General features: G+C 37.6%; 1 pseudogene; it reads right to left on the bottom strand.

Moving 5' to 3' along the window:
• Positions 1-16,752: 16,752 nt before the first annotated feature.
• Positions 16,753-73,389, bottom strand: LOC131825561 (chromobox protein homolog 3-like; annotated as a pseudogene).
• Between the last annotated feature and the right edge of the window lie 70,790 nt (positions 73,390-144,179).

The raw sequence follows: 144,179 nt of genomic DNA on the forward strand, positions 1-144,179 counted from the left end.
AATTTAACAATCCATTTCACATTCATTTTCGAGTGATATAAAATAGAGATCTAATTTCATTTTTCTACCTGTGATTATCCATTCTTCCTAACACTGTTTGCTGAAAAGACAATCCTTACCTCATTGAGTATTCTTGATTCTCTTGTCAGATATTAGTTGACTGTATAGTGAGGATTTTTTTTCTGGGTTTTCAGTTCTGTTCCACTGGTCTATATATCTATCTTTATGGCAGCATCATACTATTCTGGCTATAATAGCTTTATTATACAGTTTGAAATCAGGAAGTGTGATACTTCTAACTTTGTTCTATCTCAGGGTTATTTTGGCCATTTAGGGTCTTTTTTGGTTTCATACAAATTTTAGGATTTTTTTTCTATTACTTTGAAAAATACAATTGGAAATTTGATAGGGATTGCATTGAATCCAGATAGCTCTGGATAGCTATATATGGACTCTTTAAAAGTATTAATTCTTCTGATCCATGAATATGAGATTTCTTTCTATTTTTTTATTTCATCTTCAATTTCTTTCATTAAAGTCTTTTACTCTTCGGTTTATAGATATTTACCTCTTTGGTTACACTTATTCCTAAGTGTTTTACTGCTTGTAATGCTATTGTAAATTGTATTGGTTTTTAAATTTCTTTCTCAGATATTTGTTAGTATATACAAACACAACAGATTTTTTTATTTTTTAATTAATTATTTCCCCCCATTTAAAAAATTATATTCTGTTAGTCATCATAACTACATCATTAGTTTTTTTTTTTTTTTTTTTTTTTTTTTTATTAGAGCGTATCATGCTTAGCGAAATAAGTCAAGCAGAGAAAGACAACTATCATATGATCTCCCTGATATGAGGAAGTGGTGATGCAACATGGAGGCTTAAGTGGGTACATCATTAGTTTTTGATGCAGTGTTCCATGATTCATTGTGCATACCACCCAGTGCTCCATGCAATCCATGCCCTCCTTAATACTTGTCACTGGGCTAACCCATTCCTCACCTCTCTCCCCTCTAAAACCCTCAGTTTATTTCCTGGAGTTCACAGTCTCTCATGGTTCATCTCCCACTCTGATTTCTTCCCCTATATGCTGATATTGTGTTCTGAAATTTTACTGAAGTTGTTGAGTTGTTCTAACAGTTTTTGGGTAGAGACTTCAGGATTTGCTCTATATAACAACATATCCTTTGCAACAAAAGACAATTTTATTCTTTTTTTTCTTTTTTTTTTTTAAAGATTTTATTTGTTTATTTGACAGAGAGAAATTACAAGTACACTGAGAGGCAGGCAGAGAGAGAGAGAGAAGGAAGCAGGCTCCCTGCTGAGCAGAGAGCCCGATGCGGGACTCGATCCCAGGACCCTGAGATCATGACCTGAGCCGAAGGCAGCGGCTTAACCCACTGAGCCACCCAGGCGCCCCTATTCTTTTTTTTTCTGATTTGGATGTCTTTTATTTCTTTTTCTTGCCTAATTGTTCCAGTACTTTGTTTATTAGAAGTGGTGAGTATGGGCACCCTTGACTTGTTATGGATTTTTTTTTTTAAAGATTTTATTTATTTATTTGACAGACAGAGATCACAAGTAGGCAGAGAGGCAGGCTGAAAGAGAGGAAGAAGCAGCTCCCTGCCGAGCAGAGAGCCCGATGTGGGACTCGATCCCAGGACCCTGGGATCATGACCTGAGCCGAAGGCAGCAGCTTAACCCACTGAGCCACCCAGGCGCCCTTGTTATGGATTTTAGAGGAAAAGCTTTCAACCTTTCACCATTAGTATGATGCTAGCTGTGGGCTTGTTGTAAATGGCTTTGTTATTTTCCTATGTATTTCCTTTATTCCAATTTGTTGAACATTTTTATAATGAAAGAATGTTATATTTTGTAAAATGTTTTTTCTGCATTTATTGAGATAATCGTATGATACTTATCTTTCACTTTATTTGGAGAAGAAGTCACATCTTCAAGATTTTATGGACTGGCTTCCATAAAGAAAGGTCTTCAGCTCCTCATGGGGGCATGCTGGAATGTGCTGTGACCCTGGATGTAATCATGCAGAATTCTAAGTACAGGGATGTGTGGAGACTCTTGGCCCAGGAGGGTGTGAAGTTAGGCTGTTTGGGTCCACAGCATTGACAAGTTCATCATCTTTGTCAAGTGTTGTTTGGCTCCACAGTGGCTGCAAGGGCTTTGGGGTCCTCAGCAATGCCTCTAGGTCCAGCAGCTAGGGACCAGCATGGGCAGAAGTAGTGGCCAGAGCTGGTGTATGCACACACTCAACTGTGGGGGCCAGCTGCAGCTGCTTGTATAATGAGAAGGGCTGGTTGCAGGTGTACATGTAGTCGTGGGTGCTAGGGCCAGTAGCAAAGACTTGGGTCAACTGTGGGTGCACTGGTAGCTGTGGTGGCCCTGGCTGTTGGTGTGCATTCCTGCAGCTACAGGGTCTCCCAACAGCATGCACAAAACAGTGGAGGCTGGTGACAAAGGTTGGGCAGGAGGCATGCAGGTGCACTGCTGAGGGTCTTGCTATAATTGCACGCTGTGCTGCCAGCCACCAACTGGGGGTATGGGGCTGAATCCAGATCCACAGGCAGCTGTGGGGCCTTGGCTGTCTTTATGTACTTCCATGGCTGCAAGTTCTCACCATGGCATGCACACAGTAGTAGGGACTGGTCCTGAGAGTCAGACTCATGGCATGCAAGTACACAGCTGGATGGGCTAGCCCTAAGTGTGCACACAGTGGTGTGGATCAGCTGTGGGTGTCTAGCTGTATCTTGCGTTCATGCAGCAGCAGAGGACTGGGCTGGCTGCTGACATGGATCCCTTGTTCCAGTGGGGCCCAGAAGGGACTCAGGTGTCTGGTATCTGTGAACCTGAATACCTGTGAGGTAAACATCAGTAAAGTCTGCAGGGGTCCACAGCTATGGTGGTCATTGGTTTCTTCAGTGGTGAGAGTAGCTGGGTACCAGGAACCGTCTCAGTTCTGCCCATGGCCAGTGCTAGTAGCTCTTGCCTTTCATCCTTGTTCCTAGCAAATTCTATCTACCTCTGCTTTTTCAGTCTTTGGATGGAGGAAAACCAAAGCAGTCCCAAAAGGTAACACTCTGCTCTTTTTTCTGGGGAGAACTCTTTCTAGCTGGGGAGTTCCCTTTTGTGCTGAGCAGAACCAGCCTGGGGGATGGGATGATTTGGGCAAAATGAAGCTGTTTTTCCTTCCTTTTTTGTGTGGTTATTCTTAGTTTTTTTTTTTTTTTTTTTTTGTTCTGTTGGGTTGATGAAGTTTCTTGAGTGGACTCCTGACCTCTCTCGAGGCTTCTTTTATTTGTGGATAACTGTCTAATTGTTGATCTTTGTCAGGCACCTAGGCTGAGGCTACTTTACCTTTTGGTGACATCATTCCAGAATAATTTCTGTGATCTCTTTTAGTTAGACTTCAGAGCCATAGTGAAGGTTGTGAACTTTCTTGGGAAGTTATGGTGGATTATTTCCTGTGGTACCTTCCTGGCAACACGCCTCATTTTTTCCTGAGCTGTGTTGCTGTATGGGATACAATTCTTGAATTATAATCCATGTGGAGGGGAATGAGTGTTGAAAAGTATTTTCATGGTCAGCAGTCCTAACATTTTATTTCCCTTCCCTACCATGCTGTGAGGTTGACCACAGACTAGGAAATCCTGCTGATAGTTTTCATTTATGCAATTAGTGGCTTTTAAATTTTACTGTCCATCAGAGTCATTGTACATACGTAGAAATGGTGAAATTTAATTTTTTTAAAAGATTTTATTATTTATTTGACAGAGAGAGAGATCACAAGTAGGCAGAAAGGCAGGCAGAGAGAAATGAGGAAGCAGGCTCCCCGCTGAGCTGAGAGCCCGATGCGGGGCTCAATCCCAAGACCCTGGGATCATGACCTGAGTCAAAGGCAGAGGCTTTAGCCCACTGAGCCAACCAGGCACCCCAGTGGAATTTAATTCTTGAACAGTACTTCACATTTATTGAATTAAAGTTTACTAGTGTGGTGCCTAGAATCCGTATTTTTTTCCCCAAGGTCCCCAGATGATTGTGATGTGTCTCTAAATTTGAGAATCATTGTAGTGGATGGTAAAGATCTGTGAAACCACAGAGCATATTTTATTCCTCTTTTCATTCTTCAAATCTTTGATGCCAGTCCCTGGTCCTACATTACTAGTATATATTTTAATGTATCTGCATAGACATTCTTAAATAACAATGAAAGTAAGATTTTTAGGTCTTCTCAGAGAGGAATTAATATGTTATTACATGGCTACTATCCATTGATGCTGTTTTGTGCCAAGTATTTATGTTTATTATTTCTAGAACTATTAACAACTCTGGAAGTTGGATGGGAACCTTCTCTAAGAGGTAGGTTTTGGTAAAAATGTTAGTAATCACTGAATCAAAGTTCCTACAGGGCAATTTTTAGTTGGGAGCCAGGATTGTGGAAGGATAGGAGTCACATAATTAAAATCCCAGAACATATTAGGATTTTTTGTTCCTTTGAGTGGAACATAATTATTAAATATTAATAGGAGCTGACAGAAATACCTTACTCCTTAAATGATCGCTTGATATATAAAGGTTTATCTTCTTTTTTTCTGGCAGCTGATTCTCAACTTCTTTGTGCCTCTCATTTTCTCTTTCACTTCCTAACAGGTAGAGCACATGGGTGAGTCACCCTGGGCCTTGTCCATCCACACTCTCCCCTAGCTCATCTTACCAGTCCCCTGTGTTTGAGGACACTGAACCACTCAGGAATGCCAGGGTTGTATCTTTTGTGCACATACACTTGCACTTGGACATCCACTAAGGCATCTGCATATTAACAGTTTGAAATAACCTGTGGGTTTCCATCCCACTACCTGTTCTCTTCTCAGATGGAATCCTTTCCCAGCTCAATGAGAGCCACCCAGTAATGCAAACCATCACCTGCTTATAGAACAAATTCACCCATTGTGTAAACCAGAAACCTAGGAGACATCTTTAGTTTTCTTCTCTCTTTCACCCCTCATATCCAGTCCATCGGTGGGGACTGCCATTGTTACCCCTAAAATATTTCCCCAGTTCCTCTACTTCACTCTGTTTCTAATGCCATCTATAATCCAGTCCCCATCACCTCTGACCTAGTCTCTTGAATTCCATTTTTCTTCTCTGCAAATTGTTCTCTATAGTAATTTTATAAAAACATAAGTTAGATAAGCACAGTCCTTACTTAAAACACTTCAAAGGCTTCTCTCAGAACTTAGAATAAAATCCAAACCTTTGATATTGACTGAAGGCCTTGCATGGTGGCTCTTTCCTATCTGTCAGATCTAACTGCTTCTTTCTCACTCTTCTCAGAGCTCTAGCTATACTGGCCTCATCCCTGTACCTCAAACATGTCAATCCCTTTGCTGCCTCTGGACCTTTGCACATGCCGTTTCCTCTGTCTGAAATATTCTTTCCCCACTTTGCATAGTAAGGTCATCTAACCCTTTGGGTCTCAGTTCAAATGTTACCTTCTCACAATGACCTTACCAAAATGATTTACTGGATCATCCAATTTTTTTTTTGTTACTCTGCTGTGATTTCTCTTAAGTTTTAACACAAGCCATTAGCTGTATTGTTCTAATGTGTTGAGTTAATTAGTACCTATATAGCTTTCCATTAAAACAGTAGTAAAAATGTAGTGTGCTTTTATGTCTTCTGCTTCTCACATTTCCTCATTTCCTGTGTTGATTTCAACTGGAATTTAGTTTCAGGGTATTTTGAGTATTTTACCAAACAATTATTTAGATTGGAGAATAATTGTAATATTTCATGCACTTACTTATTTCTCTGAGCTTCATTTTCTTTTTCCTGAAGTTCAGTTACTCATTTTTTTTTTTTTAGCATGAATTTGTGGGTAACGATAAATTGAGTTCTTTTATAAAAGATGGCTATATACATTTTCTAAAACTCATTGAACTTTATGCTTAAAACCTGTACATGTTACAGTATATAACTTCAGTAGAAATATAGTAATGTCAAAAAAATTAATGGATGAACCAATGGATACAGCTGAGGACTCAAGCTAAAGAAATTTCTCTTAGAACAGAGCACAAAGAGATAAAAAGGATAAAAAATTGGAAAAATGGATAAATGTACAAATATGGAGTTAGGAAAGAACAGATACAGAAATTGTAACATTTGATTAGTAGAAATTTTAGGAGAAAATCTAATCTCTTGGAATGAGAAATGGAGCGAAGGAAATATTCAGAGAAATAAAGGAAATTTCCTAGAATGGAAGACCGATAGAAAGGTCCAACAGAACAATATAAGCATGTACTTTCAATCCATATTTAGACACATAGCAGTTAAAGTTAAGAATATTGGGTGCCAGGCTGGCTCAGTCAGCAGAGAATGCAACTCAATTTCAGCATCATGATGAGTTCAAGCCCCATGTTAAGCATGGAACCTACTTAAAAAAAAAAAAAAAAGACAAAGATAAAGAAAAGAATATCAAAGTTTATATGAAAATTCCTCTGTGTCAGACATGATTTTACATCACAGGATGCTGCTATGTTGTATGGGTCATATGTTCAGTCAGCACTAATTTTTGTGTGTTTCCTATGTGCCAGGTATTGTGCCAGGGATTTAGAGGCATATGAGAGATGATTCTTGCCTTAAACTCCTCGTCTGGAAGAGGCAGTAGATAGGTTAGTGAACAACTGCAATCAAAGACTGATCAATGGGACATTAGAGTCTAGCATATACAGGTGGAGCAGCACAAGGGGATAATCAGTCTGGTTAGGGCCGTAAGCATGTCCCATTCAACCGAAGTGAGAAATCTAGAAGGGAAAAGTAGCATACAAATAATTTTGTTTTTTCTTTTCAGAATACAGTTCTTTAAATTGCCTGAGTAATAATGTTTGGGCATGGGGCGCCTGGGTGGCTCAATGGGTTAAAGCCTCTGCCTTCAGCTCGAGTCACGATCCCAGATCCTGGGATGGAGCCCCGTATTGGACCCTCTGCTCAGCAGGAAGCCTGCTTCCTTCTCTCTCTGCCTGCCTCTCTGCCTACTTGTGATCTCTGTCTGTCAAATAAATAAATAAAATCTTAAAAAAAATAATGTTTGGGCATGAAAGACTGACATCAAGAAAAACACATGTGTGAGGGGTATTAGCTGCAGTCTAGTTAGTTAGGTTAATGTGTGGGCACCAGAGTGATGCACTGAGACCCAAATGGTATTGGAAAAGCATTCATTCACAAGCAAGCCATGAAGGTAATTGCAGACTAAGAGAATAGATCTAATTATCTCTGGGATTCAGTTATATCTGTGAGGGAAAAAAGAGAAAGACCAAAGAATTTATGTAGAATTTTTAGGAAAGAATATGTTGTTTCTTTTCTCTTTTTCTTTTTGAATATAAAACTGTCTATTGACAACTGTTTACAATAAAGTAAACAATATACAGTTGGATAACAAATGTTCTGATTACTACAAAGTTATTGTTTTTTTCCTGGTGTCTTCTGAACCAGTAACCCAAATATTGAGAAGATTGAGCCTACATGTAAGAAATGAGTTGGGATAAAGAAAACACATGCAGGTCAAGAATTTGGACCACAAAAATCTGTTCACCATTTATTCCAGCAGGTCCTCAATTGCCAACATCTCCAGCCATCTGATTATGATTAGGTTTCCATAAATTAAATTTGAGGCATTCCATGAATTATGACCTTTTAGTTCCATTTTGTCCCATTGAAATCCCCTTTAGGGATTTCAACTTGCAAAGGAATGGTTCACTAGAAGGAACTTGTAAATGTCCATATAACTAATTTTGCTTACCTAATTAAAACATACCAGGACTTCTCTAGTTTTCTCATTTGAGTAGAGAAGTTGTTGGTGTGATAAAATTTTCCATTAAGGGGTTTTGCAAATAAACTTGCATTTATATAACTGTAGATATGGATATGAATTCTGATATGACTGTTTTTAAGTTGTCCAATTTAAATCATTTACATTCTGTTTAAATTGTCCAATTCATTACAAAATCATCCATTTGATTTGAAAGATTAGAGCTTTAGGAAAAATTTCAACTTAACTTGAAGTGATTTATTTCTTAGGTTACTCAAAATGAGGATATCCCAGAAACATGGGCTATCCATGGTTATGACATGTTGTTTTGTTTTGGTGAATGTTAAAAAGAATGAATGAACAAACAAATGAACAAATGAACATAAAGCAGAAAGGAAGAAAGAGAGAGAGAGAAAGAGAGAGAAAAGGAAGCTATTTATGTGTGTTATATATATATATATATATATATGTGTGTGTGTGTGTGTGTGTGTATATGTGTGTGTGTGTGTATGTATATGTATATATATGTGTGTATGTATATGTATAAATATACATATACATATATATGTATATATGTATATATATATACACACAAAAATCCCAAATAACAAAAAACCCAGAATGGTCCTTAAGTATATAGGAGTTAAATATAAATTCTGATTGAGTAATTACTATGGATATTTTCCCTGATATTTAGAAAAATCTGTTCTCTAGTGGAAAGGAAATAATATATGTTTCAAATGATAATATAATGATCAAAATAATATATGGTCTCAAATATTCTTTTTTGATAAAGAAAGCAACTAACAAAGTTTTTATTTATTCAAAGTAACCAGTGCTAGAAAGAGAGCTAAGAGGACCTTAAACTTGCCTCATCCCTGGAACACAGCTAGATTAATATAAAATCATTTTGAATACCAAAGAAATCAATCTGAGGACTGACAGAACAAACTGCACAACTAGAGGGAGAAAAGAATCCACATAGAGGAAGATAGGAAGTGTGGGGACATGATTTGGGGGAGAAATGTACACAGATTTTGCAGGTGGGGGGGCCCTGGTTGCAGAGAAAGGGAAGAAACAGTGAAGCACACAGGATATGCACAAGGAGACTTCCCCAAAGCCATTGGCAGGGAGAAAAAGGGGGCCTGATTTTCATGAGTTTTTGCAGTCAGGAGACTCAAAGACTGGAGTTTTAGAGATGGGGGCATTTGGCTGGGATAGAGTCCTGAGGGTGCTGTCATGCTCTTGGGCAGAAGGCATATAAGCAATCCCCCCAGGGCAGACCAGATGTATGATCTGATGATCACCTAAGGCACATGGGAAAGTCTGCTCACTCTTCTTGGAACACATCTGTGAGAGGCCGCACTTCTTCAGGGACAAAAGAGCTGGAGGGCCCCAATTCCCTTCCCAACCCCTTAGCATAAGCCCAGAGACACCTGCTGAGGGTGGCTAACCCAGACACTGGCTGTTCAGTCTGTTTTGCTCCAAATGCTGCACTTTGGTGCAACTGCCCTTCTTGGTCTAATGTGTATCAGTCCCTACGTAGTGATACACTTCCCCCCCCTGCCGAAGACCAGTGCAAACCTTTGCTACAGCACATTGCTGAAATTTGAAGTTTTGAAAGTCAGCAGGCTTGGCTGGGAGAGAGCCCAAAGTGCACTGTGCTGCTCTAGACAGGCAAGCAACCTGGAGGCAGACAGTGTGAAAATAGTGATCTGGAAAATGCCTGAGATGCAGGAGGGGAAAGTATTCACTCTTCTGGGAGTGCTTCCCTGAAAGCAGAAAGCATGGAGGCCCCTCTCTGGGGACAAAGTAGCTGGCTGGCACCATTTTCCTCCCGGCCCCTCAGCATAAGCCAACTTCAGCACAATCCCAACACTGGCTAACCTGCTTACACCAGGTCTCGTAACCCTGTGCTCTGGTGGTATCGCTTTTCTTGGGCAGGTATGCTTGAGGACCAGTGCAGCAGGCACCCTCCCCAGAAGACCAACAGAACATCTGCATGCACCATATCTACTGACTATAAAGTTCAGAAAGCTTCAGTCCTAGTGGAAGTAGGATCAGGTCTCATTTAATAAGCAGACAAGAACATGCCTAGTTAAAACTCTCCACACTCTGGCCAAGGTGCAAACACTGCCCATTGTGGGGAAGGAGAACTTCTGAAGATGACTAACTTGAGGGATAAAGCAGCCAAAACACAGCACACATCAGGGACACTCCCTGAAGCACTGGGTCCTGGACAATGTACAACATCTTCATAAAGCCATTACTCTTAGGGGCAGGAAACATAACAGACTTTTCTAACACACTAAGGAAGACAGGGACTTAGACTAAGTGCTAAAATGGAGGAATTCATTCCCAAAAATGGACAAGAGAAGCTCATGGTCAGAGATCTAATTGAAACAGATATAACTAATAAGCCTGTTGGAGAATTTATACTTTTTTTAAAAAATTTTTTATTTTTTATAGACATATATTTTTATCCCCAGGGGTACAGGTCTGTGAATCACCAGGTTACACACTTCACAGCACTCACCAAAGCACATACCCTCCCACCCCCTTCTCCCAAACCCCCTCCCCCCAGCAACCCTCAGTTTGTTTTGTGAGATTAAGAGTCACTTATAGTTTGTCTCCCTCCCAATCCCATCTTGTTTCATTTATTCTTCTCCTACCCACTTAAGCCCCCATGTTGCATCACCACTTCTTCATATCAGGGAGATCATATGATAGTTGTCTTTCTCTGCTTGACTTATTTCGCTAAGCATGATACGCTCTAGTTCCATCCATGTTGTTGCAAATGGCAAGATTTCAGAATGGGAGAAGATATTTGCAAACGACATATCAGATAAAGGACTAGTGTCCAGAATCTATAAAGAACTTAGCAAACTCAACACCCAAAGAACAAATAATCCAATCAAGAAATGGGCAGAGGACATGAACAGACATTTCTGCAAAGAAGACATCCAGATGGCCAACAGACACATGAAAAAGTGCTCCTGTTGGAGAATTTAAAGCAACAATCATAAGGCTACTTGCTGGGCTTGAGAAAAACATGGAAGACATCAGGGAGACCCTTACTACAGAGATAAAAGAACAAAAAAACCAGCAGGCAGAAATGAAAAATGTGATAACCAAGTTTTGAAACTGACTGGATGTAATGACCACAAGGATAGAAGAAGTAGAGGAATACAGAAGAATGATTAAGTGATATAGAAGATAGAAAAATGGAAAATAAGGAAGCTGAACAAAAGAAGAGCTATGAATCATGAGAACTATAAATACTTATGGCTCCAAGATGGGAGCACCCAACTATATAAAACAAATATTAACAAACATAAAGAACTCATTGATAATAATACAATAGTTGGAGCAAATTTAACACTCCACTCACACCAATGGACAGATCATCTAAGCAGAAAGTCAACAAGGAAATGGCTTTGAATGACACACTGGACCAGATGGATTTAACAGATACATTCAGAACATTTCATCCTAAGGCAGCAGAATACGCATTCTCTTTAAGTGCACATGGAACATTCTCCAGAGTAGATCACAAACTACATCACAAATCAGGCCACAAAGAGCACAAAAAGGTTGAGATCATACCACTCATATTTCTGACCAAAATGCTAGGAAATATGAAGTCAACTACAACATAACCAATAAAAAAATTGAATCAGTAGCCAAAAATCTCTCAACAAATGAAAGTCCAAGGCCAGATGGCTTCCAAGAGGAATTCTACCAAACATTTAAAGAAGAGTTAATTGTCTTTTGATTTTGTTAACTGTTTCCTTTGCTGTGCAAATGCTTTTGATCTTGATGAAATCCCAATAGTTCATTTTTGCCCTTGCTTCCCTTGCCTTTGGCGTTGTTCCTAGGAAGATGTTGCTGCGGCTGAGGTCGAAGAGGTTGCTGCCTGTGTTCTCCTCAAGGATTTTGATGGATTCCTTTCGCACATTGAGGTCCTTCATCCATTTTGAGTCTATTTTTGTGTGTGGTGTAAGGAAATGGTCCAATTTCATTTTTCTGCATGTGGCAGTCCAATTTTCCCAGCACCATTTATTGAAGAGGCTCTCTTTTTTCCATTGGACATTCTTTCCTGCTTTGTCGAAGATTAGTTGACCATAGAGTTGAGGGTCTATTTCTGGGCTCTCTATTCTGTTCCATTGATCTATGTGTCTGTTTTTGTGCCAGTACCATGCTGTCTTGATGATGACAGCTTTGTGACAGAATGGGAGAAGATATTTGCAAACGACATATCAGATAAAGGACTAGTGTCCAGAATCTATAAAGAACTTAGCAAACTCAACACCCAAAGAACAAATTATCCAATCAAGAAATGGGCAGAGGACATGAACAGACATTTCTGCAAAGAAGACATCCAGATAGCCAACAGACACATGAAAAAGTGCTCCATATCACTCGGCATCAGGGAAATACAAATCAAAACCACAATGCGATATCACCTCACACCAGTCAGAATGGCTAAAATCAACAAGTCAGGAAATGACAGATGCTGGCGAGGATGCCGAGAAAGGGGAACCCTCCTCCACTGTTGGTGGGAATGCAAGCTGGTGCAGCCACTCTGGAAAACAGCATGGAGGTTCCTCAAAATGTTGAAAATAGAACTGCCCTATGACCCAGCAATTGCACTACTGGGTATTTACCCTAAAGATACAAACGTAGTGATCCAAAGGGGCACGTGCACCCGAATGTTTATAGCAGCAATGTCCACAATAGCCAAACTATGGAAGGAACCTAGATGTCCATCAACAGATGAATGGATCAAGAAGATGTGATATATATACACAATGGAATACTATGAAGCCATCAAAAGAAGTGAAATCTTGCCATTTGCGACAACATGGACTGAACTAGAGCGTATCATGCTTAGCGAAATAAGTCAAGCAGAGAAAGACAACTATCATATGATCTCCCTGATATGAAGAAGTGGTGATGCAACATGGGGGCTTAAGTGGGTAGGAGAAGAATCAATGAAACAAGATGGGATTGGGAGGGAGACAAACCATAAGTGACTCTTAATCTCACAAAACAAACTGAGGGTTGCTGGGGGGAGGGGGTTTGGGAGAAGGGGGTGGGATTATGGACATTAGGGAGGGTATGTGCTTTGGTGAGTGCTGTGAAGTGTGTAACCTGGTGATTCACAGACCTGTACCCCTGGGGATAAAAATATATGTTTATAAAAAATAAAAAATTAAAAAAAAAAGAATAACAAAAGATGTTATTAGGACTAATATAATGTGAATTTCCCTTGTAAGACGTTAGTCTTAGTATATATTAAAAAAACACATATGTATATAATTGTATATATATATATGTTATTGCTTTCAATATATCTATTAAAATAATTTTTAGATGTGTACATATATGACATTAAATCTATTCTAAAAATGAATATTTTGCAATCTTTGTAATAATCAGAAATTTTATATACCCCAATTTTTTAAAACCTTTAAATAAATGATTCATTTTTACCTCCTAAAAAAAAATAAAGTATGAATACCCAACTTTTGTATCAACATGGACAGGACTGGAAGAGATTAGGCTGAGTAAAATAAGTCAAGCAGAGAGAGTAAATTATCATAGGGTTTCATTTATTTGTGGAGTGTAAGACATAACACCGAGGACATGGGGAGATGGAGAGAAGGGAGCTGGGGGAAATTGGAGGGGGAGATGAACCATGAGAGACTATGGACTCCACAAAACAATCTGAGGGTTTTGAAGTGGGGGGTGGAATTTGGGTGAGCCTATTGGTGGGTATTATGGAGGGCATGTATTGCATGGAGCACTGGGTGTGGTGCATAAACAATGAATTCTGGTACACTGAAAAGAAATTAAAAAAATAAAAAATTTTAAAAACAAAAAAAAATAAAGAAGAGTTAATATGTATTTTGCACAAACTATTCTAAAAAATGGAAGGAAAACTTCCAAGCTCATTCTATGAGGTCAGCATTACCCTGATTCCAAAACTGGACAAAGACTTTACTAAGAAAGAGAACTATAGCCTGATATCCCTGATGAGCGTGGTTGCAAAAATTCTAACAAAATATTAGCAAATAGAATCCAACAGCACATTAAAAGAATCATTCACCACAATCAAGTGGGATTTATTCCTGGGCTGTAAGGGTCGTTCAATATTCACAAATCAATCAACACAAAATACCAAATTAACAAAAGAAAGGGAAAAACAAAACAAAAACAAAAGAAAGGATAAGAACCATGTGATCCTTTCAATAGATACAGAAAAATCATATGACAAAGTACAATATCCATTCATGATAAAAGTCCTTAACAAAATAGGGATAGAGGGAACATACCTCAACATAATAAAGGCCATGTATGAAAAACCCACAGCTAATATCCTCAGTGAAGAAAAACAGAGCTTTTTCTCTATGGTCAAGAACAGGAGAGGATGTCCACTCTCATCACTGTTATTTAACATACTACTGGAAGTCCTAGCCTCAGCAATTAGACGATGAAAAAAAAAAAAAAAGGCATCCAGCATCACCTGGGTGGCTCAGTCATTAAGCATCGTACCTCAGCTCAGGTCATGATCCCAGGGTCCTGGGATGGAGCCTGGCATTGTGCTCCCTGCTTGGCGGGAAGCCTGCTTCTCCCTCTCCCATGCCCGCTGCTTGTGTTTCCTCTCTTACTGTGTCTCTCTTTGTCAAATGAATAAATAAAATCTTTAAAAACAATAAAAGGCATACAAATCAGCAATAAAGAAGTCAGACTTTCACTATTTGCAGATGTCATGATACTCTGTATAGAAAACCCAAAAAACTCCACCAAAAAATTGCTAGAACTGATAGACAAATTCAGTTAAGTCATAGGATACAAAATCAACATACAGAAATCTGTTGCATTTCTATACACCAATAATGAAGTAGCAGAAAGAGAAATCAAGGAATTTATTCCATTTACAATTGCACCAAAACCCATCAGCTCCCTAGGGATAAAGCTAACCAAAGAGATAAAAGACTTGTACTCTGAAAACTATAAAACACTGATGAAAGAAATTAAAGATGATACAAAGAAATGGAAAAACATTCTATGCTCATGGATTAGAAGAACAAATATTGTTAAAATGTCTACACCTAAAGCAATCTACACATTTCATGCAATACCTATCAAAATACATTAACATTTTTCACAAAGCTACAACACACCATCCTAAAATTTGTATGGAACCATAAAAACCCCAAATAGCCAAAGCAATCTTGAGAAAGGAATGCAATGATGGAAGCATCATAATTCTGGACTTCAAGTTCTATTACAAAGCTGTAGTGATCAAGACAGTATGGTACTGGCATAAAAACAGACACATTGATCAATGAGAACCCAGAAATTAACCCACAGCTATATGATCAACTATTCTTCAGTAAGTCAGGAAAGAATATACAACAGAAAAAAGACAGTCACTTCAACAAATGGTGTTGGGAAATCTGGACAGCCACTTGCAGAAGAATGAAACTGGACCACTTTCTTACACCATATACAAAATTAAATTCAAAATGGATGAAGGACGTAAATGTGAGACAGGAATCCATCAAAATCCTAGAGGAGAACACAGTCAGTAACCTCTTTGACATTGGCCAGAGTAACTTCTTACTAGATACATCTCCTGAGGCAAGGGAAACAAAAACATAAATAAACTATTGGGAATTCATCAAGATAAAAATATTCTGTACAGCAAAGGAAATAATCAGCAAAACTAAAAGGCAGCCTACAGAATGGGACAAGATATTTGCAAATGACATATCTGTTAAAGGTTTAGTATCTAAAATCAATAAAAGACTTATCAAACTCAACACCCCAAGAAACAAGTAATCCAGTTAAAAAATGAGCAGAAGGCATAAATACATTTTTCCAAAGAAGACATCCAGATGGCTAACAGACACAAGGAAAGACGCTCAATATCACTGGTCTTCAGGGAAATCCAAATCAAAATTAAAAAGTGATATCACCTGACAGCAGTCAGAATGGCTAAAATTAACAACACAGGAAACAACAGATGTTGGAGGGGATTTGGAGAAAGGGGAACCCTCTTATGCTGTTGGTGGGAATGCAAACTGGTGTAACAGCTCTGCATAGAACTTCCCTATGACCTAGGAATTTTACTGCTAGGTATTTACCCAAAGGATACAGAGATGCAGATTTTAATGTTCATAGTAGCAATATCAACAATAGCCAAATCATGGAAAGAGCCCAATGTCCATTGACTGATGAATGGATAAAGAAGTCCTGCATATGTATAATGTAATATTACACAGTTATCAAGAAGAATGGGGTCTTGCCATTTGCAGCAATGTGGATGGAACTAGAGGGTATTATGCTAAGCAAAGTCAGTCAGTCAGTCAAAGACAAATACCATATGATTTCACCCAAATGTGGAATTTAAGAAACAAAAGAGCAAAGGGAACAAGATAAAAGAGAGAAAGGAGCCAACCAAGAAACAGTTTCTTAACTGCAGAGCACAAACTGAGGTTTACCAGAGGGAAGGTGGGTGGGGTGGGTGGGTGAAATAGGGGATTTCATTATGGATGCATTAAAGGGGGCACTTGTGATAAGCACTGGGTGTTGTAAGTGATGAATAAATAAATTCTACACCTGAAACTAATATTACAGTGTCTATTAACTAACTGGAATTTAATAAAGACTTGAAAAAAAAAAAGAGCAGGTTACAGAAAACCCCTCCAAACCCACAAAGTAATCAGTGCTATAGATGCAAAAAAGCCCGCCTATGACTCCCCCAATAATGCTTCAAAGCAAACATATCAAACTTGATTTTCATTAGAATGTTATATCTTCACACTAATAAATAAAAAAGCCAAGACCCAGATTATATATATAAATATATATATATATATATATATATATATATATATATATATCAATGGAAACAATTATTGAGCTTTGTCTTCCACATAAGAGTGCCAAGTAAGTCTCTCTTCCTAAAAAGCAATTAAAATTTGAGTACACTGGGCACCTGGGTGGCTCAGTGGGTTAAGCTGCTGCCTTCGGCTCAGGTCATGATCTCAGGGTCCTGGGATCGAGTCCTACATTGGGCTCTCTGCTCAGCAGGAAGCCTGCTTCCCTCTCTCTCTCTCTGCCTGCCTCTCCATCTACTTGTGATTTCTTTCTGTCAAATAAATAAATAAAATCTTTAAAAAAAAAATTGAGTACACTTTACATTTGCCTCTTTTGCCAGCACCAACTCTGCCTCATCTGAATCTTTCTTTCCATGTCATGACAAACATTAATTCACCAGTGTTGTCTGTGGCACTAATTGTTCAGGATCAAGACTTCTGGCAAATCCTTTTGGTTTATCAGCAACATCTCTTTTCTTTGATTTGCTGTTATTACATTTACTCAGATAAAAGTTTTCTTTTTGTATCAGCATTTTGAGAATTAATAAATGCTTCCATGAGAGACTGTGGACTCAGAGAAACAAACTGAGGGTTTTCGAAGGTAGAGGGGCGGAGGGTTGGGAGGGCCTGGTGGTGGGTATTAAGAAGGGCACGTATTGCATGGAGCACTGGGTGTGGTTCATTAACAACGAGTCTTGGAACACTGGAAAAATTAAAAAAAAAAACTGGGGAAGAAGAGAAAAAAATAAATGCTTCAGTGAACTCTGGACAATCTAAATTTCCTTCAGGCTCACAAGTATTGTCGGTATTGTCAGTAAGTCCCTTCCACTTCAGGAAATACTGCACCTTGCCATTCACTAGTCGTCTGTCCATTATTTTTTCCACCAAGATTCTTCAGAGTTTGCCTCTTCCATTTTTACTCTTTCCATTATTCCTCTCACATTTTTTGGTAATGTAGTTTGATTGGATGATATTTAATTTTTTTTATTTTTAAAAGATTTTATTTACTTATTTGTCAGGAGAGAGAGAGAGAGAGAGCATGAGAGAGCACAAGCACAAGCAGGGGGAGCAGCAGTTGGTGGGAAAAGCAGGCTCCCTGCTGAGCAAGGACCCCCGAAGTGGGACTTGACCCAAGGACTCTGAGATCATGATCTGAGTGGAAGGCAGATGCTTAACCCATGAGTCAACCAGGTGTCCCAATTGGAATATTAAAAAAAAAACTATTTTAATTCCAGGATAGTTAATATACAGTGTTATATTTTTTCAGGTGTACAATATAGTGATTCAACAATTCCATATATTACGCAGTGCTCATCAAGATAAATGTACTCTTTAACCATCAGTTTGTTCTCTAGAGTTAAGAACCTGCTTTTTGGTTTGTTGGATACCATTTCTTATTGCAGACTTGAAAAACTGTTTTTCACTGTGTCTGATTTGCTCCAAGTCCCTGGTTGGCAGTGTCTCTGGCCATGTAGGGTCTAAGTCCAAGCTCCCTTGTTTCTTTTTTTTTTTTAATTTAATTGTATTTTTTTTAATTTTTTATTTTTTATAAACATATATTTTTATCCCCAAGGGTACAGGTCTGTGAATCACCAGGTTTACACACTTCACAGCACTCACCAAAGCACATACCCTCCCCAATGTACATAACCCCACCCCCCTTCTCCCAAACCCCCTCCCCCCAGCAACCCTCAGTTTGTTTTGTGAGATTAAGAGTCACTTATGGTTTGTCTCCCTCCCAATCCCATCTTGTTTCATTGATTCTTCTCCTACCCACTTAAGCCCCCATGTTGCATCACCACTTCTTCATATCAGGGAGATCATATGATAGTTGTCTTTCTCTGCTTGACTTATTTCGCTAAGCATGATACGCTCTAGTTCCGTCCATGTTGTCGCAAATGGCAAGATTTCATTTCTTTTGATGGCTGCATAGTGTTCCATTGTGTATCTATACCACATCTTCTTTATTCACTCATCTGTTGATGGACATCTAGGTTCTTTCCATAGTTTGGCTATTGTAGACATTGCTGCTATAAACATTCAGGTGCACGTGCCCCTTTGGATCACTACGTTTGTATCTTTAGGGTAAATACCCAGTAGTACAATTGCTGGGTCATAGGGCAGTTCTATTTTCAACATTTTGAGGAACCTCCATGCTGTTTTCCAGAGTGGCTGCACCAGCTTGTATTCCCACCAACAGTGTAGGAGGGTTCCCCTTTCTCCGCATCCTCTCCCTTGTTTCTTAATACAATGCTTTGACTTGACATTTCATGGACTCTTTCTAAAAAAGGGATAGAGATGTGATGAGCACTGGGTGTTATATACAACTGATGAATTGTTGATTACTACATCTTAAACTAATGATGTACTATGTGTTGGCTAATTGAATTCAAATTAAAAAAAAAAAGAAAAAGGGGTAGAGAATGGGGGGGTTGGTAATAAATAAATCTTTTTTTTTTGGATGGCTGAAATCTCTAGGACGATGTCTAACTAAATTTTTTTCTTTGTTATTTGGCTGTTGATTTCCCAAAGAAAGAAATCACTAATATTGAAAGTAAATTCAAATTTCATAAAAGAATTTAACTGGAGACAAATATCTTCAATCTATTTATGCAAAGAGCCAGAGACAGCAATTGAATAAATTGCAGAATTTGGATGAATCTGAAATAATGATATTGTTCTGTTGGCTGCAACTCATTACAGAGGTTCTAGAATTACTAGTTTTGTCACTACTCAGGCTTGTGAGAAAATTCTGAAGGGAACTGGATAATTAAATTCTGCTTTGTTAAGATGGGTTGCCTCATGGCTCTATAATGGCACTTTGACATGGTGAAATGAAGAGGTAACATTAGTTGGTGAAGGGCTGCACTTTCATAGTCCAACCTAATTTCAGAAAACAAATACACAGATAATTTTTAATAGCATAAATAAAAGCCTAGCATCTTATGCCACTGATGAATGATATAGAGGACCAGTTGTTTTCTATCATTTCTTAGGTACTATGATTCCAAGGTCTATGTTTTTAATCCATGGACCCAATGTTTCCCTAGGGAGTTCCCTACTTGGCATGTGTTAGCCATTTTTACCCTACCAAGTATAAGCTGGCCATTATTATTTAGCTTAGAAAACAGAAAGTGGACTATTATGTGACAAATGCACAGGTAAGTCTTGGTATGGAGCAGGAGTGAAGGATATAGACATAAGACAGTTTTTTTGGGAAGCATGGAACTAAACTGTGAAATTTGCCTCTCAGTATAAGCTTCTCTTTCAGAACATGTACTCCTTTCCCCAATCTCTATACTCTGGACTTTTCATGCTACTTAATTTATGATCAGTTAATTTATACAAATGGATAACAATGTGTTTTCCTTTTTAAAAAGCATATATGCCTTTTAAAAATGCTGTTTTGTTTAACTCAAGAAATGTATTGCAAATATTCAAAGCCATTGAGAAAAGATCATTTTGCAGGAGTTTTGGGGAAGACAAGCTTTAGAAAGTTTGGTTGTAATCCTGGGCAGGTAGAAGAATGTTTATAGGGAAAGGGAAGCTGTGTCTCTTGTGTGGGGGCAGGGGTCCGTAGTAGGAGCAGAAAGGATGAAAATGCTGGATGATGCCAGTGGATGCAAATAGGGAGAAGGTAAACCAAGATGATGGTGTTGGGAAAATAATTAGCTTTAGCTCTGGAGTTTGGTAACTTATGGCTTCAAACTTCTGAAGGACAATGTCATCCTTTCCAATATCATGCTGCGCAGCTAAGATTTAAGAATGTACTTATTCCAGGCCTGGAAAAGATCCATGAGGCTTTCTGAGAAGAGGCCAGGCTTCCATTGAATTCAGTCTTATCTTTTTCTTAGTCTTTAGTACTGGCAGTTTTCAACCAACATATGTGCCCTTTGGGGACTAACCACGAACATTTTTCAAAAATTTTTTATTGTGGGGGGCGCCTGGGCGGCTCAGAGGGTTAAAGCCTCTGTCTTTGGCTCAAGTCATGATCCCAGGCTCCTGGGATGGAGCCCCGCATCAGGCTCTCTCCTTGGTAGGGAGCCTGCTTCCTCTTCTCTCTCTCTGCCTGCCTCTCTGCCTACTTGTGATCTCTCTCTGTTGAATAAATAAATAAAAATCTTACATTTTTTTTATTGTGGAAAAATAGAAATATACACAAAAATAGTATAGTAGAATGAGCTCACTGTACTAGTTTCACCTAATTTCAACAATCATTAAAATTTGTTGGTTTCGTTTTCTCTATTCTCACGTAATCCTCCCCCACTCCCCTATTTAAGCTAAAGTATTTTGAAACAAGTCCCAGAGAGCGTGTCATTTTACCTGTATATACTTCAGTAAAGTCACCAGCCATCTTAACTTAATAATCATAGATACTGGAGTGAAAATAAAATAGATCGATAGTCTTTATTTTTTTATTATGTTTTTATTTATTTATTTATTATGTTCTACAGTGTTCAGAACTCTATGCCAGGTAATTTGCATCATGAGGTCTCATGTCATCTTTTCACTATTCAGTCAACTAGCATAATGATTCCCACTTCTCTGACAGAAGCGTTCCAAGAGGTGTAGTAAATTGCTAAAGGTCACACAGCTAGGAAGTGATGCTACAGGGATTCAAATTTTCTTTGCCTACTCTGTATCCTATTCCCCTAATCACTGTATACAAATGTTACCATTGGAACATACTTGTCCTCTGAAAATAGACCCATAAAGAGCACCTTGGCATGGGTGAAAGAATTGTTTTGCATAAAACTACTTATCCTATTGCTTAGTGCCCTTGAATGAATTCCTTGCTGATTGAGAATGTTTGAGAAGGAGGAGTATTGGCTTTGGAGTCATATGATTTTAGGTTGGGCAAATAGGTTGGATGCTTTCTGGTTGTGAGACTTTGGGTAAGTCACTAGGGCTCTGGGAATTGACTTTTTTTTTTTTTAAATAAATTCCTGTGAAGATTAAATGAGACACTTGAAAATTTTAGAACAGTGCACTTTATGGAGACTGGGCCCCAGTGTGTTTTGGTACTCTGCCTCCAGTTTCTCTTCCTCCCATCTCCCCATGACACTTCACTAGGAGTGTATTTTTCCTTGCTCCTTCTATCACTTCTCTTCCATGCTATATAGACAAGGCTATACTTATAGCCATATAACCTATGTTTGTTTATTTAGCATTTGGGGGGGGGGTTAATCTCTATTCCTTTATCTCCTCTCTTAAGTATTTTAAAATATCCAAGCCTGGCTATTGCCTTATATTAATTTTGTGCATTATTCTCACTGCATTTTTAATATAAGCTACCTAAAACTTTCAGAAGTCAGCAGGGTATAAATGAATTTTCTCATTATTTATTGTCACATTCTCTATGGGATTATGAAGTAGTATGTGCTGCATGAGTCATGGAACATTTTTGTCATCATTGTGTTGTCAATTTCAATTAAGGCTGAGAACATCTGATGAATAGTTGGGGTGGCCAGGGAGGGGAGGGTCAGATATGCTGATGGTCGTTTTGATAGCCTGGCATATTCTTCAAACCAATTTACAAGGCGGTTATAATTACCTTGGCAACTCTCCTTGGAACCCTTTCCAAGTTCCTCACATTAAAAATTCTGCTCATCAGCAACAACCAAAATTATCAATGATTAAAACATCATAAACCTCCCAGTTCTCTGCTGGGCTCATCATATAGATGGACTGTAAGGTTTTTATAGTCTGAGATGTCAAGCTAATTCTCTGGTTGCCATTGGTAACAGTAGAGATCTCTTGAAAACACTGAATAAGCTCTTCAGGTCAATGTAGCATATTCATATTGTGACTGCTGAATGAATCAAATTGGATTAAAGAATTTTTATAGAGAAATAAAAGGGGCTTCTTATTGGAAATTGGCACATTATTAGTTGGCACTGGGAGACATATAAAGAGATTAGACATTTATGTTGTATGAATCAACTATACAAAGAGTTAAATGTAATTTTGACTTAGTTGAGAACAAGTGAATATAAATGAAAACTGTACATGCACACACACACACACACACACACACACACACACACAGACACGCATTTACAGAACTTCCTTAGGCTAAAAAATAGCCACATGAAAATTGTAGTTTTAGGGGTGCCTGGGTGGCTCAGTGGGTTAAAGCCTCTGCCTTCGGCTCAGTTTATGATCCCAGGGTCCTAAGATCGAGCCCCACATTGGGCTCTCTCCTCGGTAGGGAGCCTGCTTCCTTCTCTCTCTCTGCTTGCCTCTCTTCCTACCTATGATCTCTCTGTCAAATAGATAAATGAAATCTTTAAAAAAAATTGTAGTTTTAGTGTCCTTGAGGGAAGAACCAAACTGGATATGATAATGACCTTAGAATTATGAAGTAGAGGCATAGCAAAAAAAAACCAGAAAGGAAATATTCTTAGAATTTTATCTGAGGTAAAGGAAAGTAGAAGTGGAACAAATCTGGCTTGGGAAGTGTTGACAGGAAATAAGCCTACTGGTCCATTTTGGTTCCAGGCCAGCCTTTCCTACCAGGGCATCATTTCCTGACTTCCTAAAAGACCCAGAAAGGTGAGTCTGTTATGCAGTTGAGTAATAGAGATTAGGAGGTGGGGAGAGCATGGTTTATCAGGTATCTATTGTTGCATCACAATCCTCCCCAAATCTCAGTGTCTTAAAGTAATACCCATTTATTGCTTACAATTTTTTTTTTTCTTACAATTTTATGGGTCAGGAAATCCTGGCAGGACTTGGCAGAAATGGTTCACTCATGCAGCTGTGCTCATCTGGGGCTGGGAAAGGCGATAAGCCCAATATTACCTCACTCACATGCTAGGATCCTTGGTGATCCATGTCAGCTGTATTGTTTCGGTTTTCTTCCACTGGCTTTCTCTTTGTGTGATTTCTTTTCCCATAGGATAGCCTGGAGTTCTTTACATGTTGGCTCAAGATAGCAATAAAGCCAAAGGGAAGTTTCCAGTCTTTTTAAGACCTAGGCTTGGAGTAGGCAGTATCAAGTTTGCTACATTCTATTGGTCAAAACCTGTCAGATTTAAGGGAGGGGCAAAAGACTCAACTGCTGGGTAAGAGGTGTGGCATGGGACCAGAGAAATTGTTTGTGAAAAACCTTGCACATTATCTCCCACAGATGGCCACCCAAAATTGAATTCCAATGAATGCCTTGTGCCTTTGCCTTCTGGTAGGGAGCACTAACAGATTTTCCAAGTTTCACAGGAGTAGATGTTGATGTTCTGATTCATTTTTCTTTCATTGAGAAGGTGTGCAGGAGGAAAACCACTGGTTAGACTTTGGACCTGGATTCTGATGCTTACTTAGCCGTTCATAAGATATATAGCTTTGTGGCCACTTCAGACTCTGTGAGCATTATTTTCCTCACCTGTAAGTTAGTAATAAATATTACCTCCTATGATAGTGCTGAGATGGAATTGACATAACTTACACAGTTCTATCCCACTAACTACCTTACTTAATCAAAGCAAGCATTCAGTAATATTAATCTACTACTCTCTACACTTGATCAGGGAGAGGCATAACTGTGTGCTCATAAGGAGGGTGACAATAAAATTTATTGTCTAAATGAGAATACTTCTGAGAGCACAGTAATGCATTATTAATGCTTATGCCAGGTAAGAGTCATATACTGGGAACATCCCAGGTAAACTGGGTCACTCTGGTTGTAAGGAACAGCTGGATGGGGCAAGGACAGGACAATAGCTTATGCTTTCTGTGAGAACTTTGCAGAGACTGTTCATATTAAATATTATTCAGTATGCTTTAAATTAAAGGCATTATAAAGTAGATGAGAAATCATGCAAGAGGTAATCAGAATTCAGAATAACCATAAGACAATATTTTCTATTACCCTGCATTTCTTCGTTGGTGATGGTATATCTCAAAGCAAATTTATCTTTTGTATGAAGGTTAAAAAAAACCAATTTATGAGGGAATTAATCAAATCCACTAGAAAGCACTTTCTGCCTCTGTATCCTACTCCCTGACTGTTTTTTTTCTGTAGATCCCATTTTAATCTCAACTCTACTAAATGTATAGTTCCAGGAAAGAATAATTGACTAGGAGAATTCATGTTATCAGAATTTGGTACAGAGACAATTATATTTCTGTACATCTCGAATGGGAATGGATCAGCAATGTCAAAAATTCTCATCCTGTATGGAACTACTTAAAATATGGTTAATAAAGAAGAAAATCAGATCCATGATGTTCTGAGAACTATTTTTTTTTTTTTTTGAGAGAATAGCAGGCTATTATAGTCCATCTCAGAGATGTAGACATGGCAGAGGACTAGAACAAGTTGAAACGGAATACAAACGACCAAGATTGCGTGTTACCATAATTTCATGTCCAGATGGTTACAATGTTAAATGTTAGGTCCATAGCTCTTTTGGCTACAGTGAATAGCAAGTCTTAAGGTCATTTTGTACTCGGACAGAATATGGGGTGTTCAATCCTTCATTATTTTCTGCAGTGCTGTTTTCTAAACTCAAAAATAAGAAAGATTTCTTTTCTTTGGTAGTAGATACAGCAAATATGTATTAAGTATGTGCTGTGTGTTATGCTATTTCTAACGCAGTTTCAAACATACTAAACTATGTTTTTATAACAAAGTTTAAAAATTAATCAGTTTTATCCTCTTCCTTAACAACAGCAACAAGAACAACAGAGTTTTAACCTATTAAACATCCCTCCAACATCCCCTCCATTAGTTACTGTTTTCTTCCACGTTATTGCAGATGCTTTTGATTCCACATTGTTTTTAAATATAAATTTAATTATTTATACTCTTCTATCATTAATACTTATTTGCATTTAGAATTTCATTTGCTTTATTTATTTATTCCTTACCTCTGGCTTTATTTTTCTCCTACCTAAGCATAGCTTTTAGTATTTCTTTTGGCACGGATCTGTGGGTAAAAGAGTTTTTTAGTCTTAGTTAGGTTGGAAATGCTTTCTCTTCCCCTTATGTCTGCAATGATGGTTTGAAGTAGTATAGAATATTAGGATCCATGTTCCATCAGTATTTTGGAGATTTTTATTATCTGACGTTTATTCAGTAATGTTTTGGTAGATGGTTTCTGGAGATTGAAGAAAGAATCCTGATTTGCAGCATTTGTCAGCTTCTGTGGTATAAATATTCCAAACATGGTTATTTCAAGCTACTGACATTTTAATGAGTGGCTCACAAGATTTCTGAAACTTTGACACTCCAACATGCCATAACATCTATTGTTGTTGAATAGACTTTATGTCAGTATGATTATCTTTCTATTCTAGGTAATCTTTCTCTCTGGGAGCTTTTACATTTTTATTTATTTTTAATTTTTTAAAAGATCACAAGTAGGCAGAGTAGCAGGCAGAGAGAGAGGAGGAAGCAGGCTCCCCGCTGAGCAGAGAGCCCGATGCAGGGCTTGATCCCATTACCCTGGGATCATGACCTGAACCGAAGGCAGAGGCTTTAACCCACTGAGCCACCCAGGTGCCCCATCTGGGAGCTTTTTTAAAAAAGATTTTATTTATTTATTTGAGAGAGAGAGAGAATGAGTAAGAGGAGGGCCAAAGGGAGAAGAAGACTCCCTGCCAAGCAGGGAGCCTGACCAGGCTCCAGGATCACGACCTGAGCTGAAAGCAGTTGCTTAAGAAACTGGACCACCCAGGTACCCTCTTTGGGAACTTTTCTTTTTTTTAAGATTTTATTTATTTGTTTGACAGACAGAGATCACAAGTTGGCAGAGAGGCAGGCAGAAAGAGAGAGAGAAGCAGGCTCCCAGCTGAACAGAGAGCCCAATGTGGGGCTTGATCCCAGGACCCTGGGATCATGATCTGAGCTGAAGGTAGAGGCTTTAACCCACTGAGCCACCCAGGCGCCCCTCTCCAGGAGCTTTTAAGGCTTTCTTTTACTATTGATGTTCTGCAGTTTTAAATTATATATAGATATATTTTTATTTTTATTTATTTTTATTTTTTATAAGATTTATTTATTTGACAAAGAAATACAGAGAGAGCACAAGTAGGCAGAGTAGCAGGCATAGAGGGAGAGGGAGAAGCAGGCTCTCCACTGAGCAGGGAGCCCAATGTGGGGCTTGATCCAGGACCCTGGGATCATGACCTGAAACGAAGGCTGCTGCTTAACCAACTGGGTCACCCAGGTGCCCTAGATATATTTTTAAAGATGTATTTATTTATTTATTTATTTGAAAGAGAGAGAGAGAGAGAGAGAGAGTTGGGGCGGAGGGTAGAGGAAAAGGAACAGAGAATCTGGCAGACTCCATACCTAGCTTGGAGCACAATGGGGGCTTAATCTCACAAGCCTGAGAGCACCAGCTGGGCTGGTGATCAAGAGATCAAGAGTTGGACACTTAGCCAACTGAGCCACTCAGGTACCTCCACACCCCGAATATTTTTTCATGGATTTACCTTTATTTGTACTGCTTGGGACCCAGTATGTGTTTTCAACTAAGGAATCAAATCTTTCTTCTGCTCTTCACAAATAATCTCAGAATAATGGGAACAGCCATTACTTCCCTATTCTCTTTAGTCTTTCCCTCTGGAATTCTGATTAGATATAATATGGAGCATCTAAATGTAGTATCAATGGTTCCTGTTTGTTTTTTGAATTCATTTCCTTCTTGTTTCATTTAGGGTTTTTCTTCAGTTTACTCTTCTAACTAATGAGTTCTTTTTTACCTGTAATTAATTTACATGTAATTAATTTAATGTCTAATAAAATTTTTATTTCAATGATTAGGCTTTTATTTAAAAATTTAAAAATAATCCATTGATTATTTTTTTACAAATGTCCATGAATTTCTGTTTTTATGCTCTGAAATACTTTGAATTTTTTAAAAGATTTTATTATTTATTTATTTATTTATTTGAAGATTTTATTTATTTATTTGACAGAGATCACAAGTAGGCAGAGAGGCAAGCAGAGAAAGAGGAGGAAGCAGGCTCCCTGCTGAGCAGAGAGCCCGATGCAGGGATTGATGCGGGACTCGATCCCAGGACCCTGGGATCATGACCTGAGCCGAAGGCAGAGGCTTTAACCCACTGAGCCACCCAGGTCCCTAAGATTTTATTTATTTATTTGAAAGAGAGAGAGCATAAGTAGGCAGAGAGGCAGGCAGAGGGAAAGGGAGAATCAGGCTTTCTGCTGAGCAGGTAGCCTGACATAGGGCTCAATCCTGGACTTTGGGAATCGTGACCTGAGCTGAAGGCAGCTGCTTAACCAACTGAGCCACCCAAGCTACTTCTTTGAAGTTTTAAATATACTTATTTTGAAGTCACTTCTGGATTGTTTGATTATTTCTATTTCTCTAGTGTGAATTCTATTTTTTTAGGTTGGCGGTTGATCTATTGACTGTTGGATGTTAATAGTTAATAATTACTAATTTTTCATTGGGGAGCCTTGAGCACCTTATTTGCATTATCTCAATCCTCCAGTAAGCTATTAGGTAGATACTGTCATTCCATACTGTAGATAGGATTACTAAAGAGTTGAGAAATTAAGTAACTTGTATAAGGACACATAGATAGGAAAGGCAGAGCCAGGAAAAAGTCTAGATTCAGAGTACACACTCAAAATCATCATTCAGTGCAGATTTTTACATGTCTTTTACCCACCAATAATCTTTCTACTGAAGTATGAACATATATATATAAAGTTATTTAAAAAATCATAATGGAATGGCTTGGTGAATCTTTGCAAAATGAATGCACTCACACCCAGATCAAAGTAAAATACATGTCCAGCACCCTAGAATCTACTTTGCATATTGTTAATGTGTTTTCATCTTGAATTATTAAAAGATGAAAACACATTAACAATATGCAAAGTAGATTCTAGGGTGCTGGACATGTATTTTGCTTTTGGACATAAATTTTTTGGACATGTATTGTTTTGCTTTTTTTTTTGTGAACATGATCACTTTATGGGGGAATAATTTTTTTCATTGCATTTTGAATATTTTTCCTTACCTTGTATTATGGATAAGGACTCTTACACAATGTTGAATAAAAATAATGCTAGAAGACATCCTCATCTCATTCCCAATCTAGGAAAGAAAGCTTTTAAATCTCATCATTAAATATGTGAATTGTCATAAGGTTTTTGTGGATATTCTTTCTCAGATTAAGAATTTCATTTCTATGCCCAATTTGTTAAGAGTTTTATCATTAATGTGTTGTATTTGATTTCTGTCATTGTTATCACAGTATGATGTTTGGAATTTCCTCAATTTGTCTTTTATAACCCCTAGGCTTTTATTTTATTTTCATAGGCTCCACTGCCAATGTGGAGGCCTGAACTAATGACCCTGAAATCAAGACCTGGGGTGAGATCAAGAGTTGAATGCTTAACCAACTGAGACTCCCAGGTACCCCAGATTTAGTGGCTTTAAATGTCATAAATTTATTATTTTATAATTCTTTCAGTTAGAATTCTGCCAGGTTTTGGTATTAAGGTTATGCTGACTTAAAAGAAATAGACCTCTTTTTTCTTAGGGTGTAGGTGAGTTTTTGTAAAATTATTACTATTTCTTTCTTAACTATTCTACAAAATTTACCAGTGAAGATATCTTGGCCTGGAGATTTCTTCGTGGGACTGTATTTATTTATAGATTTAATTTCTTTTATAGGTATAAGCTACTTTTTTTTTTTTTACAATTTTAAATTATTTTTATTGACATATAATGTATTGTGTAATGTAAATGTAATTTATGTAATACAGTGTAAATGTAATTATGTAATATAAATGTAACATATAATGTATTATTAGCCCCAGGGTTTCAGGTCTGTGAATCATCAGGCTTACACACTTAACAGCATTTACTATATCACATACCCTCCTCAATATCCATAACCCAACAACTCTCTCCATACTCCCCTCTCCCCAGCAGCCCTCAGTTTGTTTTGTGAGATTAAGAGTCTCTAATGGTTTGTCTCCCTCCTGACCCCATCTTGTTTCATTTTTTTAAAATGTTATTTATTTTTTATAAACATATAATGTATTTTTATCCCCAGGGTACAGGGCTGTGAATCGCCAGGTTTACATACTTCACAGCACATACCCTCCCCCATGTCCATCACCCCACCCTCCCTCTCCCAAACCCCCTCCCCCCAGCAACCCTCAGTTTGTTTTGTGAGATTAAGAATCACTTATGGTTTGTCTCCCTCCCAATCCCATCTTGTTTCATTCATTCTTCTCCTACCCCCTTAATCCCCATGTTGCATCTCCAGTTCCTCATATCAGGGAGATCATATGATAGTTTTCTTTCTCCTATTGACTTACTTTGCTAAGCATGATACCCTATAGTTCCATCCAAGTCATTGCAAATGGCAAGATTTCATTTCTTTTGATGGCTGCATAGTATTCCATTGTGTACATATACCACATCTTCTTTATCCATTCATCTGTTCATGGACATTTAGGTTTTTTCCATAGTTTGGCTATTGTAGACATTGCTGCTATAAACATTCGGGGGCACATGCCCCTTTGGATCACTATGTTTGTATCTTTAGGGTAAATACCCAGTAGTGCAATTGCTGGGTCATAGGGTAGTTCTATTTTCAACATTTTGAGGAACCTCCATGCTGTTTTCCAGAGTGGTTGCACCAGCCTGCATTCCCACCAACAGTGTAGGAGGGTTCCCCTTTCTCCACATCCTTGCCAGCATCTGTCATTTCCTGACTTGTTAATTTTAGCCATTCTGACTGGTGTGAGGTGATATCTCATTGTGGTTTTGATTTGTATTTCCCTGATGCCGAGTGATGTGGAGCACTTTTCATGTGTCTGTTGGCCATCTGGATGTCTTCTTTGCAGAAATGTTTGTTCATGTCCTCTACCCATTTCTTGATTGGATTATTTGTTCTTTGGGTGTTGAGTTCGCTAAGTTCTTTATAGATCTTGGACACCAGCCCTTTATCTGGTATGTCGTTTGCAAATATCTTCTCCCATTCTGTCAGTTGTCTTTTGGTTTTGTTAACTGTTTCCTTTGCTGTGCAAAAACTTTTGATCTTGATGAAATCCCAATAGTTTATTTTTGTCCTTGCTTCCCTTGCCTTTGGCGATGTTCCTAGGAAGATGTTGCTGCTGCTGAGGTCGAAGAGGTTGCTGCCTGTGTTCTCCTCAAGGATTTTGATGGATCCCTTTCTCACATTGAGGTCCTTTATCCATTTTGAGTCTATTTTCGTGTGTGGTGTAAGAAATGCTCCAATTTCATTTTTTTGCATGTGGTTGTCCAATTTTCCCAACACCATTTATTGAAGAAGCTGTCTTTTTTCCATTGGACATTCTTTCCTGCTTTGTTGAAGATTAGTTGACCATAGAGTTGAGGGTCTATTTCTGGGCTCTCTATTCTGTTCCATTGATCTATGTGTCTGTTTTTGTGCCAGTACCCTGCTGTCTTGATGACGACAGCTTTGTAATAGAGCTTGAAGTCTGGAATTGTGACGCCACCAACTTTGGCTTTCTTTTTCAATATTCCTTTGGCTATTCGAGGTCTTTTCTGGGTCCATATAAATTTTAGGGTTATTTGTTCCATTTCTTTGAAAAAAATGGATGGTATTTTGATAGGAATTGCATTAAATATGTAGATTGCTTTAGGTAGTATAGACATTTTCACAATATTTATTGTTCCAATCCAGGAGCATGGAACATTTTTCCATTCTTTGTGTCTTCCTCAATTTCTTTCATGAGTACTTTATAGTTTTCTGAGTACAGATTCTTAGCCTCTTTGGTTAGGTTTATTCCTAGGTATCTTATAGTTTTGGGTGCAACTGTAAATGGGATTGATTCCTTAATTTCTCTTTATTCTGTTTTGTTGTTGGTGTAGAGAAATGCAACTGATTTCTATGCATTGATTTTATATCCTGACACTTTACTGAATTCCTGTATAAGTTCTAGCAGTTTTGGAGTACCATCTGCGAAGAGTGATAGTTTGACTTCTTCTTTGCTGATTTGGATGCCTTTAATTTCCTTTTGTTGTCTGATTGCTGAGGCTAGGATTTCTAGTACTATGTTGAATAGCAGTGGTGATAATGGACATCCCTGCCATGTTCCTGACCTTAGCGGAAAAGCTTTCAGTTTTTCTCCATGGAGAATGATATTTGTGGTGGGTTTTTCATAGATGGCTTTGATAATATTGAGGTATGTGCCCTCTATCCCTACACTTTGAAGAGTTTTGATCAGGAAGGGATGCTGTACTTTGTCAAATGCTTTTTTCAGCATCTACTGAGAGAATCATATTGTTCTTGTTCTTTCTTTTATTAATGTATTGTATCACATTGATTGATTTGCAGATGTTGAACCAACATTGCAGCCCTGGAATAAATCCCACTTGGTCGTGGTGAATAATCTTTTTAATGTACTGTTGAATCCTATTGGCTATTATTTTGGTGAGAATTTTCGCATCTGTGTTCATCAAGGATATTGGTCTGTAGTTCTCTTTTTTGATGGGATCCTTGTCTGGTTTGGGGATCAAGGTGATGCTGGCCTCATAAAATGAGTTTGGAAGTTTTCCTTCCATTTCTATTTTTTGAAACAGTTTCAGGAGAATAGGAATTAGTTCTTCTTTAAATGTTTGGTAGAATTCCCCTGGGAAGCTGTCTGGCCCTGGGCTTTTGTTTGTTTGGAGATTTTTAATGACTGTTTTAATCTCCTTACTGGTTATGGGTCTGTTCAGGCTTTCTACTTCTTCCTGGTTCAGGTGTGGTAGTTTATATGTCTCTAGAAATGCATCCAGTTCTGCCAGATTGTCAAATTTGTTTGTATAGAGTTGCTCATAATATGTTCTTATAATTGTTTGTATTTCTTTGGTGTTGGTTGTAATCTCTCCTCTTTCATTCATGATTTTATTTATTTGGGTCTTTTCCCTTTTCTTTTTGATAAGTCTGGTCAAGGGTTTATCAATCTTATTAATTCTTTCAAAGAAGCAGCTCCTAGTTTCATTGATTTGTTCTATTTTTTTTTTTGTTGTTGTTGTTTTGTTTCTATTTCATTGATTGCTGCTTTGATCTTTATGATTTCTCTTCTCCTGCTGGGTTTAGGGTTTCTTTCTTGTTCTTTCTCCAGCTCCTTTAGGTGTAGGGTTAGGCTGCGTACTTGAGACCTTTTTTGTTTCTTGGGAAAGGCATTTACTGCTATATATTTTCCTCTCAGGACTGCCTTTGCTATGTCCCACAGATTTTGAACCATTGTGTTTTCATTGTCATTTGTTTCCATGATTTTTTTCAATTCTTCTTTAATTTCCTGGCTGACCCATTCATTCTTTAGAAGGATGCTGTTTAGTCTCCATGTATTTGGGTTCTTTCCAAATTTCCTCTTGTGATTGAGTTCTAGCTTTAGAGCATTGTGGTCTGAAAATATGCAGGGAATGATCCCAATCTTTTGATACTGGTTGAGACCTGATTTAGGATCCAGGGTGTGATCTATTCTGGAGAATGTTCCATGTGCACTAGAGAAGAATATGTATTCTGTTGCTTTGGGATGAAATGTTCTGAATATATATGTGATGTCCATCTGGTCCAGTGTGTCATTTAAGGCCTTTATTTCCTTGTTGATCTTTTGCTTGGATGATCTGTCCATTCCAGTGAGGGGAGTGTTAAAGTCCCCTACTATTATTGTATTATTGTTGATGTGTTTCTTTGATTTTGTTATTAATTGGTTTATATAGTTGGCTGCTCCCATGTTAGGGGCATAGATATTTAAAATTGTTAGATCTTCTTGTTGGACAAATCCTTTGAGTATGATATAGTGTCCTACCTCATCTCTTATTATAGTCTTTGGCTTAAAATTGAATTGATCTGATATAAGGATTGCCACCCCTGCTTTCTTCTGATGTTCATTAACATGGTAATTTGATTTCCACCCCCTCACTTTAAATCTGGATGTGTCTTCGGGTCTGAAATGAGTTTCTTGTAGCAACATATAGATGGGTTTTGTATTTTTATCCATTCTGATACCCTATGTCTTTTGATTGGGGGCGTTTAGCCCATTAACATTCAGGATAACTTGAGAGATATGAATTTAGTGCCATTGTATTGCCTGTAAGGTGACTGTTTTTGTATATTGGCTCTGTTCCTTTCTGATCTACTACTTTTAGGCTCTATTTGCTTAGAGGATCCCTTTCAATATTTCCTGTAGAACTGGTTTGGTGTTTGCAAATTATTTCAGTTTTTGTTTGTCCTGGACGCTTTTTATGTCTCCTTCTATTTTCAATGATAGCCTAGCTGGATATAGTATTCTTGGCTGCATGTTTTTCTCATTTAGTGCTCTGAATATATCATGCCAGTTCTTTCTGGCCTGCAATGTCACTGTGGATAAGTCTGCTGCCAATCTAATATTTTTACCATTGTATGTTACAGATTTCTTTTCCCGGGCTACTTTCAGGATTTTCTCTTTGTCACTAACACTTGTAAATTTTACTATTAGGTGATGGGGTGTGGACCTATTCTTGTTGATTTTGAGGGGGGTTCTCTGCACCTCCTGGATTTTGATGCTTGTTCCCTTTGCCATCTTAGGGAAATTCTCTCCAATAATTCTCTCCAATATACCTTCTGCTCCCCTCTCTCTTTCTTCTTCTTCTGGAATCCCAATTATTCTAATGTTGTTTTGTCTAATGGTGTCACTTATCTCTCGAATTCTCCCCTCCTGGTTCAGTAGCTGTATATCCCCCTTTTGCTCAGCTTCTTTCTTCTCTGTCATTTGGTCTTCTATATTGCTAATTCTTTCTTTTGCCTCATTTATCCAAGTGGTGAGAGTCTCCATTTTTGATTGCACCTCATTAATAGCTTTTTTGATTTCAACTTGGTTAGATTTTAGTTCTTTTCTCCAGAAAGGGCTTTTATATCTCTCGAGAGGGTTTCTCTAATATCTTCCATGCCTTTTTCGAGCCCGGCTAGAACCTTGAGAATTTTCATTCTGAACTCTAGATCTGACATATTACCAATGTCTGTATTGATAAGGTCCCTAGCCTTCGGTACTGTCTCTTGTTCTTTTTTTTTTGCGGTGAATTTTCTGCCTTGTCATTTTGTCCAGATAAGAGTATATGAAGGAGCAAGTAAAATACTAAAAGGGTGGCAAAGACCCCAGGAAAATACGCTTTAACCAAATCAGAAGAGACCCCAAATCGTGGGGGGGGGGGGATAAAGGGGATAAAAAGAGGTTTAGAAAAAAAAAATGAAACAATTAAAAAAAGAAAACGAATAAAGAAAAAAATTTAAAAAAGAATTAAAAAATATATATTAGATAAACTAGTTAAAAAACGTTAAAAAAGAAAAGGGTAAAAGTTAAAAAAAATTAGCAGCAGAAGAAAAAAAATTGAAAAAAATATTAAATTAACTGCAAGACAAATGAATCACAGGGAGAAAGCCATGAGTTCAGTGCTTTGCTTTCTCCTCCTCTGGAATTCTGCTGCTCTCTTGTTTCATTTGTATAGGCTATATTTTTAATGCTTTTTAAAATTAGTTTCAGAGGTAGAATTTAGTCATTCATTTATTGAATGTTAGCACCTAGTATTCATTACTTCAAGGGACCTCCTTAATGCCTGTCACCCAGGTATCCCTTCCCCCATCCATCTTTCCTCCAGAAATCTTCAGTTTGTTTCTTAAAATTCAGGGTCAATTATGGTTTTCCTCCCTGTTAGTTTTTATCCTATTTTATTTTTACTTCCCTTCCCCTGTGTTCATTTGTTTTGTTTCTTAAATTCCATATATGAATGAAATAAAATCATATAGTATTTGTCTTTCTCTGACTGACGTATTTTGCTTAGCATAGCACCCTCTAGTTGTACCTATGTCATTGCAATAATAAAATTTCATTCTTTTTGATGGCTAAGTAATATTCCATTGTGTATATATACCACTTCTTCTTTATCCATTCATTTGTTGATGGACATCTTACACAGTTTGGCTGTTGTGGTCATTGCTGCTATAAACATTCAGGTACACATTCCCCTTTCAATTACTATGTTTGTATTTTTTGGATGAATACCTAATAGTGCAATTGCTGGGTCATAGGTTGCTCTATTTTTAACTTTTTTGAGGAACCTCCATACTGTTTTACAGAGTGGCTGCACAAGCTTGCATTCCTACCTACAGTGTAAGAGGATTCCCTTTTCTTTGCATTCTTGTCAACATCTGTTGTTTCCTGGGCTGTTAATTTTAGTCATTCTGACTGGTCTGAGATGGTATCTCATTGTGGTTTTGATTTTTGTTTCGTTGATGCCAAGTGATGTTGAGCACTTTTTCATGCGTTTGTTGCCATTTATAAGTCTTCCTCATAGAAATGTTTGTTCATGTCTTCTGCCTATTTCCTAACTGGACTTTTTGTTTTTGGGTGTTGAGTTTGGTAAGTTCTTTATAGATTTTGGACAGTAGCCCTTTATCTGATATGTCATTTGCAAATATCTCCTCCCATTCTGTAGGCTGCCTTCTAGTTTTGTTAATGTTTTCTTTGCTGTTTAAAAGCTTTTTATTTTGATGTGGTCCCAATCGTTCATTTTTGCTTTTGTTTCTCTAGTTTTTGAAAAATTGTCTAGCAAGAAATTGCTGCAGCTGAGGTCACAGTGGTTTCTGTCTGCACTCTACTCTAGGATTTTGATTTGAGGAAGTGGTGATGCAACATGAGGGCTTAAGTGGGTAGGAGAAGAATCAATGAAACAAGATGGGATTGGGAGGGAGACAAACCATAAGTGACTCTTAATCTCACAAAACAAACTGAGGGTTGCTGGGGGGAGGGGGTTTGGGAGAAGGGGGTGGGATTATGACATTGGGGAGGGTATGTGCTTTGGTGAGTGCTGTGAAGTGTGTAAACGTGGTGATTCACAGACCTGTACCCCTGGGGATAAAAATATATGTTTATAAAAAATAAAAAATTATTAAAAAAAAAAAAAGAAAAAAAGTAACTATCATTCAAAGAAATGAGAACAACACTAAATTATTTTGAAAACTGGTAAGTAAAGGGAAAGAATCCAGCATTTATCTGCATTAACTATATAAACTGTATCACTGGGTTATCATATAGTAGATAGAATACCAAATAAAAAAATAAAAAATGATAGAATTTCACATTTTGGCAAACTCTAATTAATTATATGCTCTCTAGGGGTGCCTGGGTGGCTCAGTTGGTTAAGCAACTGCCTCCAGCTTAGGTCATGATCCTGGAGTCCCCAGATTGAGTCCCCCATCGGGCTCCCTGCTCAGCAGGGAATCTGATTCTCCCACTGACTTCTACCCTCTCTTGCTCCCTCTCCCCCATTCTCTCTCTCAAATAAATAAATAAAACCTTTTAAAAAATAATAAAAAAAATTATACACTCTCTACACATTCAACACCAATGGCTGCTAACATCACAAAGAGACCACCATACATCATGTAACTTCTAATGAAAGAATTTAACTACACCCATGGAGTATTCTTGCCCAAAAACATAAATCCCAAGTCTACATCCAGCCACCATATTACAGTAAACACAAATAACTGGAAATGTTAAAGAAACCACAGGGATAGGGATTCCTGTATGCCTCAGTCAGTTAAGCATCTGCCTTTGGCTCAGGCCATGATCCCAGGGTCCTGGGATTGAGTCGTGCATTAGGCTCCCTGATCAGTGGGGAGCCTGCTTCTCCTACTGCCTGCCATTCCCCCTGCTTGTGCACTCTCTCTCTCTCTCTCTCGTATGTGTATATTTATATCTATAGATATCTATCTATAGATATAGGTATATATGTATATCTATATGTATATATCTACCTATCTATATGTATATCTACCTACATATATATATGTATATATAGGTATATCTACCTATATATACATATAGATATACATATATATACCTATTATCTGTATTTTCCAAATAATTTTAAATAGTTGTTTGATAAATACTTTTTTAAAAAAAAAGAAAGAAAAGAAAAGAACTACAGGGATCCATTTAGCAAAGTACAGACTGTAAAAAAACTACACACACACACACACACACACACACACACACAAGATCCCATTTCTTTAATAAACAAACTGCACAAGATGAAAGAAATAAATAAGGAAGGAGAGAATGGAGAGAGAGAAAGAGAGGAAAATATATATTAAAAAACTTGAAAAATATATCAACCAATCCCAACAATAAATCTTACTTGATTCCTGATTCAAACCAAAAGAATGTCAAACTAAATAATGTTAAACATACACACATGTTCACATATGCTCACATATGTTAAATAGATGTTAAGAATGTATGTGTATATTTATATCTATAGATATCTATCTATAGATATAGGTATATATGTATATCTATATGTATATATCTACCTATATATATGTATATATATGTATATCTATATGTATATATAGGTAGATATACATATATATACATATATATATACCTATTATCTGTATTTTCCAAATAATTTTAAATATTTGTTTGATCATACTAAGGAACTATTATTTTTAGGCATACTAATGGTGTTGTGGTTATGTGTTTTTAAATAAACTCAGCTTTAGAGGTACAATACTAAAATATATACAAAATAAATGAGTAGCTGATAAGTTTATTTTCTTTCTTTTTTTTTTTTAAATTTATTTGACAGACAGAGACCACAAGTAGGCAGGGAGACAGACAGAGAGAGAGAGAGGAGGAAGCAATCTCCCTGCTGAGCAGAGAGCCTGATGCAGGGCTCGATCCCAGGACCCTGGGATCATGACCTGAGCTGAAGGCAAAGGCTTTAACCCACTGAGCCACCCTGGAATCCTAAGTTGATATTTTGACATTGACTCAAAATATGAAGAAAAATTTGGTGCAACTAGAGATTAAAGAAGATTAGACATAAGTTAATAATTATCAAACCTGAATGATGGAGAAATGGAGTTCATTATAATATTCTGTAAAATTCTGTAGTTGCTTGAAATTTCCCACAATATAAAAACTTTGGATAAAAGCAACCAGAAAAAAGTGAGATAAAATATTATCTTTGAAAGAGCAAAAAGACTGGAAGCTAGGAAATAATCACAAGATTTTTTTTTTTAAATTTAAATCAAAGTTGGTTAATATACAGTATAATATTAGTTTTAGGTGTACAATATAGTGGTTCCACACTTCCATACATCACCAGGTGCTTATCACAACAACTGCACTCCTTAATGAATGAACTCATATACTATTTGTCTTTTTCTGGCTGACTGATTTTGCTTAGCATTACATTCTCTAGCTCCCTCCATGTCATTGCAAATGGCAAAATTCAATTGGTAGGGCATGCATATATTTACCATGGTAAATTGAAATTCAACTGGCTACCCATATTGCCAGCCTAGTATGGCTGTGCAGTTTTCCCTTTTCTTTTGATGGCTGCATAGTATTCCATTGTGTATATATACCACATCTTCTTGATCCATTCATCTGTTGATGGACATCTAGGTTCTTTCCATAGTTTGGCTATTGTGGACATTGCTGCTATAAACATTCCGGTGCACGTGCCCCTTTGGATCACTTCGTTTGTATCTTTAGGGTAAATACCCAATAGTGCAATTGCTGGGTCGTAGGGCAGTTCTATTTTCAACATTTTGAGGAACCTCCATGCTGTTTTCCAGAGTGGCTGCACCAGCTTGCATTCCCACCAACAGTGGAGGAGGGTTCCCCTTTCTCGGCATCCTCGCCAGCATCTGTCATTTCCTGACTTGTTGATTTTAGCCATTCTGACTGGTGTGAGGTGATATCGCATTGTGGTTTTGATTTGTATTTCCCTGATGCCGAGTGATATGGAGCACTTTTTCATGTGTCTGTTGGCCGTCTGGATGTCTTCTTTGCAGAAATGTCTGTTCATGTCTTCTGCCCATTTCTTGATTGGATTATTTGTTCTTTGGGTGTTGAGTTTGTTAAGTTCTTTATAGATTCTGGACACTAATCCTTTATCTGATATGTCGTTTGCAAATATCTTCTCCCATTGTGTCAGTTGTCTTTTGATTTTGTTAACTGTTTCCTTTGCTGTACAAAAGCTTTTGATCTTGATGAAATCCCAATAGTTCATTTTTGCCCTTGCTTCCCTTACCTTTGGCATTGTTCCTAGGAAGATGTTGCTGCAGCTGAGGTCGAAGAGGTTGCTGCCTGTGTTCTCCTCAAGGATTTTGATGGATTCCTTTCACACATTGAGGTCCTTCATCCATTTTGAGTCTATTTTTGTGTGTGGTGTAAGGAAATGGTCCAATTTCATTTTTCTGCATGTGGCTGTCCAATTTTCCCAGCACCATTTATTGAAGGGCTGTCTTTTTTCCATTGGACATTCTTTCCTGCTTTGTCGAAGATTAGTTGACTGTAGAGTTGAGGGTCTATTTCTGGGCTCTCTATTCTGTTCCATTGATCTATGTGTCTGTTTTTGTGCCAGTACCATGCTGTCTTGATGATGACAGCTTTGTAATAGAGCTTGAAGTCTGGAATTGTGATGCCACCAACATTGCTTTCTTTTTCAATATCCCTTTGGCTATTCGAGGTCTTTTCTGGTTCCATATAAATTTTAGAATTATTTGTTCCATTTCTTTGAAAAAGATGGATGGTACTTTGATAGGAATTGCATTAAATGTGTAGATTGCTTTAGGTAGCATAGACATTTTCACAATATTTATTCTTCCAATCCAGGAGCATGGAACATTTTTCCATTTCTTTGTGTCTTCCTCAATTTCTTTCATGAATACTTTATAGTTTCCTGAGTATAGATTCTGTGCCTCTTTGGTTAGGTTTATTCCTAGGTATCTTATGGTTTTGGGTGCAATTGTAAATGGGATGGACTCCTTAATTTCACTTTCTTCTGTCTTGCTGTTGGTGTAGAGAAATGTAACTGATTTCTGTGCATTGATTTTATATCCTGGCACTTTACTGAATTCCTGTATAAGTTCTAGCAGTTTTGGAGTGGAGTCATATCATCTGCGAAGAGTGATAATTTGACTTCTTCTTTGCCGATTTAGATGCCTTTAATTTCCTTTCGTTGTCTGATTGCCGAGGCTAGGACCTCTAGTACTATGTTGAATAGCAGTGGTGATAATGGACATCCCTGCCGTGTTCCTGACCTAAGCAGAAAAGCTTTCAGTTTTTCTCCATTGAGAATGATATTTGCGGTGGGTTTTTCATAGATGGCTTTGATGATATTGAGGTATGTGCCCTCTATCCCTACACTTTGAAGAGTTTTGATCAGGAAGGGATGCTGTACTTTGTCAAATGCTTTTTCAGCATCTATTGAGAGTATCATATGGTTCTTGTTCTTTCTTTTATTGATGTGTTGTATCACATTGACTGATTTGCAGATGTTGAACCAACGTTGCAGCCCTGGAATAAATCCCACTTGGTCGTGGTGAATAATCCTTTTAATGTACTGTTGAATCCTATTGGCTAGTATTTTGTTTAGTATTTTCTCATCTGTGTTCATCAAGGATATTGGTCTGTAGTTCTCTTTTTTGATGGGATCCTTGTCTGGTTTGGGGATCAAGGTGATGCTGGCCTCATACAATGAGTTTGGAAGTTTTCCTTCCATTTCTATTTTTGGAACAGTTTCAGGAGAATAGGAATTAGTTCTTCTTTAATGTTTGGTAGAATTCCCCCGGGAAGCCGTCTGGCCCTGGGCTTTTGTTTGTTTGGAGATTTTTAATGACTGTTTCAATCTCCTTACTGGTTATGGGTCTGTTCAGGCTTTCTACTTCTTCCTGGTTCCGTTGTGGTAGTTTATATGTTTCTAGGAATGCATCCATTTCTTCCAGATTGTCAAATTTATTGGCGTAGAGTTGCTCATAGTATGTTCTTATAATAGTTTGTATTTCTTTGGTGTTCGTTGTGATCTCTCCTCTTTCATTCATGATTTTATTTATTTGGGTCCTCTTTTCTTTTTGATAAGTCGGGCCAGGGGTTTATAAATTTTATTAATTCTTTCAAAGAACCAGCTCCTAGTTTCGTTGATTTGTTCTATTGTTTTTTTGGTTTCTATTTCATTGATTTCTGCTCTGATCTTTATGATTTCTCTTCTCCTGCTGGGCTTAGGGTTTCTTTCTTGTTCTTTCTCCAGCTCCTTTAGGTGTAGGGTTAGGTTGTGTACCTGAGACCTTTCTTGTTTCTTGAGAAAGGCTTGTACCGCTATATATTTTCCTCTCAGGACTGCCTTTGCTATGTCCCACAGATTTTGAACCGTTGTATTTTCATTATCATTTGTTTCTATGATTTTTTTCAATTCTTCTTTAATTTCCTGGCTGACCCATTCATTCTTTAGAAGGATGCTGTTTAGTCTCCATGTATTTGGGTTCTTTCCAAACTTCCTTTTGTGGTTGAGTTCTAGCTTTAGAGCATTGTGGTCTGAAAATATGCAGGGAATGATCCCAATCTTTTGATACAGGTTGAGTTCTGATTTAGGACTGAGGATATGATCTATTCTGGAGAATGTTCCATGTGCACTAGAGAAGAATGTGTATTCTGTTGCTTTGGGATGAAATGTTCTGAATATATCTGTGATGTCCATCTGTTCCAGTGTGTCGTTTAAGGCCTTTATTTCCTTGCTGATCTTTTGCTTGGATGATCTGTCCATTTCAGTGAGGGGAGTGTTAAAGTCCCCTACTATTATTTAATTATTGTTGATGTGTTTCTTTGATTTTGTTACTAATTGGTTTATATAGTTGGCTGCTCCCATGTTAGGGGCATAGATATTTAAAATTGTTAAATCTTCTTGTTGGACAGACCCTTTGAGTATGATATAGTGTCCTTCCTCATCTCTTATTATAGTCTTTGGCTTAAAATCTAATTGATCTGATATAAGGATTGCCACTCCTGCTTTCTTCTGATGTCCATTAGCATGGTAAATTCTTTTCCACCCCCTCACTTTAAATCTGGAGGTGTCTTCGGGCTTAAAATGAGTTTCTTGGAGGCAACATATAGATGGGTTTTGTTTTTTTATCCATTCTGATACCCTGTGTCTTTTGACAGGGGCATTTAGCCCATTAACATTCAGGGTAACTATTGAGAGATATGAATTTAGTGCCATTGTATAGCTTGTAAGGTGACTGTTACTGTATATGGTCTCTGTTCCTTTCTAATCTACCACTTGTAGGCTCTCTCTTTGCTTAGAGGACCCCTTTCAAGCTTTCCTGTAGAGCTGGTTTGGTGTTTGCAAATTCTTTCAGTTTTTGTTTGTTCTTTTAATCTCTCCTTCTATTTTCAATGATAGCCTAGCTGGATATAGTATTCTTGACTGCATGTTTTTCTCATTTAGTGCTCTGAAAATATCATGCCAGCTCTTTCTGGCCTGCCAGGTCTCTGTGGATAAGTCAGCTGCCAATCTAATACTTTTACCATCGTATGTTACAGACTTCTTTTCCCTGGCTGCCTTCAGGATTTTCTCTTTGTCATTGAGACTTGTAAATTTTACTATTAGGTGACGGGGTGTGGGCCTATTCTTATTGATTTTGAGGGGCATTCTCTCAACCTCCTGAATTTTGATGCTCGTTCCCTTTGCCATATTGGGGAAATTCTCCCCAATAATTCTCTCCAGTGTACCTTCTGCTCCCCTCTCTCTTTCTTCTTCTTCTGGAATCCCAATTATTCTAATGTTGTTTCGTCTTATGGTGTCACTTATCTCTCGAATTCTCCCCTCGTGGTCCAGTAGCTGTTTGTCCCTCTTTTGCTCAGCTTCTTTATTCTCTGTCATTTGGTCTTCTATATCACTAATTCTTTCTTCTGCCTCATTTATCCTAGCAGTGAGAGCCTCCATTTTTGATTGCACCTCATTAATAGCTTTTTTGATTCCAACTTGGTTAGGTTTTAGTTCTTTTATTTCTCCAGAAAGGGCTTTTATATCTCTCGAGAGGGTTTCTCTTATATCTTCCATGCCTTTTTCGAGCCCGGCTAGAACCTTGAGAATTGTCATTCTGAACTCTAAATCTGACATATTACCAATGTCTGTATTGATTAGGTCCCTAGCCTTCGGTACTGCCTCTTGTTCTTTTTTTTGTGTTGAATTTTTCCGCCTTGTCATTTTGTCCAGATAAGAGTATATGAAGGAGCAAGTAAAATACTAAAAGTGTGGCAACAGCCCCAGGAAAATATGCTTTAACCAAATTAGAAGAGATCCCAAATCGTGAGGGGGGAGAAAGGGGATAAAAAGAGGTTCACAAAGGAAGAAAGAAAAAAAAAAGAAAAAAGAAAAAGAAAAGAAAAGAAAAGAATTAAAAAAAGAAAACAATTAAGAAAAATATAAAAAAGAAAAAATATATATATTGGATAAACTAGTTAAAAAACGTTAAAAAAGAAAAAGGTAAAAGTTAAAAAAAAAATTACCAGAAGGCGAGAAAAAAATCAAAAAATGAAAAAGAAAAAAATTAAATTAACTGCAAGACTAAAAAAAATCACAGGGAAAAAGCCATGAGTTCCGTGCTTTGCTTTCTCCTCCTCTGGAATTCTGCTGCTCTCCTTGGTATTGAAACCGCACTCCTTGGTAGGTGAACTTGGTCTCGGCTGGATTTCCTGTTGATCTTTCAGAAAGTGGTTGTTTTTCTGTTTCCAGAATTGCTGTTCTTCTCTTTGATCTGCCGATGGATTTTCAGGTGGTTGCAATCTTTAGATAAGCTATCTAGCTGATCTCCGGCTAGCTGAAGTAGTCTCAGCCTGCTACTTCTCCGCCATCTTGACTCCTCCCCTATAAATCTTAGAAGTTGTATATCATCTGCAAATTTGTTTCAACTTTCTTAGCCTTCACCAAAGTCACTGATCAACACAGCTTCAGAGGAAACAGCTGCGCCACTACTCCTTCAATGCCCTGATTTTATTAATTTATGTTTTAAAGATTTTGAAATTTAGAGAGAGAGAGAGAGAAAGAGAGAGCATGCGTGCATGAGTGAAGAGAGAGGCAGAGGGAGAGAATCTTAGACTCCCTGGTGAGCTTGGAGCCATGCAGGGCTCTCTACCCAGGGCTCAGTCTTACAAGCCATGAGATCATGGCCTGAGCTGAAAGCAAGAGTTGGATGCTTAACCAACTTAGCCACCCAGGCACCCCTGTTCTGCTTTTAAATATAGATACCAAGTTCTTAATTTAAATTACTGCATTTTTCAGTTGTTGAGAGTTCCATTTAATTATTTTTTAGAAATTCCAGTTCTTTAATATTCTCCATTTGTCATCTATTTTCTTAAACATATTAATTGCATTTACTTTAATCTCTGTGTTAGATAGCTCCAATAAATGGCTCCTCTTTGGGTCTATTTATTTCTTTCAAAGATTTGTTTACTTATTTTAGAGAGAGTAAGTGAGTGAGTGAGTGTGTATGTGTGTGTGTGTGCGCAGGGAAGGGCCCAGTGGGAGGAAAAGGAAGAGGGAAAGAATCCCAAGCAGAATCTTCAGTCAGGGTCCAAGGTGGGGCTTGATCTCACAAGATCGTGACCCAAGGCAAAACCAAGGGTTGGATGCTTAACCAACTAAGCCACCCAGATGCCCCTCCATTTTTATTTCTGGGTATTCCTGGTTATTTTCCATTATTATCCAAAGAACCTTCTCACTCTTGACTGATAGGCAGATAGGATGGGTACAGATTTCATCCATTTAGGAACTTTGCTCACAGGTTCAGGATGTGCTCCTTCTAAGGAGGACAAATATTTGTTTGTCTCTATCACTGGGATATAGTAATTTTAAGATTCTAGTTGAGAGTCCAGATGAGGTGTTTATTAGGTCCCATACTTTTCAGTTCTTAATTTCTTATTTTTCTTCCTAAGCAGTTGAGACTGGCAAACATTTTTATTTTCTTTTCAGAATCTCCATATTTAGCTTCTCGATTTTTGCCCCATGCAGGGTAACCATCCAACAAATGCTTGGGTGGGATACCATCATGTGTTCAACTTCTCTCCCTTCTCTTTCCCGTTAGGAACTGACTGCTCAATTATTGGCTGCCTTAGGGGCATGTTTTTATTTTTGTCTCTTTACACTGATGATTTTTTCAGAAGTTCTACTTTCACAGTTCTTTTTCCAAATTCTGATACCATGCAAATTATTTGCAAATGCTTTGAAGGTAAAAGCAGCTTTCCTGGATTACTTTTCTGACATCTTGGCTTCTCAAGTTCAAATTGCCTTGGTGGCTCTCCTAGCCTTTAAAAAGGTTTTGTTTTGGTATTGTATTCAAGTTTTCTAGTTATTCTTGGAGGAAGAGTTGTTTTTCCATAAGCTATTCTGTCAAATCATTATCAATTATATATCATGAATACATTATCTATTATGTATTTTTTGGCAACAGAATTTTATACCAACATGAATATCTTCTATATTTTATAATTTCTATGAGTTCTTTAAAGGAAGTTATCTTCCATACATGTTTATATATGTTGTGTGTGTGTGTGTGTGTATGTGTGTGTGTCCTGTGTATGTTTTTATTAGTAGAGGCCTTTCTGCAGGACAATTTCATTTTTGTTCTGGTTGGAACTCCCATTTTTGTATCAGTTTTCATATTGGTTTCTGTGATTACATATTTACTGCTCCACATTTGAATTTCACCCATGAAAGAATACTTGTACATGTACAAGATCTGATTTCTTTCAGGTTATTGTCTCCATTCATGGTGGGTGACTAATTTGTGCTGCAGTTTGGGCTGGTGGGTTGAGATGTCAGTAAAGAAAAGCTGTTTTCCTTGTGTCTGGACTTAGTTGATGAAAGTATAGTCTGAATCATGTGAACAGAATTTCGCAATAAATCACCATGTGTTAAAAAAAGACACTTGATGAAACAAAATTAGACCATTGTATGGAAATAATATTACTTATAGAAGGTATTAAAATATTAGAACATACTGTTCACAAGAGTTTTATAGACTGAAATTAGAAATACATGGCAGAACATTTCTTGAAATCAGTGGAAGTGGAATAATTGTTAATAAATCTAATATAAATTAATATTACTTGAAGGTTAAAATAGAGACATTGTTGGTAGGGAGAGAGTAGGTAAGGGAAACTTAATATATTAAGTCCTTACTATGTGTGGGTATTGCATATATTTTATTTCATTTACTTCTCAAAACAATCTTATGAGGTAAATATTAGTTTCTTCATTTTACTGGCAAGGAAATTATGACCTAAAGAAGCATCTCATTTACGGTTACAGTCCTGTAGAGGTAGCTTAGTTCTAAATTAAATTCACTTCAGTTTGATCAGAATATATTGAAGGGACACTGAGGTACAATGGTGGAAGAAGACAGACTAGATCCCTGACCTTTATAAATGGACAAGCTACCCCTTTGGCTTCTCTTAAAGCACTTGCTTTTCTCTTCCATTGCGTATCTCATTCTGTATGTAATAATCTTTTCAGATGTCTGTCTCCTACTCTGGGCTGAGAGTTCTTTGAATGTAGTGAAAGAACCATATCCATCCTTGTATCCCTAGTGCTAAATGAATGAATAGATAAATCCAGTGTTCAAGTGGAGATTGATTTCATAATGAAAGTTGTTCCCCTTAATCCATGGGGCCATAGAAAAAGGAGAGTATGTTAGGAAACACTGCCTAATGAAATATGCCAATAATATGCTCTTCAGTGAGTGAGCAATATATCAGGAGGGGTAGGATGAATCACTTTTCACTTTGATTTTGGAAAGAGAGTTGGCATTGATAATATATACAGATAATTTCCCTCTTTTTATACCACATATAATCTCTTTCTGGATAACAGGAAATAAAAATGACTGATAGTGTGTAGATGGCTATCTTCAATTTCTTTGAAGATGTTTTGCCTTTAAATATATTTCTCTTATTACTTAAAGCACGATGATTTAACAGTGACATAAACAGCTAACTTCTCCAGTCTTTTAAAAATAGTTTTGCCCATAAGTACATCAATGTTATTATTGGACACACAAACAGTTCTCATGTATGATTGGTATAGTTTTCCTAGGAAGATTTTAAATAGCTTTATCAGATTAATTTAGTAAGACTCAGTTGTTGACAATTTCTTTAGAAGGCTGTGGCAGAGGATACATATAGGCAAAGCTGTTATAAAATGGGGAAGTGTGGAACATCATAGTGGTTTACAGAAGAATGTGGCTTATTCAAGTATTGCAAAGGAGTTTTGAGGAGTAGTCCATGTGAGGACAGCTCAGCCTTACACAGTCAATTAAGGACACAGGTTTCTTTTAACTTGAGCTCTCTACATTCTGGGGCTTTCTCTTAATCTATATAGTCAAGCTAAATCTTAGGCCCACCAGACAGGGAGGAGTGGAGGTTTAGGGCAAAATATTCTTTTCTCATAAGTAATGAAACATAAGTTGCACACCTTACTTCTGCCCATGTTAAGTTGATGATAAGCATTATATGGCTATTTAAGGGTGATCAGGCAATACACCATTAACTGGGCAATTATTGCTTAAACTCTATTACTGTGGAAGAGTAGGAGAATGGATTTTGTGAGACAACTGACAGTCTCTACTGGTAATGGCAATACTGGAATTGACAGGACAGAAAATAAGTTTCGGGGGCTGGGTTCCCAAAAATCTTTGGTATCAATTGTTCATAAATGACTTAATGTGGCTAAACTGCTTTCTCAAAGCTAAGATTTTACACATTTTAATACTGAGAAGAGTTTGTTTAGTTATTCCTAAAAAATCTTTATTCCAGTTTGGGGTAGCTAACACAACATAATTCCCATCTCTTTTTTTATGAGTCAGTCAGAAATATATTGCTTGACTATTGCTCATGTGTCTGGTCAGTTAGTTGTGGATTCCAAAGCACAGACACAAAGAGTTTTGCTTTGCTGAGTGTTAAAATAATAGCGGACATAAATGACTTTCTGAGCCATTTGAGTTTATTTAATAGGAATTTATCAGGAGCATCTGGCTGGCTCAGTTGGTTAAGCGGCTGACTTTTGGTTTTGGTGACATCATGATCTCTTGGGGTCTGGGGTAGAGTTCTGCATCAGAATCCACACTCAGCAGAGAGTCTGCATGAAGATTCTCTCCCTCCGACCCTCCTCTAACTTGCTTGCTTTCTTGCATACTCTGTTTCTCTAAAATAAATAAATAAATCTTAAAAAAATATAAATAGGAATTTATCAAGTGATGTTCATTAAAGATGAACCTTTTGATTCCAGCTGTTATCAAACATTCTTGCCTAGTCATTTCATTCTTTTCAACCATTGTGTTTATTTTTTTTTCTTGACATGAGAAATTTCTTTAACAAACATTAACTTAAACATGTGTAGTAACAAATCTCTTTCAGGACTTGAAGTATTAGTTCACAGACACACAAAAAGCATTTCCAATCTTCATTTAAAATGTTCTCAGAAACTTTGTGTCTAATAAGTTGTTGAAAACTACAAAAGTTAAAACTAAAATATATAAGTAAATGACCCTGTTTTAGAAAGCATTTAGGGTGATCAGTCTTCTTAAATGTGAGCTAATGTAATAGAGCCTTTCTGGGCTCCCTGGTACTTTTAATGTGGTGTTTATATTATATCCTAAGTTGGCCAGTTTATTGTCATGGAAAATATTAATTTGGAGATTGAAAAATATGTATAGTTGACTGTTTATTTAATCTGGCAATCAACTTGAATGGAACATTCTATGGGTCCTTCTCATTTCTTTCTGTTCTCCCCTGCCTCTCCTACCATACCAACTTCAGAGGCAACTTTGTTCTCTAATGAATACCAGTTTGTGGCATGAAATGGGTTGAGATGTTTAGAATGCATGCTGATAATGTTGCTGATAAGACAGACTCAACTGTTTTATGGTTGGTCCTGGGACATTTAGGTATAAACTGGGGAATGAATTATCTTTTTTTGTTGTTTTAAAAACTGTTCTGTCTTTACTAGAGCCTTGTTACTTAAAGTGTGGCCTCTGGATAAACAAAGTCCACATCATCTGGGAGCTTGTTAGAAAGGTAGAATTTGAAACTCTATTTCAGACTAGAATCAGAATCTGTATGCTATACACATCTCTAGATGATTCTGTATACGGTTAAGCGTGGGGAAGCACTGTACTAGAAAATCTGATGAAGCGTAGGGGTCTAGTTCTTAGTAGGACATTAATAAGACAATCTCAGATCTATTGTTCCATACATATAATATCTCAGTTGACTCTAGTCTCCTTGAGACTTTAGAAACATGGAATCCATGGATCATCAGACAATTGCAGGAGCTTCTTTAGTTTAACCTAATCTAAAAGTCTGAACTGATAAAAATGGAGATGCAAACCACTAACAATACAGATATCTCACACAGGATTTTTGTCCAGAATATACAATAAATTCTATAACTTTATAATAAGAAGCTAAATAATTCAATAAAAATCGGTAAAATATTTGCATAGACACCTTACAAAGAAGATATTTGAATGTAATAAGTGCCTGTAAGATGCTAAACACCATTTGTTAGCACAAAAACATACAAATTAAGGTTACAGTAAGATTGCTTTGCATGCCTACTAGAATGGCTAAAATAAGGACTACTAATACTAAGTGCTGGAAAGAATGTGGAACATGCATACACTGCTATTGGAAGTGTAAGATGGCACAATCTTCTTTCAAAGACAGTTTGGTAGTTTCTTATAATGTTGAACATATGACACCAGCAATTCCACTTCTAGGTATTTACTGGGGGAATTGTACATAAATGTTCATACTGGTTTTATGCATATTAGCCCCAAACTAGAGAAAACCCAAATGTCTATCAACAGGTGAATGCATAAAGGAACTGCAGTATATCCATACAATGGAATATTTCTCCACAGTAAAAAGGAATGGACTACGGATATATGCAGTGACATGGATGACTCACAAAATCTTTATGAGGAAGGAAGTTTTATCCCCAACAGTTGCATAGTGTATGAGTCCATTACAAGAAATTGTAAAAAAAAAAAAAAAGTTGGGGGATCTTATTTACAGTGGCAGAAAGCAGACAAATGCTTACCTGGGGCTGGGGGTTCAGAAAGCTTGACTACAAATGGACACAAGGAAACTTTTGGAGTGATGGAAATATTGGGTTTCAATCATTGTAATTATAGGGCATATCTATGTTATAATTTTTCAAAACTGTACACTTAAAATAGGTACATTTTATTGTATATAAATTGTTAATCAATAGTGTTGATTAAACCAAACCAAAAAAAGCCAGAGCAAACTTAAGCATTTAATTACCAAGATCTACACCAATCCTCCAGGAAAATCTAATATCAGAGAAAACTCTTACTACCATAATATTTAGCTTCTTTTTCCTTTGTAGTACCTGGGAATTTCCCTTTATTTCCCATGAACTTAACGACAACAACAAAAATACCCAAATCAGAGATGGTTGTATCTTATGTAGCATTTCTAGGCTTTTGTTGGCTGGAAAAAATTGAAAGTTTATTTTATTCCATTGTTTTCTGAATTTAAAATTTCTGTGATAATTATGGAAGTATGTAAGTAATATAAGTCTCTCCTCTTCTCTTTATAACTTTTCAATATAATCTATTTCTTATCATTTTTTTATGGAGTGCTGAATCCCATTTTATTATTTATTTATTTATTTTAAAGATTTTATTTATTTGATGGATAGAGATCACAAGTAGGCAGAGAGGAAGGCAGAGAGGGAGGGCGAGACAGAAAGCCTAATGCAGGGCTTGATCCCAGGACCCTGAGATCACCACTTGAGCTGAAGGCAGAGGCTTAACCCACTGAGCCACTCAGACACCTCTGAGTCCCATTTTAATGGTGAGGGTGAAGCCAACGCTTTCTCTAAGAAGGATAGGGGTATATGGATCACAGTCAACTGTCTGAAGAGCTAAATGCTCAAGTTACATATCATCTAGGATTCCTTATAGAAGTGCCCTTCTAAAACCTTCTAGATGATTCGAAAGTAATATACTTTTGTAAAAGACCTGGGGCATTTCTTTTTTTTTTATATAATTTTTTAATTTTTTATAAACATATATTTTTATCCCCAGGGGTTCAGGTCTGTGAATCACCAGGTTTACACACTTCACAGCACTCACCAAAGCACATACCCTCCCCAATGTCCATAATCCCACCCCCTTCTCCCAAACCCCCTCCCCCCAGCAACCCGAATGTTTATAGCAGCAATGTCCACAATAGCCAAACTATGGAAAGAACCTAGATGTCCATCAACAGATGAATGGATCAAGAAGATGTGGTATATATACACAATGGAATACTATGCAGCCATCAAAAGAAATGAAATCTTGCCATTTGCGACAACATGGATGGAACTAGAGTGTATCATGCTTAGCGAAATAAGTCAAGCAGAGAAAGACAACTATCATATGATATCCCTGATATGAGGAAGTGGTGATGCAACATGGGGGCTTAAGTGGGTACGAGAAGAATAAATGAAAGAAGATGGGATTGGGAGGGAGACAAACCATAAGTGACTCTTAATCTCACCTGGGGCATTTCTTAAAAATCTCTTATTGTGGACATAATTCATAAATCTATAAATTGTGTTTTGTTCCTTTTTTGGCCTCACTACCCCCTACCCCTATACCCTACTCTATAGAAGACTTTATTTTCCTTGCATTTCTTTTTGCATTTGTTTGAAGAAGCCATTAATCCTTACATCTGCATGTTTTCTCGTCCTTCTGTTTGAAATACTCATTCCTTTTTATCCTTTTGATGAATTTAATGCTCATCTTTCAAATATCCCTCTCTCCAGGAAGTTTTGCTAGCCAACCACAGACAAAGTTAGTTGCCTTATCTTTGTATACTACAGCATCTTGTATATGGCTCCATTAGGAATCTTAATCAATATTAGTAGTTTATTTGAATATCTGTTTCCTTCATTATACTATAAGGACGTGGAGGGAAGGAAATACTTTCTATTTACCTCTGTTTCTCTATTGCTTAACACGGAGGCACAGATGTAGATCTTGGTAAATAAATGCATGTTCTTACTAATAAAATTCATTTCAAAACTTAAGAGTGAAACAAAGCATTGAATCTTTGAAATAAGTTGCTGTTTTTTAAAAATTATTTTTTATTAACATATAATGTATCATTTGCCCCAGGGGTACAGGTCTGTGAATGATCAGGCTTACACACTTCACAGGAGTGAAGTACCATAGCACATACCCTCCCCAATGTCCGTAACCCCACCACCCTCTCCCGACCCCCCTCAGCAACCCTTAGTTTGTTTCATGAGATTAAGACTCTCTTATTGTTTGTCTTCCTCCCAATATCATCTTGTTTCATTTTTTCCTTCCCTTCCCCCTACAACCCCCTGACCTTCCTCTCAAATTCCTCATATCAGAGAGATCATATGATAATTGTCTTTCTCTAATTAACTTATTTTGCTCAGTATAATACCCTCTAGTTCCATCCACACATTGCAAATGGCAATATTTTGTTTCTTTTGATGGCTGCAGAGTATTCCATTGTATCTATAGACCACATCTTCTTTATCCATTCATCTGTTGATGGATATCATACAGGAATTCAGTAAAGTGTCAGGATAAAAAATCAATGCACAGAAATTAGTTGCATTTCTATACATCAACAGCGAGACTGAAGAAAGAGAAGCTAAAGAGTCAGTCCCATTTACAATTACACCCAAAACCATAAGATATCTTTCTTTTTAAAAAATATTTAATTTATTTATTTGAGAGAGAGGCAGAGAGCAAGCTGGGTGAGCACCAGTGTTCAGGAGAGGGCAGAGGGTGAAGGAGGACTGAGGGAGAGGGAGAAGCATGCTCTTTGCTGAGCAGAGAGCTGGCCATGGACTGGATCCCAGGACGCTGGGTTCAAGACCTGAGCAGAAGGCAGATGCTTAACAAGCCGAGCAAGAAAGGCACCCCTGTATTTTCTTCTAATAATAATTAAACATAAAAAAAAGAAAAGTAATATCACCTGTTCCCCTATTTCTCTGTTAGAAACTCTGAGCACAATTTTTTTTTAAATTTTTTATTTTTTATAAACATATATTTTTGTCCCCAGGGGTACAGGTCTGTGAATCACCACGTTTACACACTTCACAGCACTCACCAAAGCACATACCCTCCCCAATGTCCATAATCCCACCCCCTTCTCCCAAACCCCCTCCCCCTAGCAACCCTCAGTTTGTTTTGTGAGATTAAGAGTCACTTATGGTTTGTCTCCCTCCCAATCCCATCTTGTTTCATTTATTCTTCTCCTACCCACTTAAGCCCCCATGTTGCATCACCACTTTCTCATATCAGGGAGATCATATGATAGTTGTCTTTCTCTGCTTGACTTATTTCGCTAAGCGTGATACGCTCTAGTTCCATCCATGTTGTTGCAAATGGCAAGATTTCATTTCTTTTGATGGCTGCATAGTATTCCATTGTGTATATATACCACATCTTCTTGATCCATTCATCTGTTGATGGACATCTAGGTTCCTTCCATAGTTTGGCTATTGTGGACATTGCTGCTATAAACATTCGGGTGCACGTGCCCCTTTGGATCACTACGTTTGTATCTTTAGGGTAAATACCCAATAGTGCAATTGCTGGGTCATAGGGCAGTTCTATTTTCAACATTTTGAGGAACCTCCATGCTGTTTTCCAGAGTGGTTGCACCAGCTTGCATTCCCACCCACAGTGTAGGAGGGTTCCCCTTTCTCCGCATCCTCGCCAGCATCTGTCATTTTCTGACTTGTTGATTTTAGCCATTCTGACTGGTGTGAGGTGATATCTCATTGTGGTTTTGATTTGTATTTCCCTGATGCCGAGTGATATGGAGCACTTTTTCATGTGTCTGTTGGCCATCTGGATGTCTTCTTTGCAGAAATGTCTGTTCATGTCCTCTGCCCATTTCTCAATAGATGCTGAAAAAGCATTTGACAAAGTACAGCATCCCTTCCTGATCAAAACTCTTCAAAGTGTAGGGATAGAGGGCACATACCTCAATATCATCAAAGCCATCTATGAAAAACCCACCGCAAATATCATTCTCAATGGAGAAAAACTGAAAGCTTTTCTGCTAAGGTCAGGAACACGGCAGGGATGTCATTATCACCACTGCTATTCAACATAGTACTAGAGGTCCTAGCCTCAGCAATCAGACAACAAAAGGAAATTAAAGGCATCCAAATCGGCAAAGAAGAAGTCAAATTATCACTCTTCGCAGATGATATGATACTATATGTGGAAAAGCCAAAAGACTCCACTCCAAATCTGCTAGAACTTGTACAGGAATTCAGTAAAGTGTCAGGATATAAAATCAATGCACAGAAATCAGTTGCATTTCTCTACACCAACAGCAAGAAAGAAGAAAGAGAAATTAAGGAGTCAATCCCATTTACAATTGCACCCAAAACTGAGCACAGTTTTTGATTAACAATTCTACAACTTCTTGGTATTTTCTGGTTTGCTTGTATCAGTCTTTGGTTCTATTTTAATCATCTTTGATCTTATTTTGTCTCTGTTTTTATTGTAAGTAATCCCAAATGTGTTTTAAAATGTAAAGACCTGGATAAAAACTGAAAACTATGAGACTGGATTCAAGGGGATGCCCTTAGAGAATCTTGGGACTGAAAAGAATAGGTGGCCTTGATGTTTCTAGTGGAGGGGAGAGCATTCATTATTCATTCATCAGAGGCAGAGAAAAACCTCCCTGAGCATTTTGTTAAGTCCTTAACTGAGGGCAGTTTAAGGAAAGGTATAGAGATTCTCCGATCTGTTGGGTGCATTAGTACATTATATAGTCAAATTTGGATAGTGTGAATTACATATTTTCCAGAAGGCTTTGAATCCCAAGAAATTTAACAGCAATATTTTTAAACATTACACTGTTTTAAAACTGTAAGGCAATTTTACATTGGATCTACAATCAACTTTCTAAGTGCCAAGGGGAAGAAAAACACTAGTGAATTAGAAACTGAAATGAAGTCAACCCTATAATCTTTATTTCTTTTGTTATACTTACCTGCCCATCCTCATCTCCTTGTTTTCTCTCCCCTCACGCTCCCTGTTCTCTTAATCCAAATTCAACATGCAGCTTTTGATTTTTGAATGCTTTTCTTTGGAGTGAATCAAGAACACATGAGATTTCATTTCCTACCTCAGATATTTCCCCCCACTGTCTTTAAGCCCAGTGGAAACTTGAATTGCTTGATTCTTCATTTACCTCCTAGTTTAGGAAATGTGCGGCTCAAAGGAGTGAGAGAAAGTAAAAACTTTCATCTTCATTGAGCTAAGACACTAATTCAATTATATAATGAATTCAAGTCTTTGAAAGTCTATGCCTGAGATCTAACTGCCTCTTGATTTCTGAAAAACCAAATTTGTGTCATTTGGTTATTCTTTCCACTTCTTCTTCTTCTTCTTCTTCTTTTTTTTAAGATTTTATTTATGTATTTGACAGATCACAAGCAGGCAGAGAGGAAGGCAGAGAAGGGGTGGGGGCAGAAGGCTCCCCACCGAGCAGAGAGCCCAACATGAGACTCAATCCCAGGACCCCGAGATTATGATCAGAGCTGAAGGCAGAGACTTAACCCACTGAGCCAGCCAGGCGCCCCTATTCTTTCCACTTCTATGAAATTTTTCTCCATGTCCTACCTAGTCCTAAAACAACACTTGTTTTGCTTAAATAAGGCACAAAAGTGTTGCATAAATCTAGACTGGGTAGAAAGAGGTGCAGAGAGGCCAAGAGGGAGGGTCTGCTAAGGTAACTAAGAAGCTGCTTAGAGTTCACTACCTCTTTATTATAGAACTACCTGGAGCTTTGATGGAAGTTATCTATATGGCAGCAGGTGCAACCCTATCTTTAGAGACTATCATGATTTCTACTGCGTGGGACAGTCTGAAGTTCTTCCCATGATTTAACTGCCTTCTTATACTTTATATCTTATGCCAGCGGGTGGTAGATTATAGCTCATGGCCCAAATATTATGTCTGTATATGGTTCATATATTACGAATAACTTTTACATTTTTAAATGGTTGACCAAAAAATTAAAGAAGAATATTTTGTGACACATGAAAAATTATGTGAAATCCTAATTGCAGTGTCCATAAATAAAATTTTATTGGAACATTTGTTTACATATGGTCTACAGTTGCTTTCATGTGATATTGGCAAGGTTGAATAGTTGCAACAGAGACTATATGTCCCACAAGGTCCAAGATATTTACTCTATGGCTCTTAACAGAAAATATTTGCTGAATCTGGGACTAGACTTGTGTTTCTTTTAGTTCCTGTACTCCCTTGTCCATGTGGACTCTTTCTTGTTTCAGGACATCCTGGATGTATAAGCCCATCCCTTCATTGCTTCCATGGGGAAAAAAGTCATTATTATCAAGGCTTTATATATTTTTGAAGACTTTTACTGAATTACTTGTTATGCCCTTCTCGTTTTTTTTTTTTTTTTTTTTCTTCTTCCTTTCCTCCTCTCCATCTGGTAAAACTAAGAATTTCTTCCAGGTCACTCCTGTATATTCTCAGGTTCCCTGTGGGTCACAGCATCTACCTTAGGCAGGCTTGTTGAGGAACTGTTTCTAAACAAAGCTAGTGCTCCCTGTGGAAAAGAATTCTGGCGTTCTGGCGAATACAGTCTTCACACTTAATTACTATGGGAGAACAATAGTTCTCTAGTGATTTAGCTGAGGCTCAGAGCCTTCTCTAGGTGCAAATGATTTTGCTCTTTAATTAATTAATTAATTAATTAATTAATTATTTTTTACTCTTTAATACTCTTAGAGAGGATCTCAGTTGGATCACAAAGTTGCTTCACAGTGTACTTTATCCCTGCATTCTTTCAGACATCAGACCTCTGGATGGTCTTTTGACTTTAATCCTCTTGTTTATAACAATGAAAGAAGAGATCAGAGGCTGTTCTCTCAGATGCTTTCAGCTACTTAAACTTATAATTATAGTAGCCTGATTTTTCTTGCACAATGCTTAGCAATTTAGTTTTTAATCAAAACATCACACTCAGAACTTTAGTCCGAGTGGTGGGTCAGTGATCTGTTGTTACATGGAAAGATTGCCCAGTGAGTAGCTGGGATTATTAAAATATATGGCGATGTCAGAAATTTTGGCTGGAGTCCTGATAGAGACTAGAGGATATTAATCAAATTCTTCTGAGGGGTGCTCTTTGTTCACCTGGTCATGGTTTTAAAAGCTTTAAAAGAGTCCTTCTTGGTACCATAGCTAAACAGATAATAAAATATGTATATAAAATATATAACATTCTCTTCCTTTCAGCATATAGAAGGAGAAATATATAAAATATTTGCATATTATTATATATTTCTGGCCAAAATATAGTTGTAAATTTTGCTTCAAACATGTTAGAATTATAGGTATAAAAGACAGGAATGGGCTCAAAATACACAGGAACATTTCAATGGAAAGAAAAAAATCAAAGTTTGATTGAGGTTCACACTGTGGATTTGCTGAGCTTTGGATGAACATGAAAATAGGGACTATATGGGGCTTCCTGTTTAATGTCCCTTGCTCTGGAAGTGAGACAGAAAGAGACTATTGTGGGTTTATGACTAACAAGAATCCATGAGTCTGATGAACAAGTCTCCCACTGACTTGGAGAGTGAACTGGATTTTTTGTATTTCCCCAAATCACTCAGGGGTAAATCCTTTGAATTATCAATATAAGTTCATGTGGAATGGAGAGAGAAAAAGAGAGACAGACAGACAGACACACATGAAGAACCAAGGCTCACACTCAAAAGAGTCTGAGACACAAAGTTCTACAACAAATGAAGAAATTTTAAGCTAAGAATGAAGGTTAAATAAATCAACAATCTGTTGAAAAATTAGTCCAGATAAAAACAATAGACAACAAATCACAGAGCTGTAAAGCAAGTTGACAGTCTTGACTATGTAAAATTAAAAGAAAATTTCTATGATAAATGTCACTGCACTGACAGTAGTGTTTAGGATTTGTTTGCTAAAGAAGACTCTCAAGACCCCAGATGACAGTGTTTTCAAACCCACAGTTCATTTTTGGAAAATGATATAATATAGCAACAGCATTAAAATAAGGATATGTACCATATCTAAGAGTAGCTTGGCAGCAAGAGGTCTGGAGAGGCCAGGTACCGACTCCAGGTACACTCTGGAGAGCTGTACCAGGATGCATTTAATCTACCAGATCAGTAACCACTGACGTGTGTAGACATATCTCAGAACTAGGGAGCCTAAAATGGGTTTCAGATGGGGCTTCTTTTACCTTGCTGGTCACTTCCATGTAACCAATCTGAATGTCAGAGCATTTCTAGGCATCCTAATGAGGCTAGATATAAATCTTCAGTCTCAGTGTCATTAATCAACAATGCTAACAAACTGGCATAAACTACTCTCCAACTTACCAGAAAGTAATAGTTACAAAGAAATGCTATTAATCAGTTCATTTCATACTTTGACCTAGGCATCAGTGCTGTGTAGGTACTTCAGCAAGAACAGTTTGGGCTAATTTCCAGACCTACAGAAATCAGTCCTCCCAATACAGCCACCATGAACAAAGTCAAAATACAAGTGACAAACTAGGAAAATGAGTTGCAACCTACATTGTAGATAAATAGTCAATTTCTCTAAAACATAAAGAATTTTTATTACTGGCTGTCTAGAGCTGTGGTGGATAGAGAATTGGGGTGTGATGTCTAAGAGATGCGGAGTTTGGTGGAGGGGGGATGAAAATACTCTAAAATTGATTGTGGTGATGGTTGCACAATATTATTAATACACTGATAACCATTGAAATATACCCTTAAATTTGAATGAATGGTATGTGAATTATATCTCAAAAAAGCTGTTTTTAAGAGAAGGGAAAAATAATTTTTATTAATCAATATGATGAAGACAGCCCAATGGAAAAACAGCCAAAGGATAAGAAGAGACACCTTGCAGAAACAACATCATTCTTAAACATATAAAAATAAGCATTTGAAAAAATGTTTACTCTTATTCATGGTAAGGAAAATGCATATGGAAACAACTGAAATGCCATTTTTCACCTATTGTTTGGCAAAGGTCACACTGACTTTTTGTGACAACTTTTTGTTGACAACATTGACAACTCATGTTGTGTTAGTAAGGCTGTCAGCAAACCACTCTCCTTATAGCTGGGCACTGAGGCCTTTCTTGATAAATTATCTAGGAATCGCATTTCATTGTCTATATTGTGAGATACCTTTGATGTAGGATTTTTATACCTATAAACCCTTCCATCAGGAGTGATTTTCTTAGTGCATAAATCAGTCAATGTCCTCCCATTGTACCAGCCACTCTCTTCGTGTCCCTACTCTTGCTTCTTACATTCCAGGGATCATTGCACATGCTAATCTCTTCACCATGGATGCAAGAAATAACAAACAAAAATTGGTATAATAAATTAGTCTACCTAATTATCTAATAAGAAAACTCCTTAATTTTAAGAAGTTAAAAAAGATGAATATAGGTAAATATATATATATATATATATATATATATATATATATATATGTATATATACATATATATATATATTCTGGATGAAATTTACAAGATGAATAGTGTTGAATGGATGTGTGTATTTGAAATATTTTAAGTTCCCAATGCTAATTGGGATTGAAATCTGAATACCCAAAATATTTTATTTAAAACCATTTAGCAGTGAGGATGCTTGAAAAAAATGTATAGCATTATTCAATGCTTTTTCAGTAAAGTGAGCTAGACATTGTAGGGGGATATCAGTAAAAATGAGACAATGATTCTTTCCTCAAGTAGCTCATGCTATTGTCTACAAGAGAAGTTAAATGACTACAGAAATAACCTGGGACAGGGTTAGAAAATTTTGGCCCTGTGAAGGGCCAGATATTAAATATTTTAGGCTTTGCCAGCCAGAGGGCCTCTGTTGCAACTATTCAGCTCTGCTGTTGTAGTGCAAGAGCAGCCACAGGACAGTAGATAAAGAAATGGGTGTTGCTGTGTTACAATAAAACTATGAACAGGTGGCAGCCTGGATTTGACCCATGGGCCATTGTTTGCTTATACTGAAAGATATAAAGTAATGATTTGATTTCAGAAATACTAATAAATGGGGGTTCAGAGGAGGGAGAGCTTGCATCTAGACAGCAGTCATCTGCAAGGACTTCATTGGGGTAATGGTACTTAATCTGGAACCTTAGTGTTGGGTAAAATATAAATTTGGGGATGTGATGGGGAGAAAGATAAGGTTGAGGAAGGAAGAATGTTCTTGGTAGAGGAAAAATATGTAAACAGAAGCACAGTGGAGTTGGTTATCCAATGGGTGTCTAGTAGCAATTCGGTTTGAGAATAATACACATTAAGTGGAGTAATAGAAATATAGGTGGGAAGGAGGGTTTGGGCCCAACCAAGAAATGCTTTACAATCAGAAAAAGGAGAATGGATTTATTATGTTATCACTTTGGGAGTGCTAGTGGAGAACCACAGAGTCACAGAGTGGTATAGTCACTCATGCCTTTGGAAAGTTTATCTGATGTTCTAGGGGTCCTAAAGCTTAAACAGGGGTTCTCTTCAAGAAAAAGAATACAACACTACACATTTGACGTCAGGTGTAAGGGTTTAGAAGGGGCTCAAATAAATTTTGGGCCCCCAAATCCAAGTTTCATAGCTTCCTGGAAAATTACTTCTGTGGGTGGTATATGTGCAGTGGTTACAACAGTAGTCTTGGCAAGAAATAACAAGACCTTGATATGGAAATGGCAGAGGTAATTGGGAAGAAGGGACAAACATCAGAGTCAGTAGAAGTTAAAGTGGAGGGCTTGGCAACTAGCAAACTAAAAATGCACAGATTGACATTATCTAGTGGGAGCAAAGAAGAAAAGACAAAGATGGATCTGAGATCTACAGTTTAGAAGGTAGTGATGACCCTCAACTCTACAGTCAACTAATCTTCGACAAAGCAGGAAAGAATGTCCAATGGAAAAAAGATAGCCTCTTCAATAAATGGTGCTGGGAAAATTGGACGGCCACATGCAGAAAAATGAAATTGGACCATTTCCTTACACCACACACAAAAATAGACTCAAAGTGGATGAAGGACCTCAATGTGTGAAAGGAGTCCATCAAAATCCTTGAGAACACAGGCAGCAACCTTTTCGACCTCAGCCGCAGCAACATCTTCCTAGGAACATCGCCAAAGGCAAGGGAAGCAAGGGCAAAAATGAACTATTGGGATTTCATCCAGATCAAAAGCTTTTGCACAGCAAAGGAAACAGTTAACAAAATCAAAAGACAACTGACACAATGGGAGAAGATATTTGCAAACGACATATCAAATAAAGGACTAGTGTCCAGAATCTATAAAGAACTTAGCAAACTCAACACCCAAAGAACAAATAATCCAATCAAGAAATGGGCAGAGGACATGAACAGACATTTCTGCAAAGAAGACATCCAGATGGCCAACAGACACATGAAAAAGTGCTCCATATCACTCGGCATCAGGGAAATACAAATCAAAACCACAATGAGATATCACCTCACACCAATCAGAATGGCTAAAATAAACAAGTCAGAAAATGACAGATGCTGGCGAGGATGCGGAGAAAGGGGAACCCTCCTACACTGTGGGTGGGAATGCAAGCTGGTGCAACCACTCTGGAAAACAGCATGGAGGTTCCTCAAAATGTTGAAAATAGAACTGCCCTATGACCCAGCAATTGCACTATTGGGTATTTACCCTAAAGATACAAATGTAGTGATCCAAAAGGGCACATGCACCCGAATGTTTATAGCAGCAATGTCCACAATAGCCAAACTATGGAAAGAACCTAGATGTCCATCAACAGATGAATGGATCAAGAAGATGTGGTATATATACACAATGGAATACTATGCAGCCATCAAAAGAAATGAAATCTTGCCATTTGCGACAACATGGATGGAACTAGAGCGTGTCATGCTTAGCGAAATAAGTCAAGCAGAGAAAGACAACTATCATATGATCTCCCTGATATGAGAAAGTGGTGATGCAACATGGGGGCTTAAGTGGGTAGGAGAAGAATCAATGAAACAAGATGGGATTGGGAGGGAGACAAACCATAAGTGACTCTTAATCTCACAAAACAAACTGAGGGTTGCTGGGGGGAGGGGGTTTGGGAGAAGGGGGTGGGATTATGGACATTGGGGAGGGTATGTGCTTTTTGAGTGCTGTGAAGTGTGTAAACCTGGTGATTCACAGACCTGTACCCCTGGGGATAAAAATATATGTTTATAAAAAATAAAAAATTTAAATAAAAAAGAAGAAGGTAGTGATGACATGAATAGAAAAAGATAACACAGAGGAGATGCAGCTTTGCAGCAGAAGAAGATGCAATCAGTGTTAACAGAGTGATCTAAAATTGTCTAAAGTTATCTAGGAGGCCATGAAAAATGTGAGATTAGAGACTGGCTGACTAGATCATTTACCTAGACAATTTCAAGATCACTCTGTTCAACAGTGAATTTGGGAGTTACCCACATAAACATGAGTGTTGTGAGAGAATGAGATTATCTAGGGAGAGGAGGCAGAGAGATCAGATCTCTCTGGATAGAGTTGTCTCCTCATTTGGTGGAGGTTAAAATGGAAAATAGCTGCTCAGAGAACTGATATGCTATCTTGATATTCTTATTTGCTACCAAACTTTTCTTTGGAGATCCCTTAATTTTAACAGATTATTTGGAATGAAACTACTTTTTGTGCTACTTTATTATCCATTAGAAGGTACAGGTATTGCCCTGCAATATAACATTTAAATAAATTATTTATATTCATTCTGACGTTAAGCACCTATTTCTTAAGATGGCATTCACCATGTTTTTTAGTCTCCTTTCATGAAAATACAGAAATGTGTGAAGCATATGCTCCCCCCTCCTGACAGATAACCTTTAAATCTGTCTTTCTTCCCTAGTATTTATAATTACTCTACCTCTGAAGGGGTCAAATCTCTGGAAATGGAAGGAAAGAAAAACTCTTGAGAAGCCTGTAATTATAAGTAATAGTTATGCTCTTTGCTGTAATTACAGTTCCATTTTAGAGCTTCCGTTTGTCCCTTCACGATTCCTTCTGACATTAGCAGGATCTAAAAGTTTGGTACAAGTGTCTGGAAAAAGTACTTTGTGAGAGCATGTGCTTAATTACCTGGTCTCGAATGACTGGTACAAGAAACCAGGATATTCAGAATGTTCATATCCATCCAATTAGTCATTTATCCTTCTTTAAGAAACCGAGTCATAACACACATCATACTTTTCCTCCATTGTTGTTTCTCTATTGCCTTAATGATCTTTTCTTCATGAATTCCCCCAGTAATTATTTTCACTAAGTATTTTGAGAAACATATTCCCCTTCCTAGATTTCTTGGGATTATTTGAAACATGGGAGAAGTACCTTTGCCAGAGAATTTTTTAGAACAAAAATATTATAAAACTGGTTTCCGGCCTGGTTCATTATCCAAATCACTTGGAAGACTAAACATACACAGATTTACATCAACATGTTGTGACTTTTCTGGATTAACATGCAGTACTTTCCTTCTTTTTTTTCCTTATGTTTTACTGTATTTCACCTATCATAAGGCTCAAAATTAACCTACATCCTGATGATCCCCAGTTTTATGTTTCTGGTCCAGTTTTTTTCTTTCTTTCTTTCTTTCATTCTTTTTTTTTTTTTTTTTAATCTGAGCCCAACTACATGCTTACCATTTCCATTTGGATGATTCACTTATATCTAAAATTTAACATGTCCTGAACTCATCCCCCCTATCCAACTTGCTTTTCTCCTATCTTTTCCTTTACCAGGGAATAGCCAACATGCATGTAGATATGTAGGAACCGCCCCTGATTTTACTTTCTCTGACATCCTATCCTTGCTCTACACCAATTAATAGGAAATTCCTGTACATTCTTCCTAAAATATAGAGAAAAGCTATTCATCTTCATGCCATCATCATCGTCCAAGCTCCAATGTTCTCTCATGTGGACTAATGCAAGCCTCCTAATTGGATTCCTGCTCTCATTCATGCTTCCTCCATCCAGTGATCAGTGGGTTTAACCTGGTTGTGCATTGGATTCAGCCCAAAAGACACAAATGACTGGTACTTGGGTCTCACTCCAGAGATTCTGACTTAATTGGTCTGAGTATGAGACATTTAAATATTTGCCCCAAGTGATTATAATGTGCAATCAAAATTGGGAATCACTGCTCCATCCCACATGCAGCATGGAGAGCCAAGTCCTTAATACCTTAATCAGTCTGCTTAAAACCCCTCTCTATGTCCTCCTATTAACCTCAAACACTCATATCAACATCTCTACTCTATTGCATCTGTTTTCCCAAGACCATTTGTTGAAGAGACTGTCTTTTTTCCATTGGATATTCTTTCTTGTTTTGTTGAAGATTAATTGACCATGAAGAAAGGGCGTATTCTTTTTTCTTTAAATTTTTTATTTTTTATAAACATATATTTTTATCCCCAGGGGTACAGGTCTATGAATCGCCAGGTTTACACACTTCATAGCACTCACCAAAGCACATACCCTCCCCAATGTCCATAAAAAGGCCATATTCTTAAAACTACTAACATTCTCCCTGTAACTGAGCCAGTGGTAGTGTAAAATTCCTTTTCTCTTTGGGACAGCATTGTGAGGGCAGTATGAGGCTTTGGGGATGAGGAAGAAGAAGGCAGTACGGATTGTCTTTTGTGAAATGTGAAGATAATTTTTTTTTTGTATGAGTAGGATTGAGGGCAATTTTGAAGGTTGTAGCAGGCATGTAAGCAAAAGGAGTTATTTTAAATTGAGCAGAGAGAAGACTCTTGCTGGGCAGTGTGAATTATTTTCAATATTTCCAAAAAGCCTAAATGAAATTCTTTGGTTATTAGACAATAGGGACTTGATATAACATCATCACACCTTAATTTTGGCTGGTATCTTAGAATTTAAGGAGATAATGCTGGTTTTCTGGAGGGAATTGGAAGTACTGATTAGGATTAAATGCTTTTGTTTAGAGATCATTAATCACATTAATGATTATAATGTGATAGAATAAGTTTCTCAAAATAAGGGATTGATGTGGATTTGAAATAAAGACTTGAATATTGAAAATTTTGGGGACTATTATTAAAAATCAAGTATATTGTTCCTTTGGAGATACATTTTGAAACAATTAACTTATTTGTTATCAGTCAGCAAATATTTAATGAGCATATTCTTATGTTAGACACTGAGCTGGCCAATTTGGGATATAGTAATGAAGAAGTCAGGATCATTTTTCATGAAACCTTTGGAAGGAAGGAGGAATACATTGAAAAAATAGTTGCACATAATGTTAATATAAGTTATTCTAGAGGCACCTGATGCTAAATAAAATGTTGATGTATTTCATTTTCTTATTTACACATCTAAGAGAAAATTCTGAGAAGAAACCAACAAATAGTTCCCTGTGAGTAATACAGACAATGAGAGACCCTTGGTGCCCATTTAATGCATATCCCTTGGCTTGGTTGTTATCCCACACATATGTCCCTTGTAGTTTTTCCCTAGATGTATTTCTTTCAAACAGTTCCCATAAAAGAGCTGATATCAAACACTATCATTCAAACAGCATTTGTTGTGTTCGTTTTAGATTTTGAATTCTTATCTCAGATATTGTCCATTTTAAAGCTTAGAGTTCAGGGTGCCTGGGTGGCTCAGTTGGTTAAGCATCTGCCTTCAGCTCAGGTCATGATCCTAGGGTCCTAGGATCGAGGGAGCCTGTTTCCTCCTTTTCTTCTCTCCCCCTGCTTGTTCTCTCTCTCTGTTTCTGCCAAATAAATAAATAAATAAAATATTGGTTAAAGAAAATAAAGGTTAGCGTTCAGGTTCATTTCTTTCTGCAATGATCTGTTGTTGACTGTTGGCATTTGGTACTTCATTTCATGAATCCTATTTTGATTTACTCTTCTCATCACCTATTTGTCCTGGTTTTCATAGAGAATCATAAATGATCTCTATTTTTGTGTGGGTACCCTTTCTTCTACTTTTTCATGTTTCTCAGCCATTTTTACATTTCTTTAAATGCTTGAATATTTGTTCTATAATTAAACCTTCAGAAACACACAACTTATTTCATTAAGTAAGCTAATGTTCAGGAAAACAGAAGCATCTAAATTCTTTTATATCTAATATTTTAGTTTCAGAACTGGTGACATATGTTTGAGGTTATGCATTGTAGAACATCAGAAGTTAATTGGAAGTGTTCTATTTCTTAAATAACTTGATGAGCGCATGAGCACAAATGGGTTCCTCTATTGTTCTTCTTTATGCCTTACGCATGTTTTATAATTATTCCTTTGCATCTATTGAATATCAATAGAAATAATAAAAATTAAACTAAGATTAGAGGCTAATTTTTTTTTTCAGTAATAGGAACCTGGAGAAAACAATGGATGTGAGAATGTTTAAGAAATTAAAGACTGGGCGCCTGGGTGGCTCAGTGGGTTAAGCTGCGGCCTTCAGCTCAGGTCATGATCTCAGGGTCCTGGGATCGAGTCCCACATCGGGCTCTCTGCTCAGCAGGGGGCCTGCTTCCTTTCCTCTCTCTCTGTGATCTCTTCCCTTCCTCTCTCCTACTGTGATCTCTCTCTGTCAAATAAATAAATAAAATCTTAAAAAAAAAAAAGAAATTAAAGACCAGAGTTAAATATTAAATTTTGTTTCCATTGACCACACATAAAAAAGTGAACACTTCCATAGTATTTACCATGATACTAAAGTTAAATCAAATTATTTTGTTGAGTTTATGTATGTTTTCAGAGATTTCCTATAAAGTTGAAAATTTTACTGTAAAAATTCAAAAACCGGGTTGTAAGCCAGAGTTGAATATTGTGGGAAATTTATATAGAGTCTGAAAAACAATCTAAGAGTTTTGAAGGGGTGGGGGAAAGGAGGTTGGGGTACCAGGTGGTGGGTATTAAGGAGGGCACATATGGCATGGAGCACTGGGTGTGGTGCAGAAACAATGAATTCTGTTACACTGAAAAGAAATTGATAAAAAAAATTAATAAAAAAAAATTTGTGACAGGGGCGCCTGAGTGGCTCAGTCGGTTAAAGTCTGCCTTTGGCTCAGGTCATGATACCAGGGTCCTGGGAAGCCTGCTTCTCCTTCTCCCACTCACCCCACTTGTGTTTCCTCTCCCGCAGTCTCTCTGTCAAATAAATAAGTAATATCTTAAAAAAAAGTTTGTGACAGAAGAAAATTATACTTGTTCATTTTAGTTTATAAGTTTCCAATAACAGATTGGTTTTATGCATCAACTTCATAATAATTAATTCATTGAACTTATTAAATTTGAATGAATTCAGTTATTTAAAAAAGCGAGGATTTTTCTCTACATCAAGAAAATACCAAAAGGACTCTAATTTTTAAAACTTATTTTCCAAGTAAATAAGTAATAGTGTAATTTAAAAACGTAGAATCTTGATTTTCTAAGACACTTTCAAAATCAATTTAGATACATTTAAGTATTCAGGTGAAGTTTTCCTGTGATCACTGAATGCTTGAGTATTCTTTGGCTGAATGTAAATACATAAATATTACCTCTAGCTAGACTTAGGAAATATTGGTTAGAATTTTTTTTATATAAGTCTACACACACACACACACACACACACACACACACACACACCAATTGTGATTTGTGTTACAGAGAAAAATTAAAATCTGCAAAAATATTGTATCACATGGGACTTCATCTAGTCTGAGTACATCAAAATAAATTGTTTTGTTAGAGAACAGGATGCTAAGTCACTGAAACACAAGTTAAAATTTAATTGGGAAACAGGCTGTTGAAAATAGGCTGAGGCAGGAAGCCAGGATGGGAACACCTGGGTTGTGCAAATGAAAGAGGAGAGCGGGAAACATTCTGAGGTTAAATTGGCTTCTTCACAGTCAAGCCCATGCTGTGGTCTTTACTTGGATCATTCTTCTTCCTCCCGTCACTCCACCCTCTGCCCTTGTTCTCTGTATGGATGACTTACTTAATTGTTCAGGTCTTAGGTCTAGTGTCTTCTCCTCAGAAATGCTCTTACTTTCAGTATATACCTGCCTCCACCAAATGACTCCTGGGACCTGTGTCCGAGCACTTACCACAATTTTCAATCATTTACTTGTTTGCTTACATTGTGGTTGTCTGTCTCCCTTCCTCATTGCCCACTTCCATTCTGTTTCCACTCTCGAAACTCCATGAAGACCTGTTGTTTTTCTCAGTGCCTACTAGCATGCCTGGCACATGGTAGCTACTCAGTGGAGGTGGAGATCTGGTCCCTCTTACTGCTTTCGGGTAGCAATACAGGTAAATCATCTGTGACATGAGAATCAAGCTTTCTCAGAACATTTATATAGGATGATCTGTAGGTCCTTTTATCTCTCCTCTCACCCACACACTATGCCCCGTCCTTTCAGGCTTTTCTATCAATTAAACATATGACATATAGTTTCTAGTAGGAAGAGCATATATCCTATTAAAACATAAATCACTGGAATTGCACTTCACAGTTTCAAGCCGAATTCTCTCTTTCCCCAGTGATACAACTAGAAGGCAAGAAGGTTTCTATCTGTAGAGTTTTCTCAAAATACGGTGTACCCCTATCCTACCATTGTCCTTGTTTAGCCTGGAGCTTACTTTCAGTGTTACTTCAGTGTCCCTTGAGGACTTACATTTCTGTAATTAACTTTTAACTTATTAGGCTGTGTGTTTATTATTCAGAAAACATTCACTGAATGTAGATGAGTAGGGAGCTTTGTACAGGGGATCACTCTTGGGACATAAAGATTGAAGGGGACATCATCCTTGTATTTGAGTTGATTAAAAACTAGGTAGGAGGGTGCCTAGGTGGCTCAATCGGTTGGGCGTCTGCCTTCAGCTCAGGTCATGATCCCAGAGTTCCAGGATGAAGCCCCATATGGGGCTTCCTGCTCAGTGGAGAGCCTGCTTCTCCCTCTGCTGCTCTCATGTTCTCCCTTGCCCTCTTTCTCTCTCAAATAAATAAATCAAATATTTTTTAAAAATTATGTAGGAAATTAAGAGTCACTTATGGTTTGTCTCCCTCCCAATCCCATCTTGTTTCATTTATTCTTCTACCCACTTAAGCCTCCATGTTGCATCACCACTTCCTCATATCAGGGAGATCATATATGTATATAAAAAATATATGTTTATAAAAAATAAAAAATAAAAAAAAAAATCATCAAAAAAAAAAAAAAAAAAATTATGTAGGAAGACCACATATTGGCATACAAAACAATGAAAGACAATTACAAAGTTTAAAACAGTAGAAAATTAGAAACTGCAAATGTTTAATAATGGGTGAATAGTTAACTGTGAGATATCTACATGTTAAATTATGTTAATAACATAGACATAAATATATGATAAGTTTAAGTATGGAAAAAAGTCGAGATTCAAAACATCAAAAATTTACATTGATTTTTCTCTGTAGCAGTGAACAGCATTTAACATGCTATATGGTTTGCTTATTTATTTATTTATTTTATCTGTTTCTTTCCATTACAATATAAGCACCATGGAGGCAGAATTTGTCAATTTTTTGGTGCTTTAATTTTTACTGTATACAAAATGGTGCCTAATACATAGTAAATACTCAGCAAACAGTAAATGAATAAGTGTATGATTAGAATTTGGAAGAGAATAATGGAATATTAGAAAAAACTATCAGTGATAGTTATCTTTGAGTGTGGGATTATAAGAAATGTTAACTTTCAAATTAATGTTTTCTTATATAATAAGTATGCATTAATTTTGTAACAAGACTCTATACACACACATATACATACACAAATACATGTTTAAAGAATGGATAGAAATACAGCAAAAAAAGTAGCTTTCTTTGAGTGACAGACTTTAAAATAAATCTTTTATTGCTTTCCATATAAAATACAATAAAATTTATTTGTTCAAAAATTATTTTAAAAAGGAAAAAATCTTTCATTTGTGGTGGTAGTGGCTTGAATCAGAATATGGAGGAGAACTGGTTAAAAATGAAAACTCCACCTTCATATTACTTATACGCAGTAATACAAAACCCCCTAAAAAATCAATTATGGGGCTTAAACTATATATTTTTTTATTAGTGATAATGTGTATATTGGAGCTTTTGCCCTGAAGGGGTTTTAATAATGTAGACATAAGGGAAACCAGAAGACATTTGATTTCTTCGGGATTCAAGAATTTGTGCGTTGTACTTACTTTAACACTTTGGTACATAAATCCTTTCAAATACTAAAGTCTTAAAGAGGTTTGAAATAAATCCTCAGAAATTCAAGTTTTAACCTAGAATGCCCTCCCTAGCAAACAGTGATGAAAAAGTGTTCCCCTGATAATAAAACTGGAAACCACATGGGAAGGAGTGTCACAACATGAAGCAAGAAACCTTTTAATCAAGCTATCAAGGGTCCGTTTTGAGATGTGTAATTAATAGAGCTCCTGGTTAAAATTTAATGAAGAATGTGCTCTTTATCAGGATCATTTCAAATCTAATGGAATTTAGCTGTGTTTCGCATATCAATTTACATTTAAAGAAAAAAGTTTGGGGGCACCTGGATGTCTGAGTCTGTTCTGCAATCGATTGCCTCTTGATTTCAGCTCAGGTCATGATTTCAGGGTTGTGAAATGGAGCCCCGCTTGGGGATCTGCACTCAGCACAGAGTCTGTTTGTCCCTCTCCCTCTGTTCCTGACCCTACTCTCTTGAGCTCTCTCTCTCAAATAAATAAATAAATAAAATCTTTAAAGACAAACCATGAGACACTGTGGACTCCGAAAAACAAACAGGGCTTTGGAGGGAAGTTGGGTGGGAGGTTGGGTGAGCCTGGTGGTGGGTATTAAGGAGGGCACCTATTGCATGGAGCACTGGGTGTGGTGCATAAACAATGAATCTGGAACACTAAAAAGAAATAAAACAAAAAACAAAACAAAAAAAAATCTTAAAAAAAAAGAATTAAGGTTGAGCATTAATTGTAGTTAACTTCACAGTTATTCTAAGTGCATTCATTGCAAAGTAGGAAAACTAAACTGTTTTGGTTAGGTGACTGGCAAACAGCATTACATTTCTTGCCTCTTCAAGAAGAATCTTCTTAGATCTCTTAGGTATGTTAGGTCCGTTATTAAATGAAACGAGACTGAGACAAAGCGAAAGTTATTTAAAGCTTTATTTTATGATAAGTATTAAAAGTTAGACTGATCGGCCAGGGGAATGAGACTGAGGCAAGGTGAAAGTTATGCAAAACTCTATTCTATGCTAAGCATTAGAAGTCAGACTGACCGGCGAGCGCTGTCTCTGAAGAGAGTGACCACCCTCAGTTATATTGACTGACTATCGTTGAGAAATTAAGAAATTCTTCCTCTCTAGGGATTCAATGTCATAAAAAGAAAGGAGTTGTTTTTTATTTAAATTTTAAAGGTGAAAATATACATGGATGTTGATTTTTACAGGATATTGGGATATTCCCAGTCAACTCTTTAAAGTAATCCTTGGAAATAGAAGGGTCTATGCCTATAATTTCTCACTGGCTATCTCTAAATGAAATCTCCTTCTTTGCACATCCACACCAAGTTACATCACAATATCTGTAAGTATATGTGTTTTGTGTTTTACTCTTCAGATGGACACTAACAACTCAGTTTCTATATGCCTCCTAAAGTTCTCTTAGCTTATGGATTACTAAAGTAACCTGACCAAAACATTTTGGTACACCTTGTAAGGACCTATTTAGCCAGAGCAACTCCATCTTGGTTAAAAAGCCATTTTATATTCATTTCCTTAGTTCAGTTTATATTTCCCTAAATAGTTTATATTCTAATAGGTTTGAGTCATTTGGGAAGGGGCCGGAGAGGTGGGAAACCAGGGAAAACAAGTGCAGTGGAACACTGATCAACAACATTGGAACCATCTGGAAGCTTGTTGGGAAAGCGGAATCAGGCCCCACCCACACTATTAGATCAGAATCTGCATTGGCAAGATTGCCGGTGGTGCATATTAAAGTTGAATGGTGAAGTTAACACCTGCCTTGCAGGGCAATTGTGAAAATTAAAGGAAAGAGTATATGTTCAACATCCAGTTCAGGTTTGGTATATAGCAGGCATAGAGTAAATGCTAATCTCTCTTTTTTTTTTTTTTTTTACCTTTTCTACTCTGTAGTCTGGAATCAGAGAAATAAAATTTTTTCAAGTTTGGAAGTCATAGCAAATAGAGAATTAAACAATAAAATCAGAGCAATGCATATACTCTTCTTATTAGCATCCACTTCAGATCTACATTTACCTTGCATGTTTTGAAATGGAAGGATATATTACATAAAATGACCTGTATCATAAAATTACCAGAGTTCACATTTTGAATTATGAAAGTCAGGCTTCTTTAGAGGGAAACCACAACTTTATTAATTGGACTAAAACCTGTACAAACTTTTTTGGGTCATAACTGGAGCTAAACTTTACTCCATTTTATGAAATACAGCAGAATTTAAGTTTTTCCCAATTATGAAAATCATGCTCTATTAACTTGATTTGATGAGTAACACAAATGCAGTAGCTTAAAAAGCACAAATGTATTATCTCACAGTTTCTGTGAGTCAGGAGTCCAGGCATAGCTTAGTTAGCTCGTTGCAAGGATGCAGTGAAGACATCAGGCAAGCCTGGATTCTTACCTGAGGACGCAGGTGGGAGGATATCTTCTTCTAAGCTTACATGGTTTTTGGCAGAATTCATTTCCCTATAGTTGTAGGGTAGAGTGATCCAGTTCTTGCTGGTATTGGCTGGAGGTTACCGTCAGTGCCTTGAGACTGTCTTTAGATCCTTGTCCCATGAGCCTCACAACATGTCCACCTGCTTCATCAGAGCAAGCAAGGGAGAGAATCTTCTCACAAGATGGAGGTCATGATCCTATGTAACATAATCACAATTGGAAAAAAAATAAATTGCAAAAAAATAGGAAAACAAAACAAAACAAAAACAAAAAGAAAGCTAATTGTTTTTTTAGACTTCTTACCCTCTTCGATATTAAGCATTATGTACAAAAAGCGTCTACATTCACAAAACTGATAGAATATAAGAAGAAAATGCCTCGAAACTCATTTGGATATTAATTTGTCACCTGGAACTTTGTTTAATTGGTCTAGTGTTAGGAGGAACTTTATCAGAAATTTCTACTAAAAAAAAAAAGAAATTTCTACTTTGCTGATTTAATCTCATGATGTTCAGAGTTCTGAGACCAAAAATTTTACCTATTTAGGAAATACCAATTTTTCCTTTAACAACTAATTTGGAATATGTTTAAAGGTGGAATAATTTGTGATGTTTTTAAAGATGGTACCCCATGCCAATTAATTTTGCAGAGAAGAATGATGGAAGGGCCTTGCCATTATAGTTTCAGAGGTTTGGAAAAGTTCTGGGTTAAATTTGTACAATCCCAGACAAGAAAGTCTTCTGCATCTATAGCATTTGACGGTATTTTCCCAAATCACACTCTTTGAGATAATAATTCCACATCCAAAATTAGTATATAATTTTGAGTACATAAACCTGCACATTTACAAAATGACATACACACAAAGGTATTTATTGCATCTCTGCCTTTAATAGCAAAATGTCAAATAGGGCTAATTAAATACATTGTTAAACCCTTTCAATGGAATACTAGTTTATTTATTTGTTTATTTAACAGACAGAGATTACAAGTAGGCAGAGAGGCAGGCAGAGAGAGGAAGGGAAGCAGGCTCCCTGATGAGTAGAGAGTCCGAAGTAGGGCTCGATCCCAGGACCCTGGGATCATGACCTGAGCTGAAGGCAGAGACTTCAACCTACTGAGCCACCCAGGCACCCCGGAATACTAGTTTGTAAAAGATTAAGAAAACTCTTTATATGGTGATATTGAATGATCTCTAGGATCATTTTTAGATGAAAAAAGCAGGCTCAGAACTGTGTATATAGTGCACTGTCATTTGTTTAACAAGCAAACAAAAAAGGCAAGCACATTGCATACTTAGGCATAGACTAACTTGGGAAGAACAGTGGGGCATATGGACACGTGTGGGAGGGAGACTTCACCCTCCATACTCTGTTGTACTGCTTGAATTTTGAGTCATATTAATATATTTCCCATTCAAAGTATTGCATATGTGTGTTACCTTTGCCTTCTCTCTTCCAGTTCATTCCTTGATACACCAAAGCTGAGTTCACTAACATATCTTTAAAAACTTAAAAACTTTAAAAACTTTAATACTAAAAAACTTCCTTTGTTAAGGTCACCAATGACATCCATGTTGCTATGTGCAGCGGTTAATTTTCAGACTTCATTTTATCAAACTTCTGGGTAGCATTAGACCTAGTTTACTATTTTTTTTTCCTTTAAAGAAAGATTTTATTTATTTATTTGACAGATAGAGATCACAAGCAGGCAGAGAGAGAGAGAGAGAGAGATTGAGAGGAGGAAGCAGGCTCCCCGCTGAGCAGAGAGCCCGATGCAGGACTCGATCCCAGGATTCGGGGATCATGACCTGACCCCAAGGCAGAGGCTTTAACCCACTGAGCCACCCAGGTACCCCACTATTTTTCCTTCTTGAAATATTTTCCACTCTTGGGTTTTGGGACAGTATTCTCCCTTGGTTCCCTCTTGGTTTCCGTCTTGGTTCCATCTCACTCTCTGTTGTAAATAGTATAGTCCCTGATAGTGGCCTCGTGTCCTCCACCCTCCTCTGTCTTTTCTCTCCCTAGGAAACCCATTTATTTTCCTTGTTTAACATCATCTGTACACAGACAAGTCTTGCTTTCATGACACAAATTGGGGTTTCTCCCAAAATTTCTTTGTCTTTTTGTTACTTGACCCAGAACCCGAGTAGTCATCGCTTCCCTTCAGCTACTCACCCCCGTCACATCTTATCTATTAACAAGTTCTGTTGTTTCTACTTCCAAAAGTAGAATATATATATCTCAAACATATCTCCAAATATCATCCAGATTCCCCATTTCCATTGTCACCATCTGAGTCCAGTCAACTCTTCTTGGAGCTGTTGCAGAGTTCTCTGAACCCTTCCCACTGTTCTTTCCACCTTTATTCTTGCTACCCCACACTCCAAACATTGAGTTCCCACATAGCAGCCGGAGTACTTTTTCTTTCAAAGACTTGGATCTGATAACATACCTCTGTGGAATGGTTCCTGCTGTGCTCAGCAGCAAACCATAGCACGGCCTGCAGTGTGATGTATGAACCAGGCCTTCCGGCTCTCCAAGTTCATTTCATGTGCTTTTCTCTCTGGCTGATCACACTGGACTTCTTTGAGTTCCTGGAATATGGCACTCTTCTTCCCACTTCAGGACCTTAGTACATGCTGTTCCTTCCTCTTGGGGAGTTCTTCCCTTGCCTTGCTCATGCATGATTCTTTATCTAACATATCTTAGTTTACATCCTTCTTCCTCAGAGAGGTCTTTTCTGGCCAGCTCATATAGAAATGCCCTTCCCCATGTATTTGCTATCATTGTATTTGTCACATTACATTTAACCACTCTGTTTTGGGGTTCTTTTGAGGTTCTGGGGTATTTTCCAGTAGGTTAAGGGTGATGACAATTTGACTATAGAAATGGTGATGGGACAGACAATACTGTCTGCCTTGCTTTCTGAAATACATCTCAGCATGGGATAAGAGAGTGTACATCATTTTCAAACTATATGTGTAATAAAAGAGACAAGAACAAATTCAGGAAGGGACTAATGATTATTATCTTGACTCAAGGGAATTGGCAGATGGGGGAATAATATCCTTTGAGAGAAACAGGCATCCATTTACCATCTTGCAATCCCAAAGGATACCTAATTATCTCAAGCAGCAGCATTCATTACAGTCTAAATATGGCACATTGCGTTGAATTCTGAGCACAGTTAGGACTGCAAGAGGTCTTTAGAGTGTATACAGTGTATCTTTTTCTAATAAGCAAATCAACAACTGGAGAAGTTAATTGATCTGCTCAAGGTCATCCCACTGCTGAATTGACTTGCTGCCTTCTGCTCCAGGGAGATGTCCACAACATTCTATTCATGCTCAAACTGAATTCCCAAAGGCAAAACCCTGAGAACTATAGGGGCCCACTGAAGCCTTAAAATCGTTTTCCTAGCTATCTCAGAAGTTCTAGGAACATACCAGTTTCTTCTTTTTATTTCCTTACATGCAAGTTGTAACTCTCCTTTCTAAATAAGACAGCTTTTAACAACATATGTAAGGCAATCATTTTGAAATAGGAAATAGAGATTAGTAAAAATGATAGAGATAAAAATCATCCGCAAATTTGTCACCATCCCCCGGATAGTCATATTTTAATATATTTCATCTTCTTAAGAATGGCTCAGAACAAGAGAACAGTCTTCTTTAATAATGAGTCTACCACTCTGCCACCAAGAAATGTCAAAGAGAAAAGTAGGGCTTAAGTTTCTTGTCTTCAAGCAAAGTAGATAAAATAGATGTATATTGGGTAAACAAAGTAGATATATATTTGGGGCTTGGATACTTCCCCGTTTGTTTGAAGACATCTTCAGTGAGAGCTTAAGGGTTCTCATTACACGTCTAAAGTTGGTGAAAATCTTTTTTTTTTAAACTCTAGGTCTGAATATATGAAGCTTGTTCTCAGTTATTTGCCCCATTTGATTTAAGCTTCTTAAGATGGAGATGTGGGTGGGCTGCTATGGATTTTTTCCTTTTGTTGCTGCTGCTGTTGTTATTTTTTCCCCAAGCAAAAACACATTTTCTTTGCCTAGGATCCAGCTGAGAAGCTTGTCGGGAAGGAGCCCAGCTGAGAAGCGATGTGGCAGTGTGTGTGGGTGCTGTCCCAGGTGGTTCCTGATGGATTAGGCTTCCAAGGAAGGAAAGAAGGACCCACAAAAATTTCAATTCTGTTTCGGCAGGTTCAAGATGCCAATATATTTTGTTATTTTGTCCCTGGGGAGTAAATTAAAGTGATATTGCTTCTCCAATACACCTTGGAACCAATAAAGAAAAAATAATGGCCTGTGCTGTCTTCCTGTGGGCACGTCACTGGAAGTACTGGGACTTCCCTACTGCAGGTCATTATCTTAAAATCTTCAAATATTGAATTTAAAGTAAATGCTCCTTTCTCCTTGTGGTCAGACAGAAGGCCTTTGAGTGTAAATATCACATTAGATCTGATTATGATCTTTCTATTCTTGGGCAAGTTATTTATCTGCCTGATCCCCAATTTTCCCTCGATGTGTGATTATGAAAATTAAGTGAGACAATTAGGCAAATGGTTTTGCACAGGGTTTCAGACTTAACAAATCTCTCCTGGCAGACGAGAGGGAGGAGTGGAATTTTGACGGTAACTTATGAATAAAGACTGGAGAGTTAATATGCTATTGAGAGAAGCCTAGCTCAGGTTTTAGCTGCAAAACCATGGTGACTTTGTATAGCTTCTACTGTTAAAATTTTTAATTTTTTTTTTAAAGATTTATTTATTTATCCCAGAGAGAGAGAGAGAGAGAGAGAGAGAGAAAGCACTGCTTGAGCAGGGGGAGGGGCAGAGGAAGAGGGAAACAAGTTGGCTCCCCACTGAGCAGGACCCTGACATGGGGCTCAATCTCAAGACCCTGAGATCTGACCTGAGCCAAAATCAGGAGTCACACACTTAACGGAGTGAGCCACTCAGGCACTCCTAAAATTTTTAATTACAAGCATAATTAGTGGTTAAATATGTTGTTTGTGATGATAGCAAATGTGAACAATAGCTCTGATACTTGAAAAACTGAAAATCCTTCCTTAAAACTTGGTAGACTTTGAACATCAGCCAGCACCATCCTATGTAGCCAAATACTTGTTCATTCCAAGGACTTTGGAGCCTTTAGCATTTCCCCCCCTCTCCTGGACCCCCTGATGTGTCTCTTTGCTCAATCAGGAATGAAGTTGAACTTTTTTGCCACCCACTGCTTCTCAATGTATATGGAGGGCTTTCTTTGAGTTGTGCCCAAAATAACATCTGATCTGAAAGCAACGCTAGGAAATTCAATCATCGATGAAAAGAAGAGTAAAAAATAAAAGCAAAGTCATGCCCCTTGAAAGTTCAGCTTCAGCTCTGGAAAATATAAAAAGGGATTTGGGCGAGTCTATTTCTGGAAATCTGACTGCTCCAGCACAATGCGCTGAACAGTGAGGGGGATTCTTTTGTGGTTGATGTACGCATGGAGAGCCTCGCTCCACAGTGTCGGCCTTTTAACCTGCTGGAGGGCAAAGCCAGTCCCAGCTGCCTGTCCTACACTGGCTAATACATCACTCGAGTTTTCCCTACTATACTATAGCACTTACTCTGGTTTTCTGGATCTGCTGGGTCTTGGCAGAAAGGCATTTCAAATCCAGGACAATTATCCAAACTGATTCTGGAGTTGATTTCTTGTTATCTGGTTTATTTCTCCTTCTCACTAACTAACCTAACGAGTATACTTTTCCCTAGGCGCCATTTCCCGGCATTAGGGCATCCATATGCATGTTTTCCACACTCCAATGAGACTTTCTCATAGGTCTGCTGGAGAGAAATAGGACAAGTCATGACAAAATGGCCTGCCAGTGCCTACTAATGTGAACAAACAGTAATGTGGATGGCTGCTGTTGCTGCTTCTGGAATACCGCTCCCTCCCTCCCAACTCATGCCTTCTTCAACTTAGTGTTGACAGCTGGGCATGAAGCATCATCGAAAGCCTCTTGAAAAAAACAAATAAAAACAAAGCAGCTATCTCTTCTTATATTCCTCAGAGCTTCTGGACTTGTATATATTCTATTCTCTTCTGGTTTTCCTATTTGGCCATGATTTAGTTCCTAAAGGGATGTGGGTCCCATCATGTTCATCACAGGCAGACTCTCGTTCCCGATAGGTCCTTCTGTGTTTTATCTATAGCTATGCCGAAGGGTATATTGAGAAAATAAGTCCTGGCAATTATCAGCTCAACACAACAGAAAACAACAACCAAAAAATCCTTTCACTTGAAATTCTCTCTGGCTGTTTCCAGGTGAAAGATTTTATTTTTGCTTTGGGCCATAAGGATAATTGCCTCATTTTCTCACTCTGCTTTGCTAGTGGTCTAAATGCTACTGTGAGTTTTGAGTCCTTTATCTGGTTTGGTCTCCTGTTCCAGTTATTCATACTTCAAATGTTTTGCTCCTCCCCTTTTTCTTTATTACCTGTAACCAAGGAAACTGATACATACTAAAGGCTTTTAGTTGTTTTCTTCATTGCTGGTTGTTTTTGGTTTGTTTCTTAAGTGGGGTGGAAGACCACTTTGCCCCAAGTGTGTGAGGTGGAGGACCACCTTGCTCTAGGCGTGTGGGGTCCATTGGTCATGTGAGGTGGGTGTCTTTATGATAATCACCTGTGACCAACAAAGAATAACCAGGCCTTGAAAAGGAAGTAAGCCATTGAAGGTGTTATCAGTAGATATGGTAAATGGATTTAAATTCCTTCGTCAGCTTTCTATAAAAGACCAACACTTAAAACCCTCTTGGCAACCCTGTGGTGACCCCTCTCACTCCTGAGAGTTTTTTGGTATCTTCACTTAATAAGCTTCCATTGCTTTACACACAGCTTTACACACACACACACACACACACACACACCCATATACACGGTTCCATTCTTCTCTGGATTTTATAGAAAATACCACTCCTTTGAAGGGAGAAACTTTTGGCTCAGATTAACCCAAGGAGTAGATATGAGAATAGAATAAAAATGACAATTCATGAGGTTTCCCTGGACTTAATGTTGCAGGGAAAGACTTATTCATTTATTATTATTATTATTATTATTATTATTATTTTGTGTGAGAAAGAGAGCAAGAGAGAGAGAGAGAGAGGTGGGGAGGGGCAGAGGGAGAGGAAGAGAGAGAACCTTAAACAGACTCCATGCTCAGTGTGGAGCCCCATTCAGGGCTCAGTCTCACAACCCTGACTGAGATCATGACTGGAGTGGAAATCAAGACCTGGATGCTTAACCGACTGAGCCACCCAGGTGCCCGGGGAAAGACTTATTTCGATAGTCTGTTTTATACTTCAGAGTAGATAGTCAGGGTGAAGTAGTGGCAGGCAAATAATCTTAGTTTGTCAACTGAGCTAGGATGGCATCACACAAAGTGATAGAAGAAGTCATGGCTTTTTTCTAAGTCCTTTGAGTATATGCCATACAATATGGTAACCACTAGCCACAAGTAGTTATTTAAATTAAAATTAATTATTTTAAATAAATTAAAAATTTAGTTTCTTGATCACACTAATCACATGTCAATACTGCCATGGTCACATGTGGCTAGGGTCTAATATAGTAGACAACACGTATATATAACACATATATAACACTGGAGCAGAAAGTTCTACTGACAACACTGCTCTCATTATTAACCTTGTTTAAGTTGTTTCCCATCTAGGAATATCACCTTCCCATATCACTATCTCCACAAAACCTACATTCCACTGAAACTTGGCTTGCTCTCCCCTCTATCATGCATTTAAAGACTACCCCACCTTCATTTTCCAGTTTTTAAATTTCTCAGGCAGCATTTGTAGAATTTAGAACATAATAATATGCAGTCAATATTCTTATTATTTTGCTAGGCCCAGTTTTTTTTTTAACTAGTTTAAAAGCTTCTTAAAGATAAGAATTATGCCAGGCACCTTGGTGGCTCAGTCCCTTAAATGTCCAATTCTTGATTTTGGCTCAGGTTATGACCTCAGGGTTGTGAGATTGAGTCCCGCACTGGGCTCCATGCTGGGCATGGAGTCTGCTTGAGATTCTCTCTTTCCCTCTCCCTCTATACTCCACCCAACTCACACCTTATATGTTTTGTTTTTATAGTCCCTCAATGCCTTATACAACCTGAGATCATATTATTATCATTATTACTAATTTTTTAAAGTATAGTCTGAGACTAAGCTCAGGGATTTATATGTGTCTCCTAGGATGCAGTGTCTTATAAAATAGTGTTCATAATATATTTATTGTTCTATACTCAGTGCCTCAGAAGGTACTCAATAAACCTAAAGAAGAGAGAATGATTTCATTTGATTTTCACAAGAGAGTGAAACTGGTATTGTCCTTATTTTTACAAATTCAGAAATTGGCGTTCAGGAAAGTTTAATGATTTGATGAAATGCAATGTTAATAAACAGTAGTTATTTTGCACATTGGTGCTTTTGAATGTGATCTTTCTCTCCACTTGGTGTCTCATCTTTCTCTCCAGCAGGGTAACCTGGATTTCTTAATAGTAGCTCAAGGTACCTTCAGGGAAGAAGAGGTTACCAAAACTCGGCTTCTTTATCATTGAGTCAGTCAAAGCAATGGAAAATCTAGCACAAATTGCCAGATATTTGTATTAGCATATAGGCTTAGTTTATGCATACAGAAGATGAGAGACTGTTGGAGAATATCCTCGGAGACTAGCTATCACATGAGTCACCATCTCTATAGGGTCCCAGTTTCCTGGTACTATGATTCTTTCTATAATAATTTCCCACCTCAAAATATCCTTCTGTGAGATTTAAAAGCCATTAAAAACAAAGCCGTAAGCTACCAGAACATTCCTATTAACAAAAGTGACCTGGGTTTGATTTCTAGAAATAAGTAGACTTCTGAAAATCTAGGATGACCTCTTATTCTAGAAGGAGGCAAATATAGTTGTCAGCAGGATTCATAAGGAACTGGTGTTCTTATCTTGTGTGGGGATGCTTATGTCTCCCAACGAGAGGCCTTTTGATTAGTGCTACTATCTTGGGATTCTCATAGCTAGAATTCTTGCCTCCAAGGTAAAGTTCCTCAAACTGTGAAGCTGAGACACTTGCATCTTCCTTCCAAAGTGAAAACAAGCAATTTCAGGAAAAGATGGGAAAGACATTTCCCCTCAAAGGATTCTTTTGGCATCCTTCTGCAACCCACTCAGCAACTTGAGAGTTTCACAATCAAATAATGTCTTTTTAGCACATAATCATCTTTTATGGGGAGCTGGGCTTTTATAGTTGTATGAATTACTCATGTTGGAAGTAAGGAATAACACTTTAAAGAAAACCTTCTGAATTTACTGGGGTGATATTCTAAGCAATTACTTTGAAAAAGGAAATTATAACAAAGAGGCTCAGGAATGTTTTTCTCCCTGTTGCAGTCAAAGAAGAAAGTTAGAGAAATGTTGCTTTAGGGACCCAAAAAGAGGAATCGACATAAGAACATAAGACAATATGAGGTTTGACTTCATTTGAGGTTCTGTCAGCTAAACTGTATTTTGGGGAGCAATTAATTATTTGACACAATGTGTGTTTTTAACAGAGGCTCCCCCATCCCCCTTGTATGTTTTTTTCTCAGCTATCCTGTTAAAAAGAAAATTACAAAAGTAGCTGAGCAAACCATACTTTGAGAAAACACAAAGTGAAGCTAAAATAACTGAGCCAGGCTTAGTCTGAAGTTTGGCTGTGTCAGTTATTCACAGATACAGTGGCATGGTTGTCTTTTCTGTAGGCTCCCTTGATCCTGCACTCTAAAGTTCTTGGAAGGGAGCTGTGGCCTTGATTGGAAAAAATGGAGATTCAAAAAAGAACTAACCCAAACTGGGCAAACTCTGATTCTGAATATGTATCATCCTGAGAGCAAATGAATAGTTTCTCACCTGGATCTAGGAAGCTGGGGTTTAGATACCAGCATTCTCCATAGCCTTGCTCTGACATGATTCACCCTGTAGCAGAATTTAGAAATAAGGCTCTAGACCCCAGTCGCTGGAGATCTCAGAAAGATTTGGTTAAATCCTGCTGCATTTACAATTGCTGGATAGCGATCCATTCTGAACTGTGTGGTTTAAGATAACAACGATTTATTAAGCCCCAAATTCTTTGGGTTGACAATTCAGTAGGGACATAGTAGGGATAGATTGCTTTGCTTTGTGATGTCTGGGACTTCAGCTGGGAAAAATCACATGGCTGAGAGCTAGAGAATCCATTTGTAGAGATGGCTCTTCATTCACATGTCTGGATGTTGGTGCTGGTTGTTGACTCAAACCATGGCTGGGTGTGTTAAGTGGAGCATCTGTATGCAGTCTTTTCATGGGGGTTGACTTCCTCACATTATGGAGGCCTTTGAGCAGTTGGACTTACAGGATGTCCCATAGCTTTAATGGTAGATGTCTCAGTGAGCAAGGTAGAAGCCACATCATCTTTTATTATCTAGCCTCAGAAGTCATTGAATGTCACTGTTGCAATATTCTATTCATCAAGGCCATCAAGGGATCGCCCAAATTCAAGGAGAAGGAAAGTAAGTGCCGCCTCTTGCTGAGTTACTGGTAAGGTCACATGGTAGAAGAGCATGAAGAATAGGAGACATTATTGTGGTCTTTTCAGAAAATAGAATCTTCCATGTTCCTATTCAACTTAGAACAAGGCTTGGGACTAAGTGTCATGACTTGCCTCAAGGGTCAACTCTACCTAGCAACTATTCAGATTTGTACTCTGTGCAAGCTAATGGACCAAAGAGCTCACACCTCATGGACTTAGAAATTGTAAATCTCTTCTGTTCTTCTTAAAGTGGCACAAGAACACAGCCATTGAGTGTTGAGGTTTGTAGCATATCTCTGGCTGGCTGATAAAGTATATAAATTCAGTGCACAATGTTTTTAATTTTCATGTATATAACAAGTAACTACTAGAATATATAATTCTTAAATGTTGACACACACTTGTGTGTACGTGGGTATATGTTTATGTAAAGGTATCTAGAAATATATCTAACAGAAAACATACAATACTTTTATGAAAAAAATAATTGCTGAAATGTATTATAGAAAATTTCTTAATGAAGAGATAAATTTTTATGAAAGTTTCAATGTAGTTGACATGACAACTTTCCTCAAATCAACCTATAAAGTAAATGTTTTTGAATGATAATCCCAGTAAGGATTTTTGGTTTTATGGTTGGTTTCTGTTTCATTTTGTTGTAATTTGTTCTTGATCTGGTAACCTAATTCTCCTTTGCTTAAGTTAGCTATTGGGTTTCTGTCACTTGCCACCAAAAAACTCTAACTCATAGAATGGATTTATCTACCATCCATTCTCCCTTTCTTCAATTCTAACATGCTGATGGTGATGATATTTTGATGGAGGCATGAAATTGTGTGGGTAGTAAGCATGTTTTTTACCATTCCACTTGACAAAAATTAAAAATCAGGATTTTAATGGCTCCAAGTCAGTTTCATCAAAGTCTCTAAGGTTGCTAGCAATATAATTAAAGTCCTCCAAAATGACTTTTTTTTAGTTCATAATTATTCAGCATTCACTTATTCTTATCCCCCACTTAATTGTTGAGTGTCAGTTGTGAGAGAGGTATTAAGCTAGGTGTTAGAGATAAAATAGGGGAAACAACAACAGATAAAACATAATTTCTGCTCCCAAGGAGTTGATATAAGGAGACAGTATATAAATAAAAAAAGCACAAAATAATACTAAATTGTGGTAACTGCTATGATATAGATGCTCCTTATCTTACTGGATGCAAGCATATGAACAAGATGGAAATTTTCAGTGTAAGCCTCTATACTTAACATTTTTAAAAGGGTGTAGAATTCTTTAGCAAACATTTGACTTCTAACAGAATTCACAATAGATTATTAAATATTGATTTTTAAAAATATTTTATTTATTTATTTGTCAGGGAGAGAGAGAACAGGCAAGAGAAGGAGCAGGCAGAGGAAGAAGCAGGCTCCTTGCTGAGTCAGGAGCCCAACATGGGACTTGATCCCAGGACTCTGGGATCATGACCTGAGCCAAAGGCAGATGCCTAACTGACTGAGCTACCCAGGGGTCCCTACATATTGATGTTTATTGCTTAGATATCATGACAAAACACTTGCCTTTATCGTATTCCATATCTCCTGCTTATTAATATACCTAATTTATTGCATTAAATGACAAGTAAAATGGTACCTGAACCTAATGTTCTTAGAATATAACTTAATCCTTGGGAATGGACTAATTAGATTTATAGGGAGTGAATCCATTAAACATGAACTTAATGATTTTAACAGAAAAGTATTTTTTAGAAAATAGTCAACATTAAAAGTTAACTAATGGATTTGTAGATAAGCATCATTGTTAATTTGAATGAAAGTTTAGGATATTCTAACGCTCATTTTTTACAACTAACTTTTCCATCTATTCACTCAGCTCTATCTATGACTCCCACCTTTTTCCCTGTCACTTTCTGTTATGAATTCCAGATGGTGTGAACTTCTGATTACTTCCTGAGTATAAAGAGTACTTTACTTTTTTTGGTTTTGTCTTTGGTTCTTCCTTCCCAACATTTTCTTTCTTTCTAGAATGTCTTTTCCTTCTATTGTCATTTAATAAGGAATTCTTAGAGTTTTTTTATTAGTTTTCCACAAACACAAGTTATCTAGGATAGAATTTAGTTTCTTCAACCAGGCTATGTGTCCTTATATAATTAAATCATCCCCAATGAGCTACTGGCTGGGGCTATAGCAACAGAAAGTTTGTAGGGATACATCAGTCTGTAACTCTGAAACCACATATTTTCAGACTTCTAGAGAGCACTTGAACTCATTGAGGCAGCTGAATAGTAGTCCCTCAGCTTTATTTCCCTGTTCTTCCAGTGTTTCTGATGATTTGGGTCTTCACCATTGTGTCTTGTATTTAACCAACTGGTATTTATTGAATGACACCCAATTTGAGGCCCTATAATAAGACTGGGTTCCCTAGGAAGCTGACTCTGAGACAGATAGTAGTATGCAAGAGGCATATTTGGGTGGGTTCTTAGGATCAAACCTGTGGAAGGAAATGGAAAGAGCTAGATGGGGTAGATGCAGAGATTGAACTGTAAGGTAGTTTCAGTGGAAGCTTCAGCCAACCATTTGGGGAATTCTGAAGAATGACCCTTCAGAGCTGATCTGTGCTGGGGCAAGAAGGTGGGGCCTTAAACATCTGCATCAATGTTGATTCCCTCTAATGGTAGGTGCAACTTTGGGCAAGGTGGCTCTTTCAACTTTCTGTAATCCCCAAAGTGGCAGGCAGCAGAGGGCTCTTTGCCAGCAGGTCTCCCAGAAACCGAAATACAAAGTCCTTTATTTTTGAAAGGAGACGTGGGAAGCACATCACAGTGTATCCATCACAAATGGCAGCAGAGTTAAGTATCTACTAAGGGCAACAGTTGAATAAATACCTAATTCCGATATTGTGTGATAAAGACAAGAGTAAGTGTCTCCAGGAGGAGAATTTAATGTAGTTCAAGGGACATTTGAAGAAGCAGTAGCATCTAAGTTCTGAGAGAACACTGGAAATTAGACAAAGATGAGGTGGTAGTAAGGAGAGAGAATGAAAAGTCAGGAAGTGAGAAAATAAGGAATGCTTAGAGTACTACTTCCAAACTCAATTCTTGGAGCCAGTAACCTGGCTATACTAAAAGGAGTAAGGTAAAAACTGAGATTAGCTAGGTGAAAGAGGTATGCACGTGCGCATATAGGTGTGTGTGTATGAAGAGCTTGTGTTATAGAGAGAAGAGCTTATGAGAAAATTGGAAAGTAGAAAGGGAGGGAGAGCTGGGGAGGGAAGGAAGAAGAGGGGACAGGATGGGGATGGGCTGGAAGGGGAGACACGGGAGGAGAGGAGAAAGAATGGAGTAACTGAAGGCAGTTTTTGCCTGGTTGGAGAGGGGAATTGTGACTCTGAAGGTCCTTGTGTGCTATATTAACAGGTGTAGACTTTATCTTGAGTGCAATGGGAAAACCGTAATGGATTATAACTAGAAGAATGACATCATCACTTTTTGCTGTCACCTGCCCTTTATCTCAGACACCTTACATTATTATCTTCTGGAGGCTTATACACGACACCACTTAAGGACTACTGAGTCTGAAATAGTTTCATTTTAACAACTTATCATATAATTACCATGTTATATTAGTCATATTGTGACATAGAATAAGGCATTTATTACTGGAATAGACTTTATATAATTGTGGGAGCTGGTGGGATAGGCTTTGCAGTCTGTTGCCTCCCCATTTGGTATAATATTTGACTGGAAGTCTCTATGGATCAGTTAGATCTATAATTAGGAAGGAATACTGGATGCAAATGAGAGCAAGGAGAGATGGGAACCCACGAAGAGGAACTGGAACCCATGACTGTCACTAACTCTGATCTTGACAATGTGAGTGAAAAAAGCTGGTGCCCTTCACTGGTGCACATGCATGGGGCCCAGGACCTGCAGAAGCTAAAGGAGGAGAACCAGTTGGAGCTGGAAGATCTGCAGGTCTGGGTGATTCCAGGTCTTGGTTGCTTGATCTGCAACCAAGCAGATCAGAGGTCAGTGAAAGTGTGTGTGAGCAGTCACAGTGCCTGGTGCTCTGCACCAACCTTCAGAGTGCAATGGCTACTGCTTTACCTCTGCTTTCCCAGCCTTGTGTGAATTTCTTTTGTGGCCAGTGCTAACCTAGAATTAATTAGAGAAGGGAAGCATTGTTCTATCTCTAGTTGCTGAGAAGTTGACATTGCACAAAACTACCACACGTCATGTTCTGAGCACATTTAGGACTACTAAGTATTCTGCCAAACACAACACACACACACACACACTCTCATATTTATTATCCTCATTTTATAGATAGAAAAACAAATAGATTGAATAAATTGCTTCAGTAAGAAGCAAAACTGGCATTTGTATCTGGCCTAATTCCAATCCTATTCTTTCATGTACTATGCAAAATAGTGTCCTTTGCCAAGTACTATAAGAAGGTAGACAGATGTTATTTTTAAAAAGAAAACAGCATTTTTGTCAACATAGCATATTTTGACACATCTAGCTCTAAAATGAGGGTTAATACACTCTGATACTTCCCAGTGACCCTCACTGTCTGATACTGAAATTTCTCTGTGGTGCTCTGATAGTCATCTGACAGCTCGTCCATCATGGGTGCCATAGAAGCATTGAAGCTTTAAGTGGCTTCCTGATTTTCTGAGGCTTATAGAACATTCTAAACCATGGACAGAGTTTCGGCACATTCATATTATCACTGGCCATATCCTAAAGTCCTTTAATGACTGCTTCTTAAAATGGAGGCCTTGCTTGGTTTCTTTTGCCAGCTGTTAACACCTTATTACCACTGATGGAGGTCATTTTTATGAGGTGAGGGGATAGAATCTAAGGAAAGAGGACAGGCATGGTAGCTGTTTTTTAGTACCCCATACCAGGGCTTTATAGACTTCAGTATGTTTCTGCCACTTCCAGTTGCCAGTTTCTGTATCTCTGCCTGTTTTCTCAAGCCAGGGAAGAGCTCTCCCTGAGTGCATGGCAGGTCTGACGAAGCAGGAAATTAACTTCCTTAGTACCAACCCTCAGCCAGTGACTGCTGAGAGGTGGTATACAAATACTCCAGCTCCCTTGACTCAGCTGGGAAAAATGTGAGGCATGTGATTTTACACGATTTTCCAGAATTTTCTTGTGAGATCAAACTCCAGTTACCCACAGTGTTAACACGATTTTCCAGAGTTTTCTTGTGAGATCAAACTCCAGTTACCCACAGTGTTAACTTACCTGATACACACCCTGTTAGTGATTTTTTTCCCCCTTCCTTAACCTCTTTTCCCACCCCTCTGCAGGAGTTCTTGCATTTTCTAAACAAATTACTTGTATTTGAATCTTTGCTTCACAATTTTTTCTGCAGGAATCCTAACTAATATAAATGGGAAGGTCATGGAAGAGAAGTGAAGCAAGTGAAACATAAGGAAATAAATAGAGGGAAAGAACTAGTGGGAGAAGTTGGATAGAAAAAGGGACCTGGGATGGATGGGGAATAAATAAAGTAGAGAAATTACTAGAAACAAGGAGAAGGTTGTTAACCTAACCTAAAAATAAAATTGCTTGGTGAGCTTACACAGACCTCATCTGTCTACTGCACATAAATCATGTCTGTGATTCAATAACATCACCTCTGTGTTGGCTCAGGGCCAGAAGATACATTCACTGGGTGGAATCTTTGAATTCTATTTGAATGCAAAACTTAAGGAATACAAGAGACCAAGTCTAACTTCCCAAATGTATCCCTACATCTTCCTGTGGGGTCTGACTTTTCCTCCCCTTCTTTCCATTTGCATAGTCAGAGGAAAGGAGGGGTTTTTCTCACTTAGTGGTCCATATTTTCCATTTTGGATTTTGAAAAAGTCAAACTCAGAGCCACATTTGTTAACCTCAGCCCTTGTAATATGACTTGGCATTTCCTAAAGTGGAAGAAAAATTCAGGCTAAATGCACTGATAGACAATTTCCTATTCAATTTCTTTATCAAGTGATTCCAGAAATAATTGCTGAAAACTTGAAGTATAATTTAGTTAGTGAATAAACCTTTAGTTTCATACAATAACTTCTCCTGCCAGAGCGCTCCCCTGGGGATGTATCTGAGTTTCCTTTAGCTTCTACTTCTCAGACATAGGGACCCCTAATAATCTCCTCACTTGGCACTATTCTGATTTGTTTGTTCTTTCATTTCCTTACTGGGTTGGAGTTGCCTCCCTCTGGAAGGAATTGTGTTATTATAGTCACAATGCATGACTGTATTAAAAAAAAAAAAGAGAGACCACTTATCTGAAATATTTTAGAAGACATTTCTATGTCACCAATGCCCATAAGCTTTTGTATCTTCCTGGGAAACAATCGTGCTGTCTCTCCAATAATGACTTTTTAGTTGACCCTTTTAGATACCCTTTCTCTGGATATTTTTGGGAAACTAAGACCTGAACAGCTTGAAACATTCCTATTGTTTTGAGAAAAATAATAGATAGAAGAATGGCAGGCTTTAGGGACAGTGCTTTATTACTGCTAGGAAACAAAGAACCACCTATCCTCAGATTCCTTTCATTTACAATCATGGATTAATAGAAGAAACACAAACCTAACTTTTGTAAAATAAATTAAGATTGATCATCAATTCACTTCCTGGAATATAGCCAGCCTTCTTTTAGCTAATGAGATCATTTAAATAGGTAGGTACAACCTAGATCCATTAAAAAAAAGTGCACTCCACTTTTATGGAACCCAAAGGTGAAAGTAGCTATCAGTACTCTGTGGGGCCAAGGGAAAGAGTGGGTAGTAATTCCCCCTGGGAAAATCTTCATTGAAGTAGTGACGTTTGAATTTAGAATTGAAAGATGAGAAGTCTTTCTAGGAATGCTTGGAGTAGGGAATTTCAAACAGTCAAGGCTAGCAAGTGTGAAGAAAGCATGGAGTCTTTGGCAGAATTGTTAGTTTCTCTTTGAGCTGAACTCCTGGATCTGAAGTTTCAGGGGAGTGCAATGAGACAGAAGGCTGGGGACATGGGAAGAACTACCCTAAGAGGAGCTTTACAGATTACATTGAGGGATATGGACATATTCTGTGGGTAAAATCCGTTGTAAAATTTTAAGCAAGGGGTGTTAGAATCAGATTATACACACACACACACACGTATATATGTATATATATATGTATATATATGTATATACATATATGTATATGTGTGTGTGTATGTGTATATATTTTCAATGGCAATTTGAAAAAGGTTTTAGAGGCAGGGGGCCAGAAGGCTCATTTAAAATACTTTGTTCAAAGGAGAGTGAAGGCATTAACTAAGGCCAAATCAGTAGGGATGAAGAGATAGAGTCCAGTGATTGGGGAACTAAAGGTTCTAGTTACTATGTCCATGTTGGAGAGGAGAGGACAAAAATTAGTCCCGATTTTTTGCCCGAGTGATTATAGATGGGAGAGGGTGGAAGAGGGGAAGGGAGGGTGGTAGCGAGGTCTAGAGAGTTGGGGTCTCATGTTAAGAGAATATATTCCTGCTCTGCGTGACTCTGAAAACAGAATCCCACTGACACATAGATTTTCTTGGGTAGGGGACCACACATGGTTGTGTGGCTCCCAAACACTGGCCCCCAACACTGGAGGCAAAAGCTAGATTTTAATGATAAAGGAGCATTCTGACGTAAAGACATTTGATTAGAAACTTATTCTTTTATTCTTTTGTCCATTTATTTAGAAAACATCTAGAAAGAGACCCTCATGTACCAGGCAGTATGCTGGAGATAAAATGATGAGTGTGATTGAGATTAAGAAAGACAAATAAAAAGACAGTTTCATATGGCGAAACAAGGTCTATGTTGAAAATCTTTTAGGCTGGATTTCCCTCTAAGAGAAGGATGTGAGTGTTGAGAGTATTTCATATGGGAGATAATTGTAGAAGCCACTACTAGAGAAGTAGGGAAGTTAGGGAAGGGAAGGAAGCCAGTAGAGGATACATTAATATGCAGGTTGTCATTGTGGGAGTCTTGTGAATTCATGGAACTAAGGTAATTTACACAGAACAGAAGATACTGTAGATGTCTGGGCTGAAAAAAACTTGAGAAAGGAGGGGGTACAAGAACAAGCTGATTATACTCATTAATCTTTTAATATGTAGAGACTTAATCTCCTTCTGTTTCTGCAGATGCTAATACCACAAATGATTAATGATTTCCTGAACATTTATTTATTCTTATTTCATCATGTTTGTGGGGAAGGGTTTAAAGAAACAACCGTGCATCACAGACTTGATTTTCAATGTAAAATTGATTGGTTAAGCATTTGCTCAGTGACCATTTTATAAAAATGTCATATTTTCCCCCCTTTTCAGACACAGAGTTTTGTTAATGGAAAATTACACATATTTTGAATATTTTTTCACTTGATTTGTTTGATAGATTCATATTAAGTGAAAGATTTTATAAACTAAATATACACAATTTGAATTTGCATATTAAATTATTATTAAAGGATTAAATGATTTAGCTCTTGTTTGTCCTGTTTCTTCACATGTAAACTAGCGATAATGATAATTCCTCCTTCGTAAGAATGTTGTTAATATTAAGAATATTAATAGTAAGAATATCTAATGAAGTGCCTGTTACATTAATAAATGGCAAAATTATTATTTATTATAACTTTTTACAGTTTATCTTATGTATCACTGAATCGTTTTAGAATTAAAGTATCTAAACTCCAAAGAAACTATAATCCAGGTCCTAGACATTTACGGTCCTAGACCACTTTCTACTTTGAGGTAGTACTGTGTAATGTTTAAAACACATACTCTGCATCTATGGGTATATCTGGAGGGCATTATGCAAGTCTAATAAATCAAACAGAGAATGACAAATATCTTATGATCTCACTTATATGTGAGCTCTAAAAAAACCAAACTCCCAAATCCGAAAGTAGAAAGGTGGTTGCAAAGAGCTGAAAAGTGGAAGAAATGGGGAGATGTTGGGTATAAAGGGGCATAAATTTCCAGCTATAAGATTGTTATGTTCTAGGGATCTAATATACAAGGTGGTGACTATAATTAATAACACTATATTATATACTTGAAAGTTGCTAAGAAAGTAGATCTTAGGGGCACCTGGGTGGCTCAGTTGGTTAAGTGACTGCCTTTGACTCAGGTCATGATCCTGGAGTCCCGGGGTTGAGTTCTGCATCAGGTTCCTGGCTTGGCAAGGAGTCTGCTTCTCCCTCTGACCCTCCCCCTTCTCATGCTCCCTCCCTCCCTTTCTCTCTCTCAAATAAATAAATAAATCTTAAAAAAAAAAAAAAAAGTAGTTCTTAAATGTTCTTACCATGGTAATTTTGTGACATGATGAAAGTATCAACTAATCCTAATGTGGTAATCATTTCACAATATGTAAATGTATCAAATCATCACACTGTTCACCTGAAGCTAACACGATGTTATGTCAATTATATCTCAATAAAATGGGAAAAATAAGGACTCTGAAGCCGGATTTCTATTACTACGTGTATGAGTTTGACAAATTATTCAGGATCTCTCTACCTTAGTTCTTTAGTGTGAAATAGGTATAATAATGGCATTTCTATGTAGGGTTGTAAGAATTAAATGAGTTAGTACGTTCTTAGAACTTAGGACAGAGCCTGACATACATTGAATACTAATAAGCATTTATTATTACTACTATTATTCTACTAAACACATTAAGCAGCTTTAAAGACTTGCCAAAGTACCTAATAAAAGACAAATTTTGCAATATTTTCATTATCTTACATTGCATAGATTCCTGGTGTGCTTTACAATAGTGTAACAGGGTATAGTGGAGTCAGTCCTGAGGATAGATCTTAATAAACTGACTTTTCTGATGGAATTTTAAAGTGTATATTCCAGCTTTGACATCCTGCTCTCTGTCTGTCAAATAAATAAATAAAATCTAAAAAAAGGGGGGGGTGCTCCTGGGTAGCTCGGTGGGTTAAAACCTCTGCCTTCGGCTCAGGTCATGGTCCCAGGGTCCTGGGATCGAGCCCCACATCGGGCTCTCTGCTCAGTGGGGAGCCTGCTTCCTGTTGCATCCTGCAAGAAAAAGTAAACTTATTTCTACTGTTGTATAAAAAAGATCTGTTTAGATTCAGTGTATAAACACTTCGGATGCAATTTGCCATATTTATGAGCTTCCTTTTGAGGTATGTTTCCAGCTAAGCTATACAGTCACATTTTGACAACGTTTCAATCTTTATTTGTTTAATGGGTCCCACTACAGAGTTAGTTGTTTTTGGAGATCTGAGTAGTAGAATTGGCGGTAGGGTTCTGGGTTCCACCTAGATGGTTGACAAATGGAAGGTGACAAATTTCACCCTGTGGGTGAAATTCCTCTGGAGACAGATGACAATCCAAAGGGAAAGCTCCTGTTAGTGTCAAATCATTACAATGAGAAGAAATTGGGTAAGTCCGTCAATATATACTGTGATGAAAATGATCACTTTTCACCTAGCCTCTCTCCATATTTCTATTCCAGGGCTCAGGGTTATAGGCTATAATAAAGTCCTTTCCTGTTTAAACTATCCTTGTCTACACTCAATGGCTTTCCTGGAGAAATAAGAGGATGCTAAGAGTGATGTAAACTGGTGTGCTGTGGAGGGGGGCAGATTTACTTACAAAGAATTTTAGGCATTGTTTGCTTTTTTGTATTTTCTTAAAGTGATGCCTTGAATGTCTGGAAGTAACTGTCCTTCTCATCTTTCACCCAGAGGTTTTGTATGGAATGGCTAAATTTAGTTTTATTTTGTTTTCACATAAGCATTACACTTACTATTCTAGTGCCTGGCTTGATAAATAGCCCTGAGTACATGCACAAAAGCAAACATGCACAAAGCCAGGCCAAGCTGGGCCAAGCCAGGCGAAGCAGGCAAGGCAAGACAAGGCAAGGCAAGGCTAAATAAAATAAAGCACAACATGCAAAGAAATCAATCAAATAAAAAATTTCTGGGCTAATTGGCAAAGCCATAACATATCTCAAGCAGTATTTGTAAGAGTGAACTACATTCTAATAAAGATGAAGTCTTCCTTTCTGTTTTTCATTGCTTCTAAAAGCCAATCCATATCAAATAATTCAAACTAAAGAAAATACTGACCAAACAAACAAATAAACAGAACTCAATTTCAAATTCCACACCTTTCTCTTACTTCACAATCCAGTCCTCTAGGATAACTCAGTCATGTAGGAGGAATAGTCATTAGGTTCAATTAAGAGAGCAGGTTGGGGGGCGCCTGGGTGGCTCAGTGGTTAGGCCGCTGCCTTTGGCTCGGGTCATGATCTCAGGGTCCTGGGATCGAGCCCCGCATCGGGCTCTCTGCTCAGCAGGGAGCCTGCTTCCTCCTCTCTCTCTGCCTGCCTCTCTGCCTGCTTGTGATCTCTCTCTGTCAAATAAATAAATAAAAATCTTAAAAAAAAAAAAAAGAGAGCAGGTTGGGAGACTCACTATCTACGTATAATTTAATGTACGATGCCAAGAACACCCTGATGCTGGTTAACACTTGAGAGGTGGAACAAAGAACATATGGCATCATGTTGGTATTTTTTTGGATAGTTCTTAATTTAGGTGCATGACCAGAGTCTAAAAGATTTTGCTATCTGTGGCATCATAATAATTAGCTATTGCCTCCACTTTGATTCTGATCTATCCATGTGATTTCACGTTCAGTAAACATTTTCCCGAGTCCCTGCTGTGTCTGTGGCATAATTCTTATCCTTAAAGAGGTTATGGCTGGGAATGGGTACTACTAGCACTTGTTAAGTAACAGCTTTATTGAGAAATAATTCACATACCATACAATTTATCCATTTTAAAGTGACAGTTCAGTGATTTTCAGTATATTCCTGGGTAGGGCAATAATCACCATAGTCAATTTTAGAATAGTTTTGTCCCCTCAAAGAGAATCTCTATATTTGCTAGCAGTCACTTCCCATTTCTCCTTAACCTTCTAGTGCTATGAAATCACCAGTATACTTTTTGTCTCTAAGGATTTGCCTATTCTAAACATGCCATATAAATGGAATCATGCAATATGTATTCCTTTGTACCTAGCTTCTCTCATTTAGCTGTTTCAAGGTTTCTCCATGATGTAACATGCAACAGTACTTCATCAATTTTGTCGCTGAATAATATTCCATTATATGGATGTTCCATATTCTTATTATCCATTCATGAGCTGATGTGCTTTTGGTCTATTTCCACCATTTGGCTGTTACAAATAATACTGGCATGAATATTCTTGTGCAAGATTTTGCTAGACATATGTTTTCATTTCTCTTGGGGATATACCTGGGAGTAGAATTGCTGGATCATATGGTAACATATGGTAATCTTTCCGGAATCTGCCAGACTTTTTTTTATAGTGGTTGCACCATTTTATATTCGCAGCATGTTATCACTTTTGTTGTCTTATCTCCTTATGCAAATTAGCATCAGCTTTACCCTGTCTTGTAACTCCAACATCTCATCACTTATTGAGCCCTGACAATATAGGTTTGTGTGTGTGAGTGTTAAAAATGCCTTCTCATTCTCACTGTCACTTGCCATTTTACAACTTCATAATAACAATTGCCTTAGTTGGTCTTCCTGCATCTGATCTCACATACGTTCTTTGCATCCTCTGTTATTACTCCAGAGTGATTTTTCTAGAGTGAAAAAATTTTCATATTTCTTAATTCCTTAAAATCCCTTAATGTACATCCTGCCCAGTTCCTATCTAAATCATCTCTTCTGGTTGCAGCCTAGCTTGCTAAGCTCACTTCCTGCAGCTTTATTACTAGTAGGCTGTGCTCCAGCTACCATAAATCCCTTGCTGTTTCATGGAAACACATGATGGTTCAGGCCTCCAGGACTTTGCCCAATTTTGTTTTGCCTGGCATACATTTCTCTCACTTTCTCATTCTGTCCAACTCCTATTTGTCCTTCAAGACCTCACCTGAGGGCCTTTTTTCTCTTGAAGACTTTCTTTGCCAATACCTCCATGGAGAAGTTTCCCCCGAATTTTGTTGTTATATGTATCACATTGTATCACAATTATTTGTTTCATAATGTCTAACTCTCTATTTATTTCTTGTTAAATTTTTGATTTAAATTCAATTAACATATAATGTATTATTGGTTTCAGGGGTAGAGGTCAGTGATCCATCAGTCTTATATAATATCAAGTGCTTATTACATCACGTGCCCTCCTTAATGCCCACCCAGTTACCCCATCCCCCAACTCCTCTCCCTGCAAGCAGCCATCAGTTTGTTTCCTATGCTTAAGAGTCTCTTATGGTTTTTCTCCCTCCCTGATTTCACCTGGTTTTATTTTTTTCCCCTCTCCCCCTAAGATCCTCCATCTTGTTTCTTAAATTCCACATATCATCAAGTCATCAAGAATTATGATAATTGTCTTTCTCTGATTAACTTATATCAGTTAGCATAACACCCTCGAGTTCTATTCATGTCATTGTAAATGGCAAGACTTCATCTTTTGATGGCTGAGTAGTATTCCATTGTGTATATATACCACACCTTCTTTATCCATTCATCTGTCGATGGACATTTAGGCTCTTTTCATAGTTTGGCTGTTATGGACATTGCTGCTATAAACAGGTGCATGTGCCCCTTTGGATCACTACATTTTTATCTTTGGGGTAAATGCCCAGTGGTGGAATTGCTGGGTCTGATGGTAGTTCTATTTTCAGCCTTTTGAGGAACCTCCATTCTGTCCTCCAGAGTGGCTGCACCAGCCTGCATTCCCACCAACAGTGTAGGAGGGTTCCCCTTTCTCTGCATCCTCACTAACATCTGTTGTTATCTGACTTATTCATTTTAGCCATTCTGACTAGTGTATGGTGGTATCTCATTGTGGTTTTGATTTGTATTTGCCTGATGCTGAGTGATGTGGAACACTTTTTCATGTGTCTATTGGCCATTTGTATGTCTTCTTTGGTGAAGTGTCTGTTCATATCCTCTGCCCATTTCTTGATTGGATTATTTGTTCCTTGGTTATTGAGTTTGGGAAGTTCTTTATAGATTTTGGATACTAGCCCTTTATCTGATATGTCACTTGCAAAAATCTTCTCCCATTCTGTCAGTTGTTTTTTGGTTTTATTGACTGTTTCCTTTGCTATGCAAAAGCTTTTTATCTCGATGAAGTCCTAGTAGTTCATTTTTGCCTTTGTTTCCCTTACCTCTGGAGATGAGTCTAGCAGGAAGTTGCTGTGGGCTCTAAAGTCACAGAGGTTGCTGCCTGTGTTCTCCTCTAGGATTTGGATGCATTCCTGTCTCACATTCTGGCCTTTCATCCATTTTGAACCTTTTTTTGTTTGTGGTATAAGGAATTGGTCCGGTTTCATTCTTCTGCATGTGGCTGTCATAATTTTCCCAACACCATTTGTTGAAGAGACTTTTTTAAAAAAAGATTTTATTTATTTGGCAGACAGAGATCACAAGGAGGCAGAGAGGCAGGCAGAGAGAGAGAGAGAGGAGGAAGCAGGCTCCCCATGGAGCAAAAAGCCTGATGTGTGGCTTGATCCCAGGACTCTGGGATCATTACCTGAGCTGAAGGCAGAGGCTTTAACTGAGTCACCCAGGTGCCCTGAAGAGACTTTTTTTTTTTCCATCGGATATTCTTTCCTGCTTTGTTGAAGATTAGTTGACCACAGAGTTGAGGGTCCATTTCTGGGCTCTCTATTCTGTTCCATCAATCTATGTGTCTGTTTTTGTGCCAGTACCATACTGTCTTGATGATTACAGCTTTGTAATAGAACTTGAAGCACAGAACTGTGATACCACCAGCTTTGGTTTTCTTTTTCAACATTTCTTTTGGCTATTTGAGGTCTTTTTTTTTTTTTTTTTTTTGTTCCATACAAGTTTTAGGGTTATTTGTTCCAGCTCTGTGAATAAAGTAGATGGCATTTTGATAGGGATTGCACTGAATGTGTATATAGCTCTAAGTAGCATAGACATTTTAGCAATATTTGTTCTTCCAATCCATGAGCATGGAACATTTTTCCATTTCTTTTTGCCTTCCTCAATTTCTTTAATGAGTACTTTATAGTTTTCTGAGTAAAGATTCTTTGCCTCTTTGGTTAGGTTTATTCCTAGGTATCTTATGGTTTGGGGTACAATTATAAATGGGATCAACTCCTTAATTTCTCTTTCTTCTATCTCACTGTTAGTGTATAGCAACACAACTGATTTGTGTGCATTGATTTTATATCCTTCCATTTTGCTGAATTCCTATATGAGTTCTAGCAATTTTGGGGTGGAGTCTTTTGGGTTTTCCACATAAAGGTAAGCAGATTAAAGAAAAGAAAAATAGGGTCAGCCAATTATTTGTTATGAGAGTGGGAAGCAAGAGCTTCATGTACTTCTTTTTAGAAGAACGTGAATCAAGGAGGTTAAAAAAATTTCCTACTAGTGCTCTACACTATCACCCGACTGTGACACACTTCATGGTTTATGGGAACCCAGAGCTGAAAGTCCACTCCTGGACTCACTGATTGCAGCTGGCTTCCCTGTTCTGATGCCTGGGTGCTCTATAGCACTCAGGGACCCTTGGTTTTTCTGTGAACCCGGGGATGTTGAAACAACACTGTTCCACCAAGGAATCCATCCCAGCTTCACTGCCTGAATGCATTTCAGGCAGGCAAGTCCCTTACCAGAGCAGACATCTAAAAGTTCTGATTTTTACTCAGCTGCTATATCACATTGCGGTAGCTGGCTTACAGAGGCTCCCTACCCCCCGCGGTTTATCTTCCTATATATCTCTCAGATTCTTTTCTCCACACCTCCTACCTTGCAGGAAGTGGTCGCTTTTCTATTTGTAGAGTTGCAGCTATTCTTTTCTTAGATCTTTGTTTGAGTTTGCAGGTGTTCAGAGTGATTTGATTGCTATCTTACTGAATTCCTGGGACCAGATGAAACCAAGGTCTCCTATTCCTCTGCAATCTTTTGAGTAACTCTGTTTTTGGACTGTGAGATATATCTCCAAGAGCAAGAGACCTTAATTATCACCTGACTGCCTTTCACTTTTGAAAATAAGACAAGCAACTAGAGCAGAAAAATGACTTGGTCACCAGATAAATTTGTGCGAAACATCACCCCTAACTTCAAGCCTAGTTCACAGAACTCTAAAAGTTTTTGTTTCTCTTTTTCCTGGTTGAAAGAAAGCATTCCTTTAGTGATGGGTCCAGAGAAATGGATAGGAGAATATTTTATTATTTAGATAATTATGTAGCTTTTTAGAAGTATATTCAGCCATAGGAGCTTAAAGCCCTGAAATAAATTTAAAATAGTTTCTCAGCAAATTCTTAGCTTGCTGGGATTTGACCAAAAGCTTATTCAATGATATGCCTTTTCCCTTTAAATATCACAATAATATATTCCCTGAGTAATCTGTGCTGACAGTTGCAAAGGTACCAAAAAATATTCCTGCAACAAATAAACCTTCTTTTTAAAAACTCTTTTAAAAAATTTTTATTTCAGTATACTTAACATACAGTGTTACATTGGTTTCAGGTATACAATATATTCAATAGTTCTATATATATTACTCAAGTACTCATCATGATAAGTGTAGTTTTTAAACTCCATTCCCCATTTCCTGCATCCCCCCGCCTCCCTCCCTTTTAGTAACCTTCAGTTTGTTCTCTATAGTTAAGAGTCTGTTTCTTGACATCTCACTCTCTTTTTCCTTTTTCCTTTCCTTTCCTCTCTTTTTCCTGTTCATTTGTATTGTTTCTTAAATTCTACATATCAGTGAAATCATATGGTGTTTGTCTTTCTCTGACTGACTTATTTTGCTTAACATAATATTCCCTAGCTCTATCCACATTTTTGTCATTATAAATGACAAGATTTCATTCTTTTTTTTGGCTGAATAGTATTTTATTGTCTATATATACCACCTCTTTTTTATCCATTCATCTACTGATGGACACCTGAGCTGCTTCCATAATTTGGCTACTGTAAAGAATGCTTCAATAAACATGGAGGTTCATATATCTGTTCAAATTAGTGTTTTTGTATTCTTTGGATAGAAACCTAGTAGTGCAAAGCTAGATTGTAAGGTTGTTCTATTTTAATTTTTTTTGAGGAACCTCCATACTGTATACTCTAGTGGCTACACCAGTTTGCATTCCCACCAACAGTGAACAAGCGTTCCTTTTTTCTCCACATCCTCACCAACACCTGTTGTTTCTTGTGTTGTTGATTTTAGCCATTCTGACAGCTGTTGAGATGACAGCTCATAGAAGTTTTGATTTGTATTTCCCTGATGATGAGTGATGTTGAGCATCTTTTCATGTGTCTGTTGGCTATCTGTATCTTTTTTGGAGAAATGTTTGTTCATGTCTTCTGTCCATTTTTAAATTGGATTATTCATTTTTGGGGGTGTTGAGTTTTACAAGCTCTTTAGAGATTTTGGGTACTAACCTTTTATTGGATATGTCATTTGCAAATATCTCCCATTTAGTAAGTTGTCTTACAGTTTTTTTGACTGTTTCCTTTCTATGCAGAAACTTTTATTTTGATGTAGTCCCAATAGTTTATTTTTGTTTTTGTTTCCCTTGCCTCAGGAATAGAGAAAAATATTGCTATAGCCATATGTCTCTCATCCTTTCTTCTAAGATTTTTATGGTTTCAGGTCTCATATTTAGGTCTTTAATCAATTTTTATTTTATTTTTGTGTATAGTGTAAGAAAGTGGTCCAGTTTCATTCTTTTGCATGTAGCCATTTAATTTTCCCAAAAACATTTGTTGAAAGGACTTTATTTTTCCCCATTGTATATTCCTACCTCTTTTGTCAAAGATTAATTGATCATATACTCATGGATTTGTTTGTAGGCTTTCTATCTTTGTCCATTGATCTATGTGTCTATTTTTTGTGCCAGTACCATACTGTTTTGACAACTATAACTTTGTAGTATGACTTAAAATCTGTAATGGTAATACCTCCAGCTTTTTTTTTTTCAAGATTGTTTTGGCTCTTTGGGGTCTTTTGTGGGTTCGAACAAATTTTAGGATTATTTGTTGTAGTTCAGTGAAAATTTTTGTTGGTATTTTGATAGGGATTTCTTTAAATCTGTAGATTGATTGGGGCATTATGGACATTTCAAAATATTTGTGCTTCCAATCCATGAGCATGGAATACCTTTCCACTTGTGCCATCTTCAATAAACTTTCAAAACGAGCTGTGAACGAGTAGCAATACTGAACAATACTGTTGGGCTTATTTTACATTAATAAATATTTCCCTCTAGTTTTACCCACATCAAGTATAATACAAGAAATAGTGTAGATATTCTAGAAAGACAAATAATCAGTTTCTCTCTTGAAGTAGATTAAAAAGACTTGAAATCTTCTTTGGGCCACTTTCTAAGGTAGTAAAAGAGACTTATAAGCAGTCGTTACAGATTGAATAGATCTGTAAAGTCCTCAAGTGTAGGTCCCTTTCTCAGAAACAATGGTGAAGGTTATAGAATTATGGAGAGCTGTTAGGGTCATCAGTGCCGCCTTTTTTTTTTTTTTTTTAAATATTTTATTATTTATTTGACAGAGAGAGATCACAAGTAGGTAGAGAGGCAAACAGAGAGAGAGAGATAGAGAGGAGGAAGCAGGGTCCCTGCTGAGCAGAGAGCCGGATACAGGACTCGATCCCAGGACCCTGAGATCATGACCTGAGCCGAAGGCAGCGGCTTAACCCACTGAGCCACCCAGGCGCCCTCATCAGTGCCTTCTTAGCAGGTCCAGTTGTAGGCAATACTTCGAAGTTCCATTTCATGTATTTATTCAATTATAGAATGTGGTGAGTTTTCATTTTAGATACAGAATATTGATGTGAACACCACTAGTTTTTACTGTATCTGTTTCTTTTTCCTGTTTATCTAATTTGGGCCTGGTAGTCATCTAACTTGATAACCAGGACAACTTTTGTTCTGACATCAGAGGGATCCCACACATCTCTGATGGTGCCACTCTACTTATGTTTTTATTAAGCAGCTTCTATTTTCCAGGAATTATCTAGGTAAGCACTGGCACAGAGGGTTTTGATTGCTTTTGTGCAATCTTCTTGGGAGGACAGACACTGCACAAGACATTATACACTTGATATACTACTACCAGAGGTACTGTTAGCCACACTGGTGGGGGAAAAGAGAGGAGAACTTTCAAGAAGAGGAAATTGCATATGTAAAGACCATGACATTAGGAAAGCTGGACTGGGGTGTGGTAATCAAAGGCAAAAAATAGCAAGAAACAAATATGAGGATGAGCATCGTCCAAACTGCCCTGGGCTTTACAAGCCACTTTAAGGAATTATAATTTTACTCATCTGTGAGAAAGAAGCTATTGAAGGAGTCCAGCCAGGGGAGCAGTGTGCAGAGATAGACATTTTTAAGAAGTCATCTTTTTTTAAAAATTTTATTTATTTATTTGAGAGAGAGAGATATCACAAGTAGGCAGAGAGGCAGGCAGAGAGAGAGGGGGAAGTAGGCTCCCTGCTGAGCAGAGAGCCTGATGCAGGGCTTGATCTCAGGACCCTGACACCATGACCTGAGCTGAAGGCAGAGGCTTACCCCACTGAGCCACCCAGGTGCCCCAAGAAGTCACCTTTATTTTTATGTGGAGAATAAATTGGAGAGGAGGCAAAAGTAGAAGTGGAGGACCAGTTAGGCTGGTATATTCATCCAGGTGAAAGATAGCATTGACTTGTGCTAAAGTTGATCCAGCTAAGATTAAAGAAATATTAATATTCAAGAAATGATTAGGAATTTGATTCTAGATTGGATATAGATGGTGAGGGAGGGAGAAAAGTCAAGGATGGACACTAAGTATTGGGTTTAAAGAACTAGGTGGATGATAGTGGAATTAATCTGATATAGAAACAATTGGGACAGATAAATGTTTGCTTTTTGCACGGTCCACTAAAAGTTTGTGGTATTTCCATAGGGAGATGTCCTCAGGCAGTTGCAAGGTATGTACTCATGGATATGAGCTCAGGGAAGAGGTCTAGGGTGGAAGTGAAGATTTAGGTCATATAGGCTCTCACAGTGATATAGAAATAGATGACATCATCTAGAGAAAGCTGTGAAGAGTGAGGTGAGAAGAAGTTTAGAAGATAGCCACAGTTGATGCCAGAATTCTCCAGTGGTTCCAGCAGCATACAGCATGCAAACCAAAATATTCATTTTGGCATTCAAACCTACCCATCTTCTTGTCCTCATCTACTGGTTTTTCAGTTTCAAAGTCTATTGTTATTTTTCAGCTTACCTGGTATTCTAAACACACCTAACTCTGTGCTATTTTTCATGTTGTTTCTCAACCTGAATTTCCTTTCTTTTTCTCTGTGTATTGAAACCTTCGTCTTTCCAGGCTCCAAACAAGTGTCATTTCCTCCTTGAAATCTTTCCTGACCCCAGAGTAGATCTCCACTAAATATGGAATGAATAATTGAATGAACAGGGTATAGTAAAGGCATTAGATTTCATTCAATGAAGAAGGAAGCTAACATTTATTCAACACCTAATAATGTGTTATGAACTGGCTTGAGCCCTTTAACTACAGTCTTGTTTTATCCTCACACTACCATATATTCTAGCAAGTATTATCATTGCTCCCATTTTACCCAGAAAGGAAAGTGACTATGGATGTCTTCACAATATCACACTGCCTTTTAAGAAGTTGAGTTAGTCTCATTTGCATAAGTATTAAAACACATCTGAGTCAAAAAATAATCCTGAACTCACTGGGTTACTAAAAAATTAATGCCCCTTACTTTTCTCCTCCCTCAGGCAGAATTTTATCCTATTACATTTTTTTTTAATTTTTAAATTTTTTATTTTTTATAAACATATTTTTATCCCCAGGGGTACAGGTCTGTGAATCACCAGGTTTACACACTTCACAGCACTCACCAAAGCACATACCCTCCCCAATGTCCATAATCCCACCCCCTTCTCCCAAACCCCCTCCCCCCAGCAACCCTCATTAATGATAGTAATTACTTCATTCTCATTGATGCTTTCTCCATCCTGCTAACAGGTTCAACTTCACTCTCAGATTAAATCTCCTAATTTAGTAAATGCTCTGTTGTTTTTCATGCCCAATGACCAATTCAACTCGATTTAGTAAACATTTATGAAACACCTACTACACACAAGGTATTCTGCTAGATGATAGGAAGATGGGTAATAAAAGATATCTTCTTCCCAGGGTTCTGAAATCTACAAGAAAGTTAATTCCAAAAAATAAATGTATGCAAGGAAAAATAGTCATTAATTTATTCAGAAAATATTATGTGTCACCTTGTGTGTGCCAGATGTTGTGGTAGCTTCTAGAGCTACAAAGATAAATACAACACATTCCTTGCCTTGAAGAAGGCTTGTCTGCAAGGAAAAGTGAGATGAGAACACAAAGTAACAACATTCAGAGTAACATCCTTGAGTCACTAAACTTCTGAAGTTGGATGTAAGTAAAGATCTAGATAGAATAATGAAGATGATTTTGTTTTGTGTTACTGATTCCCCCCCTCCCCAGCTATACAGCAATATGTTGGAATGAGCTGGAGGAATTATGTAGGAATAAGAACACAGCTTCTAGGAATAAGGATGTAGAAAATATAAGTTCCGTAAAGAGAGATTGTCATCTATGACAGTGTTTTCCAAACTTTAATGTGAAAAAAATTCACTTAGAGATTTTGCTAAAACGCAGATTCCGATGCCATATGTTTGGGGCGGGACCAAGAGTCTGTATTTTATTTTATTTTTTAAATTTATTTATCTGAGAGAGAAAGAGAGAGACAGAGAGAGAAAATGAGCAAGATAATGGCAGAGGGAGAAGCAGGGGAAGCCGACTCCCCGCTGACAGGGAGCCCAACACAGGGCTTGAGCCCATAACCCTGGGGATCATGATCTAAGCAGAAGGCAGATACTCAACTGACTGAGCCCCCCAGGTGCCCCTCGGGAATCTGTATTTAACAAGCTCCCTGATCTGAGGTTATACTTGGTGTAACAAAGACCTAGTATATGTGACTTTTGTGGTTGGCTTAGTTTTTAAGAACTATTACTGATTCTTTGAATTAAAAAATTAAGGACTATTTTAGACAAAATTTCCTTACATAAATAATAAATCATACTAATATTTCTTGTCTTTAGAAGTTTGTTCAGTTTAAAGGGGAGGGAAAACTTCATGGAGTAGATTCAAAACCATACACACAAAAAGAGGGCTAATGTAGTGAATGAACATTATCTATGAAATAATAACAGAAATGTTATTATAAATTAAAGACTCCCCATAACTGATCTTCATTTTCCATAGTTTCTAACATTTTTTGTCCATGCATACTAAGTACTATTTACATAGTTTTAATTATAACACAGGATAAAATGTTATCTTCCTTTCAAGTATACTTTGAATGAACTCATATCATGTAGATCAAATTTATGAATTTGTCAAAGGCCTTGGTTTTGTGAAAAGATCTAACCAAATCCATAAAGAGTACAATTGAATTGAATTTGGTAGACAAGGTATCTTCACCTTGTTAGTTATTCTAACAAGCACAATCTCCCAAAAGAAACAGCAGCTTGCCTGGTATTTTTTTTTTTTTTAAGATTTTATTTATTTATTTGACAGACAGAGATCACAGGTAGGCAGAGAGGCAGGCAGAGAGAGGAAGGGAAGCAGGCTCGCTGTTGAGCAGAGAGCCTGATGTGGGGCTTGATCCCAGAACCTTGGGATCACGACCTGAGCCCAAGCTAGAGGCTTTAACCCACTAAGCCACCCAGGTGCCCCAGCTTGCCTCGTATTTGCCAGATGTTTATTTCTACCTATCAAGTCTATGTTTGAAACTCACATCAATCAGAGAGGAAAATGGTAGATGATCCACATATTTTACTTTCTTGTTGTTTTTCTTAATCTGTCATTTACTAAACTATAGAATATAAGCAATCTTCCTAATTTAAGCCTTAGTTCAAAAACCATGCTCTTGGGGGGAGGGCTTTGGGTGAACTAAATGTGTGAAGGACTCATTACTGCAGTGACTGCAGTGCTGTCAGTACAAGGAGTTGGAGAGATTAGGGTAAAAATGAGTATTTTGTAGTATTAATTTTTTCAAAGACTGAAAGGTTGGCATTTGAAACTCTAAAGACACATTCTGGTATCAGTGTTCACAGTATGGGTTCTGGAGTCTTCTTTAAATTGCTATGTGAATTTGCACAAATTAATTCTATCTACCTCAATTCCTTTATCAGCAAAATGGAGAAGTAATGTTACATACTTCATTTTGTCCTTATAAGTTTTAGGTGAAATAATTCATGTAAAAGAATTTAAAATAATATTTGTTTCTTAGTAAATGATAAATATTTTATTATTACTACTATAAGTAATGTAATTTTAACTACTGTGTCTTTCTTGAAAGTCTCTACTCAATTGGCTTCTTTAACAACAAAGCTTCCTGTGCCTTTCTCAACCCTTGAGACCATTTTTCCCCCCCAATTTCCTTCTGGGAATTCCTCATAAATGTTAGTTTTTCCTAGGGTTCTCTCTTTGGCCCTTCTTTCTTATCACTATATGTAACTACATACTATCACTTTAATTATCAGTTATACTCTAATGAAACCCAAATCTATAACTTTGAGCCCTGATTTCTCTTGCAAGCTTCTGTTTCATATGTATCCAAATGCCTTCCGAAAATCTTTACTGGTGTGTTTCAGCCAACATATCATTGACTGAAATGTTCATCTTTGTCTGCATCTACATCTTTACCAGAACTGATTTGTGGATAATGGATAACCCATTCTTTGACTTTGGGGTTGGCCACATGCTATGCCTTGTTTTGACCACTGACATATGGGTGGAAGGAATAGAATGAGAGTTCTGAGCTCAAGCCTTAAGAGACTTTGTTTATTTTTACCTGCTCTCTCCTACCTCTATTATCCTCGGACACATACACAAAATACCATGGCTAGCCTGCTGGTTCAAGGAGAATGAATGAAAAATGGAATAGAGAATCCCGATCTAATCCAAGACCTATAATGAGAAGCAGACCCACCCATCACAGTATTTTAAAGCAAAGTTGCCCTGTTGAGCTTGTTAGCCTATAGATACATGAGTGATAGTAAGTAACTGTTTTTTTTGTTTGTTTGTTTGTTTGTTTGTTTACTTATTCTACAAATAAGTTTTGGAGTTGTTCTGCATAAATAGCTAGTCAATATAATGTTTTACAAGCAACTCAAATTTGCCTTGCCTGAAATTAAACTCTTTTTCTACCACTCACCATAAATCTGTTCTTTTTTGTCCCATATTTCCTTTGTTGGTTGGTGGCCTTACCACTCATTTTGTCACTCATCCAGACATCAGGATATCATTCTTGATTTTAACCTCTCTCTTACTCTCTACCTCTCTTTTCTCCACATTCTGTCAGCTTCATTTCCTATCTAGTTCTAAAACCTATTTTTCATCCTTGTACTCAATGTTGTTGCCTATGTTTATGGTCTAATCCTTTTTCACTTGGACTATTGCATTGGAGTCCCAGTGAGTCTTCCTCCCCTTGTTCTCACTGGTCTCTGATCCCCGCCCCTCCTCTCCACCAGTGGTAACCAGAGTGATATAAAATTAGCCATGTCATGTTGCTGTTTCAAATATTTCACTAGTTCTTACCATGCATGGGAGGAGTCCAAATTCCTTAGCATGACTCCAAACTTCATCACCTGGTTATCCTCTACCTATTCAAATTCATGTCACACTTCTTTCATTTTATACTCTGCATCTATCAATTTAAAGCTATGTAAATCCTAAACATATCATGGGACTTCCCGTCTGTATGATCTTATAAATTTTGTGGCCCCTGGAGCATCTTCCCATCTTTTCTCAATATGATAAACTCACCTTCATTCTTTAAAATTCACCTTTAGGCATTACCCATCTTTGAAGCCTTGCTGGTTGCCTCAATCATTTCTTCTGTTACTTGACAGTGTTTGTGTTACTAAGCTTATCAGTTTGAATAATGATTATGTTTGTCTGACTCTTCCATAAAATTCTGACTACCATGTCGGCATGGATGGTGCCTATGATTTCTGGTTCTTAGCACAAAGCTTGATGTATAATAGAATAAAGAGTCAATATGTACTCTCTTGGCCAAATTAATGTTGTGGGAATGATGTAATTTTGTTTAGCAGTGTCCTGCTGAAGATTGAGAAGTCTCGCAAACTCAATCAGGCAGCTCCCAATGACAGCCAGAGCCAGAAGGTTGCCCTTCCTATTTTCAGAAGCTGTGATGGTCGTGTATTCTGAGCAGGCTTCTGGAAGGGGGCAGGGTATGGGGAATTCAGAGAGAAGCAGGGGGATGGGTGGTGATGGATGTGATCTCTTTCTGTTATTCCTCATGCTTTGAAAACCCAAATTGTACTCCTGAAACCATGAATGTAATTGGATTTTTGGGTGTTCACAACCAAGGGATTGATTTCTGTGTGCTCTACAAGAATGAAACTTACTAATGTGTTACTCCTAAATGAAGGGGTTGAGACAGAAGTAACCCTGCAGAAGTAAAGTTGGAAGTTATAGGAATTAGGGGGAGGGAGTTTTTGATGAGCATGCTGTGTAAGAGGTGTCAGGTCTAGGAAACTATAGGAAATCTATGAGGTGTAAAAATTCTCATCTTGATTACAATGTTTTCTCATAACGTTTTTGGAAAGTTAAGATATTTCAAAGTGCCTAGCACAGGGAATATCATTTAGTATAGTAAAAGTAAGTTTTCTTCCTTCTGAGATTCTTCTTTAGGAAGAAAGAGAAAGAAAAATACTTTCCCTGTTTACCTACCTTAATATAAACCTAATTAACACAGCTAATGTTTTTTATGGCTTAATTTCAGTTAAGATGAATATACCATATTTATAGAGTTACATATTAAATATCTAAATATAAAAACTGACAATTGACAACGAAATATCTAACCAGTTCTTGAAAGTAAAAATAAGGAATAATCCTATTGTTGAAATGCTTGTTGACAGATGTGTACTCTTCCTCATTGCCTCCTGGCCCACATTTTATCCCAGTCCTTCCTATGGCAACCAACTTTGTGCTGGTGTGACCTCCCCTCAGCCATACTATATACCTTCAACCTTCTGTCATGAGGTTTTCTGACCCTGTTGACTGGGAATACACCTAGTATTTCTGTAATGGGACCGGAAAGTGCAAGGGAGTTAGCTTCCCATGGGCAATACCTAACCTACAGGGAATGGGAGCCAGGGAAAATATGCTCCCTCTTTGTCCCTGAGATGTTCAACTCTGACTCATGGTCTACATGGCTTCTCAGGAGGTCTCAGTAGGACTGATCCAGCAGGTGCACACAGCAGTGACTGAGTCAGGTGGAACACTTACACTGGTTTTCTCCCTTTTCTGTTTCATTCTCTGCTGTTCCTCCATTCCTATTGCCCAAATCATGTCCTGAAATGACTCCCTGTATATGGACCTGTCTCAAGATATGCTTTACCTGAGAAATCCAAGGCTAAGATAACAAGCTGTATTGGACACATATTAAGCAGTATCTTAGACTCTCTCAGAGTCATGTCTATGGGCCTTCAGCCACTAGCCCATGGGAAGACAGTTGCCAACACCATCAGAACTTCTTCAGCTAGAATGACTCCATGGCACCCACCATGGTGTGAGCCTGGACGAATCTGATCCATGGACCCTGGTTCTTTTCTTTTTCACTGGACTCAGAATGGATTCCATGTCACAGGGCATGGGACCTGGCTTCCCCAACAATGTCAAAAGAGAGAAAATAATGTAAACATGAAGAAGAGTTGATTCTTTATGGGAAAACTGTCCAAAGGGAAACAGGAGATGAAGATGGGGAGCCATCAGATCAATTCCTCTTCCTCCTTCCTTTTCATGGGTTGTACAGAAACAGAGTTTTCTATGCATCTTGTTTGGAGATGTTCATAGAGCTGAGAGACCAGCTGTGTCTCTTTGTGACTTGTAAAACAATAGCTGGCATGGAATACATCACCTTATATTTACTTCCCATCTTTCTCTGCCTCTCTTACTGTTTGGAGTTTACATTTCTCAATGCTTAAAACTTGTCTCAAGCTTGTTTTCTAGGATACTTGGACTAAGACACAAGTCATTGAAGGCTTTTTATAGGTTCCTGATAATACAGAATAACTGGGGGAAGTAGAACTCAATTTTGAAGGAGGATATACAACAGGACACAGGCTTTGGAAAGATCTCGGGATCACTTTTTCTATTTACAGCTCAACAGAGAAGACATTAGTTCCTTTTATATGGGGTCCATAAAAACACAGTTAAAATCTATAACCACCTCAACTTTGGATGGATGAGGAAGTTTGGATGGATGGAGAAGGAAGTTCAACCCATGCATTTCCATTCCCATGGTGCCTCATTCCTCCTTTAAACAAGGTAAGAAGGATATCTGCTTTGTTTGGTTGTTGTTTCAGCCTTTGCCTGTTATTACCAAGAGTGTTCAAAATGCTTTGGAAATGAAAAAAGTATTTTATGATTATGAAGAAAAGCGTGTGTAGTATCAAGAACTTGGAAAATTCAGAAATTTGTCAAGAAGTAAACAAAAATCCCCTATGGTTTTCCCATCCATAAATAACCATTTAAGTTTTGTGCATTTCTTTCTTCATTTTAAAAATGTATGAATGCTTATATGTATGCACACACAGGCTCACATGTGTAATTATCCTTCTGGAAATTTCTTCATTCATTGAAACTCTCCTTGGCCCTCAAGATAAGCTTACTTGGAACCTGTTTTATAAAGCCTTTTCTGATTTTCCATATCATATATTCTTCTCAGACATACCATGTTTAATTTGTATTTTATTTATTTTTGTTCATAGATCTATATTTTCCCAAACTAGATTATAAGTTTTTAGACTAGAGGACAGAGGCCATATAAGATTCCTGTTTGAAATCTCACAATACCTGACAAGTATTGAATTAATATTTGATAAATGAACAAGTATACAATTCATCTTATAGATTTTTCAACACCTTTGTCACAGAATTATTTCTTACATATGATTATCATTTTATAACATGCTTTTCTCATTTGTGAATTCTTCGTATGAGTGATTCATTTCACCAATAAGATTGTGAAATTTCCAAAGGCAAGGACCTTTGCTTATGTTTCTTTTGTCATACTTATCACATTGTTGAATACAGAGCAGATATCCAGCAAAACTTTTTTGAGTTTACCACTAGCCATCAAATGCTGCATATTTATACACCAAACAGACTGAAAGCAAATCAACTCTAGGTTTAGAAAATGACTGGAATGTGTATCTATGATGTTCCATGGCAATGGATGTCCAACGACAGATAAATGGATAAAGATGTGGTATATACATACACAATGAAATATTACTTTGCCATAAAAAAGGAATCTTACCATTTGCAATGACATGGATGGAACTAGAGAGTATTAGGCTAAGTGAAATAAGTCAATCAGAGAAAGACAATTATCATATGATTTCATTCATATGTGGAATTTAAGAAACAACAGATGAACATGGGGGAGTGAAGATAAAACAAAATAAGATGAAATCAGAGAGGGAGAAAAACCGTAAGAGACTCTTAACTATAGGAAACAAACTGAGGGTTGCTGAAGGGGAGGTGGGTGGGGGATGGGGTAACTGGGTGATGGGATTTAAGAGGGCACTTGATGTAATGAGCACTGGGTGTTATATGCAACTGATGAATTACTAAACTCTATCTCTGAAACTAATAATGTAATATATGTTAATTAATTGATTTTAAATAATTTTTTTTGAAAAGAGGACTTGTCTATGCATATCTGGTTATAGCTTATTTTTGGTGATCACTCACTCTGGGAAAAAAAACCAAATGTTTCTTTTTTTTTTTTTTTTAAAGATTTTATTTATTTATTTGACAGACGGAGATTACAAGTAGGCAGAGAGGCAGGCAGAGAAAGGAGGAAGCAGGCTCCCTGCTGAGCAGAGAGCCCAATGTGGGGCTCGATCCCAGGACCCTGGGATCATGACCTGAGTCGAAGACAGAGGCTTTAGTCCACTGAGCCACCCAGGCGCCCCAGCCAAATATGTCTTTATAGACATTCAGTAGCTCCAGAGAAGTCAGCTTTAAAAAAAAAAAAAATTTCTTCAGTGTTCCAAAATTCATTGTCTATATACCACACCCAGTGTTCCATGCAATATGTGCCCTCCTTAATACCCACTTCCAGGGTCACCCATCCCTCCACCTCCTCCCCTCTAAAATTCTCGGTTTGTTTCTCAGAGTCCACAGTCTCTCATGGTTCATCTTTCCCTTCAATTTCCCCCAACTCAATTTTCCTTTCCTTCTCCTAATGTCCTCCATGTTATTTCTTATGTTCCACAAGTAAGTGAAACCATATGATAATTGACTTTCTCTGCCTTATTTCACTCAGCATAAACTCCTCCAGTCCCATCCATGTTGATACAAAATTTGGATATTCATCCTTTCTGATGGCTGAATAATTTTCCATTGTATATATGGACTACATCTTCTTTATCCATTTGTCTATTGAAGGGTATCTTGGCTCTTTCCATAGTTTGGCAATTATGGACATTGCTGCTATGAATATTGGGATACATATGGCCCTTCTTTTCACTACATCTGTATCTTTGGGATAAATACCCAGTAATGCAATTGCAGGGTCATAGGGTAGCTCTATTTTTAATTTTTTGAGGCATATCCACACTGTTTTCCAAAGTGGCTGTACCAACTTGCATTCCCACCAGTGTTCCCTTTCTCCACATCCTCTCCAATATTTGTTGTTTCCTGTCTTGTTAATCTTTGCCATTCTAACTGGTGTAAGGTAGTATCTCATTGTGGTTTTTATTTTAATTTCCTTGATGGCTAATGATGATGAACATTTTTTTCATGTGTCTTTTAGCCATTTGTATGTCTTCTTTGGAGAAGTGTCTATTCATGTCTTCTGCCCATTTTTTGACATGATTATCTGTTTTGTGTGTGTTGAGTTTGAGTTCTTTACAGATCCTGGATATCAGTCCTTTGTCTATAGTGTCATTTGCAAATATCTTCTCCCATTCTGTGGGTGGCCTTGTTGTTTTGTTGAGAAGTCAGCTTTTGAGAAAATGTAGTTTGCACTGTTTAAAGTTACAACCATGTAATATAGGAACATTGCTGATTTCATGAGATTGAAATGCATTTATGTAAGAGAAAATACTTAACAAATTCAAAATTTGAAGACCACAATTATCAACTACACTGACTTTATCCATAATGAGATAAAGCATGGGGAAATACATTTTGGAATGAGTACCACCTGTCTCCTCCTGAGTAGCATGAACATTTTTCAGGACATCCCCAGGAGAGTTTTGAGTTAATCAGGTTCCAGTTGTAGCTTGTCCATTGACCTCATGTGTAACCTTAGATAAGTCACTAAATCTCTTTGAGCCTCAGTTTTCTTCTCTATAATGGGGATAACAATGCTTTCTATTTTATATGATTATTGGAAGATAAAGACTAAGATAAAGGTAGCTCATGGAAAAGATTTAGCAAGGTACCAGCCTGCCACTATTGTTTAATAAATATTAACATTTAAAAATAAATTAAAAAATAAATAAAATCATTTATTACCTTTGCTACTTTTTTTTATCAATCTGTTAAAAAAATAAATTGGTTTTCATTAGTATTAAATTGTTTTTTTCTTATTAAAGTCAGTATACATTTCTTTTTCCTCTTTTTCCGTTTCAGTCCTATTTATCCTTTTGCAGTAGGAGAGTAATGACAACCACTCTCACCAGAGTTCTTAAGGTTGAAGAGGCTGCTGTCCCCTCCCTGACACAAATCCTCCTTAAGTGGGGCAAATATTAGTTACTGACATTAGAAATAGAAGGCCTTTGAAGTAGACAGAAGTGCATGTGAGGTCTGTCAGCAACACACAGTTCTTCCTTTTGAGGAAATGTGTGTAAGTGACAAGCATCATAAAATCATTAATTATTCTGATGTGGGCCAGGCTCAAAGCTTCTGAGCATAAGACTATTTGTCTTAAAACCAGCAAACCATTAAAAACAAAAAACAAAAAAAAAACCTGGCAAAGCAGCTTGATTAAATGGTACTACATAAAGACATGTGGAAGTTAGATTTCACTAATAATTATTATAAATAATAATAAGAGCGATGCAACTCACCCTTGATCATTTTCCCTGAGGGGGGAAAAAAGAGAAATTGCGAACAAATTATACAAAAACAAAGTAACTTTTGGGTCTGCAAGCACTTCCATTTAGTTAATAACAGCAAATTAGACAAGCTAATAAATGCAGTATTATAAAGACAAGAGAATGCATACTGACTTTGATAAGAGAAAACGCTCAATTTAATACTAATGAATGCTGACTTCTTTCTTTTTTTGACAGTCTGAGAAACTCTGGTCTCTGTGCTGCAGTGAAGCTCATTGATTCTGTCTTCAAAGACTTTAAAAAAATTGTAAAAGTCTTTTTTGCCTTGTGGAGAAGACAATGCAGCAGACTATTAGGAAATTTTTTACCTCCTTGATTCATGTTCTTTTAAAAAGAGGTATATGATAGCTCTCACTTCCCACTCCCTTAACAAATAATTGGCTGACCCTATTTTTCTTTTCTTTAATCTGCTTACCTCTGCAGAGCGTTCCAGAATTTGTTTGATTGGAAAGATCTTTTCACTCAAGGGATTTAATTAAAGAAAGAACAATGCTCACAGTCAGCAATGCAGGAGCAGATGATTCATAATACAGCTTCAATATGAATAAGAGTGCCCAGAAACCCTCATTGTAGGACTTGGGGGTTCTTCTTACCATTGCCTGAGAGAGATGTAGATGAGTCAAGCTGATGCTCAACTATTAGGTTTATACCTGAAGCCTGATATGTGGTCTCATCACTTGATGTGTTTCCCAGGAAACAAGTCATGAGCCGGGAGAGATAAACACACCACTTCTCTGAATGAAGAGATACTTTTAATCATTTGTCTTATGGCAATTTCCATATTCAGTCTTTCACAGTGTCTCTCCAGCAGTGATGGTGTCATGGCTCATGATGGAAGATAGAGTTCTTTTCTCATTTCTATTCCCTCCCTTTACCCTCTAGGTACCCTTGAGTATTTGCCAAACTGACTATCATTTCTCTAAAGGTGTGCTGCTCAAACTTTGGCATCTAGCAGAATTCTCTAGTGAGCTTTTTCAAAACACACATGGGGATCTCCTTCTCACCCTTGCGAAGTCAGGAGCTGCGAGTTTGCATGTGGTTTGGCTGGGGGGGAAGGTAAAAAGTTCTTGAGGTTATTCCTATCTATACCAAAGATGAAAAACCTCTCTTGTAAACCCTGGCCCATACCAATGCACAAGCTCAGGAGTTTCAGCTGTGGCCACGTTTTAAAATCACCTGGAGTCATGAAAACACTACTACTGGGTTCTACCTCCAGACATTCTGATTTGATTGGGAACTGGGCTTTGAGAGTTTAAAAAACTCCCCCAGGTGATTCCAGCATTCAGCCAAAGTTGTAGACGTCTTCTCTAGCTACATACCCAGCATAGGCGAGAGAAACATTCTGAGCATTCAAAGTGCCGTATTTTATCTGAATACCTACTAGCGCTAATTTTTTCTTCCTTTTCATGAATAGCTCCCTTGATAGGATTGCAATACTGGGAGTGCTATATGTAGCACTGCTATACATAAAGGATAACCTGTATTTATTTTTTACTCATTCAATTATTCACACATTCATCGAGTATATATTCTATTCTGTGTCATACTCTGTTCTAGGGTTTGCGGTAGTGGACAAGAAATACACAGTTTATTGTCTTTGTAGTGATTAACAGACAGAAACAGCTGGACCCAGGACTCCTGGGTGGCTCAGCTAGTTGAGCATCTGGGATCAAGGCCCACATCAAGCTCCTTGCTCATCTGGGAGCCTGCTTCTCCCTCTCCCCCTGCCAGCCCTCCCCCTGCTTGTGCTCTCTCTCTCTCTGTCAAATAAATAAATAAATAAAATCTTTAAAAAAGAGAAAGAAACAGCTGGACCCAGTATTTCAAGTTTTCCTCATCAGTTGGCTGCTGGGTTTGTTTATGCCCTCTTCTTATGACCTTCTTTTTCATATCCTAGAAGCTTTTTTTTTTAAACCAAAACTGTTTCCCTGAAATAATCACATTTTCCCACACTTCTGGGCCTTGTCCCTGTTGTGAGCTCTCTGCTTGAATGTCCCTTCCTCTTCCTCTCTACCTAGCTAGTTTCTATCCATGTAAGCTATCATATTTCTCAGAAGTCTTCTTGGACTGGGGTAGATGTCTCACCTTCATTGCCCATGGTCCCTTAATTGAGTAGGACTGGTCAAATAGGAAATCTATTATACAAAGGGAGGAAAATGTATTGCATTTGATGTAAAAATTGAGTATATTAAGTGACTTCTTGGTGGACATTTGTAAAAAAAGATGATGAGGGTAAGATTATTGTGTGCTTGCAGCTTTGTGGCCACGCACATCAGATGAGTTAAGGGCAGCACTGGAGTTCAACCTAAGGGAGCAGAGTCTAATGAGGACCAAAATGTATGGGCTTCTCTCTCAGTTGCTCTGGTTCCTCCTTATTTTAGGGATGTATGTACTTGTTTTAAAAAAGTACATACAGCTCAAATAAGAGGCTTAAAAGGCATTGATCTAACTGACCTTACCTAATGAAAGGAAATTTTGGAAGATTCTGTGAGGTGCACAAAGCCTGTGTCCAGGAGATGTCTTCTTGGGTGTTAAGCAAATGGTTGAATGAAGCATGTGGACTGGGAAATTTTAGGAATATTACAAATCTGTTGTCTTTTCTCCCAAAGCTGTCATAACCAGAGTAAATAAATTGGATGTCTGTGAATTCGCTTTGCCCCTTGTTCCAACTGGTGCCATGTTAGATCGAAGAAAGCCCAAGGATGGGGAAAGAATAGAGTCCACTTCTTTGATTACATTCTTTACCCCTGCTGATGCTGAGGGTTGAGCTTCTCCCAAGGGGATAGCTATTTGCTTTTCAAAAGTGCTTTTCATCCTCTATTCCAATTGCTGATTTATTTCTTCTGCCTTCTGTGTTAGATGTAAAGTCCTGGAGAGCTAGGACCATGACCTTATCTTAATATTGCTTACAGCTACAAGAACTGGCATACAGTTGGTACTCAGAAATATACATTGGTTGATATGTTCCTATTTTTACAGTGTTCATTAAAAGTTTTGCCATTTTGAAATCTTGAGCAAAGTAAGGAGAGCACTAGGAGAATTCAAAAACCTAAGCTTAGTTTCTTTATCACTACTTCATAAAACTTTATTTTTAACCTCTAGAGACCAACTTCTAGAGGTCTTTATGATTTATGCCTTGCTATTACTCAGGGACTTTCTTATTTTTTTTAGGAAGACTATTCTTAGACTGCTGTTCATTGCCTTGAGGGAGGTCCCTCAGGTTTTTCAAAAGATGAGTGTAGGTGAATTTCTACCCTGGAGAGGAAGTGGATGGTGGTGTAATAGGCAAGCTGACATTTCTGTCTTTGAACATATTCATTTGGCTATGTGAGGGGGAAAGGGAGTCCTAACAGTGTGGTGCCTTAAAAACAAGAGGAATAATATATAGACCCTGGAGAGTGAAATTATAACTTTGGAATGTAGCACACTTGGTCCCTTCAGAAATATGTGAAGAAAATTTAATAAGATCAAATGGCCCTTAGGCTACTAGCCTTGACTGAAGGTATTTGCATATATGGGTAAAGATGATAACAAAAAGAAGTGGCTGGTCACTTTGGTTAATGCAGGAAAGGAAGGTCAGAGATAGAGTGAGCTCTATTTATGCCAACAATCTCTAGAATAAATGAAAACCCATATCTCAGTAACTAACATGAGCACTAGATACCAAATGCATGTATGCTCCTATCGTGAAAATGGGTATTTCGGACTATCATTTGTCTGGTAACAACCAAAGCAAGAATTATATAATTAATTTCTCTGCTTTAGTTCCATGTTCACCATGTATTCTTTCTGTAACTTGCCTTTGCATAGAGCTCTACAAGGAGTTTTCTCTTGGAGAAGAATGTGCTTATCACAACAGAATGGGCATTCTTGGCTGACTGGAAGTAATTTACCTTATTGTAAATACAATGATTGGTATCTTGTTTATCCATCATTTTCTTTGGTTAATGTAAGCTTGATTCTCCTGGTGAGCTCTTTACTTTGATATTTACCTACCTTCACATTCTGGCTTCTCTATTCTGTATGAAGAAAGTATTTAATGTGATTATTCATGAAAGTAACTAAACTAAAACATTTCTGCAGAAACTATTATATGATTGCCTTATAGCTACTTCAGATTTTAAGAGTAGATCATCCTGGGACTTTTAAGAAGTTTGTGTACATTCTCATGAGTCTCCATATTTTATTTTATTTAAAATACCTTAATTTATTTTTTATAAAAATGGAGAAAACTGTACCTACATATTGGTTGTTGCAGTAATGAATAATAACGTAGATTCTGTTGCTGAGCCTTAAATTCTGCAAATTTGTCTGAGTCAAAATTGATCCCCTTGTATTCATGCTCAGTATATGGTATCGCAGATTTGTCAATCTTCACTCATGGTTGAGGAACCTATTTATTAATTTTAATTTTAAATAAGTAATTTAATTAATTTTAACTGACATGAAAACAGATATACAAATAAGTTGAGGGAAGTCTTGAAAGATTTAGTGGAGATTCACAAAAAATTCACATTTCATATACACAGAAAGTACAGTCCTGCCTATGTCACTGTTTCTTCAGAATCTATTCTAGCAGAGTTCAATGGTCCCCCAGTCAACAAATTTTAGACACAAATGAAAACTTCAAGTGGTCACTTAGAATGACAGAGCTGAAATAATTCAAGTTCTTTTTTTCTTCATCTTTATAATCATTGTGTTTTCTTTCTTTCTTTTTAAAATTTTATTTATTTGACACACAGAGAGAGTACAAGCAGAAGAAGTGGCAGGGAGAGGGAGTAGCAGGTTCCCACAGAGCAGGAAGCCTTATGTGGGGCTTGATCCTAGGACCTTGAGATCATGGCCTGAGCCAAAGACAGATGCTTAACTGACTGAGCCACTCAGGCACCCCAATCACTGTGTTTTCACTTTTTATTTCTCATCTATTGTTTATTTTTTTAAAATTTAGATTCAATTAATTAATGTGTGATACACTATTAGTTTCAGAGTTAGAGGTTGGTGATTCATCAGTCTTATAGAATACCAAGTACTCCTTACATCATGTGCCCTCCTTAATGTCCATCACCCAGTTACCACATCAGCCCCCTCCCCTTCAGCAATCATAGTTTGTTTCCTATGATTGATAGTCTCTTGTGTTTTTTCTCCCTCCCCTCTATCACTTCACCTTGTTTTATTTTTTCTTTTCTTCCCCTGTGATCCTCTGTTTTGTTTCTTAAATTCCACATATCATTGAGAAGATATGATCATTGTCTTTCTCTGATTAAATTATTTTGCTTAGCATAACCCTCTGGTCCCATTGACATCATTGCAAAGATTTCATTTTTGATGGCTGAGTAGTATTCCATTGTGTATATATACCACACCTTCTTTATCCATTCATCTGTCAATGAACATTTGACAATGAACTTTTGTCAATGAACTCTTTCCATAGTTTGGCTATTGTGGACATTGCTGCTATAAACATTCAGGTGCATGTGCCCCTTTGGATCACTCCATCTGTATCTTTGGGGTAAATGCCCAGTACTTCAATTGCTGGGTCTGATGGTAGTTCTATTTTCAACCCTTTGAGGAACCTCCATTCTGTTCTCCAAAGTGGCTGCACCAGCCTGCATTCCCACCAACAGTGTAGGAGGGTTCCCCTTTCTCTGCATCCTCACTAACATCTGTTATTTTCTGACTCGTTCATTTTGGCCATTCTGACTGGTGTGTGGTGGAATCTCATTGTGGTTTTGATTTGTATTTGCCTGATGCTGAGTGATGTGGAGTACTTTTTCATGTGTCTATTGGCCATTTGTATATCTTCTTTGGTGAAGTGTCTGTTCATGTCCTCTGCCCATTTCTTGATTGGATTATTTGTTCCTTGGTTATTGAGTTTGGGAAGTTCTTTATAGATTTTGGATGCTAGCCCTTTATCTGATATGTCAATTGCAAATATCTTCTCCCATTCTGTCAGTTGTTTTTGGGTTTTATTGACTGTTTCCTTTGCTATGCAAAAGCTTTTTATCTCAAAGAAATCCTAGTAGTTCATTTTTGCCTTTGTTTCCCTTACCTTTGGAGATGAGTCTAGCAGGAAGTTGCTGTGGGCTCTAAAGTCACAGAGGTTGCTGCCTGTGTTCTCCTCTAGGATTTGGATGCATTCCTGTCTCACATTCAGGTCTTTCAGCCATTTTGAGTCCTTTTGTGTGTGTGTGGTTTAAGGAAATGGTCTAGTTTCATTCTTCTGCATGTGGCTGTCTGTTTTTCCTAACATCATTTGTTGAAGAGACTTTTTTCCCATTGGTTATTTTTTTTCCTGCTTTGTCAGAGATTAGTTGGCCATAGAGTTGAGGGTCCATTTCTGAGTTCTCTATTCTGTCCCATTGATCTATGTGTCTATGTTTTTGTGTCTGTACCATACTGTCTTGATGATTACAGCTTTGTAATAGAGCTTGAAGTGCAGAATTGTGATGCCACCAGATTTGGTTTTCTGTTTCAACATTCCTTTGGCTATTCAGGGTTTTTTTGGATTCCATACAAGTTTTAAGATTGTTTGTGAAAAAAGTCAATGGTATTTTGAAAGAGCTTGTATTGAATGTGTACATTGCTCCAGGCAGCATAGACATTTTAGCAATATTTGTTCTTCTAATCCATGAGCATGGAACATTTTTCCATTTCTTTGGGTCTTCCTTAATTTCTTTCATAAGTATTCTAATTTTCTGAGTACAGGTCCTTTTCCTCTTTGGTTAGGTTTATTCCTAGATATCTTATGGTTTGGGGTACAATTGTAAATGGAATGTATTCCTTAATTTCTGTTTCTTCTGTCTCACTGTTAGTCTATAGATATGGAACTGATTTTTGCACTGATTTTATGTCCTGCCACTCTGCTGAATTCTTATATGAGTTAAAGCAATTTTGGGGTGGAATTTTTTGGGTTTTCCATATAGAGTATCATGTCATCTACAAAGAATGGGAGTTTGACTTCCTTTTTGCTGATTTGGATGCCTTTTATTTCTTTTTGTTGTCTGATTGCTTAGGCTAGGACTTCAAGTACTATGTTACACAGCGGTGGTGATAGTGGACATGTCCACCATCTTCCTGACTTCAGGGGAAAAGCTTTCAGTTTTTCTCCATTGAGAATGATACTTGCTTTGGGCTTTTCATAGATGGCTTTTATGATATTGAGATATGTTCCCTCTGTCCCTACACGGTGAAGAGTTTTAATCAAGAAAGGATGCTCTGTTTTGTCAAATGCTCTTTCTGCATCTGTTGAGAGGATCATATGGTTCTTGTCCTTTTTTTTTTTTTTTTGGTCCCATATATTTACATAATGTATCACATTGATTGATTTGCCAATGTTGAACCAATCTTGAAGTCCAGGAATAAATCACACTCAGTTATGGTATATAATCTTTTTAAGGTACAGTTGGATCCTATTTGCTAGTATATTTGAGAGAATTTTTGATTCCATGTTCATCAGGGATATTGGTCTGTAATTCTCTTTTTTTGTCAGGTCTTTGTCTGGTTTGGGGATCAGGTAATGCTGTCCTCATAAAGAGTTTGGAAATTTTCCTCCATTTCAATTTTTGAAACATCTTCAGAAGAATAGGTATTTGTTCTTTAAAAGTTTGATAGAATGGGAATTGGGAAGCCATCTGGCCCTGGACTCTTATTTGTTGGGAGTTTTTTTGATTACTGCTTCAATTTCCTTGATGGTTATGGGTCTGTTCAGGTTTTCTATTTCTTCTTGGTTTAGTTTTGGTAATTTATACATCTTTAGGAATGCATTCATTTCATCCAGAATGTCTAATTTGTTGGCATATAATTGTTCATAATATGTTCTTAAAATTGTATTTCTTTGTTATTGTGAGTGATCTCTTTCATTCATGATTTTATTTGGGTCTTTTCTCTTTTCATTTTGATAAATTTGGCCAGGGATTTATCAATCTTATTAATTCTTTCAAAGAACCAGCTCCTACCTGGTTTCATTGATCTGTTCTATTGTTCTTTTTGTTTCTATTTCATTGATTTCTGCTACAATCTTTATTAATTATTTTCTCCTGCAGAGCTTAGACTTTATTTGTTTTTCTTTTTCCAGCTCCTTTAGGTGTAAATTTTGGTTGTGTATTTGAGAACTTTCTTGTTTCTTGAGAAAGGCTTATTTGCTATATACTTCCCTCTTAGGACTCCCTTTGCTGAATCCCAAAGGTTTGAACAGTTGTGTTTTCATTTTCATGTGTTTCCATATATTTTAAAAATTCTTCTTTAATTTCCTGGTTGACTCATTTATTCTTTAGTAGGATGCTCTTTAGCCTCCATGTATTTGAGTTCTATCCAAATTTCCTCTTGTGATTGAGTTTCAGTTTCAAAGCACTGTGGTCTGGAAATATACAGGGAATGATCCCAGTCTTTTCGTACCAGTTGAGATCTGATTTGTGACCCAGGATGTGATCTATTCTGGAGAATGTTCCATGTGCACTAGAGAAGAATGTGTATTCTGTTGCTTTGGGATGGAATGTTCTGAATATATCTGTGAAGTCCATCTGGCCCAGTGTGTCATTCAAAGACCTTGTTTCCTTGTTGATCTTCTGCTTGGATGATCTGTCCATTTCAGTGAGGGAAATGTTAAAGTCCCCTACTCTTATTGTATTATTGTTGACGTGTTTCTTTACTTTTGTTATTATATATAATAACTTAAATAATATATAATAGCTCATATAATTGGCTGCTCCCATGTTAGGGGCATAAATATTTATAATTGGTAGATCTTCTTCTTGTTGGATAGAAGTATGAAATAATGTCCTCCCTCACCTCTTATTACAGTCATTGGCTTAAAATCTAATTTGCCTGATATAAGGATTGCTAGCCCAGCTTTCTTTTGATGTCCATTAGCATGATAAATTGTTTTCCTCTCCCTCCCCCTCACTTTAAAAAAAATTTTTTTTATTTATTAATTTTTTAAAAAGATTTTATTTATTTGACAGATAGAGATCACAAGTAGGCAGAGAGGCAGGCAGAGAGAGAGGGAGAAGCAGGTTACCCACTGAGCAGAGAGCTTGACATGTGGCTTGATCCCAGGACCCTGAGATCATGACCTGAGCTGAAGGCAGATGCTTAACCCACTGAGCCACCCAGGTGCCCCACAAATGCTCTTTTTGAGTTGTTTGTCTATAGGAATAAAGAGAAGAGGCCAAGTTTTAAGTTTGGATCAATGCAGTGCTGGAAGAAGGTGAGGATCAAGGGGAAATTATTAATAAATTGAATAATTTATCTGCAGCAGAATCAGATAGTTGGAGACCAAGTGACCACAAGAACCCAGGCTTCCAGTCCATTTGTAGGAATTTCAAAGAGAGTATTAGATTTCCTAGTGTTATGGCACAGCATTTAAATCAATCTTCATTTTAAGGGGCAGGGTGACCCTACCTGACATGTGATTACTTAAAAAAAAATTCCTCCTGGGGTGCCTGGGTCAGTGGGTTAGGCTGAGCCTTTGGCTCAGGTCATGATCTCAGGGTCCTGGAATCAAGCCCCACATTGGGCTCTCTGCTTGGTGGGGAGCCTGCTTACCCCTCTCTCTCTGCCTGCCTCTCTGCCTACTTGTGATCTCTCTGTCAAATAAATAAATAAAAATCTTAAAAAAAATAAAGAAAAAAAATCCTTCTAATGATTGGCTTTTCCCCCCCTTAACCTTATTTGATTCACATTTTATTATAGTCTGCCCCAAACCTGTACATTAAAAATTTTATTAAGTTAGTACATAAAGGATGGATTCACTCAGGGTTATTGGCCATTTTATAGTAAAGCCAATAGGAAGAAATGATTGATTTAGTAATGAAGCTCAGAGACTTTCTCAGAAGTAGTTCATGTTACTTGAAACACTCACTGTCAATATAGTAAGCAGTTTGGCTTTTCTTTTAAAGTTGGAAAATATTAAGTAAATTACATTTTCTTCATTGAAAACTGCAGCTAGTACACATTTTAATATGGTGGTGATGACTCTTTTTTAAGGAGCAGAAGCAGAAGTAGACATGTATGAAAATAAACCAAGAACTGACTAAATTTGCTTATGAGAATTATTAAATCCATATGATAGTACTAATAGCAACCATAATTAACATTTACTAAATGCTAGGGGCAGGGCTAAAAATTTTATCATATTTATAATTTAATTTTCAAATTCCTTAAAGAAAAGTATTATTATTCTTGTAAAATCGATAAAGAAACAAAGGTTCAGAGAAGTTAATAAGTTGCCAAAGTCCACATAGGTAGGAAATATTAGAATTTAGGCTTGAACTCAGGTCTATTTTATTCCCGAACCTGTATATACTACCTAGTGCATCCTGACTGAATCGTAATCCAGGTGGACTGTTTTAGCAAAACTATATCACTTGCCCTATATCAAAGAAGTTATTGCAAGCCACTGACTTTATCTATTTAGGAAATAAAATTGTCACAATAACTTAGCCTTGGAAGAGCTAATCTTTTTTTTTTTTTTTAATTTGGTATTTGTTTAATCTCCATATTTTTAAATTTTATTAATTAAATTAAATTTAACATTATTTTATTTTATTTAGTTAGCCAACATATAGTACATCATTTGTTTCAGATGTAGTGTTCAATGATTCATCAGTTATGTATAACACCCTATGCTCATTACATCATGTCTTTTTGGGGAGAGCAACTCATCTTATAAATAAATGGATTTTTTTCTTCTACCTCTCATGTTCTATAGAGTTTAAATTATATACCACTACTCCAAGTGCTATATAGAGTATACTCCTAGAAATCTTGTCAGATTAGGTAATCATCTGGCCATTTTATATTCTAAACCCCTCCTAACCTTTCTTCTAGCTTGTTTACTCACCATGATTTCACATTTCTTGTTCTCTTAAGTTTTCTTATTAAACAAATATATATTGAAAGACTATTACATGCACTGGAGGTGATAAAAAAGAAGTATAAAACTTTTGAGATGGATCCAGAAATTGGAGTAGAACAAGAAAAAATAAATAAAGAAGATAGGAAGGGACAGGATAGGATAGAAAGTAGAGGGACTGATTCAGCAGTGGTGCCTGACATAGAGCAGGGACTTAACAGATTTTTCTTGAATGAATGAATGAATAAATGAATAAATGAATGAGTAGTTAAGTGAATGAATAGATGGATGAGTGAGTGAATGAGTGAACGGAGGAATGTGTGAATAAATGAATGAATGGATGGATGGATGGAATAAGTTGACTTGAACAAGGTAAATTTGGAAAGATGTACAACAAAATCCTATCTTGCCTTGCCTCTATAGTCTAGGTCCATTTGTGGAGTACCTGCTAAAACAAAACAAAACAAAACAAAAACTGCCAATGGTTCCAATCATCTCAACATGGCATGAAATGACAGATTCTGACTCAGACTTCTCCCTATTGTTTAGGTTTGAACAGGTCAGAAGACACCTGAGGACTAGATGATGGAGTAAACAGACTCTCCAGTGTCGGGTACAAGCAGGAAAGGTTATATACATAAGCAAATAAAATTCATTTGATATGGAAAACTTGGGTACTTAACTAAATCCTAAATAGCACATAAATTCTGATATTAAAGAAAAACAGTGCTAAATAGAAAAAGGAAAGATGTTTACAGAAAAGTATTGATGACACCAAATGAGAAAATGCAGCAAGGATAGACAAACAGCTTAGCAAGGAAAAATCTTATGGCTTTGGAGCCAAAAATACAGAACAATGCCAAGTTGAGTCTTGCCTCTGCCATACCAGCACTTTGCATCCCATCAGTAACAGAAGATTACCCCCCAGGGTGCACTGCCAGTCTCCTGGGCCTAGAGAAGTATGCAGAGCTTTTCTTTTCTTTTTTTTTTTTTTTTCACCCTCCCCTTGTTTCTAAAAGACTGCTGCACCAGTTTTAGGATGCATACTGCTTTTAGCCAGACCTGTGCAGATTTTTAAAATTTGGTTCTTTTCTATGTTATCGTCTGACTTTGGACAACCATTGTTGATTTAAATATTGGTTAAATACCGTATGTTGTAATGGAAAGAGATTTTTATGACCCTTGGAAAGTTATGGAGCCTTGGTTTTCCAACCTTTAGAGTGAGGGTAGTGGGTCAAACTCATAATTTTCCTTGAAGGATTATATCGGGTAACCATTGTGAAAGTTTTTCTAGACTTACTGTGACTGCTTTTATGAAATTCTATGGTCCCAGAAGACTATACTTATATTAAATCCTGTATCTTGGAGGCTGGGCTTATCAAATAAACTTGCCCACTATTTCACTATGTAGATGAAGACAGCAAATCATTTGCCAGAGGATGTTCTTTGTTTCAAGAAGAATGTAGTGTTTTTTCTCAGCTATGTAATTATAAGGACAGTAGGTCTTTGTTGTAACAGTTTAAAGGCTAGCGGAAGTCACAAGTTCTAAAATCGTGGAACCTCTATGAACCAAAGGCTCAAAGCCAAGACCATTCCTTTTATGAAAACTTAGAAAACAGGTTGAGAGGATCTTAACTGAAGACTTTGGTGGAACAAAATTAAAAAATGAGAACAGGGAATCTGATTTCAGAGCTAAAACTTTGAGAGGTTCGATTGGCATAGGTGTTGCCAACTGTTAACCTGAAGTTATTAGAGATGGCTCAGAGTTTAGGCCAGATAGTTCTTTCTCATAGCAGGAAATGGAGTGGGGGTGGCAGCCAGAATGTGTCTGTCCTTTCCATAGTCTCTTGTAAAATTTAGGGATGGAACAGACATAGGCAAAAGTGGCTCTCTGATAATGTGGCATTTGGAGCCCAGATACTTCCCTCAGATATTTAAAAGAGAAGATTAAAAAAAAGAAGAAGAAGAAGAAGAAAAGAATCATGTTTGAATCTGATTAGGCCTCTAGATCTATGGGAAACTTAGAAAGTAATATAAGCGTACAGGAAAGAGAGACATAAGAACATGTTATATAACAACATGGGTAATGACCAGTAAAATGCAGATAGGGAGGAACTCTGCCAGATAAACAACCTGGTTTCTATAATAAGCAAATTTCAGGGAGAGTGAGAGCATGATAAAGAGAGGTTGAAAGAGACTGAATGAAGGACATAGCAACCTACTGTTGACCCTTGGAATAATGACACCCTTCGATCCTGGTTTGAACACACACAGTGAAAATGAAGAGGAAAGAGACAGAGAGAGAGACAGAAAAGAATCCAAGTAGTGATTAGATATTCAATGATAATAAAAAATTAATAATTTTTCTTAAGTTAACATAGAATTATAATTTTTAAAAGGAGCTTTTAACATTTTACCCATAAATAAAACTTGCATACTTAAATATTTAGGAGTGAAATGAGAAAGTTTAAGTGAGAGTGTGTCTTACTGGCACCAGAAGCTAGTGTAGAAGGTCAAGTGAATGATGCTGAGAGTACTCTAGAGAACTGTGGTTCCTTCCTTTAGGTGGACCAAGGACATGTTCCTTGGTTCCTTTCCTCAATACCTATTTCTTTGGCAATATTGGAGGGTTTATTCTAATGTGTGGTTTTTCTGTGTTTCAGATATTATAATTCACTTCCTTTGTATCTAAATACTTTCTCTAGAATTAAAGTAACCTGGAGTTAGTTAGGATTAGAAGGAACACATATCATTTATCTTTACATAGGAGATCGGATGTGTTAGATGCTAATGGCATGCTTGTCATTATGGGTACTGACTTGTACTGCACAAAGCTCCACAGTGGCTTTTTGCATTGTTTACAGTGTTTCTGCAACAGCATGAGATGTGCTGGTGGAATGCAGCTGGGACAACTTTGAATTTGGAGAAAGATCCATTCCTGTCAGGAGTGATTCACAGGTTTTCATTTTCTGATGAGATTATATCAGGCTCCTTATTTTAGCTCTGAAGCATAAAGGAAATGTTAAACCTTCAATCTTTTTCCATATAACTGTTCTCTAATGCAGACTTTGACAATTTGTTCTAATTGAAAAGCAATCCAACTCAGATTCATAGAATCCATTCATCTCCATCCATCCATTCACCCATCTATCCTCTAATTCATCTATCCATGTTTACACATTGATTTCTTATCTATATGTGTTCTTTGTAATTTCCTTGGGTGTCTTATGTTACAAGTTGATTTTCATTTGATATTTGTCACAATTATTGATGACCAACATCAATATTTTGGGAGATACCTTCATATTTCAAAGGAAGAAGTTAGGTTAGAAGGAGAGCAAAATCTTACTATATAAATTCAGGACAGTTATAATTTTTCTGTGCTTAAGTTTTTGTATCTATTAATTGTCTATTAAATGCCATGCTCTGAGAAAAAAAAAAAATCACTTTCCCAGGAAAAAATCACTAATGATTTCATATCATGTTTTTAAAAAAACAATTTAAAGGGCTGCCTGTGTGGCTCAGTCGTTAAGAATCGGCCTTTGGCTCAGGTCATGATCCCAGAGATCTGGGATTCAGACCCACATCGGGCTCCCTGCTCAGTGGGAAGCCTGCTTTTCTCTCTCCCACTTCCCCTGCTTGTGTTTTCTCTCTCGCTGTCTCTATTTCTGTCAAATAAATAAAATCTTAAAAAAAAAAAAAACACTAAAGAGATGGGATATCCTTATGTTAAATGAAAAGAATGCAATACTCTTCCAGAATAATCTCAAAAGTGTAATATAGAAAGTGAATGCAAACATAGTGAATGCAAACATACTGAAGTTATGTTTCTCTACTATCTCTCAGCTTCCTATTATTAAAATACAACTATTTATGAGCAGAAAAAAATGTGTTAGGAAAGGAATCCATGACAATATAATGAGGTAACTAGTATGAAAGGCTAAAAAATTTATGTCTGATATATTTGTTTGCAAGTGCTATTTTGTTTACCAAGTTGCTGTAGTTCAGAGAAGAGTGATCTGGTGGGTAAAGTATATATATAATGGTATCCTATTTTAATCTTTCTAGCTATATTAAATTTAGCAATCACCTATTAGGTGTTTTCTATCCACAAGACACTAGACTAGATCCAATAAAGCTATATAAATGAGGGAAGATAAATCAAAAGAGTGAATCTAGCTTTCAGGTAGGTTGTTTGACCTGAATTAAACATATTAATTGGAATAGATACTTTGATTAGAAAATCCCAAGTGTGGGGGGCTCCTGGGTGGTACAGTTGGTTGAGCATCCAATTCTTCATTTCTATTTGGGTCATGATCTTGGGGTTGTGAGATCAAGCCCTGTGTGAGGCTCCATGTTCAGTGTTGGGTCTGCTTGTGACTCTCTCTCCATCTCCCTCTGCCCCTCCTCCCACTCTCTCTTTAAAATAAATAGATAATTTATTCATAAATAAATAAATAAATATATATATCTATCTTAAAAAAGAAAAAAAGAAAGAAAATCCAAGTGTGGAATGTTAGTACCAGAACGAGATTGAGGGAGTATTTAGTACAGCACTCACAATCAGTGTGAAGGAAAATGAAGGCAATATACACATGGAGAAGGATAAAGCACAAGGTAACATACTTCCACTTGCATTTCATTGGTCAACCCTGAACCAACGTGATTCTCTCTAACCACTGGCGTCTGAGAAGGTTTGTCTTTAATTGACTGTAGTTAAGAATGAGATGGAAACAGAATGTGCAATGGAATGGTAAATGAGTCGGCCTAAAATCCTAGCTTTTATGATTCCAGACACAGGGCTCATCATTAACCGCTTACCCATTCCATGGAGCTTTGTTCTAAAAGGCTGGTTAAAAACCAAAACCAAACCAAAACAAAACAAAAACTGCTGTCTAAAGACTCTTTAGAAGAGAAGAAGGGGCTAGTCACTTTCTTCAAATACCAAAAGTGTTGCCACGTGAAAGAGAAATTGAGCTGTAAATCTCCAGAGAGGTCTAGAACTAGCAGGTGTGACAATGGGAAAAATTCCACTTCAAACTAACTAGGAACTTTTTTCTGGTCAGAGGTATGCAAGGTGGCATGGGCCTGCTAGACATTGCCTAGAGAATTCAGGGATAGGCAAGGAGACCACCATGGATTTTCAAAAATGCCTTTTTGAAAATAAGTGACATCTTGCAGACTTCTTCTGTCTTGCATGAAAGGATCTTCCATTAATTTAATAATGAGAGAGAACTTTAAAAATGCATCTCAGAGGAGGAGTCAAGATGGCGGAGAAGTAGCAAGCTGAGACTGCTTCAGCTAGCCGGAGATCAGCTAGATAGCTTATCTAAAGATTGCAAACACCTGAAAATCCATCGGCAGATCAAAGAGAAGAAGAACAGCAATTCTGGAAACAGAAAAACAACCACTTTCTGAAAGGTAGGACCGGCGGAGAAGTGAATCCAAAGCGACGGGAAGATAGACCCCGGGGGGAGGGGCCGGCTCCCGGCAAGCGTTGGAGCAACCGCGCACAAAATCAGGACTTTTAAAAGTCTGTTCTGCTGAGGGACATCGCTCCAGAGGCTAAACCGGGGCGAAGCCCACGCGGGGTCAGCGTGGCCTCAGGTCCCGCAGGGTCACAGAAGGATTGGGGGTGTCTGAGTATCGCAGAGCTTGCGGGTATTGGAACGGGAAAGCCGGATACAGAGACAGAGCCGACAGTAAGCTCACAGCTCGGTGTTACCTTGAACCGGTCGCAGGCTCGGAGAGCTCGGAGCGCGGCCGGAGGTCAGGCAGACGGGAGTAACTGGGCGCTGTTCTCTGAGGGCGCACTGAGGAGTGGGGCCCTGGGCTCTCGGCTCCTTCGGGCCGGAGACCAGGAGGCCGCCATTTGTATTCACGTCCTCCGGGACTCTACGGAAAGCGCTCAGGGAACAAAAGCTCCTGAAAGCAAACCCGAGCAGATTACTCACCCCGGCCCCGGGTAAGAGCGGTGTAATTCCTCCTGGGGCAAAGACACTTGAGAATCACTACAACAGGCCCCTCCCCTAGAAGATCAACAAGAAATCCAGCCGAGACCAAGTTCACCTACCAAGGAGTGCGGTTTCAATACCAAGGAGAGCAGCAGAATTCCAGAGGAGGAGAAAGACAAGCACGGAACTCATGGCTTTTTTCCTGTGATTTTTTTTTAGTCTTGCAGTTAACTTAATTTTTTCTTTTTCATTTTTTTTTTTTTTTTTTTTTTATTCTCGCCTTCGGGTAAAATTTTTTTTTTATGTTACCTTTTTCATTTTTAACGATTTTTTACTAGTTTATCTAATATATATATTTTTTCTTTTTCACATTTTTCTTAGGTGTTTTCTTTTTTAAAAAATTCTTTTCTTTTCTTTTCTTTTTTTTTAATTTTTTCTTTTTTTTTCTTTCTTCCTTTTTGAACCTCTTTTTATCCCCTTTCTCACCACTCACGATTTTGGATCTCTTCTAATTTGGTTAAAGCATATTTTCCTGGGGTTGTTGCCACCCTTTTAGTATTTTACTTGCCCCTTCATGTACTCTTATCTGGACAAAATGACAAGACGTAAAAATTCAACACAAAAAAAAAGAACAAGAGGCAGTACCGAAGGCTAGGGACCTAATCAATACAGACATTGGTAATATATCAGATCTAGAGTTCAGAATGACAATTCTCAAGGTTCTAGCCGGGCTCGCAAAAGGCATCAAATATATTAGAGAAACCCTCTCGAGAGATATAAAAGCCCTTTCTGGAGAAATAAAAGAACTAAAATCTAACCAAGTTGAAATCAAAAAAGCTATTAATGAGGTGCAATAAAAAATGGAGGCTCTAACTGCTAGGATAAATGAGGCAGAAGAAAGAATTAGTGATATAGAAGACCAAATGACAGAAAATAAAGAAGCTGAGCAAAAGAGGGACAAACAGCCACGGGACCACGAGGGGAGAATTCGAGAGATAAGTGACACCATAAGACGAAACAACATTAGAATAATTGGGATTCCAGAAGAAGAAGAAAGAGAGAGGGGAGCAGAAGGTATACTGGAGAGAATTATTGGGGAGAATTTCCCCAATATGGCAAAGGGAATGAGCATCAAAATTCAGGAGGTTCAGAGAACGCCCCTCAAAATCAATAAGAATAGGCCCACACCCCGTCACCTAATAGTAAAATTTACAAGTCTCAGTGACAAAGAGAAAATCCTGAAAGCAGCCCGGGAAAAGAAGTCTGTAACATACAATGGTAAAAATATTAGATTGGCAGCTGACTTATCCACAGAGACCTAGCAGGCCAGAAAGAGCTGGCATGATATTTTCAGAGCACTAAACGAGAAAAACATGCAGCCAAGAATACTATATCCAGCTAGGCTATCATTGAAAATAGAAGGAGAGATTAAAAGCTTCCAGGACAAACAACAACTGAAAGAATTTGCAAATACCAAACCAGCTCTACAGGAAATATTGAAAGGAGTCCTCTAAGCAAAGAGAGAGCCTACAAGTGGTAGATCAGAAAGGAACAGAGACCATATACAGTAACAGTAACCTTACAGGCAATACAATGGCACTAAATTCATATCTCTCAATAGTTACCCTGAATGTGAATGGGCTAAATGCCCCTGTCAAAAGACACAGGCTATCAGAATGGATAAAAAAACAAAACCCATCTATATGTTGCCTCCAAGAAATTCATTTTAAGCCCAAAGACACCTCCAGATTTAAAGTGAGGGGGTGGAAAAGAATTTACCATGCTAATGGACATCAGAAGAAAGCAGGAGTGGCAATCCTTATATCAGATCAATTAGATTTTAAGCCAAAGACTATAATAAGAGATGAGGAAGGACACTATATCATACTCAAAGGGTCTGTCCAACAAGAAGATTTAACAATTTTAAATATCTATGCCCCCAATGTGGGAGCAGCCAACTATATAAACCAATTAATAACAAAATCAAAGAAACACATCAACAATAATACAATAATAGTAGGGGACTTTAACACTCCCCTCACTGAAATGGACAGGTCATCCAAGCAAAAGATCAGCAAGGAAATAAAGGCCTTAAACGACACACTGGACCAGATGGACATCACAGATATATTCAGAGCATTTCATCCCAAAGCAACAGAATACACATTCTTCTCTAGTGCACATGGAACATTCTCCAGAATAGATCACATCCTCGGTCCTAAATCAGGACTCAACCGGTATCAAAAGATTGGGATCATTCCCTGCATATTTTCAGACCACAATGCTCTAAAGCTAGAACTCAACCACAAAAGGAAGTTTGGAAAGAACCCAAATACATGGAGACTAAACAGTATCCTTCTAAAGAATGAATGGGTCAACCGGGAAATTAAAGAAGAATTGAAAAAAATCATGGAAACAAATGATAATGAAAATACAACGGTTCAAAATCTGTGGGACACAACAAAGGCAGTCCTGAGAGGAAAATATATAGCAGTACAAGCCTTTCTCAAGAAACAAGAAAGGTCTCAGGTACACAACCTAACCCTACACCTAAAGGAGCTGGAGAAAGAACAAGAAAGAAACCCTAAGCCCAGCAGGAGAAGAGAAATCATAAAGATCAGAGCAGAAATCAATGAAATAGAAACCAAAAAAACAATAGAACAAATCAACGAAACTAGGAGCTGGTTCTTTGAAAGAATTAATAAAATTGATAAACCCCTGGCCCGACTTATCAAAAAGAAAAAAGAAAGGACCCAAATAAATAAAATCATGAATGAAAGAGGAGAGATCACAACTAACACCAAAGAAATACAAACTTTTATAAGAACATACTATCAGCAACTCTACGGCAATAAATTTGACAATCTGGAAGAAATGGATGCATTCCTAGAAACATATAAACTACCACAACTGAACCAGGAAGAAATAGAAAGCCTGAACAGACCCATAACCAGTAAGGAGATTGAAACAGTCATTAAAAATCTCCAAACAAACAAAAGCCCAGGGCCAGACGGCTTTCCGGGGGAATTCTACCAAACATTTAAAGAAGAACTAATTCCTATTCTCCTGAAACTGTTCCAAAAAATAGAAATGGAAGGAAAACTTCCAAACTCATTTTATGAGGCCAGCATCACCTTGATCCCAAAACCAGACAAGGATCCCACCAAAAAAGAGAGCTATAGACCTATATCCTTGATGAACACAGATGTGAAAATACTCAACAAAATACTAGCCAATAGGATTCAACAGTACATTAAAAAGATTATTCACCACGACCAAGTGGGATTTATTCCAGGGCTGCAAGGTTGGTTCAACATCCGCAAATCAGTCAATGTGATACAACACATCAATAAAAGAAAGAACAAGAACCATATGATAATCTCAATAGATGCTGAAAAAGCATTTGACAAAGTACAGCATCCCTTCCTGATCAAAACTCTTCAAAGTGTAGGGATAGAGGGCACATACCTCAATATCATCAAAGCCATCTATGAAAAACCCACGCAAATATCATTCTCAATGGAGAAAAACTGAAAGCTTTTCCGCTAAGGTCAGGAACACGGCAGGGATGTCCATTATCACCACTGCTATTCAACATAGTACTAGAGGTCCTAGCCTCAGCAATCAGACAACAAAAGGATAATAAAGGCATCCAAATCGGCAAAGAAGAAGTCAAATTATCACTCTTCGCAGATGATATGATACTATATGTGGAAAACCCAAAAGACTCCACTCCAAAACTGCTAGAACTTATACAGGAATTCAGTAAAGTGTCAGGATATAAAATCAATGCACATAAATCAGTTGCATTTCTCTACACCAACAGCAAGACAGAAGAAAGAGATATTAAGGAGTCAATCCCATTTACAATTGCATCCAAAACCATAAGATACCTAGGAATAAACCTAACCAAAGAGACACAGAATCTATACTCAGAAAACTATAAAGTACTCATGAAAGAAATTGAGGAAGACACAAAGAAATGGAAAAATGTTCCATGCTCCTGGATTGGAAGAATAAATATTGTGAAAATGTCTATGCTATCTAAAGCAATCTACACATTTAATGCAATTCCTATCAAAGTACCATCCATCTTTTTCAAAGAAATGGAACAAATAATGCTAAAATTTATATGGAACCAGAAAAGACCTCGAATAGCCAAAGGGATATTGAAAAAGAAAGCCAACGTTGGTGGCATCACAATTCCGGACTTCAAGCTCTATTACAAAGCTGTCATCATCAAGACAGCATGGTACTGGCACAAAAACAGACACATAGATCAATGGAACAGAATATAGAGCCCAGAAATAGACCCTCAAATCTATGGTCAATTAATCTTCGACAAAGCAGGAAAGAATGTCCAATGGAAAAAAGACAGCCTCTTCAATAAATGGTGCTGGGAAAATTGGACAGCCACATGCAGAAAAATGAAATTGGACCATTTCCTTACACCACACACAAAAATAGACTCAAATTGGATGAAGGACCTCAATGTGCGAAAGGAATCCATCAAAATCCTTGAGGAGAACACGGGCAGCAACCTCTTCGACCTCTGCCGCAGCAACATCTTCCTAGGAACAACGCAAAAGGCAAGGGAAGCAAGGGAAAAAATGAACTATTGGGATTTCATCAAGATCAAAAGCTTTTGCACAGCAAAGGAAACAGTTAACAAAATCAAAAGACAACTGACAGAATGGGAGAAGATATTTGCAAACGACATATCAGATGAAGGACTAGTGTCCAGAATCTATAAAGAACTTAGCAAACTCAACACCCAACGAACAAATAATCCAATCAAGAAATGGGCAGAGGACATGAACAGACATTTCTGCAAAGAAGACATCCAGATGGCCAACAGACACATGAAAAAGTGCTCCATATCACTCAGCATCAGGGAAATACAAATCAAAACCACAATGAGATATCACCTCACACCAGTCAGAATGGCTAAAATCAACAAGTCAGGAAATGACAGATGCTGGCGAGGATGCGGAGAAAGGGGAACCCTCCTACACTGTTGGTGGGAATGCAAGCTGGTGCAGCCACTTTGGAGAACAGAATGGAGGTTCCTCAAAATGTTGAAAATAGAACTGCCCTATGACCCAGCAATTGCACTATTGGGTATTTACCCTAAAGATACAAATGTAGTGATCCAAAGGGACACATGCACCCGAATGTTTATAGCAGCAATATCCACAATAGCCAAACTATGGAAAGAACCTAGATGTCCATCAACAGATGAATGGATCAAGAAGATGTGGTATATATACACAATGGAATACTATGCAGCCATCAAAAGAAATGAAATCTTGCCATTTGCGACAACATGGACGGAACTAGAGCGTATCATGCTTAGCGAAATAAGTCAAGCAGAGAAAGACAACTATCATATGATCTCCCTGATATGAGGAAGTGGTGATGCAACATGGGGGCTTAAGTGGGTAGGAGAAGAATCAATGAAACAAGATGGGATTGGGAGGGAGACAAACCATAAGTGACTCTTAATCTCACAAAACAAACTGAGGGTTGCTGGGGGGAGGGGGTTTGGGAGAAGGGGGTGGGATTATGGACATTGGGGAGGGTATGTGCTTTGGTGAGTGCTGTGAAGTGTGTAAACCTGGTAATTCACAGACCTGTACCCCTGGTGATAAAAATATATGTTTATAAAAAATAAAAAATTAAAAAAATAAAAAGAAATTAAAACCAGCTTAAAAAAGAAAAAATGCATCTCAGCATGCTTTTCAAATGCAGGTAACAATCACAGTATTTATGAGGGCTTTTTATGAGCCAGATACTTTACTAAGCCATTTAGATACATTATATCATTTAAATATGGAAACAATCCTACAAGCTAGGTACTATTATATCTAATTTGCAGTTGAGGGAAATGAAGCACCAAGAGAGGTTAAGTGAATTGCCCTAGTAACACAGTTAAGTGATAGACATAAATCCAGAGATTTTGATGCCTAAGCTTGCCCTTATAAACCACTGTATTTATTCATAAGTCAATGAATTTCACTTTTCACCACTTCCACTTCTACTGCACTTTTTTCAATCACCATCACCTCTTGTGTAAGTTATTGCAGTAAATGTCTAACAAGGCTTTCCTCCTCCAAGCCTACCACCTTCAGTTTATTCTCCATTCAGCAGCCAGAGTGATACCGATAAAGTTGAAGTCAAATCATACCATTTCTCAACTTGAAAACCCTTTAATTGCTTCCTATTTTTCAGAATAAAGGCTAAGGTATTCACAGTGGCCTACAAGACCCTACCCAATCACCTGTCCTTTACACTCTCTCTTTGATCCAACCCCTTCCCCTTGCTTTGCTCTGCTCTGGTCACACAGGCCTCCTGGATGATTCTCAAATAGGCCAGGAAATCCCCTAAGTGGGTTCTTCTCTCTCTGCCTTGAATGTTCTTCCCTTTCTGCCTTGAATGTTCTTCCCTACATATCTATATGTTTAGCTCCTTCACCATTTTTGTGCCTTTGTTCCACTACCACTGCTTCAACAAGGTCTTCGTTGGCTATTCTGTTTAAATTTCACTTCTCTACTCTACTACTAGCTTTCTCTATGACTCTATCCAGCTTTATTTTTCTTCATGGCACTTAGGTTGGTTTCCTGTATCTCCCTTGACTAGCATGTCACACCCATGATAGCAGCCATTTTTGCCCCTTTAGTTCACTGTTGGGTTTCCAGCTCCCCAGCAAGAGAGCAGTGGGAGGGAGGAAGAGAATATTTATTGCCGTGGCTGCTGGCTCCCACCCTATGGGGTGGCCTCAAGTTAGCTTTGTTCCCTGAAGTCACTGCTTCTCTTAAGGTAGTTGTCTATTACCAGGTGCTCTCCTTATGACTTCGATAATGCTACCATCCCTTTGTACACGTGGATTTAGTATGTTTTGTGTCCAGCATTTACCACACTGCTCCTTGTGGTTTTCCTCCACCCTTCCCACACTTTTGTAATGTGTCCCTACTGAAAACATCCTAATTTGAGTACGCCATCTGTTTCCTGCTGAGGCCCTAACTTATACAGTGTTCAATAAGTATATTTTTAAAGATTTTATTTATTTATTTGACAGAGAGAAACAGCGAGAGAGGGAACACAAGCAGGGGGAGTGTGAAAGGGAGAAGTAGGCTTCTCACAGAGCAGGGAGCCAGATGCAGGCCTCCATCCAAGGATCCCAGGATCCTGACCTGAGCGGAAGGCAGACGCTTAACGACTGAGCCACCAGGTGCCCACTCAATAAGTGTTTTTGAATGAATGATTAAAAAAACAGACTTTCAAGGGCAGAGGGGGCTTTTGCAGGTTTTTATTAAATTTTACATGTATCTTCATATCATGTCCAATGACTGAGACTTGTAATTCTAACTCTTAAAGAAAGATTCAGTGAATGTTCACATCATACAGAATTTAGAACATTTCTGATTACTTTTAATGAATTTAAATATAAAATTCTAAGCTACTTGTCATGCAAAAATAGATTTCTTGTCTTTTATTCTTCTAAATGTATTTTACATTCATTAAGATTTAATTTCTTAATAAGCAGCAGAAAACCGAGTCTACAATAATTAATTTAAAACAAAGCAAGGAAATACCACCTTTTTGATACTCAATAATTGATTGAAGATACCTTGTTAGAAGCTAAAAGACCAATAATCTGATTTAATTCAAATCAACATTTTTACCTTATTTGTTAGCATGAGACCTGTGGAATTTCATTTCAACCTAGACAAGAACAAGAAAAGAAACAGAAATTAGCATTAATGAAGCTCTGTCCTCTCTTGAGATTTTAAGGGCCTGAGAAGTACTTACTGATTAATGTTAATGACTGCCTTATAGAAATAGTTTCAAAAGGTAAAATACAGATGTTGACTTATCTTTCTCATACTGAATCTTTGTTTAGGTAGTGGCCACAATAAGATGGTACTTATTTAATTGCTATCACTGTATTTTTCTCACCTATAAATTTAACTTTGACTACACAATATGGAGATGTGTGGTCTCTTCCTAAACTGGAGTGCTGTGGAATGTTTGGTGAGGTAAGACAAAGTCTTCCTTTGAAAATTGGTGGAATGGTACTGTGGTCATTGGCAAGTTAAAAATCTGTTAAGTTGGTGAGGTGTAATTGCTTAGAGTTCCACCACTGGATCAATGGGTTGTCATCTTAATTTCTATTTCTCCTCATTTCTGTATAGTCACTTAGATTATGTGTGTGTGTGTGTTCACATATTACTTGCCTTTAAAATATATAGTAAAAAATACATCTGATCATTGTATCATATCTTGGTTTGAAAGTGAAATGTTTTGCTTTTATCTGGCAACTTTGATTTCAAGAGGAGTTAGACCTTATCTTTTCCAAAGGAACAATTTTCTAATGGAATTTAAGTTATATTTTTATAGTTTATGTATTCCATTTATTAGACTGTGTTGGTTAACTATTGTTAAATAACAAATAGCCACAAAATATCAGTGGCCTACAACAGCAAACATTATTTATCTTCATAACACCTACCATTCAGCTGGGAGTTGATTGATCTAGACTGGGATTGGCTGGCAAGCTTTGTTGATGGTAGCTGGACTCATTCATGTGTCTGTGGACTGGTGAGGGGATCAGTTGATCAAGGTATGTTGATTGGAGCAGCTTGGTTGGGTGTCTCTGAATCACATGTTCACCTTCTCTTGGGAGTAGTGGGCAAGCCCAGGCAGGAACTTCTCACAAAGATGTCAGAAACATGAGAATGTGAGCAGAATCCCTCAAGACACATAAAGGCCTTGGCTGCTACTGGCCCGATTTCACTTCCATCTCATTCTTCTATTGGCCAAAGCAATTCATATTTTTTTTTTATGTTTAGTTTTTTTTTTTTTTAATTTTTAATTTTTAATTTTTAATTTTTTATAAACATATATTTTTATCCCCAGGGGTACAGGTCTGTGAATCACCAGGTTTACACACTTCACAGCACTCACCAAAGCACATACCCTCCCCAATGTCCATAATCCCACCCCCTTCTCCCAAACCCCCTCCCCCCAGCAACCCTCAGTTTGTTTTGTGAGATTAAGAGTCATTTATGGTTTACATGATGTTTTTTAAGAACTTTATTTTCCCATTATAACTTTAGTTTCCCACTAAAACTCAATCTACCTTATCTTGAGCAAATTAGGAAAATTTCTTTAATTCTAGAGGTTTTTCTACTCCTTTGCAAAAAATGTTAATCAAAATGCTTCCTGTTTTTGATCTCACTTTGGTAAGTGCAATTAAGACTGTAATTTGAGAAATATAAAAGTACAATAATTACAGAAACTTGGAGATGATATGCAAATAATTCCGTCCAAAGGCAACAGATCCAAATCTTCACTAAGTTTTACTAATTATATCATAAAAAATGAAAACAACTGAAATATCTTTTATAGTAGCAGTCTAGTATTTAGGCCTAGATCCATAAGGTTATTTCCCTAGCTGATGGTTATGTAAACTCTGAAAATAACTAGAATTAATTTCCTAGTGAAGAGAATCAGGGGTTGCATATACTACAGCAAGTTTATATTTCCATGGTCTTTGACCCAAAAGCTTTGGTTATTTGTTTTGTGGCAAACAACTTTTTGTCAGTTATAGAAGTCATACCTATGCTTAGAACAATGTAAGTATTTTGGTAACCTGAACCAAAAGGTAAACATAGGTAAGTACAAATGTCTGTAAGAGCTAGTTTATGATTAATCTTAATTTTGCAGCACAGCCAATGTTGTGATTATCCTAGATTAGGGTGTGTTAAGGCCTTCCTACGAGACTGGAGGGGAGGGTTTGCCAGGAGTATGTTTGTACGAATGTTAGGAGACCTTTGGGGAAAGAATCTTCCTGAAAATGTAAAATGTGTAGGTTGGTACAATAACAACTCCCAAGCATTGGTAGGGAGAAGGTGATTTTACTCTTTGTGATTGTGAAATTTCTGATATGTTACATTTGGCCTTCTTTCTCTTTATTTTTTTGTATATCTATTATAGGTTTTGGGTTTGTGGTTACCATAAGGTTCATATATAACATTCCAAGTACATAGCAGTCTATTTAAAGTCAACGGTCACTTAAGTTCAAGTGCATTCTGAAAAAAACAACAAACTTCTTTCTTTACTCCCTCCTCCACATTGTATATTTATGCTATCATATTTTACGTTTCCTATTCATAATTTTTATTGTGTCTTATTACAGTCATTTCTTTTTAACTTAAAAATCTTCCTTAACATTCAAGGCTGGCTTAGTGGTGATAAACTCCTTTAACTTTTGTTTGTTTAACTCTTTATTCCACCTTCAATTCTGAATGATAACTTTGCCAGGTAAAGTATTTTTGGTTGTGGGTGTTTCCCTTTCAGCACTTTGAATATATCAAGCCACTTTCTACTGGCCTACAAAGTTTCTGATGAATAATCTGCTGATAGCCTGATAAGGTTTCCCTTGTATGAGACTTTTTGTTTCTTTCTTAATGCTTTTAAAATTCTTTAATCTTTGACATTCTAATTATTGTGTATTTTGGTTTGGACCTCCTTGGGTTCATCTTGTTTGGAACTCTCTGTTTTTTCCTGGACCTTGATTTCTGTTTCCTTCCACAGTTTAGGGAAATTTTCAGTTATTATTTCTTTAAGTTCTCTGCCTGCCCCTTTTTCTCTCTACTTTTTTTGGGAACCCTTTAATGTGAATGTTCACTTGATATTGTTCAAGATATCTCCTAACCTATCATTTTTTAAATTCTTCCCTTTTTGCTTCTTATTACCTTGTTTTCCAGATCTCTGATATGCTATTCTGCATCCACTAATCTACTGTTGATTCCCTCTAATGTATTTTTTTTCAGTTATTGTATTCTTAAATTCTGATTAGTTATTTTTAATATGATCTATTTCTTTTTTGAAGGTGTCACTGAGTCTTCCACTCTTCTCTCCAGCTCTCAGTGTCTTTACAATCAGTACTTTAAATTCTTTTTAATATTTAATTTAAGTTTTAAATTTCACTTTATTTTAATCCCAATACCATTAAAATACTGTTATCATTACCCTAAATTCTTTATCAGGCACATTGCTCATCTCTGTTTCACTTAGTTCTTTTTCTGAGGTTTTGTCTTGTTTGTTCTTTTATTTCCTCATCTCCTGATTTTGTTGACTTTCTGTGTTTGTTTCTATGGTTTAGATGAAATAGCTACTTCTCCTAAATTTGAAAGAATTATCTTGTGTGTGGTCATCTACTATGCAGGTGCTTCACTGTGTGTGCGTGGTGAATTTCATTGGCTGGCTAGAGCTGTGGGTGATGTGGGCTGGGAGTCCCAGAGCTCTCCGCACAGTGGGCACCATGGCAGGACAATTAAGGCTAAAGTGGGTACAAGCCAGAGTGTCCCAAAGTTGTACACACAGAAGATGCCCTGGGAGGGCAGCTGGAGCTGTGATTGGTGTGGGCCAGGAGGTCCCTGGGCTCTCTGAGCAAAGGGTGCCCAAGCAGGACAGCTGACACTATAGTGCATGCAAGCCAGGAAGACCCAGGGCTCTATGCAGAGAGGGTACCTTGACAGGATAACTGAAGCTGAAGTGGATGTAAACTGAGGTATTCCTGGTATACCAGGAAAAACAAAGGTATAGAAGGCTCCCTGGAGAGGTGGCTGAAGCTGAAGCACAGCATAGCCTAGGAGGTCCTGGGGGACTCTATGCATGGGGTACCCTGGCAGGACAGCTAAAGCTAAAGTGGCTGCAGGCCAGTGTGGTCCTGGGCTTAAACTGGATTGGGTGTAAGTCAGAGTGTCCCAGGGTGCTCAGTGCAGGCTGTGTCCTGGCCAGGTGAATGGAGGTAAGGCCAGTGTAAGTGGGAGGGTTCTAGGGTGCTCTGCACAGGAGGCACCCTGGCAGGGTGGCTGGATCTGAAGCAGAAATCAGCCAAGAAATCCCAGAGTGCTTTGCACCAAGGGTGCCCTAGCATGCTGACTTAAAGCCCAGAGCATTCTGGGCTGCTTTGTGACTCTCTCATCTTGGCATGAAGGTTGGAACTACAGTGCGTGCTAGTTGGTAGGTACCACCTTGGGCCTGCCTTGGTGGGATGGATGGGGTTGGTGTGGGCTAGGGGCTTGGACTCACTAAGGTGGCAGGCTAGGTAGGACACCCATAC

This window comes from Mustela lutreola, chromosome 2 (genome assembly GCF_030435805.1).
Source record: "Mustela lutreola isolate mMusLut2 chromosome 2, mMusLut2.pri, whole genome shotgun sequence".
Taxonomy (NCBI): Eukaryota; Metazoa; Chordata; class Mammalia; order Carnivora; family Mustelidae; genus Mustela; species Mustela lutreola.